This window comes from Gallinula chloropus, assembly GCF_964237585.1.
Source record: "Gallinula chloropus genome assembly, chromosome: 4".
Taxonomy (NCBI): Eukaryota; Metazoa; Chordata; class Aves; order Gruiformes; family Rallidae; genus Gallinula; species Gallinula chloropus.
Genome location: NC_140088.1, coordinates 59,093,959 through 59,238,137, shown reverse-complemented (window position 1 = coordinate 59,238,137; position 144,179 = coordinate 59,093,959). Strand labels below are relative to the sequence as shown.

The 144,179-nt window shown below is 40.3% G+C and overlaps 3 protein-coding genes across 6 annotated transcripts; 2 read left to right on the top strand and 1 right to left on the bottom strand.

The window, feature by feature from the left end:
* The first annotated feature begins 49,966 nt into the window (after positions 1 to 49,966).
* Positions 49,967 to 74,450, top strand: OTUD4 (OTU deubiquitinase 4). 3 transcript variants are annotated; one of them, XM_084263962.1, is made up of 20 exons: positions 49,967 to 50,029; positions 52,742 to 52,792; positions 54,301 to 54,347; positions 55,475 to 55,547; positions 56,009 to 56,090; positions 56,903 to 57,047; positions 58,991 to 59,048; positions 59,437 to 59,554; positions 59,789 to 59,853; positions 60,641 to 60,741; positions 61,825 to 61,949; positions 62,068 to 62,248; positions 63,483 to 63,648; positions 64,012 to 64,117; positions 66,003 to 66,058; positions 66,596 to 66,679; positions 67,306 to 67,444; positions 68,585 to 68,854; positions 69,568 to 69,608; positions 71,777 to 74,450. In XM_084263962.1, exons 1-20 carry the CDS (start codon positions 49,982 to 49,984, stop codon positions 73,019 to 73,021), a joined length of 3,201 nt encoding a protein of 1,066 aa, XP_084120088.1. In that variant the 5' UTR covers positions 49,967 to 49,981; the 3' UTR covers positions 73,022 to 74,450. The 3 variants fall into 3 exon arrangements, with proteins under 3 accessions (XP_084120088.1, XP_084120087.1, XP_084120086.1); XM_084263961.1 differs by having other exon boundaries at positions 63,997 to 64,117; XM_084263960.1 differs by having other exon boundaries at positions 63,997 to 64,117; positions 66,596 to 66,754.
* Positions 74,451 to 76,943: 2,493 nt separating this feature from the next.
* On the bottom strand, positions 76,944 to 93,348 carry ABCE1 (ATP binding cassette subfamily E member 1). Its single transcript, XM_084262765.1, has 18 exons — positions 93,244 to 93,348; positions 87,586 to 87,753; positions 87,194 to 87,279; positions 86,575 to 86,672; positions 86,091 to 86,208; positions 84,031 to 84,168; positions 83,791 to 83,860; positions 82,569 to 82,665; positions 81,581 to 81,670; positions 80,890 to 81,011; positions 79,988 to 80,209; positions 79,504 to 79,563; positions 79,361 to 79,419; positions 79,092 to 79,202; positions 78,851 to 78,993; positions 78,635 to 78,757; positions 77,688 to 77,799; positions 76,944 to 77,453 (listed from the first exon to the last, which is right to left on the bottom strand). Exons 2-18 carry the CDS (start codon positions 87,686 to 87,688, stop codon positions 77,406 to 77,408), a joined length of 1,800 nt encoding a protein of 599 aa, XP_084118891.1. The 5' UTR covers positions 87,689 to 87,753; positions 93,244 to 93,348; the 3' UTR covers positions 76,944 to 77,405.
* Positions 93,349 to 93,935: 587 nt separating this feature from the next.
* ANAPC10 (anaphase promoting complex subunit 10) lies at positions 93,936 to 131,381 on the top strand. Of its 2 annotated transcripts, XM_084262995.1 has the most exons (6): positions 93,936 to 94,062; positions 100,081 to 100,197; positions 101,575 to 101,665; positions 102,446 to 102,566; positions 121,929 to 122,058; positions 131,003 to 131,141. In XM_084262995.1, exons 2-5 carry the CDS (start codon positions 100,083 to 100,085, stop codon positions 122,037 to 122,039), a joined length of 438 nt encoding a protein of 145 aa, XP_084119121.1. In that variant the 5' UTR covers positions 93,936 to 94,062; positions 100,081 to 100,082; the 3' UTR covers positions 122,040 to 122,058; positions 131,003 to 131,141. The 2 variants fall into 2 exon arrangements, with proteins under 2 accessions (XP_084119121.1, XP_084119120.1); XM_084262994.1 differs by lacking the exon at positions 121,929 to 122,058 and having other exon boundaries at positions 131,003 to 131,381.
* The last annotated feature ends 12,798 nt before the right edge of the window (positions 131,382 to 144,179 follow it).

The window sequence follows — 144,179 nt, the reverse complement described above, 5'->3', positions numbered from 1 at the left end:
CTGCTCCACGGGCATAAGCTTTCCAGAAATACGCCTCCCAAAGTACAAAAAGGCTACTGTGCAGAGTTTGTGCCCTCAGTGCCACAGAGGACAGGGAGTGGAAGTGCTTGGCAGCAGGCAGCATGGCACAGCTGAATTCTCTAGAACAGACAGAGTCTGAAGGAATCTAACAGCTTTGCTGAAGGAAACCAGCGAGCTGTTTTGACTGAGGATGTGCATTCTAAACAGCTGTAATACCACACGGCATTATTTTCGTCGTTATAATTAGTAATGTAGAAATATGAGCCCATCTCTTGATATTTCTTTATTTAGTGAAAAAGTTCTCTTCTTGCTTCTTATGAGATAGTGGACCTTGCCCAAAGATGGTCTGTCCCTAAAAGCATCTTATAGCATGCTAAAAATCCATGTACATGGACAACCTGGCTTGAGCTGATACTAAGGATGCGATCTGTTCATGGAATGAAAACACTGGATCTGGGCTTACTCGGCCCAAGTTTTGATGACTTACAATAATTTCTTGCATCTCATTTGGTCATGTCTATCACTAACTATCATAAAATACATCTTTAAATTACCCTGAACTCACTTAGTGTGTGGTTCCAAGGATTAATATGAAAACACACACGTGCAATTAATGGAGCAAATTACTTAGAGCAACGGATCACAGAAGTGTGAGTACCACAGAAAAAAATTACAAATACAAAATGAAGTAACATTTTAAAATTTATTTCTCCATCCTTTTTCTTGACCCTTCTTTTTTTTCCCAATGAACATTGAAACTGCTCTTGTATACATATGTACAGATAGGAAATTTCAGTGTCCTGAAGAAATGAAAGCAGCTTGATTTATTTTCACATCCAAGGACAGAAAAACAAAAAAAACCCCTGCATGTTAAATTAGTATGCCTGGCCAATAACATTCAACTAAATACTATCATGAAACAAAGATCTTTGTAAATGTGCTTAAAATGTAAAAAAAAAAAAATTGCCAGCATCAGAGGAAATAAACCAGCAAAACACATAACCAGGAAAAGGCTGCTGAAGTTGCTCTTGTTTTTATGGTGAACTTTTCACTGAATTGCAGTGAAGAGGTTGCAATGTGGCAAAGTGAGGGGGTTTTCCAGACGTAAATAGAAAAGTAGTTATCCTAAGTACTTGTAAACAAGGCCATGGCTGGCACGAGGTTTCTTGAACATGGTGTTTGTTGGCAGGCTCACTGTATCACTGCTTCTGCTCGCACCCTCTGCATCACCACTTACTGTCTTTCTGACTGCAGCCCACTGGGACATCCCCGCAGGTTACAGAAACACAGATACTTAGTTCAGGGGCCTGGCAGTCATCCTACTCCTCATCCAACCCCACGTCCTCATTCCTGCCCTCCACTGCCTCCTCAGTCATGTCACGACAAATCTTTGTGGGGCAGTTTATCAGGGCTATTTTTAAGAAAAAGCACGATTGTGTACTCAGCCCTGCAGCCGATGTGTGGGGTACATTCACATCATCAGTCCAGATTTTCTATTCTTCCCACTATGCTCCTTAGTCTTGTGTAATCTAAAAGTCAAGCTTTTAAACTTCAGCCATTAGAGCCAACACTAAAACACATCCAACAGCCTCTTAATATCTAAAAAGTTCTTTCAAGTAAATCCAGCATTTCTTGAGAAGTTAAATCTGGTTGTTTTGTGATGATTTGGAACTGAAAACAGACAGCCTGGGTAACTAGAACTGCAAAATTGACTGTGAATCCAGTTTAGTTTTTGGCATTGTACTGTGTTTGTCTCAGCAATAATAACTGTTATTATGTTTTAAAACAAATATCTAGCAAGCAAACAGGTCAGATGTATTTTAAAAAGTGAAAGCCAGTGTATTTTTTTCCACTTGTTTGACAAGGTGATTAATTTATACACTCCTTACTAAATCACAGGGTGATTTTAATAGGAGGAGAAATCTGGGATTGCCTGAGATGGATAACTGGGTCAAGTTACCCTTTGGAAGAAGTCAGCGAACAAAATATGAAACAAAATTCCACTGCCTTTCCCCTTTCAGCTTCATGCAAATATGCTCTGGAAACTTGGTATGTCTCATTTTCTAGGGCTCAACCACAGTATCAGGCCTCCAGGGATGTACTTTCAGTAACACCTTAAGCAGTCACTGCTGCTGAAAAAAACTCCACAGTCTTTCCCTCCACTCCCATAGCCCACTCCTTCCTGCCCTCTTGCCACTCACCTGTAAAGCTGATCTTGGTTCAAGCTAAACAATGGTTTTGTTGGTTTGGTTGGTGCCTGGCACAGTTCATTAGCTGGCTGTGCAAATGCTGGTGCAACAAGTGAGGTGGTGGGGAAGCAAAATACAAGAGCCAGGTGGGACTGCAGCAGGGTTAGCTCTGGGTGCAGCTAGAAGATGCAGCCAAGGCAATTTAATAGTTTGCCGCTGCCAAAAAACATTAGTCCCACACCCTCCTTCCCTCTCCTCTACACCTGCCTGCAGCTGAGGAGTCAGGTCCGTCTTCCTTGGGCAGCCCTAAAGCCCAAGTGACCTCGCAGTGAGCCAGCTCAGCTCATTAAACTGTGGGACATCTGTTGTCGTGTTTTAACTGCATGGGAGCTGGAACGGCACTGAAGGATCAAAGGAATAGCAGAGCCGTGGCAAGAGAAGCGCAAGGAGTGCACAGCCAGCAGCAGGGAGACAGATTGAGGGGGTGAACAGAGGAACCACCTCCTTCCAGTAGCAATGACCTGTTAGTTTGGCTTAACTGGATCTTCTAACTTCACCCTCGTACTGTTTTGGGCAGCAGTGCTCAAAGTGTTGTGAAACAGCATCCTGTGTCTCATTTGCCATGTAGGTAAGCAAGACTTCAATGAGCAATTCACATACCTACAGTTAAGAATATGCTGATACACCCTTTGCATTAAAGCCCTATCTCATGAGCCACATATAATTTCACAGGAAGCCCCACAAATGGTCTTCAGAGAGGTTCGCTGCTCTGCATTTCAAAAATGTGGACCATTATGCCAGTCCTAGTTCTCTCCTGAATGATAGCTCTAAGCACTGCTAATGATTTAAATTTTGAACTGGTTTGTTTTGATTCAAAACATTGGTACACCTACAACTTTAATCGTGTTTAGCTGCTGTCCAAGTCTTCACATAAATTACCCCATCAGCTCACCAAGGTCCAAGCCAAGGCTGTGGTTCCCCGTGCAAATGCTGCTGTCTGCGGGTACTCCCAGCATCCCCCTTCGGTTTGTCCTGACCTCACACTGCTGCATCCTGTCCCTCCAGCTTTGCCACTTTGTGGGACAGCACTGCAAAGTGGGTAACCAAACTCAGACACAATAAAAATATTACATCCATCTCCTTTTATTTTTGGGGGGAGGTAGTGCCTCAGGCTGTAGTTTCAGCCGTAATACTGACTTACTGTATAGCCAAACACCGTCACTTCCCCCTGCACACACAGAGTTCATACCTGCCCACATTTCACTTCCAGCACACTTTCCCTCCTGTCAGTGTGCGTGGCTGTGCTGGGAATGGGAATAGGGGGCCTATGCAACTCTAATGTGGCTTGGGAAAGAGAAAGAACTAAAGGCACATAATTTTCTTCTCCACTTCACAGCAAATGTACACAGATAGTGTGATACACTGGTATGACTGAGGCCATGATTAAACAGATATTTCTAGGCATTTTGACTAGAGCTCCCCACCGTTCCTTTCAGCTCCCCAGTAGCATATTCCCATTGTTGACCTTCTTCCTGCATTGTGCCAGAAAACGGGCCATTTGGTTTCTATGTAAAGTCTACAGCAGTACCTAGCTCTAAGAAACGGGAAATTCTCTATCCACCTTGTTATTTATGCAGGTATGTTGTATTTTTAAACAAGCCAAGGTTTAAAACAGTCCCAGAACTCACTCAAACAATTGCAAAGCAATCAATGGCATTTGAATCTGTAGTGACCTTCTCAAGAAGATCATCCAGCATGGAAAAGCAAAGCTACTGAGCCAGAGTAAAGCACCCTCTGCACTACCAACAGGCACAACAGGCCGTTCTGGGTGCCCCAGGCATTATTGGCTTTGGCAGAGCAGACCTGCCATATCCGAACCAGTTAAACTGGCTCTAGAAGTGCCGCAGGAGCCCAAAGGCAGGTCCTTGTTCATCTGAAGCTGCAAATACTGTCAGAGGGAGTTTTTTTCCTTATTACTGTTGTCATTTTTTATTGCCAGGGTTGCTGGGCTGACAAGTATGGCTGGAAAGCATGTGAGCTACGGAGATGGTAATTCTACTATGGCCAAATATCACATCTCTGGTGAAATCTGCCCAGTGGCAGGTTCTGCACAGCACTGGTCTCTCCATGCTGAGTATGACATATGACAGCCAGTGTGCTCAGATGACAGGTTGGCCAACAGTGTTTTGACAGTGCATTTTAGGTGAAGGGATTGCAGTTATCTTGTAAACTCTGCTGGCTTTGTTGTGTCTGTGATAGCTTTCCTGATGATGAAACAGGGTTCCTAGTCTGATAAGGAAGAGGTGGGGCATACAATTACCAACCACGTAGCTTGGAGCAAGTCCTGGGGTGTTTGTGTAATGGTTCCTTGGTTGGACTGCCCTGGTTTTGGAGCAACAATTTCTGCTCTTTATTAAACAAACAGTAGGGATAATTTACATCTCAACACCGTTAACTATTTCAGCAGTAGGGAGGACATAACGTCACAGATCTGCTCAATTAACTGTGAGTAAAGTTTTGGTGCCACAGGTAAATGATATTTGGGAGACAGCCTGATTTCTGTGCTTCCCAAGAAAGCAGCTCAGTGGATCTCAAAACATATCGAATGCAAATCAAGATGAGCAGGCAAGCAAAGTAGCAAGACAACCTACTGTTTTTTATGACCTGCGTGAAAAGGGTTCATTTTGTGAGTGGGACTTAAAAGAGAGTGGTCAATTCATCCGTGGACTCCACTGGCATCAGAACAGCTTTACTTTCTTAGATCTTCTAAAAATGTCCAATACCTTTTTGGAAACAAAGTTATGTAAGACAGGATCAGAGGATCCAGCAGCTCACAGCTCACCTAGTCTCACTGCTCTTCTCCCAGCAGTGTGATTACTCTGGTTACCTGCTGCTGTCCTCAGAACCTGTCAGACCCGTTCCCTAAGCCAGTTCAAATCAGTAATCTAGGAGAAAAGGGATCCAGGAAAAAAAGGAGGAGGTGTCTAGTTTTTACAGGGCAAGTGATCTGAACAAACACCATAAAAGCACACAACATATATCAGAAATGATTCAAAGGTGTGGTCAAAACACGTCTGAGAGTGATGGAAGTGAGAAGTTAGCTTTCAGCAATTACCTTTCTACTACACAAAGCCCATTAAGGTTTAAGTTATCCCCCCTTTCGTTTATATCGCCTGTCCCAAGCTAGTCCAGTTTTGCCTTTAGTGCAATAATACAGGGGCTATTTTATTACTTGTTGGTGAGTGAACACTAACATGGTCTAAATTTCTGATACTGATAAGGCAAACTTCACTAGCAAGTTCACCGGATTAGATACTTAGGTTGAAGCTAGCTAACATTCTCAGAAATTCAACTTTATCCAAGTCTAGACAAGCACATGCAAAGAGTTAGAGATTCCACAGGCTCATATAGTGATTTTACCAATGAGCAGGTGATAATCTACTGAATCACGCTTTAGCATTTTTGGGTTAGAAATAGGTCGAGTCAATGACAGTATTAGCAAGAGATCAGTGATGGCACGAAAATCAATTTCCAAATTCAAAAGAAACTGATGTCAGTAAGAAGTAAAGCTTTTGAGGAATTTACAGATATTCTATCTAGCCACTATGGAAGAGTAGTTCAGGATCCTAATTCATGTTGTCATGAAGTATTCCTCTACTCCTGCCCCTGACTGTCGCTCCCACACCATAGTAGCCCACTGAGGCTACTACAAGGCAGGTGTGACATTTGATCTATTTTAACTAACACAGATGCAGGTCTTACACTGCATTTGAAAAAGCTGCCTCACTAGAGCAGGGATGTATTTCCTAACCACTTTGTATCACAGAAAGACACACCCTTGCAATCAAGACAAAGTCATCCCTATCATTGGACAGCAGGTCACAGTGGTGCATTGCTTACTTAAAAGGTTTGATGTCAAAGCAGCAACCAAGCAGCATTTCTAGGAAAACGAAGACCCAGAAAATCACTACTTCCACCCCTAGCTAGCCAGAAAGCTGTTCCACTTTTTCAGTGAAGCTAGATATTGACCAGTGGTTTCTTCACCTCCAGCCTTGTTTCCCAAACCAGACACCACCTGCTGCTGAAAGCTAGTCGAAAAAAAAAAAAGAGTTCAAGGCTAATACAACCTTTAGATAAGAATCAATACAGCTTTCGGAAGTTTTCCTCTCCTGTTTTTTTTCTTCACAAATACTGTTCAATTTTCAGTGGTTTTGTCATATTTCTTTGTTCTGTTCCTATTTATTCACACGTCCACTTTCTTGCCTCCCCCAATCCAGGTGTCCCAGTTCTCCAAGTGAAACAGTGCAGGCTTTCAGTTCTCCTTGCCCCAAGTCTTTGCATGTAAAAGTATATAGCAAGGCATGTGCAAGCTCCATCCAGGCAAAGCTCTTCAAATCCTACTCCCTGTTCCAGCAGGGGCCCCTTGCACCTCCAACTGGTTCTCTGAACTCCTCATGCCTCATCAAAGTGCTGCCTCCAGGGTCTTCCCCTCATTTCCCTAATACCTGAATCTTCTGCTTGCAAAGGCACCTCCTGAGACAACTGCCTCTTGCCCTACAGCCTTGCCCTTCACCACTCTGTTCCACAGCTGCCATGGCCAAACCAGCAAGCCTGGGCTCTGGCAGAAAAGGAAGCACTGCCAGGCCTCCAGCACTGTGGCAGCAGCGTGTCTTACCCAGGGCCAGGAGAAGGAAGAGCAGAGAGGCTAAGAGGCAGTTTCTTACCAGCCCATTAACACTGCTACATGCACTGAAGTCAGCTCAACCACAAGTGCAACCCTTTTTCCCATGCCTCTCTTTTCTAGTCATTCTGAGGGGGCTGGCAAAGAAGTGACATTCTTCACAAAACTGCCAGAAAGAAGGAAATATTTGGGTGGAGGTCAGGGAGTTGGAGGAGGAGAGAAGGAAAATGAAGAGGGAAAAGACAAAGGCTGGACAGAATATTGGTGGCTTTTCTGCATCCTCGTTGGGGGAGCCACTCCTTCCCACCCTCTCTAACAACAGCATCTGCTGGCATCACAGGCAGAGTAACAACAGAACTTTGTGTTTACCATTGTATCATCGTATTTGATGCCTGTCACTATTCTCTCTGACTCCAGCCCCTTGAAAGCAAAGGCCTTTTCCATGAGCCACATTTACCCCAATTTCAACTTCCTATGTTATCTACTGTTGTAATCCCTCCAGCCAGCTTTCCCCACTTCTCTATTCTCCTGTCCCGGGATACGTGTATTTTTTTCTCTCCATCTTTAAAGCTTCTTCAAATATTAGGCAGACTCCCTTGGGGAGGTGACACCCTTACCCAACAGAAGTGCAAGACTGAAATACACATAAGATCAGCATCCTGCTGGGAATATGCAGTGTTGTCCTTAGCAAGATAGTGGCCTGGCACTTAAAAGCTGTCTATGAGATTTGTATCACTTTGTCATAATCCTTTTCCTCTTCTTGGCAGAGGAATATCCCGTAAAAAAGGCCACAGTCAGTATCAGAAAACCAAAATGGGAATATTACTTCCAGTTACTACAGAGTTTACACTAAGCTGGCAAAATTCTGTGCTGCGTAAGTCAAATGGAAATCATCCACCTAGAAAAGGCAATTGCTTCTGAACACTTGAAAGAAGCACCCATAAATAAAATGCTAACCACTGAACACATCTTTGGTACAAGCTCACTAAATTTAAGGGAGTCGGACCCCTGTATTTCTTCACAGGTTGGAGGAGAGATGCTGCCACTAGATTTGAGACTATGAAGGTGAATTTCAGGAAATGTGTTAGTAACTAATCTTCCTTCCTTTTCTTTCCCATTACAATTTACCTCTGTTGTTCTGTCTCAGCTTTGTGATGCTCACAACAAACTTCTCCCTTTGTTATATTTACATGTTCCTGTAGAACATGAATGAAATGTCATGCTTTTCAGAGACCACTGTTAACAGTTAATTACTTGTGATAACTACTAAGGGCTTGAAGTGTTTGCTTTACTAGGCTCTGCAAAGACGCATTTTAAATGCCAAAGGATAAGCTAGTTGCAATGAGGTATGTTGCTTGTTTTGTTGTTATTGGGTTTTTTAAAACAATTCTACAATTTGGATGCTGTGGTATGTAATTAGGCAGATAGGTTTATCCCGGTGAACGTGAAAAACCTGAATAGACTATTCCCATTCCCCTATAAATCTATTTTTAATGCAAAGAACTATGCACATCATTCTTCTTAGAAATAATGGATATTAACTTTAAAAAACTCCAAAACGGTAAGTCAAAATGAGTCAAAATAAGTCATTTCCCTATTTTTTCAGCCCTGTGTGCAATATTTTTCACCCCATGACTGTCATTAGCATAGCTAGAAATCAGAAATTCCTTTGCAAAGTTATCCCCATAGGGCAACCCTTTGCTACTCTTATTCTGAGCGTCACCAGTCCTATCCTACAAGACATCAATCACCTGATATCAAAAGTGTGAGTGAGACACAACCTTGGCTCTCCTTCCCATTAAAGACAAAAAACCCCACAGCAAAACTAAAACCCTAAAGAAACCCAATCCCTTACTCTTATAGTTCAGAAGGTATTCCCCAGCCTAAGCGCGTTCACAGTCTGTAATGGTTCTGCCTGTAACAGCTACCAGACAAACTTTAATCATTTCTTAACATAAGAAGAGTTTTGCCAGCCTTCCTAAAATAATTGATTCATGCACAACCTGTCAGACATTATTCCTGTTTATAAATGCAATGACTGAATTTGAAAGACTAAATGATTTGTCCACAATTATTCACTAAATCAGTGGCAGAGCTGGTGTTGGAAAATAAGACCTTCCTGGGTCCCCAAAACATGTCCTAATTACAAATCATGATGACCTTACCTACATATGTTACGTATGAATGGTATAACCTTGCATGTAGGAAGTGACTTAAATCTGACTGAGAAAGAAATGGAAGGCAATGTTTCTCTGGGGAGTTTTCAAATCACATCTACTTCCTGGTAAAACTCGTAATCCCTCATATTTAAAAGAAAATGCTGTGTGCTGCTGTACTGAAACAAGATAAAATTAAAACAAACAGCATTTCAAAAGCAGCAGAACTATGGTGAACACAAACTTTGATCAGATCACCAGGCTTTAAACGGGTTCAGTGAGACCAGATCAGAGCAAAGAACTCATCAGGCACCACTACAGTTGCCAGTAGTTTACCCTGAAGAATCTATGTAGACCTGCATTTGCTGTGCCCTTGCTGGATGTATCTCCAGGGCAATTAGATGCAAAAGATTTTATGTTTTGGCTACTTCAGTGCTTTCTGAAAGGGCAAACCAATTGCTTCTTTGCATCTTCTGCCATTCAATGTCTAGTATAAAACCCAAAACTACATAAAAAAGTGGAGCATGAGGCAAGAAGTATGTATACAGGTAGGTCTGCTGGCACCCACAAGAAGTGCTGGATGCTGTCTCTTTTCACACTGTGATGTGCAGTCTGTTACACCGTTCCTGAGAGGCAGCTGCTTGCTAGAACCCAACACTCAAATCCCAATGCAAACTTCCTCTGAGAAGACTGGGTTGGTGATGGCACCTTCTTAACCAGCTTCTGAAGTGCTCACTCTTTAAGAGTGCAAGCTACTCCTTCCTGGGCCCCGTGCAAATGCCAGGGAGTAGCTGAAAGAAAAATCAGCACCCAGTTGGAAGATTATCTTGAGTAATAAAAATTATATCTGACGCCTTTCTAGAATTTTGAAAATTCTTCACAAAAAGATGAATATTAAAATTAATCTGTTCTTGCAACAGAGATCAGAAGCTAACAGGCAATAAGGACAGAGGGCATTTCAAGTGAAGGCATAGAAAGGGAATTTTATTTATTTTTTCCCCAAGTGAAAGGCAAGCATTTGTATTTTTGTTCTTCAGTTTAGTTGCAAAACCTTTGTTCTGACACTCTGAGAGTGCCAGAGGTAATCAGGTGTGTTCAATTTATTTTCTTTCTGCTTTGTTTTGCTCTGTCAGGTTTTTGGCTCCCTCTCTAAAAAAGTTCTGATGGTTTTTGGTCTATGATTCAGATATCTCTCTGTAATGATCTCCTGAATTTCTTCTACTTCTACTTCTGCAATGCTTTACAACATAATAAAGCAAGGTTTGCGGGAAGAGGTAATGTCTTTTACTACAAGCGTTAGAGATGGGAAAAATACCCGAGCTTTCAAATATAAAAGATGGCACTTCATTTTGATGTAGACGGTACTTAAAATGAGCAAAGGCTCTTAGATAAGTATCAATGAGCTAAAGACAGAATTAAAATGTTTGTTTATTGAGAAGACTGGAATTAAATTTTATTTTAGAAAGTTTGTATTTAAGCAAGTCTTCACAAAAGCATTAAGTAGTGTGAACTTTACAAACACTTTTTGTTAGAAGCTTAATCCACACCCACATCAAAACAAAGACGGGAGGCTGAGTTCTTTACATATGAGAAGGTGACTTTTCACACATAACCTTAACAGCAAACCTTTTGCTTTTTTCAGGGAAACACAAAGCGCCAAGATAATGAAGCTTCCTTAATTTACATATCTTCCAAGAAGTGGAAATTACAAAACTACAGACAACAATGTCTCAGGAAAAAGGTGCAAAGCGAAAACTCAGAAATGGGATTGTTTGAAAGCTACCACAGGCAAAAAGGACCTTGAGCTACGAATGCTTTTGTTTTGCTAATCTGCCTAATGTTCTAGTGACACATACACAAAATAATAAGCCTTGAATTAATTATTCTGACTTTGTAGTAGTGTGACTGGAGTAGCTTCTTCTTAACAAAAATCCAATCCTTGGTTTGTATTCAAACAAGTCTTCCTGAAGACCTGTTTTCTCAAACAAGTCTTTATATGGGAAAACCAACCGTTTATTTTGTAGTCATCATGTGAGTAACTTCCATTAAAGGCAGCAGGGCCTTGCCTACTGTGAGATTTTTTTGAACCTCTAGCTCTTAATGGGTACATCTGTCAGCCGTAGAGCCCGAGGAAGCTGCCATACAGACAATATTCAAATGTGGTTGTGTTTTTCCCACAGTGCTGTTGAAAGGTAACCCTTTTGTTAGCAAAGCCTGAGAGACATTAGTATCCTGAAATGGAAACAGTGAAGAAGGGGCTCCTAACCTGATAAACGCTTTGCAAGTGCCATGTGTCCCCAGAGCCCGAGACTACACACCACCACCGATTTTTAAATCTCTTTCACAAATAGGGGTTAGGAGTGCTAAGAATTTGTGGGAAAGTTTTTCTTCAGTGTAGACCATGGCTTTATGATTATTCATATGCTGTAGTAAGCAAATGAGAAACTAAGCACTTTGTAAATGGTGCATCATTTTGACTACTTGATCCACTCTACTGACAGAAGAGTTTGGCATAATTGCTGGCATACATAATATTTTTAAATGACAGTTCTCCAAACAAGCCAGAGCCTGAGCTCACAGCAGTGAAAAGTGAAGAGAAGCTGCCTACATATTCAGCTGAATTCTAGATTATTAAACACTACAGACAATTAAGGTTCACAGTTGATATTGTCCACAACATAAAGGCATTCGTGTACCTTCAGCACTTCCAGTTTCACAGCATGTACTGGTATTTATCTTTGGCTGTTGCTTTAGATGTGAGAAGCCAATGTCTCTGCTATCCCCTTTCCCAGAGCCATTTGACTACAGCTGTTTTGAAACGGGCCCCCAATGTCTTCATTGCTGCCAGTACATGTAGTTTTGATCTAGCACTGGTAGTATCACTCTGCTCATGCTGTTGCTTCTGAGTCACACCAGGCAGCTCCTAGTGGAGTACCTTCAGCTCCATGCTGCTGTGTATCTTGGCTCGTAAGACAGGCAGAGTACACATGCGGTTGCCTTGCAAATGGGGAAAAGACTTAATCAGGAGTGACTGGCAGAAAACGATGAACAGCACTTTAAATAAATCCAAGAGACAACCAAGTAAGGCCAGTAACAAAGGTTCAGGCATTCAGCAACCTTTCAGTATTACACTAATGCCAGGATATTGTCACAGGATTAAGATGGAGAGCCTAAATTTTCAAACATGCCTATTTTGTTTTGCCATCTCAGTATTTGGCTATCAAATTCCCAAGAATTAGCTGCCACCACAATTAAAGAGCACCTTTCATAGAAGCAGTCAGGCAAGCAAAGATGCAGTGACAGCAAGGAGACTGATGGCAAGAGGGAGCCACAGAGCAGAATAGCTGGTCGATGCACACTTGGTGCCTGCAGATATGCCAGCTGAGAAGAAAACCTACAGCCAAGCTTGAGCTGGGAGCAGCCTGTAGTGGCACGTGCAACGATGTGGAGCTGGTGAGAAAACCCACTGGCAAGAGCTGTGCAGACACAGAAGAGAGAGATCTGTCTGTAAAAAGGAGTCTGCACAGCTCACACTACGTTTCCATTTATATCTGGTTTTGGAATAAAAGCTCAGTATTGAAAGCATTTTCCCTATTGCAAGAAAGAAGCACTTCTTCATTTTCATCCTCATTCTTCCAAGGGTGTAATGCCTTCAAAACTTGCTACAAAACATGGCTGCATAAACCAGCTTTTGAAACCTTAATTCTTTTTCCACAGTGGGAGAAAATCCATCTTTCCTACCCTGTACTGCTGTTTGGAACAAGAAAACCTTGTAAGTGGTAATACCGTCATACTATACATAATGAAATTTTAGGTCCTTTGACTAGCCTGTATTACTTAGGTCAGCACTATCAGTGCTGTCTGCTCCACCTGGTCCAACTGCATCTTGTCTTACTGAGATGCTCCTTCATGGTACTTATTAGGGAGCTTGCTGCAGCCTTATGCTCTGGCTGACAGAGTCACGGATTGCCTTCCCTGCGGTCCTGTGCCATATAGCTATGTTTTTCTTTCAAGAACTAAGTTTCTGACAGAAAACACCAAATAGCCTATTAACTCTCAGAAAAATCTATGACTAGTCTTCCACCTGTGATTTCTTTTTTTATTCATGACATATTTTCAAGGCTGTCTTCATAAGGAGAAAGATTAGAAATATTCTAAGATCTCTTTTGTCTTCCAGGCCTCACAAACTGGTTAAGCAGCTACAGGGTTTGGTAAGCTACAAAATGCCAGCCTCTACTTCCAGCTGATGCTTTACCTTCCTATTCTGACTACTAGTAAAGGCAGTAACTGTGATGACAATCATAATGATTTTGCTGTCAGACTGAAAAAGCCTTCACAGCAGCTCATCCAGACTGCAGACCAATATAATCTAGTCAATAATATATGAAAAAGATACCTATATGGCTAAAAGAAGACTAGGTTTGACAATCTGCTAGAGACGTATTCCAAATGCTATTTTTTTCCTTCCCAAATTAGAGTTTAAGATCATGCCAATTAGCCATTTGTCTTCTATACAGTAAGCATGCCACTGATAGTGACACCTTGCCTTCTGCAGAGGCACTACCAGCACCCCATGTACCACTCACAGCATGTACATGTCCTCTTTGTTAACTGTAGATCCATTGTCTGAGTGTTACGATTTCAGTACAAGAGAGGAATCAATTAGATGCACATGGGGTGAGCACACTCCAGGTGAGGGCCACTTGCTAGCATTTTGGTATATTGTACCTCCACACAAATGTATCTTTCCCATCCTTGTGGTTACCAAGCTGAAGGCACAGTCTGAGAATGAGAGCTTTTTGGGTTTTACCCCAATGATGGAATTCTGTTTTTAGGCTGAACCATAGTCCTCATGTCAGCTGTGTATTTCATGACAAAGCCCATTACAGACAAGGTAATGGACAGGCATATGTATTAATACATATGAGATTTTTCCTTTTATCATTAAAAGCATTGGAAAGCTGAGGAGTTCTTAAGAATTAGTAATACAAATTCTCTTTATTCTTTGTCTGAACAGAAACAAAATCATTATGATCACAGTGTCTCTGCACATATCTTTCTCCCACCCTGAATACCTTTTGCAGCTAGATTTCAGAAAGCACAGAAATCTCATGGCATTTATAGTCCTACTAGATTTTATGCAGAAAGGGAATGTACAGAGGACAAAGACCCTGAATATATCTCTATGTATGCTTATCAGGGAAAGGATGAAGTACAAAATTATTAAACATTTTGGAATCCAGAGGGTTGTCCTTTGTGGATACTGCCCTGAGACTTTGCCTCAACTATGAGAAAAACAAACCTCAGTCAAATCTTGCACATTCTTGGACACTATGTCAAACAACAACAAGATGCAAACTGACAAGAAAACAAATCCTAGCATTCAGCTAAATACATCCCCAGACCAACTCATCTCATTCCAGCACTTGGCCTGAATAATATAGTAATTATTTTCCTGGGTTTTGACCTTTAATAGTCAGTCTTATCTTACTGGGTTCCCTTTGGCCTTGGCACACCAGCTTTCTGAACTAATTTCCAAATCCAATATGTGATGACTCTGTTTGTACTGGCACACCATACCCTGACTTATCATCTGAGCAGGGCAACGTTGGTGAACTATTTAGAATGCTCTAGTACACTGCTGCAAGGGTCACCTTAATGTCCAGCTTGTTTTGAACATGATGGCAGACTAGCTCAGAGGATTAACAAGTGGCTTTCACTGTCTGTTAGCTTATGCTCATTGTCTTTACCTGGAGCACTGTTGCTCCAAAATGCAAGTTAGGCTAATGCATTAGTCTGCCTTTATGTGAGAAGTTTTGTTCAGGCATTGTAACTGCATTCTGAATTACTTTCTAGGTATTCATCACCCTGTAATTTTAGCATCACTGTCCAGAGGTAGTATCATAAGCCATCCCTGTTGCTTTCCACAGCTTCTATATTGGGATATCCTCCTGTTTTTCTGTTAACAGTTTAAGACCTCCCCAACCGCCCCAGTATTTCATGTAATTAAATTCAAGGTAGTGGAACTCTCTCCAGTTTTTATAATGTGACTTAATATTGTTAGCTTTGAGCAAAGACTTTTGTTGAGATCACATTGTCAGTGTCATTTGTGCAAGGTCACCTTTTGCTCGCTGAACATGCAACCTGAGACACATAATTGGCACATACTAGGAAAAAACCCAGTGTCACTGTATATAATGGCAGAGATTAAGAGAGAAGCACCTTTTCAAAATGTTGGTGTTTTTAAATTACCTTGCCTTTGAGCTAATATCTCTTGTTAGTGAAAATTGATTGGGAGTTTCCATTATCTCTTTTCTTTTTAAAATCTAGTCTATATGAACAAGTAGATGCTTTTAATCAGACCAGCCGACAAAACATGGACAAAGCGTGGACACCACCACAGGACTGCATTGGACAAGCAAATAGTGCAGCTATTCTGGAATGGTTTTGATGGTGGAAGCCTGGAATGACTCCCTGCTGTGACATTTTTATTCCACAAAATCATTGATTTATTTTGGAAGCCAGTACACAAATGCACAATTACCCTGAATAGTTATTCTGTCCAACAACACTAGGCAGGCAAGCATGGAGTGTGATTTTCAGAGCCATATGCAATTTAATTGTTGTCTGGGTCACTTCAAAATCTGTGGGAAGATCATGGTTTAAATCTCTCAAATCGCAATACAAAAGCTCAAGGCTGTAGCTAGAGCAATACAAAGTGTTTTAATTTATACTAGCACTATTTCATTTCAGCTTAATTAATAAAGTAAAAACTCTTTTTGAAACCTAGTAGTTTTAAATGTGGATTAAAACCAAGAGAAAACAAACTAGAAAATATTTAGAGATTTTCCTCTTCATATTTGAACTAGCGAAAGAATTAACTGAACTTTGATAAGCTTGAGTTAACATATTATATTGAAAACAAAAGAGACTGTGTCTATGCATGGATGAAACAGCAAGGAGTTTCAAGATAATCTTTCTGACAATTTTTTAAAGCAGTTTTTCAAATAGTCCTCGAGTCTAGAACAATTTTCAGCTGGTGAGCCACGGAACTGCAGGAACTTGTGGAATTCAAGAAGTCCCTGGACTGCTTCCAGGGGTCAGAGAAAGATAAGGAAGAAAAATCAGCAAATGAAAGTTTGCTAGATAGATAGCTGCACAGCTGTAAGAAACGTTTTGTGAATCTGCAAAGAGGGAGGCTGGTCCAAACTGTTATCAACAGTTAAAGACGAGCCATTTGTGCCTGTACAAAGTCCATGTACAGAAACATCTAGAGAGGTCTGCAAAGTCACTATTTTGTGTTGGCCTTGAATCCTATCTACCAATTAAAATATCGACATTGTTAAAGAGTTTGTCACTACTGCAGTTACCATTTTTAGTTGGGACATAACCCATTTTTTTTAGTGTCGCTGCTTATTCAGGAAAATCAATAACCTAGAAGGGATTTTATAGCTTCTAACACCATGCTAGCAACAAGTTTTAAAACCCACACGACTAGGTCAAGAAAAGGGATAAGCAAAAATATACCTGTCATAACCAACCTATATGTTCATGTTGTTCTATATCTGTATCCTTCTCAGAGGCCACAGCTATAATTATACTGGAATTTCTGTGACTAACAAACAAGTTTCATCTCTTTCATAAACATGTGGATATATATTTGTCTGAACTGGTTTGGAAAAAATGAGATAAACATGACATGTGAATCCAACAGCTAGGTATAACCTCCTCTGTAGCTGGGTATGTATCCAAAGGCACTAAGTTATAACTTCAAAACACTGCAGAATGATTACATTTTTTTGTAACCAAATATAATCAAACCTCAACAGTAGGTTTAAACTGTGATAGACAAGCAGATATCCTGATATTTTTAGATGCACAAATGAATTAAAAAAATCATCAACAAGCTCCTATAAAGAAGCTAAGAAAAAGAAAAAAACCCAAGCACTATCAGAAGTGGGAAGGTGGGTTTTGCACAGGATTAACTGTTAGAAAGGCTAAGAGTGAAAAGTATATTAACTCTGATGGAGCTGAGAACTTGCTTTCCTATTCAGCCAATAATTTAAGAGGCCTGTAAGAGATGTACTGAAGCTAACGAGATTTAAAATTAACTTTATACTCAGATTCATATTGTTTCCTGAATTGGCACCTTTGATAAGGAGGGAGCTTGTTTACAAAAGGAGAGAAACAAATAGTTCACACAGTCTCCATGGATCAAATCCTGTCTGCATCTTACCTTTCACTGAATAAACTGCAGAATAATCCACACCTTATTTGTGCATTTATTGAAAGGGAGCTGTGGTATGAGAAAGACCAATCTAGCAACAGAAATAACTATCAAGTCATTTAGCTCTATCATGCAGGACTTGTACATAGATACATAGGTAGCTTTTTTCATGCTCATACAGTTTTTTAAACTGCCTGTTTTCAGAAAAAGAGACAGTCCTGTTAATACCTTGGCATTTCTGCTTCTGACCAATTAAAAAACCACTCGACTCACTTTCTAGTTTTGTGCAACCACAGAAATATAACAATTGCTAACAATATGTTACACTAGAATCTCTCTTGCAGCTACCTTGTGGCATTTTGGTCTCTGCAGAACTTAGCCACTGTTTTAAGAACATTCCTAGCTATTTTGGTTATGAAGAAAACCACCATAATATGAAACAGTTCTTTTTACAATTTTCAGTTGTTTCCAGACTTGCCAATACAGATATACCCTCTCAGTACTTCTTTTTGTGTAATTAAAAATCCAGATCTTTATTTTAAGGCAATCATATCATCATTGTTAAGCAATTATGTAAACATGAACATTAATAAAGGATACTTATGACTGTGAAGAGTAACTATGAAATGCCTCAAGCCATCCTAGGCTGAATGAGTACTGCCTCTAATTCTCAAAAATAACCCTATTAGTGTTAGTATTTTTACAAGTTTTGTTATCCATTGATTATCTGGATAGAGTTGGAAGCCACTAAAAGAAGAGCTAGAAAGAAATTTTACTGCATCTTGTATAACTGAGCAACCTCCTCTTCTCCCTGTATCGCTTGACATGCAGAGCACTGGGAAAGGTAGCCCCTTTGATGAAAACTAAGAATTTACGTACACGGCATATATACAGCAGATAAACCGAAGAAAGAAACACTACTTTATTCAGAAGAAAAAACCCAACAAAACATTATAGCATCCAGGCTGACAAAGTAAGTAACCCACACTGGTATAGCTTACAGTTTGTCCATTTGTCAGGTGTTAGAAGCAACAATAATATACTTGCTAGTTAGCTCAAACATTGTCATTTTCTCAAAGGATAAAGTGCTCCAAGTACATGAATAAAATCCATGCTTAAATCTCAATAATCACCAAACTTGAAGAATGGGATAGCAAGGAAATTGTCCATTTTGTTAATAAAATCTGGAAGGAGTGTCATAAACACGGTATCAAACAAGCAAATTTTGAAGAAAAGGATTTGACTGATATCCTTGAGGGTACCACACTTAGTAAGGAGCACTACCACTATTTCCTTTCTCCTAATCAGTAGGCCTCTATTACAAAGATAAAAGCACTTGGCGCTACCCTAGGCTCCAGTTACATCTCTATCCTAACACAGTTTGTACTCTAATGCCAGGAAAAATCTTAAATTACCTTGTGTTCACCTGTGAAAGTCTCAACTTTCTTAAAACTTCAACAAATGCTTTCTGGAGATATGTGAGAATTTCATAAATACTTACTGGGCTTCACTCAGGCAGCAGCTCTGTTGTTCCACCCACAACCATAAAAAGTGCAGAGACTCATGTCCTGATCTCTCCTATGAAAGTAAGGCAAATAAATAGCCGCTACATTTCTAATGAGGTAAACTGCTTACGCATAGCGGTCCGCTTCTTCTGACACTTCTGGGACTGACACAGATGGTGAGTCAAAGTGCTCTCAAATAGTAGCTTTGTTCTCATGGAGCCCCTGTTTTTCAGAGTCTATTTTCCCTTAAGAATAAGTATTTTTAAAATGCTTGCATCTCTTCTGCTTTAAAGACACCATCAGGAAAGCCTGCCAGCAATTCACTGTGAGGACAGAGAGGAGGGGAATTCAATTGATCATACCCGATTATCTCCAGCTATCACATGCTTAATGTGCTCTAAGGGATAAGGCTGGAAACAAATTTGTGTTGCTTTAGCAGAGCTAAAACTCAATTGCTTAATAATAAAGTCACACGATGTAGCTGCTGAACAGAAGACCATGATTTGGGTTGTGCTTATTAGGCTTGTATATACATGCAATTCAAGATAATAGGAACAAAAACCTGCATACTGTACAGCTCCTTGGTATTACCTGTATCTATGCTTACAGAAGGAAGTTGACAGAGCAGTAAAAGTGTATCTGTGTACATTATTCATGTACATTTATCTGTCAGCAGATACAGCTAAAATCCTCTTGATAACTACTTTCAATATTGATTTAAGTAGTGTGCATAACTGGAGACAATCTTTTATGTATTCAATAAGCAACAGGTAAATTAGTCAAATTTAAGAGAGGAAGCAAAATTTTGGCTTCCTTCAAGTTACTTAATAAGCATCATAGGAATCTTACTTTCGAACTGTAACTGCGACGGTGCTGCAACTCTCTGTTGACCAAGTTTCCGGTTACAGTCTGTTACTGTTATTTATTTGGCTGTGCTAAAGGAGCCTAATGGTTAAAGTACTCAAGTCTCTTTGTGGCTGAGGGAAAGCATCAGTGCTCAACACTTCACAGATTTCTGGGAAGCTAATAAGACGTGTGGCTGATGCTGCATGCCAAGAAGTGGGCAAATGGCAGCAGAAAAGCATTTCAAGTCGCTTCAGGATCTTTGCTGAGTCATATCAGTTTCAGTGTCTGTGTGAGCAAGTCTGTGTGGATTCCACACCACACTCAAAACTACCAGAAGGGTATTTTTTTGCCTGCCTTTAATATTTTTATAACTGATTTACAACATCTGCCTGAAAAAACACAAAAACAAATTGAAAAATGCAGACTCAGACAGTGTGTCTGAACATCTCATATAGCCATAATTTGACAGATCCAAATCCAACTGCACATGCACCATTACTGAAAAACAGTGTTCTCCTCATAATCCATCTGTCAGATGGTGAAGCTATGATCCATACAGACAGAACTACTACAGTACACAATTTTTATTAATTCCTTTTAATTTTCTGACGGACAAGCTGATGCATCTGCTACGCTCATCCATGCCTTGCCTATTTTAGGCCTAGTGGGTGGCTCAAGGCCTTTAACAAGGTTGCTAAGCAGAGCAGAAGCTGCTTTATTTATCAGACGAAGCACCCAGGGGAAAACGGGCCAAATTTTCCTCCCTGTTCTCTTCATTGGTCCATGAAAGGAAAAGAGCTCAACAGCTCTTACTGATAGATTTAGTTGATAGATTTGGTTAGAAGGCAGACCTAACGTTCATTTTATTTCTCCTCTCTGCTTGTCTATTTGCGAGGAGCCAGAGGAGAAACAGAACTCAATGACTGTCGTAGCTTTAGTTCACATCCAAGTTAAAGGCTTAGAGGTAGCCCAATCAAACACAGTGCAAGCAATTTCTGCACCAGTTCTTTATTGCTGTGTTAATATATGGATACAGTTCCTGTATTATATATTCCAATGATTCATCCATGAGTAGATAATGTTAAAGACATACAGGCCCCTGCTCATTCCTATTTTCTGACTAGATACAGACAGAACATAAGCCTTTATGGAAATGAGTACTGTTGCTTTACTGCCATTGAGGATCTCAAACTATTCAGGTGGAGAAAACCAAATGGCAGCTATATGCTACCCATAAAAGAAATGGATGCAATTCTCACCTCACCTTTGTCTATGGACCAACATTACCTCAGACTTACCTCTAGCCAGCTCTCACCTGTACTCACCTTAGCCAAACAAATCTTTCAATGATGTGAGATGGAGAGGGATAAGCCTTAAGCCTTGGTTTCACTGCCCTATCAAAGCAGCCCTGCAGCCCACCTTTTTGCTGCAACCCTTTCAACAAATCCCAGTTTATAAAGTTAATAGGTGAACAGAAGTAACTCTGAGAGTGTCATTATTATGACAGAGCTGTGTCAAGCGTGCATTTACAAATTCAGGTTTTTAGGACTTTTTAATACACCGTGACTTTGTCTCACATGAGTGAGTTATCAGGGAGAAAAAACGCAACCGTATTCTCAAGCTCTATGCAACCATTTGTGTTATCAGGGAGCTCCCTGTATCCCTAGATCATAAAGACTTAGAACAATGCAGCCTAGGAGTTAGGTAATGGTAAAAAAATTTATTAAGTCATCCTACTTAGTATAGCAGTGTGCTTTTTTCAGTCTAGAGTCTTCTTCCATTTCCCTCAGAAGATCATTTGAACTAAAATAACTCAGTCAAAAAAAAAAAAAAAACCCAAACAAAAACCCCTAGCCTGTATGCTGCCATTTATCCCATCTGCCTCTAATTTAATTATACTAATTAGCTGAACTATCATAAATTCCATATTCTCCTGCTGTCACCACTGTTCACATTCTGCAGATGCCATGAGCACTTATTTGTTCTTGCTATACGGTAAACACTGTGATGTCAGGAACCCCCCTGCCATAAAGCTTCTCTAACAAACAGCCACCCTAAGGGGAAAAATAGTGTCTGCAGCTCAGTAATAAGTGGTAACAGGCCATCAGCTGGTAACAAACACTCCAAGATTTTGCATCTAACAATTTTGTCATATGTTAGCGGTTCAAAGTAAAGATTTGCAGCAGCCAGGACTAATCTTAACTACTTTTATCTTGATTAACATATTAACTAAGCAGCTTAACTCTGTGCTATCTATTATGCATAGGGAAATGATATGCCATTTTTTTCAAGCAAATATAAGAACTAATGTGACTACAAGTGGTACCGTTTTGCAAACAGGTAGAAATGAATGTGCCCCAACCTCTTGGATGCACCAACAGTTGCAGCTGATCCAAGAGAAGGGATCGCAAGAGGACTCTGAATTTTCCAGGTTTTTAAATATTTGGGAGTATGTTTAAAAAGATAATTTGGTGTCATTGCTTCCACACAGCTGTATTTTATACATATGATTTGTTTGGATGCAGCAGTCACAAAATTTAACTTGAGAAATTTTGCAGGAACCATTTAACTTCAATTTTTTGTTTCTATATTGATAATACATAAACTAGAATTGGGTTATGCTTTTAAGGACACCCTTTATTCTAAACAGGTGAATAACTGAAGTAATGTTCAATATCATGTTTTAAGGTTGTAAGCAATCTGACTCTAATCCAGGTCATGGATTGAGAAGATACATTTTTCTTACGAAGGCATACCATGATTCTATGATTTTGCATAATTCTGAAGAGTTTTACATAGAAACGCATTTTCAGATGGATATAGATGTGTAGATTCCTCAAAATCAAAGGGAACTGATACCCAGGAGGGCAAAGCAGACAGAACAGCCCATCAGCAACTCAACCACATGAAAGACCACAAAGAAACTCCAAAGCCACCCACGCAGCTGCCTGAGGAGTCTGTCAAGGAATGAGAGCCTTTTGTTCAGCTCATGTTGCTGCTTGGCGATACATCTGGATTTTACAAGTGGCACACAAAGATGAGAAAAATTAAATCAGATTGAATTATGTGCTGCAGTACACTGGCAGTGTCACATCTCAGCTAACTAGTGTGTAATTTAATTTACAAGATAATGGAACACTCTCCTGCATTCGTTACTTCCAGAGAGGCAGCAGACAATTATATCCACAAACTGAGACAGGCACCCAGAAGGCAAAGAAGATAGTATCTTAAACTATGTTTATTTTTTAAAGATATCTAGAAAGCGCCTGTTTCTGAAAAAATAGTATTCAGGCCTTGAACATCAGAGATCCATAAAACCAGAATAGGTATGGTGAAGAATCAACCCCTTTGTTTCTACACCCCTCAGAAACTACCAGTACTCACTGGTGAAGTAAGAGAATAGCAAAGCTATTGTATCACTTGTTATTGCTTTCTACCCGTTTGTTTTGTATAAAGCTGACAGAGGTCCTTATCTTACTTCATCTTTCCACGAAGACATCCCTTCTCAAAATTCTTTGCTTTCCTCAGGCTGAAATAAATATAACAAGAGACTTGTATTTTAAAAATACTTGTCAATAAGTGTTCAAAAGAACTCATCCTAGACACGACCCCTACTACACCAACATAGCTCAGCGAGCTGCACTGAAATGTGAATAGAGTTTTTTATGAGAAAACAGTTATTTAAGTGTAATTTAAACAAATTATTTTAGATGCCTTTAAATTGCTGCAGGGAGCAGAAGAGAGAGGGGAAAAAACTGGAACAGTTAAGCAAGCCACTTGTCTTCAATACTTGTTAATCGCTCCCTTGTTTTTCTCACTTTGTGAATCTGTAGTAAAATGGACAGGATCTTAAATGCACATGGTGAAGGCTGTGAACTCTTTATTCAGTCTCTGTTTAATCTTCTACAACGCTTTTTGTTTAAATTTGTGGGTGACTCATAGCAGTGGCTTCAGCCAAGCTTAGCACAGACAGACTTTGTGCATGCCCACACAAATACTGATGAGTCTATTCCCACTGCTGGCTTGTAAGATTCCCACTATCACTGTCCCGAGCTTTTTGAGGAGAGAGTGTTCTTTGCATAGGCCTCTGCCAAAGTATTTCATATTCTGGTGATGGGAACAGGAGGAGACAAGAGACTATATATTCATTTTCCTTTATGACCTTATATAGCAGATTATTTTTTGCATTAGTTCAAATGAAATATTTGTCCTGTGAATTATGCTTTTATAGGCCCCTGAATAATGTTCTTTTATTTACAGTTAAGAAGCTCTCCAGGCAGTACCTTTTATACAAAACAAATTTATGTTGCAACAATGTTCCCAAAATAAGAATCTATGCACATCCCATTGCTCATCGTTCCACACAGTTTGGAGACCAGCAGCCAGAGCAAAAAGTTCATTAGCTTTGACCATCTGAATTAAAATCCTGAATCTTCTTTCACATGAGAATCCTCTCCCTCATGCAAATTTCCAGCATATGACTTGCTTAAAAATAGTTCTTGTATAGTATGTTCTGCAGTGTAGATGGCCTTCTGTTCCTGCAATAATTAGACAGCACACTTGTTCAATATGTAGATCTTCTACTTGAAAAGCAGGCAGGATGTGATTATCCATTAAGTAGGGAAGGTCCAGCCTAAGGGATTGTTCCTGTGCTAAAGTGATCTAAATTTTTAAAGAAAGGGTTTTACCCCATCCCACTTTTCTGAGATGGATGACTTTGTCCTGGTGTCATAGATTTTAGCGTGGGGTAGGGTAGGAGGATCTCGCCTTTTGGCACCACACTTGAAGATTCTGGTGGCCCATTACTATGTGCACCAGCAGTGGTAGAGTCTAAGATGGTTTAGTTGTACTTGATGCTTTATAGCAGTTCAACAGACTGTTCTGAGACACTCCTGCATATTAAAAAGCATAAGTTTCTAATTCCTGGCTCTGAGGCTTTTAAATATGCAACAGTATTTCATACATGATACATACTCTGCTGAGGCACCCTGGGAGGGTGTACACATTTTAGGATTAGGATAGGGTTGAACTAATGAAATTTGACACCAAAACTGGGATACCAGTTATCTATTTTGGAATACCATCCTAAGGGCTTTTACATTAATTTTGAGGTAAACCCCGTACATCCTTTAGTGGATTTCTACTGCATCAAAATATACCTGAAGTGTATCTGATAACAGGCTACTTCTAGCTCCAGATCTGCCTCATGGTGAAAAGCATACCTGTGAAGCTTGTGTTCAGGGAATGAGCTAAAGTCAGGTGTTTTCCTGAAGAAACTTGGTGGTGACAGCTGTGAGTTGAAGTCACATATTTCATAACTTTTTCTTGGCATTTATGCAGTTAGACTACGGTGTTCTGTTGTCAGGGAGACTTCTGTTACCTAAGGGTCTTATAATGGACCTATAACTCTGAAGATTTTCCTATGTTTAGATGCAAGATCTCAAGTACATAAATTCCAAATTGGTAAATCCTAATTTCTGGTCCTTGTTTCATGTTTTTAAAGGAGGTATTTGTTTCTCAAGCTTCACATAGGACTACTGTAATTTTCTCTGTATTTACAAAGGCTCATTTCCTTTATCCATATTACTCTAGTTAACCTTCAGTTAAAAATTTTAGATAAAAACCTTACCCTTTGGTTTCACAACCAACCTAGGCTGATCTAATACTTTTTTGCACACAGCTGGAAGACTCCAGATGTAGAAGGAGAAGTGTTTTACAATTGACTTCAAATTAAGATGTGTACAGTGGCATGTAATTGGATGGATCGTAATTTGATGGTCTGTCTAGAACTTAGGGCAGCAAATATGACTCATTTCTCCTCTGATTATATCATACTTTTTCCTGGTTTCAGGCCTATTTCTACAGCAGTCTGATTGACAAATTGATTAAAATTTGGGGGAACTTTGCATTACATGAGTAAGCATAAATACTGTATAACATAGCATATCTTACAGGAAGAGATAGTAAGCAAAGCATCTAGAAAATCTTCCAATCTCCTCCTATTTTATTGTGTTCTATAATATGACACTGACTTGTAAAATTAAATGATACTACTTCCCAGTGATGGAAATATTTCTTCTGCTCACATTCTGGTATAACCCATCAAACACCAGGATAGAACTTTAATTTAGATGCTTTTCACTGACAGCTGCTTTCAGTGATGGTAACTATAGTGGCAAACATTTAGCCAGTTGCTTTCCTAGATGTATTTTAAATAAGTTTCCCTAAAGATGCTTAAACCTATCAGTCTATACATTTGTCTACAGTTTTGATGAAAACTGACAGCTTCCACATTCAAGCATCCTCCAAGCTTCTGAGAAGGCTGAAAGAAGCTGATAAAACTGCTGCTAATGCTCTAACATGAAATCAGCTTTCGGCTTCACATCGGTCGCAATGTCTCATCACAACAATGGGGCATAGTGAAAGAAGAAGGAAATTGTTTCAAATACTAGCTTGGTTCACATCCAAATGGCTACCAGATGGGGCTCGGAGCTGCCTGGACATTCCACCTGGGGGTTAGAGTTGCCCATACACTCTGCAGAGGGATGAATGAGCTCTCTGTGTCACCACTGCTCTGAGTGTGAAATCCAGCTGATAACATCTGGTGAAAGTCTTGAGGTTGACTACTGGAGTAGACATCAGTAGGGAACCTGTGGACAGAGGGAAAGGCTGATATTGCTTCCTAAATTGTCCAGGACTTCTTTAACTGTCCTTTTTATGTGATTTATTAATTCTCTGGGATTAGGCAGAAAGCTTCTAAAGCTGGAGGGAGAAGGACATTTTCAATAGCTGCATGGCTTTTAGTGCAGTCCTACCAGCCAGCGCTGGGGAAGATGTCAAAAATCCTTTCCCAGTCAGAGGCCAGGAATTACAACAAAGGGAACATGAAATGAAAAAGATGACTGAAATCTAAATATTTATGCTTCCATTATTCAGAAGATATAATCTAATATGAAAGCAACACCATATTACTTATCTGCAATACAGGGAATTTTAACAGCATTTTCAATAATTATTTTGTGTCTATCAGGTTTAACTGTATGTCTGATACCTGAAACACTTGTTTGTCACAGAGTTGGCAAATGGATGTTCACCTGTGGTAAACTTAAAAATCAGTCTTAAATTTATACATGAAGCTAAATAAAATCTATAAGCCTTGCTCTGCAATTCGTATGTTATTAATGTATCTCAAAGTACTTGAAAAAAGTAGTACTTAAAGACAATATTCATTCACAGGTTTTGTGTGTGAAACCAGCTGTTCTAATAAGCTATTTCATTTAGAAATTAAATCTACTTGTGTATTATTGCACAATTAAAAATATTTTGAAATTAAAAATGTGACCATTTTTCAGTTTGCAGAACTGTATGCAATACATTGTTTTGGTTTTGTTAAATATCTCATTAGTTATTTCCTATTTTGCTTATTAATACGTATCTTCCTGTATATTAGTGAGGTCAGGTCACGAAGTCTATCTTGTACAGAGAAAAGAAGAAACTATGATTTATTGAGAGTACTATGTCTCCCTGATGAGTTTTAATTTTCTTACGGTGAATATCATAGCATGACTGAGCTGGGCACTATATCCCTTGTGTTCTGTCCCAGTGGATTTCATGTATGTAAGCAGGATACAACTGGTGCCACAGTAGGAAAGGAGACATCCTGCAGAACTATGTCATGGTGGCTGCATAGTTGGACTTGACCTGTTGGCACATCAGGACACGAGTCTTTCATGGTTTTGCTCACCAGTGTGGAACTACTCCCATTCTGGGTGGCAGAGATAGGACACCACAGACCCTCTTGGAAAGCAAGAGGAAACAACATGAGTTAAGCCTTCCTAATTTTTTACTATTTAGTGAAAATGCTGAAGTAGGTATCTGCATACTTTGCAGGCTTAGCTTGTAAAATTCTCACCCTTCTTACGCACAAAGTATTGCTGAGTTACTGAAGTGACGTCACTCCTAGAATATTGATATTGGGGTTATCTTGTATCAGTTTTGGTTTATCTTGAAAGCAGGTATCATAGGAGGAAGCTCATCTGGGTCATGTTTTCATACCTTTACTACCAATCATTAGAAAGAAACTAACACGTTAAATAAAAATTTTACTTTTGATGCAATGGCATGATGCCAAAAAAAGCTCTCCAGAAATGCAGCTCTCACGAGGCTGATTATGTAGTCAGTGGCAGTGTTCTTACTGAACAAATGACAAACTCACAGGTTTTGTGCTCCCAGAGGTACCATTCATTGAACTAGATACAAAAGGTGAATCCAGTACTTATGACTAAATGAAAGATGAATAGTGAAATACTGATCTGGATAACTATATTCCATTGAGCTGAACCTAACTTCTCTTTAAGTTGTAGTGCTCTGCACTGATAGCCAGTGACCATAGTTAAACCCAGAAGTAGCTGCCTTTTAACATTAGCTGTGAAGACAACTCATGGTTATGTACTGGTTTATCCTAGTACCATCTGCACTGAAACATGAACATAAAAATATCTGACTCTTGTGGTATATCAAACTCAAATGCAACAAGAAAGCACTTAAATCATGCAAGAGGTCGAAGTTTTCAATCTGATTTTCAAACTTAAACATTTAGATTTACTTCAGAAACTAATTCAATATTCTGGACCTTTACTGGGCAAAAAACTAAACCCATAATCTTTATGCTTGCAAGAATTTATTTTTCAGCAATATCAGGCTTCCACTGATTTCACTTCTTATTTGGGCTGTCCTTTATCATATGCCATACAAGGAAGACTGGCAGTGAGGAAAGTTCTAAACAAATTACTCCAGGTTGTGTGTCAGATACTCCTATGAAGGAGGCACATTTTCATCACATGCTTCTTGCAAGCTATTCACCACTTTACAAAGCATTGACTCAAAAAAGTTCAAATCAAGGAAGAAAAAAAATTCCCTTTCAAGGACTGCTGTTGCCTACAATTCAGCTTTGAGATATGAAATGAAACATGGTAGTCAATGCTGAAGCAGAAGTGAAGAGTAAAAAGGCAGCTTGATCAGTGTCTGAAAGGCTTCTACTCTCACTTTTTTCACAGAAACCAGATTTATTTCTAGTTTCCATTCAATTCACTCTTCTTGTGTTTGAATTTTGAGTGAAGCTAAATAAGAAATTCAACAAAACAAGTGCTTTTTGTGAAAGTGCACTTATGCAGAAACATGGTCTCTTTTCAACAGAGAGGTTTTATGTGTTTTCCTTACCTGCTAAACTCTGGGGAAACAAACTTCCATTCACTTTGTGCAAACTGTAATAATCTGTATCCTTGTTTTACTGTACTCTGTGCCCATTGTTATGATTATAGAAACCTCACATTCCCTGAAGAAATATTCGGTAGTTACAAAATGCGTATATACACAAACATACCTCCGAATATTTTGCAGTCCAAGAGAAAGGAAAGTTAACTCACTGGCTTGTTAGTTGAAGGGCTGGCACTTTCACTTGGTGTTGCACTGCACAGAATGAAACTGATCTGTTTTAGGATTTGCAGAAATATCCTTACACAGGCAAAGACTACATACAAACTCTGAGAAAAGATACTTGGACAACCAAAATTAATATAAGGAATCAAACATATTTTCCTACTGTATCTCATGCTATAGAATGGAAATGTTTCTTTTGCTGACAGATGTTTATCCACTAAAAATATCAACAGACAGGAATTTTATAAAATGTGATATATTTGTATAAAGGTTGCAAGTGAGCAGAATAATTCAATGATTAATATAGTGATGAGGGACATAATGGTTTATTTCTACCTCGAGGTGACATCATGCATTAATTTTGTAGGTCTTGAAATGGGGCAGGGGAAACGATCTTGATGTCTCTCAAAGGAAAGGGTGTGGTACACAGCTAGGAAAAAAGAGAGCTGATAGAAACAGAACATAAAAAATGTTCACGAAATGTGTCAAACAAGCACTGTAGGCCATACTTAGTAAATCTAGAAGAAACATCCGTATCCCCAAAATTAAAGTTTACAGTGATGGAAGAAAGATGTGCAGTTAAATATAAGAGAGGAAGGCAAAATGTCACTGCACTGCAATGAGTCCAGTTCAGAATTAAAAAAAAATCTCTACACATGGTGAGTTTTCACTAATGCCAGTTGTTGGGGATATTAATTTCTAGAGATAACCACAGGGAAGACATGCAGCCTTCAAGAAGGTATGGTCATATCTAAACTGAGGACTTTTCTGGCAGCACAGCCCAGTTGGGCAAATCCTGAAGCTGATGCAGACCTCAGCACAAATTTGACAAGGTGCTCCAGCTTACAGCTAGAGTGACCTGAAAAGAATTCTTCACAGAGCAGTGTATGTGGATACAGATCACCTCAGCAACTCACACACTTCCTCTTTAGATACACAGCCAGCCTTGCCTAATTCTACTCTGGGACACTGCACATCAGAACGCGATGAAGTAGTCAAAGGGAGACAAAGATCGAGCTCAATTATTGTAAAAATGGGGACATCAGCAATGTGGGGAAGTCTGAGTGGGTTAATACTACCCGGGGAGGTAGTACAACTGAGCATTCTGACTCTGGCAGGCATGTACAGAGATTTTTACCTGATGTATTAAAAAGTTTGATCTGCCTCATTTGCATGCTAACACTTTTGCTTGGGTTTATTAACTAGTTTCTTTTTAAAATCACGAAATTCTGAACAAGAAAAAGTAACAATGTAGCTCCCCAGGAGAAAGTTATAATGAACTATCTACTAATCAGAACCACCCCCTTCCCCCCCAAATTCAAGGGCAAGAATTCTGCAGGAATCCAGGAAACACCTGCAGGTTAACTTACTGGCTAGCTAAAGAAACATCAAGCTGAAATGAAGCAGAGATGGAATACGTGGCCTGACATGTTTAATGCCTCAAGAACAGAGTTCCCAACTTCTCAGCCTGGCTCGCCCAAGTTTAACATATGTGGTGATCATGAGAAGCAGAGACAGAAGGGAAAACGGGGGGAAAAGTGTAAGAGAGTCAAAATCACAGGGTTTCCCTTAACGTGAATGAAAGCTGGTAAACGAGAGGGAACTAATTTTCTTTGTAGTGATCTATAAAATATGAAAGGTTCTTGAATATGAACCTGTGGAACTACAGCTTATATAAGGGTATGTCTGTGTAGATGGGGGTATATGTACACATCTCACTTCAAATGACAGGCCGATGACGAGCTGTTTAGCTAAGGGGGAAGATTACAATCTTAGGACTGTATTTGGAAGAGGAATGGTTTTTAAGTTGCCTTGTTTCCTTTCCAATGCTTGATTATCCTTTTAGTTCAAATTTTTTAATGAAAATTGATTTCTCCAAGCATTTTTATAAATACTGAGACAAAACACTGAAGTGGGAAAAGTTTATTCCTACTTAAATGAGAAGCTTACAGTTAGCCATTGAATCACTGCTGCAACAAGGACACACTACCACCAAAAAAGGAATCCAGTCTGCTATGTTCAGCTCCTAGTACTGTACTCAGTAAAATGCAGAAACACACACAATTTTAAGCATATGCTTAACCCTTTCCTGATTCAGAGCCTAAACTGTTCTTGGGAGTCTTTCCAGCCCAGTACAATTATTGGACTAGAAGCATGGAAAGTCAACACAGAAGGGAATGTGCCTGTTAGTAGGGAGAGATTCTTTTAGACTTTCTACACACACTATATCCTTCTCTGTCCACTTGTGCTTCATTAATATTAATAAAAGCTTGTGTATTCAAGACATTTATAATACTGAATTACATTACTCAGTGGCTCTAATTATGTTATTTCTTGAATTCCAAATTGACTCCCAGCCTTACTCATTTTACCAGGTTTAAATAAGAACATGATTCATCACTTACAGAAAGCACATTACATAAGTTATGCAGTTTCACAATTGAGCACGCAGTGTCTGCGTTGCAGCTACAAATAGGAATAGATATAGAGAAGATTTTCTATCCTTGGTTTGAGATTAAACTTAGGCTACTGTATCAATCATGTGAGCTCTGGCTGAAATGAGAACAGAAAACATTCATCACATGTTCTAGATGTTCCAAACTAATAATAGCTTGGGACCAGTTTTTAAAGAAAGATAGAGCTGTGCTTAGGAGGGGTGTGAAACCCAAGAACAACTGCTGCAAATAAAAGCTTGCTTTCTTTTTTCCTGTTGGATTCCTCATGAGGAAAATTTACTCCATATGAAGTACATACAGTGGTTTTGCAATTCTAATGAAAAGTGTTAGCTACAGGCGGGTTATACAGCATCAGAACTCTAGTATGTTCAGCAGAGTACTGTGGCCTACAGATGTGACTCCAATAATAGTAAGTGAGCTCATCCTCAGTGTGGAAGATTATTCATTAGGGAGAGAATAATGTAAGTGATATGATCATTACATCACCTTTTCCTGTACATTATTCTCACTACAGCTGACAGGAAAAACATCTCTCGGTTTTACGTTACATGATTTTCAAATTTTGCAGAGTCCAGATAAAAGCAGTATCTGAAAGTATATGTACTTTTAGAGTTTCATTTGAGAACGAAGAAGGGCTTATGCTGCAGTATCGAATCACTCTATTTTCTTTATATAAAACAGTTCTTCCATGGTATCACATCGCATATCTGTTAACACTGCCTCTTTTAATTTTTAGGTAAAGGTTCTGAAGACAAGATATTTTCAATCTATATAATCACAGAATCATAGAATGAAGGCTTTTGCTTGAAAGACAGGATCAATATGATTAGTGTAAAAGAGGTCTTTAGTATTAAACTCAAAAGAAAATTGCCAGAAGTTACAAACCCAGAGAAATTTATGTTTGGATTACAGCAATAACATGTTTCAATGAGGATGGAGCCTATCAAGAAATATGAAGAAGACTTCTTGGCTTTTCTTGTACTTTTGGTAGTAATAGTTTATATTGGACTCATACACTTTACGTGACACCCTATATTAAAAGGGTGAGGAGAAAGTGACATTCATTAACATTAGGATGTTATTTATCATGATAAACATTGTGTTTACTGATACTACATCATAAAGAAGGGAATAATGTAAATCAACAGCAGAAGCCCAGAAGCCCTCCTAACTTTGAGACTACGGCATGTGTAATTCTGAAATTATGCCTACTTTGGTCTTATTTTTCAAAATCAAGACTGCTGTCCCACAGTGTTCTCAGCACCTGACATCAGAATAAGAAGTATTATCAATGGTCTCTAAAAGCCGTAGCCTAGACTATAATAATACAGACGTACACATTTGTGTACATCATGGCCTAATTTGTCAAGTTTCAGCTAAGTAAGGAAGTTGTGATGATCTGGGACGCTTGTGTGCAAATCTGACACAACATTTCTAGAATTGAATTGATTTAGCAAAACTTACCAGTTTTGAAATGCAAACAATAGTCCTATTTGTGTTACAGGCATTCTTCAGACAATTAATAGAATAAAGTTTTTAAAATACACCCATTTGCTCCATTCAGCATATTTGATTGAAAATTAAGGTGGGGAACAGGAATAGACTTTTCATTCAGTTCTGCCACTTTCACTGGCATACGCCTCTTTGAAAAACCATGTGCCACTGTCGTTATTAACAGAAAAGAAATGTGTTGGCTTAATCATATGAGACTGCAACTGATCCAAAGATTTTGTGTAAGGAAGTAATCACAAAATACTTATATAGGTTTTGGCTTCTTTGCTGTGGTATCTACCTTACGCACTTGCTACATTCACAAGGATTTCCTGCTGTTGTGCACACCAAGCTGGTTTACTACATGTGTTTCTACTCTTGTACTATATTGTTTTTCCTCCCTGAACAGTTACCAAGCAGTGCAGTATCAGTCTGTATCAGTCACCAGGCAATGTAAACGCTACAACAAGTCTCCCCAGAAAACATTTAATCACATTCTGGAAACCTACTCATGGATAAAACTCCACTTTCCTCTCTTTCCTATCATTCGATGTGACAGGAACAGAAAATGTTTTCTCTTTTTAGAATTCAGATACTTCTGTAGAACCATGTGTGAGAACTACAACTAAGACCTGATAGGACTAAGCTAGGATCAAATTTATCAATTTGAGCAAGTTAGCATTTCATGTGGAAGACAAAAGGAGACAATAACAACTATGAAGCTAAGACAAGTTCAGAGATTTTAGAGTTTCCTGATCTAAAGTGTGGCAAAGCTTTGAGAGTCTCCATTTCATGAAGGCAGATATACTTGCAGACTGGTAGTCTCAGAAAATGGTTTGCAGGGACCAAGTCAATTCAGTAAGCACTGCAAATAAAGACTGCTTTACTACAAGCTGACATCTGTCTCCTTTTTTGCATGTGTGTGCACTCCTTTCTTTGCCTCCCCCCATTTCCCAGTCTTCTTCTAACTCTTCTGTCTATTTTGGATTAGCAAGTGGCAGTATGTGCTACGGCTGGTGTGGAGCAGTTCACCTCAGTGGTACTCACACCAATTAGCTAACTGATTACAGCTTCTTGTAAGAAAAAGATGATGGGTTGGAACAGCTTTCTGTCACCATGGAGGCATTATATTTGGATCTCCTAATGGCTTTCACACCTCTACTTCTCCATCAAGTTTGGCTGACCAACAGGTTTAAAGATTATTATGGTGGCCTGGCAGTAATAGTGTGAATTGCAAAGAGCTCACTTCCATAGAAAAACAGAACAGAAATACAGTGGAGAAGTTCAAGGTCTGGAAATGCCAAAATCCTCATTTCCTTACAACAGGGAGTATAAAATCACGTTACTATTACTGAGACTAAAAAAAATAATTTTCCCTTCTTTCCCTCCTGCTCTAACTAAACAAATTATATCTGTTTTACTAAAACATGATTGCTCCCCTTTAAATCAGTGTTTCCATGATTTTTTTGCTTAACTTTCAGGTTTGTTGTCTGTTGTTCAAATTTTTGGGGGTTCATACCTGCAAATTTTTCCCCCCCCTGAAAGACCCAGAATGACATTTTGTAATTTGTAGTAGTGGTATTTTGAAATAATCTCCTGATTACAGGTGGATCCATAAGAAAAATACCAAGCATTACAAGATCTTACAACTGTAAAACTATCCCTGACAATTTTAAAACAAAATTTTTTTTTTTACATCAGCAAAGTTCATAAATGTTGAATTCAATCCTTCTTCACAACAATAGTGCTACTTTGATCAAGACAAAGCCTGTGACTACTTCAGGGACTGAAGTAGTTTCCACATTAAGTATTATCCATACAACCAAAGTGCTCATATGGAGCCTAGCACCGGAATGCTTTACTGTCACCTCTCAAAAGGCCTCCATGAGACATGCAATACCAGTCCCATCACCTCCCAAGAGTGGGAAGCAAAGACATTATTCTTCTGCAGCAGAAGACCTTGTTGCGAGCACTTATACTGGCTCACATTGCCGACATTGCCCTATGACCAGAGCCCACCTGGGTACCTTTGCCAGGGCAAGATGTCTGTCCCTGTATGAAATTTTACTGGTTAAAACCAGCTTGGTTTGTGTGGAGGCAGAAGCTTCTGGGCAGTGCTGTTATGTCATTAGCAGCGTGGTTGGTGGGTGAGGGCTGATGTGGTATGGGAAGGCAGTTTCTTTCAAAGGGAGAGTTATGTTTTGCCAGTTTACAAACTGGTGTGGGAACAAGACAACTTTTCTTAGGAAACTTTGTAGTGTAGATGAAGCCTGAGGAAATGAGGCTCACTGCTTCCAAGGACACTTCTCACACCGACAAAACTAGCTGAGTGCTTCCAAACCCCTTTCCTCATCACTGATCATTTCCACGCCTGTGCTGACGCCCTGTTTGTTCTAATGTGATTGTCTGTGGAGCTGAATAATAAACCAGATCAGAGAGCTGATCCAACTTTAAAAGCACTTCTCCTCACACCCCCCCCCCTTTATTTTTCTGTTTTTGAGGACCCACTGTTTACTGAAACGTCCATAGGATCAAGACTTGCAAAACTAGGGACTGGATCCTTAATAACATTATAGCCAAAAAGAAATTAGATACCTAATTAAATCTGTTTAGCATCGTGAGAATCCATATCTTTATATTCTGCCACATTCTTCAAATTCTGCCAGTTTCTCTTCTGGCACCCTAACATGCAGTTAATATTTGTCATTTAATAAATTAATGGTATTATAATCTGTTGTCGCCTAGATGCTGAAGTTATATATATTTCACAAATTTAATTTCAATGGAGGTACTAAAAATGTTGACTGAAGTCCTAGCTGAGGGATATGCAAATACAAGTCTATACCAAATACATTTGCATTAAAGATCTAATTGAATTAACTGTTCACACAGCTTCTAACACAGTCAGCTTGTCCTGGCTTCCTTTCCAGCTTGACTACCTCCATTTTTGATAAGAGAGTTTTAAAAGGTCTCTCCCTTCTCCTGGGATTAGACAGTGAGGAGCACTAATTAGCCACCTGTACCCATAGCACAGGGCTACATTTTGTTTATCTTACAAAGGTTGCTGCATCCCTGGGGATAAGTCATACTGTAGTGGGTTTTGATGGTTTTGGGTTTTTTTTTCCCTTTAAAAAATTCAAGTTCAGTTCCTTCAAGAAAAGCCCAGCAGTTTACACAATTTTTAGCATTAGGAGGAAAAAGAGTCCCCTTTTCTCACAGTACTACTTGGATTCTGTAGAAGAGCAAATAAGTACTGTTTATTTTTCTTTCTTCTTTTTCATCAAGCATTTCCCACATTTGGCTATAGCTGCAGCACTTTAGTCTCTATAGCATGTAAAAATGAGACTTTGAAAATAAAAGTAACGTTTAGCAATTAAAAGGGCTTTACTCATGTTAGCATGATGTAGAATCCACTAAATAGCTAATTCAAATATAAGAAAAAACCCTAGAAATAAACAAACCTCTTCTGAAATCCTGTAAGTGCAGTGATGCTTCAGTAATTTTGTTACTGCCAAACCGTGTCTTTGAATGAAGGGCTATCTAGGACGAGCAGCTGTTGTTGTAATATTTTAAAATGTATTCTGATTTGTGTTTGCTATTTTTCCTTACTGTGACTGGATAAGAATGGTAAAAAACGTTCTGCTTTGTTTGCCTTTTCTAAGTTCTGACTCAGTGGCAGGCAAGTACTACTTATGGGCCTGATGTAAAGCCTAGTGAAGTCAACGGGAATGTTTCCAATGACTTCATTAGGCTTTGGATTGGGTCTGAAGTGCAGCAATTTACTCAACTCTGGAGCATAAATTATAGACATAAAAACCAAATTATTTGTGTGTTGCTGGATTACTGACAGCAAAATGTATGATCTCAGAAAAATAATAGGCAGAGATAGCCTGCATAAGTTGGAAAAGCTTAAAATATAGGCAAAGATAAGGGAGTACTCTGGCATGAATAAAGACAGTCTCAGTTGAAGTGATGATGGAACAAAGTTGAGGAATTTAACAGACAGTGATGTGATTAATCTAGTAGGAGAAGACTATCTGTCTCAGTCACCACTCTTCTGCCTGATCACTGGACTAATATCTGGATGAGATGATGTTCTGCTATCACAGCAGGCAGAGCTCTGAATCCTTAACAACCAATGGAACACCTTTGGAAATGTAAAGAATTCCAGTGGCCTAAACTTGGAGCAGAGGCAAATAATGTAAGCCAAACACATCAGCTGAATTTGTTGCCAGAGCAAGTATGAAACTGTAGAAGAGAACTGTATGTGAATGCTACTTAAATGACAAGAAATCATACAATCTCCTACGAAATATAAAATTGTGTTTTAGAGAAAGATCTCTCAAATAATTTTCTTCTGAAGTTTCAAACTGTATGTCTTGATGAGTCAGGACTGATACAATGAGCTAGGTACTTCTTTCAGTGAAAATTTAATTAATTTCCCCTTGTTTGAAAAACTTAGGATGCCAACATGTTACCCTAACTACCCCAGAGAAAGAAACCACACTTTATGTTACAAAGTAGTTATTTGCTTGGCTCAACTCTTCTCAGATGAGTGTTGTATTTTGGCATAGGATAACGCAATCATTGAATAATTCTACTTTGTAAAAGGATTGATTATTGGGGCATAAACCCATTTTTGTTCCAGAAGAGCATATTGAAGCAAGAGCTGTTATCCTGGCATGGCTTGTTATGCAACAGCTATGTCTATCCACTTCTAAAGACGTATAAAACATTGTTAAAACATTGATTTCTCCCAGATCAGTTCAGTTTATTCCTTATCTAGAGATATATATCTTTAGCTTCACTTTAATTGCAAATTAGGAAAGATTTTTTAGAGAGGTGTATATATATAAAATAGTTTGTATCCTTAAAATGTTAAAAGTTATATGAATTTGGGATTTAATGTGGGTAAAATACCTTTACATCAATAGGTAATATTACGTTGTAAGCCATAGTACTGAACGGCACAAATATTTTGTTTATGAAGTTGACATGCAAAATAAAATCATATTTGTAAAAAGATTAAACTTTAAAATAATAGGGCATTTATTTTCAGTTAACAATTTTTGCATTGTATTAATTTACACAATTTATTTATACAGTGACATGTACTGTTTTTTTAAGTAATGCTTTACTATTAGAAACCATGTCCCTCTCCCAAAAGCAAACAAACCCCTCTGTGAATGAGTAAAAAATCCCAACTTTTAGCATTCCTCTTCTATTCAACTTTTTCCATACTTTGACTCCCTTTGTTTTCACAAATTGTTTTCACAATTGAAACAGGGACAGACAGGGAAACTAGACAAGCAAATGGAAAATAAAAGCCAAGGTTTTTAAAAAATTATTATTAGAACATATGACACAGTAACAAGTACAGATAAGGTACTGGACAAACAAACCTTTCCTCATAACACACCTGTACCTTAAATTATGGCCAATTTTTACCATTATATCAGTTTCATAACAGATTCTCCTCACAAACATTTCCTCACTTACTGCCTCAAACTGTCATGGTCATCACAACACTATCTGAGCTGGAACAAAAGGAGTGGGAAAGGGAAAAGAGTACAGAGAAGGAAACACTTGGAATAACACCCCCCCCCACCTCCCCCCCCCGTCCTTTTATAGCAGAAAATGTCGTCTTCTTATTAAACATCATTTATTTTCTGCTGGGCAGATTACATACAACCTCATCTCACAGGTGCTCTGCAGTCTTGCTTTGTTCCAGTAAAACACGCTCAACTTTATGGATGCATACTCCCTGTGAATTAATGTCAACAGATAATAAACTTATTAAAAAAAATTATGGTAGGATTCCCAGGCAGGATTTTTACTGACTTTTTCCCACATAAGATGGGCAATTAGGCAGTATGAAAAGTGACTTCCAGTTCTCAAAGTTTCATTTCATTTGGGAGCCAATATGATTTAGCGGCTAGACTAATTTAAAAGACAAGGAGCCAGAAGAGTTTAACATTTTCAGGAAGACCGAGCCGTTCACTGAATTACCTTGGGCTAATCACTTAACTGTTATGTTTTTTAGTGAAATCATCTGTAATACTGGGTCAAAACACATACCCCCCCAAAAAAAAACCCTTCACTGAGAAACAGATGCTTAAGTCTGGTTTAGTTCACCGATGTAAATAAGTTACAAAGAAGAGCAAGACAAATATGGCATGAGACCAAGGCATTTAGCAACCTTACTAAGTCAAACAGATGCAGCTGCAATGAAAGCCTACTCAACTGCAGTGTTGTAGATCACTGCGTTAAAAGCCAGTATGATGTACACTCTGATGTCTACTTGATTGCTAAATGCTCACTTTCAAACTGGAAGGCAAAATTCAGTCGTTGCTTATATAGCTACGACCTCACAGACTTCAGAAAAAACAGTGGAAATCCATGGAGTAGCATCCTGTGGAGTCTAAACCTCATTCATACAAAGGAAGACACTTTAAAGTCAAGCAAACAGGCATTGGCAGCATTCAGTACTTTGTGTTCTTTGTTGGCACATGTACTTACTTTAAAGCACTGTGCATTTTTATGGTGCTCTATCAGATAGAAAATAGTTGTCATAGCCATTGTTCTCTTGTGAACACCAGCTCAGACTATCTTGTGGAAAACAGCAACACTATTACCACATAAAGAAGTACAGCAAATGGAAAACTAATCTGGTAGTTAAGGCACAAGAACAGAGATCAGGAACCCACCCAGGTTCCATTTCCAGACATGTCAGACACTTCCTGGATGATCACGTGCATCTCATCAAATTTTGATGTTCCACTTTTCTCATCTACAAAACAGATTTAGCAGCCCTTGCTAAAGAAGTTCTGTGCTTGAGACTGAGATGACAACAGGCTTAAAAGGTCTGCAATTAAGAAGGAACTGCACATTGCTAACTGTGGATCAGCCTTACTCAATTCTTCTCCTTTTTGGTTAAGTCATCATTCAGTTAGTTTGGCATAACATAGAAAATACTCAGCAGTAGAGGCATACACAATTTAAAGACCCCTCTGTGTCATGTTCAGCTGAATTAATACCATCTCTTACACAGAACACACATGAACTTTGTACTTAAAAAGACCCAGGAGCCCTGTCTCCTACTGAAAGGCAACACGGTAGGTGGGAAATATATAGCTTCAAAAGACGTTACTTGCAGTGGCTCACAAACCCTAGGAACAACATGGTATTTTCAGCAAAGCAGTGGTTATACTTCTTTTCACACTCTTAATCATAACTACATACTGCAATGCTGTCACCTCACACATCAACAATAGAACTAGACCTAGCCACAGCACAGGGAGCCGCTTATGTATGGCTCACTTCAGCATGTAAAGACCCTCTTGTGGCATCAAGCCAACAAAGGAGTTATTTCTGTGCCTGCATACAGCTGGCAGAGGTAAAATAGATGGGAAAATAGCCTGACAATCCCCTTCTGCTTCATTTACACCTCAGAGTTGTTGCAGTACAATGGCTGGGGACAGACCACGCTCAGAATTGGACATTTCTTAGCCCCATGTTCCAGAGCTGGGCTGCATCCTTCATATTTTCATGCAAAAATATTTTCAAGTTTTCTTTTTTCTTTTTGGTGGTGGTGGGAATGGGGCAGCATGCATTCAGTGTACTGGCTAGTCTCCTAACAAACACCAGTTCAGAAGTTATTGCTGTGTTCCCTCATCTCACGCTTGAACACAATAGAAAAATTAAAACTTAAAATGTTCAAGGAACTAATGCCATCTAAAGGCTGATAGGCTGAAGTACAGCATACGGCTACCAGCCGTAAAATTGTAAGTAAAATCACTGCATCTGCTACAGAAAATCACTTATTCTGTTGCTGAGAAATGCATAGGCACCAGAAAATTTTAGCTGAAATGGCAAAACAAACAAAAATTCTTATTACTCAGCAAGATTGTCTCACAATTATTAGCAACGTTATTTATCCAGATTTTGTAAGTACACTTGTGCTTACTTTGAGCAAAGTTTATAGTAGTATGAATTGCTGCTCATTTCAAAACACATCAGAAGTCAAAGAATGAATATTATGCATCACTATCAGATATTTATATATTTGAATGATATTTTTTCTAACATCACTAAAAGACAGGCTCCTCCAACCATATCCAACACTTCTTAAACAAAATTACCGACTTTGTGCTTAGTTATGTGTAAGGATAAAAAATGTTTCTTCCCCAGTAAATTCTCTGGCTCCCTAAAATAAAAAAATAAAAAACCAACCCCAAAACCACACACACAACCCCCTCTCCCCCCCAAAAAAACCAAAAATACCACAACAAGTTGCTGAACAGTTAATCTTGGTTTGCTGGTGTTAAACCAGTTTTTGACCAGCACCTTTTTCTGCAAGCAAGGTGGCAGTATTTTCTTCATTTCTGTCTCTCTTAAGTGACTTATCCACCTGATTTTTTATTATTATTTTAATCCATAAATAAATAAAAAAAACCCAACAGATGGAAAGGACAGGATGATCTCTATTATTTCTACACACTTGAAAGACTGAGTGATCAAACCAATTGCATTCTCTTCATACAAATATACATCCATCTTTTAATAAAACCTTTTTCAATACAAAACATACTTAGATTATCCTAAGAAGGTTCAAATAAATTTATAGTAAACTTATTTAACTAAAAGCAACTATAGAGTTGGTTTTTTCCTCATAATTTTCTTCCAATTCCCATGTTTATCCATGAGGAATTTAATATGAATCCATGAACTCCACCATGGTTCCTTCCCATGGGCTGCAGTTCTTCATTAACTGCTCCAGCATGGGTCTCTTCTACAGGGTGCCAACCTTCAGGACCAGACTGTTCCTGCATGGGTCCCTCACAGGGTCAAGAGTCCATGCCAAAAAATCTGCTCTAGTGTGGGCTCCTCTCTTCACAGAGCCACAGGTCTTGCCAGGAGCCTGCTCCAGCACAGGTTTCCAACAGGGTCACAGCCTGTTTTGGGCATTCACCTGCTCCAGTGTGGGGTCCTCCACAGTGTCCAGGTGGGTATCTGTTCCACAATGGACCTCCATGGGCTTCAGGGGATAGGCTGCTTCACCATGGTCTATCTCCACAGGCTGCAGGAGAATCTCTACTCCAGTGCCTGGAGCACTTCCTCTTTCTTCTTCACTGATCTGGGTGTCTGCAGAGTTGTTTCTCTCACATATTCTTATTCCTCCTCAGCTGCAGTTGCTGTTGTGCAGGTGTTTTTCCCCTTCTCAATATGTTATCCTAGAGGTGCTACCACGGTTATTGATGGGCTCAGCCTTGGCCAGCAGAGGGTCCATCTTGGAGCCAGCTGGTATTGGCTCTATCAGATATGGGAGAAGCTTCTAGCAGCTTCTCACAGAACCACCCTTGTAGCCCCACTCACTACGAAAACATTGCCATGCAATCCCAATACAATTCTATGTTAGAAAGTTTCTTTACACTATCACAATTCAAATTATGATCTTGTTCCCACAGACAAAGGGAAAGGAAGGTGCTGTCAGCGTGATTGCAGGCTGTTCTGAGGTTGTGCTGATTTAGAATCATAGAATCGTAGAATGGCATGGGTTGGAAGGGACCCCAAGCATCATAGAGCTCCAACCTCCCTGCCACAGGCAGGGACACCAACCTCCAGGCCTGGAGCTACACAAGGCTGCCCAGGGCCCCATCCAACCTGGCCTTGAACATCTCCAGGGACGGGGCATCCACCACCTCTCTGGGCAGCCTGTTCCAGCACCTCACCACTCTCTCTGTAAAAAACTTCCCCCTAAAATCTAATCTAAACCTTCCTTTGTTTGGCTTTAATCCATTCCCCCTTGTCCTGCCATTGTCTACCCTTTTAAAAAGTTGATTCCCCTCCTGTTTGTATGTTCCCTTCAGTTACTGGAAGGCTGCAATGAGGTCCCACTGCAGGCTTCTCTTCTCCAAGCTGAACAAGCCCAGCTCCCCTGTTGTACTGAATGGTAACCATTTGTCTAAAAAACTCCAACCAAGGAAAATTTTCCTCACCAAATCAGAGATTGCAATGGGATATTCTTGCCAGAATCTCAGAATGTACCTCCTATAGTAGCATCAGAAACAGTTCTGGTAGAGAATTAAGAAATGTGACCATCATGTTACATGCAGCCCGTTTATCCTGTCTTTTTCACTTCATCTGGGAGTGTATTAATTAGTTGCTCTCACAGGCCTTCATTCTACAAACTTAAACCAACCCTTGTTTTGCTTGCTTTGCTGAGTTATTAAGCCTCTGACTGGACCATAAGCACCTCAAATTCAATGTGATATTAAATCTGCATGGAAGGAAAGCAGTAAAATATCAGACCGGGGTTCTATTCTTGACAAAAACTCTCCAGAGGGTAAAACGTTGCATGATTACTACATTTTAAGACAAATAATGTCAAACTCAAGTAGACTGCATTTCTGTATTTCCCTACGATGCAATGAAGGAGTGTATGATCTTTGACTCGTGTATAGAGCACATAGATGCTGTTACCTATAAATAGTATGCAGGAGTAATGCCACCATTACTATATTCTGCTATGATCACACTGATGTTCTCTGAGGAAGACATGAAATCCAGGCCTATTCTTCATCAGCAGAATTAAAACCAAGTTTGTCTACACACACCAATACCTAAAGAAAATGGTTTACATTGAAGATACTCTTACCCTTCCATATTTAAGCCTGATCCATCACCCACTAATGGCAACAGAAATCCTCCTACTGACTCAATTAAATGTTGGACTGAACTACTGGTGCTACTTCTGATGTCAGAAAAAGTGTATTTTTTCATTTTAACAGGTAACAGAATCTTTCTTACTGTTCAATTGTTTTGTATATATGTATATTTTTAAAGCTTCTGATGAGGGGTGTAACTATTTCGTAGATGTCAGTATGAAGACAACCTGGATAAAAAAAATAGCAAGCATTCAGAAAAGACTCCAAACTCAAGTAATCATGACTTGTCAGAATGCATATATCTGATGGAGACATGATTTTACGGTGGAAGGACTAATCTAAAACTTTAAACAGGCTGTTCAGGTTTGGTATGAGGTGTTTGGGACAACATCCTTGGTCTCTCAAAGATCTGGCCTGGCACTAAACCAGAACTAAAACCTGTAATATCTCCCTCATTTTCCCTTTTCCACATTCTCCCTCTCTTGTGACAGTGTTTGCAAAGCAACTGCACAACAAAATGGTTTGAAGATGTAATCTCACTGAAAAATACTGCCAGGGAACAAGTCAGTTCTGGGACAGTTTTCCCACTATGCTTCTCTGTCTGGCACAAACACAGGCTCACGGGGGCACTACCAGCTTAAGTGTGTACTGGACTCCAGATAGGGATAAATGACTTACAATGGATCATTTTTTTTGCCTACTGTCTTCAAAAGTGCTGTTTACATGTTAACTTCTATTTAACATGCACAGAAAGCGCAGGCCGAATTGCACCATACCAGGTAACCCTGATGGTTTATGTAAACCTGTATTCTATTTCAACCAAAAATGGTTATTTCAAAGAAAGACAAAAATTTCATAGTGGACTTGTAACCAAATATACCTTCAAAAAGTCGTCTTTTTTTTTACTGTGTCCCCTCAAGCATCAGGGTTATACCTATGCTAGCCAGCTTTATTTATCTGCGAACTCCCCCTGAGTTTGGCTTGGCCATCTGTTTGTGTGACAAGTTCCTCACACAGGGCCCAGCTTAACGGTGTCTCCTTGCTGCAGAGGCCTCCGGTGAGGCCGCCGGTTCCCGCCTCTCCTGGCCCACACCGGGCCGCTAATTCAATTAAAAAAGAAGTAATTACCTGACAGAAAAACTCTTAAAACGTTTCTCGGCGTGTCCTACAGTCGGTATGTGTGTGGGGAGGGAGAGGGCACTACGGCCTGACTGAACTGCCTCAGGAAGCGGAGCCCGCCGCCCGAGGGTGTGAGGGCAGGGCAGAGAGGGTCACGACCCTCACACAGGCTCGGCGGTGGACCCAAGCACTGAGGGCTGCCGGGCAGGGGGCACACGTTTCCCGGGCCGTACCACTGCATGTCCCTTGCGGGCGGGGACGTGAGGCGACGGTCGCTGGGCTCGGCACTACCCGGCTCCTGAAAGCTTCCCGCAGACGAAGCCCGGAGAAACAGCCCCGCGCGCAGCGCCGCTCCCCCCTTCAGCAGCTGGGCTTTCTTCCCGGCCGGTTTCTTCCTCCCCTGCTCGGTAAGTGGTACCGGCCGCAGTAGCCCGCACAGGTGCGGCCGGTGGGACAAACCAACGGTAGGCGGAGGGGGAGCGGTACGGGCGCGCGCGCTCCCTCCTTCGCGCGTGCGGCGAAGAGTGATGAGAGGCAGCGAGGCGGGAGGGCGAGACCGGGACGGGGCTGGCAGCGGCCACATCATCGGGGAGCGACGCGAGCAGAGCGGCCGCCGCGGGAGATTGAAGTGCCTGCGCCGCCGCTGCGGCCGCGCTGAAGCGAGGAGGGGGCGGCGCCGCTCCCGCCACCGCAAGCCGCTGCCTGGGCAGGGAGGAGAGGGGAAGGAGGGGGACCGCCCGCCCCTCCGCCGGTAAGTGCCAGTCAGCGGAGGAGGGGGATGGGTGCGGGCCCTGCCGCGCCGCGGCCCCTGCGGGCGGGGAGCCTGAGCCCCGCGGCCCCGGCCGCGGCTCGTGTGCCCGCGCAGGGCGGGCCGCCGCGCCGGCAGGGCCCTCGTGGGCCGGCTCCTGCTCCGGGAGGCCGCCGGGCTGCAGGCCGAGGGGCCGCCCCCGCGCGGGTGCTGCCCCCGGTCTGTGCCGAGCCGCTTAGGCCGGGCTGGGCGGACTGGGAGGAGGCTTCTGGTGAACTGGCGCGGTCTGAAGAGAGAGAGAGAGCGAAGCTTGAGTGAGAACCGGCCTCCTCTCGTCGAGGTTGCAGTCCTGGGAGTACAGGCAGCCCCGCCGCCCGGCACAGCTGCTGCTCTCCCCGTTGCCGGCCCAGGCGTTGGCACAGGACTGGAATCAAACATTGGGCGTAGTTTAAAATTGGGTTTTCTCACTTTTTTTTTTTTTAAAAAAAACATTTTAGCTTGAGTCAGCTTCCCGAGCTGGTTCGGTGTGTGAGCAGCAGAAGGGCTCGTGTGGGCAATAGAGGGTGGTGCAGAGGAGTACTAGTGGCTGGGGCTGCTGCTTGTGCTAGAGGTGCTGATTAAATGTGTCAATAAAGCTACATACTTGCTAATTAAAACATCTGTAATAACTCACAGGTTGTAGTTTGGCCATTTTTACCTTGATGGAACTCTTATTTTAACAGTGAGGTATTTCAGGTGTCTTTTGGAAGATGCAGTTTGGGGTTGGGTTTTTTTTTTTGCACCTTGAAAACTGTGTGTGTACAGGCCACTTTTAAATGCAGCTTCACCACTTCAGAAATAGATTGCTTCTTGTATAGCTATACTTTGAAAAATAAAATCTGTGGGTCATCGTTGCCTGATTGGCGTCAGGTCAGTTGTGAAAAGAGCAGGCTTTTAGGAAACCAGCACCTCTAAGACTTAAATTATCTAATTTTCTCAGTCTGTTCACTTATCAGAATTACATTTACATTCTGTCACATACTGGATGACCTCATGTGTAGAGGCATTCTTGAGTAACAGATGTGATGAAAGGCATTTGCCCTTCCCCTAACCAGCCTTTATAATCGCAATGACAAAAGGCTCAAACGGGAGGGAAGACAAATTTGTGAACATGTTGGAGGACAGTTCTGTCTCTAACCATGACAAATAAGGTGAGGAAAATAGGAATATTCCTAAGAAACTCTGTAACCAGACGCTAGCTTGATACCCCTAAAAAGCAGCTTGTCAAACCACTTTATCTATAGAAAAAGCCTCTATGATTCTGAGGTTCTTCAGTGAATATGGTAGCCAACTGTTTATAGGTCAGTCTTGATAGATGACCTTCCCCATCTTCTGGTGAGAAGTTGGAGCTTTCCTTCCAGCCCCTTGTTAGATTTGTACTTCACGCTCTTTGTCTCAAACATCCCTATGCCGCCCCAGACCCTGTTAGGGCTTTACTTGCTCTTTTCTCAGTCTTTATTTTCCTTGTCTGCAGAGATGCCCAGGAATTTGCGCCTGTTTCCAGTAGACCAACTCCTTTCTGGCAAGTCTGGGCTAATGTCAGGAAAAGGAGGTTTGATATTGCTTGTACATAGGAGCTGTTAGTGCACCTTTTCCTGGCTCAGCCTGGCTTGTAACTTCTGCCTGTTCAATCAGTTGTTATTACATACAGATCCTAGCTCAAGTCACAGCCCTCCCGGGCCCTATTCCTGTTGGCTAAAAGTAAAAAAAAAAATCAGGCTTTTTCATTCCGTTTGTCTTCACCTCTCTGTTTGGCGTCTAAATTTGTTAGTTTAAGCTAATAAGTAACTGGTAGCGTTTTATTTATGGGTAGTGCTACTGAGAGCTTTGCAGCTCTCCTTCCTCAGCAAGCCCCACGGGTTTGGAAAGCCTCCTTGCTTGGCACCTTTTGCACCCCGAAATTCCCCAAAGCCTGTTTACAACGCCAAGCAAACCTCAGTCACACAACTGTAATAAAAGCGTTTGCCGCTTCTCACAGCCCCCAAGAGAAGCCCGCGTACCTGCGGGGTTAGGTGCCTGCAGTCGTGGAACTAAAAAGCTGATAGGGAGTTGAAAGAGCCTGGCCCGGCGCAGGGCGAACAGCCCAGCCCAGGCCGCCCCTAACGCGGGGCTCAGCGGGTGTCTCCCTTGGCTCCGGCCGCCGTGTCCGCCCGGCTCCCGCTTCCTGCTCCGCTGGGACTACCGCTCCCAGAAACGCCCGGGTGGAAAGTGAAAATAAAGGCCAGGTTACGCTTCCCTCCCCGCTCCCCTCTCTCCCCGGCGGCTGTAGCACATGTCCTTTCTCTTTTGTTTTCCGCCGGGCAGGCCGGCTGCGCGACCGGGCTGCGGAAGGCGCCGGGAATCGCCGCCGTGAGGGAGAAGCGGGATCGGGACCCCCGCCGGAGCGGCGTCCAGGAGCTGCTGCCCAGCCCTGCGGAGGAGCCTAGGAGCGACGGTTTTCATGGAGCTGGAAGCGCAGACTGCGGAGTAAAACTTCGCAGCTTCTCTCCGCTGTTCCTACATGCGAGCGGGTAACGTGCGACCGGCTGCTTGGATCGCTGTTGCTGCTGCTACCACCGCGAGTGCTGAGGGGCCGGCGCCCGCCTTCCCCACCTGCTGCTGGTCCCTTTACCCGGCCCCAGAGCTGCTCCGTGGGTTCACCTTGTCATGTGGGGCTAGGAGAAGTGCGGCGATTCTCCATAGCGTGTGAAGCCGTAAACATGGAGGCAGCGTGCAAACCCGACGGCGGGGAGCAGAGTCATCAAGGCAGCGGCATGGGCGCCCCTGGGGACTCTTCTATGGACTGCTACTTGCGATCTCAGGGCTTGTACAGAAAGAGAGTTGCTAAGGATGGATCTTGTCTTTTCAGGGCTGTGGCTGAGCAGGTAACTACTTACATAAACAAAGCTACGTTGTGTGAAAGCACGGGGAGCGCATCTCGGTGGGTGACACTGTTAAAATGCAGGCAGGTACAGGTTGAGGTTGCCCAGTTGTGTGCCAGGGGAAAAAATTAGTTTCTGCCATGTGGTGTGAGAGAAGTTCTATGTGTACAGCTGCCTACTGTCATCAAGGAATTGTTACCTGTTTTGACCTTCCTCTGCCTCCTCAGAGCTGTTGTCACTGTTAAGATTTCAACGTTTGGGTGCAGTAGGACACTATTTAGGTAATGGAATTTAGTGGAAAGAAATTAAAAGCTTTGTTCTTTGTTTTGTTAAACTGCTTTCTCTAATTTTATAGTAAACTAATTATTTTGAGTTCTTCCTGTTGAATTCCCCTCCCCCATTTCAGTATTACTGTTAAAGGAAAAAAGTGACAGCGTCATCTTGTCTTAGATACAAACAAACAGCAGTGGGAGCTCTGGTGCTTCTGATTGTGGGAGCCCAGATTCTTCTGCTAATGATACACAGTTCATTTTTTTTTTTAAATATTATTTTCCCCGTTGAATTTGTAAATTCAGGCAAGCAAACACTCTTGATCTGAAGTGAGTTGGGTTTTTTATTTTAAGGGAATGATCAATGAATATACATTGATATTCTTATATTTTTAATTAATACTATAGGCTCCCGTGTGTATATAGAACTCTTTTCAACTATTAATTATATTTTTAGCATCCCGTTCTTATTTTCTTGAAGGCAAGGTCTTTTTAATTCGGAGTTAGTAGGTGTTTATCCACAAATTTGGCCTAATCTCTGCACTCTCCATGCAGAAAAGCTTATCTGAATTTTTAAGTGGTTTAAATTGAAGGTAGTGTTTAAGGATTGCAAGAGTGGCTGCAGCTTAAATTGATTGGAACACCCCTTTGTTGTAGCGAAGATGTGGACAAAGTCATGTTGCTGTTGGAGGTAACTCTGAACCTGTGATGAATGTGATATTTTTCCAGTAGGGATTTGAACAGAAGGTGAGTGCAGGTGTCATACTGGGGTCCCAATTCCTGGCTTCCAAATCAGTATTTGGGTGACTGACCTCCACCTCTTAAAGTCAAGAGAAAGTAAACCTGCACTGTCTTAGACTTGGCTGGATTTCAGTTGACCAAGCGCATGTTGGTAGTTGTTTTCCTCATCCACTTCTGGGGTAACTTAGCACTTAATTAATTGAAGTCCTTTACAAAGGAGTCTGTTAAAGAATGGCAACAAATGCTGTTCATTTCGCTGAGTAAATCCTTGTAAAATTTAGTGTTTGAATTTAGAGAATCTGTGAATTCTGCAGTTAAGTAATGGACATTCCACAGAGATGTTATCGAATGAATATATGTTTAAAATAGTCTTAAAAATAAAACTGGAGTGTTCTCAAGCCTGTTTTTAGACAACAGTCATTACTTATTTGTGACCTGTCAGCAAAATGCCTAAGAACCAGTGTCACTTTCTTCTCTTTCTCCCTTTGTAGGTGTTACATTCTCAGTCTCGGCATATTGATGTCAGGATGGCTTGTGTAGACTATCTTCGGAAAAATAGGGAGAAGTTTGAAGCAGTAAGTATTTTTTGTTTTCTTTGTGAGCAGTTAAAAAAAAAAAGCTACTATTTTACTTCCACTTTCCTAAGGTATATTATGCTGTTTGTGAATGGTATTCACCACAGCTTTATACTGAGTGATGCATTTTAAAGTGAGGGCCTTTTAAATTAATTGGCATGTGTGTGCTAGTAACTCATTTTTGTAAGCCTGGAGAAAAACCTGTGTAATGCTTGGACTGGAGGGGTATGGGGTGAGGAGGGTTTTTTTGAGCTCACTAAAAAAAGCAGCTAAGCTTGTAACATTTTGTAGTGGGACTACTGAAGTCTGGATGTTATTTTAGTATAATGCCTGTTTTAACAAGGGTCATAAAATGTTCTTGCTGTGCTGATGAATTGCTTTTACAGTATTTAAGGGAACTGACTGATGAGATTAGTGAAATTTATTTCAGAGTCTACAACTTATTATGCATCCCTGATGTGTGTTGGTGTGTTCTGTTTGTTTTTGTAACAAAGTTTTCCTTCATCAACCATCTGCATAAAATATTTTGATACTGATCTATATTTGGTCAGTGTTGTCAGTGTTAATGTCATAAAATACTTTTTCCTTCTTTTAAAAGAACAGTAATAAATAATGGCACTCCTGTTTGTGTTTATATGTGTTGTAGCCTATATTCCATTTAACTAATTTCCAGGATAGCTAAAACAGGAGTGTGTGTAAGCATTTGTTACCAGAGGGTCATTACTTGGCTCTCTCTTTTTTCTGTTCTAAATTTACCTGGACCCAAAATAAAAAGGCTATTTTAGATGCACATTGACATAAGGAAGAGAAGAAAAGCATGAGTAAGAGCCTGTGCATTTGCTGTAATTCCTGAAAGTGTCCTGTGCTCAGATGCGATGGATAACGTGGAAGCTGTCAAGAATGAATGACATAAAATACAGTGAATCTCGACGAAGGGGTTGAGTGCACGCTCAGTAAGTTCACAGATGACACTAAGTTAGCCAGGAGTGTTGAGCTGCTTGAGGGCAGGAAGGATTTTCAGAGGGATCTGGACCGGCTGGATTCATGGGCCAAGGCCAACTGTATGAGATTTAGCAGGGCTCAGTGCTGGGTCCTGCCCTTGGGTCACAACAGCACCCCATCATGCAACGCTGCAGGCTTGGGCAAGAGTGTCTGGAAAGCAAAGCTGCCTGCTGGAAAAGTACCTGGGGGTGTTGGTTGCCAGCCTACTAAATGGGAGACAGCAGTGTGACCAGGTGGCCAAGGTGGCCAACAGCATCCTGGCTTGTATCAACAATAGCGTGGCCAGCAGCACAAGGGAAACGGTCATTCCCCTGTATTAGGTGCTGGTGAGGCCACACTTCAAGTACCACGTTCAGTTTTGGGCCCCTCACTACAGGAAAGGCACTGAGGTGCTGGGGTGTGTCCAAAGAAGAGCAATGAAGCTGGTGAAGGGTCTAGAGAGCAAATCCTGTGAGGAGTGGCTGAGGAAACTCTGGGGTTCTTTAGCTTGGAGAAAGGGAGGCTGAGGGGGAACTTTATTGCTCTCTACAGCCACCTGAAAGAAGTGGTAGCAAGATGGGTGTTGGTTTCTTGGGTCTCACCCAAGTACCAAGTAATAGGACAAGAGGAAAACGGCCTCAAGTTGTGCCAAGGGAGGTTTAGATTGGATGTGAGGAAAAATTTCTTCACCCAAAGGGTTGTCAAGCACTGGACCAGGCTGCCCAGGGGACTGGTTGAGTCACCATCCTTAAGAGATATTTAAAAGATGTGTAGGTGCAGCACCTGGGGTTACGGTTTAGTGGTGGGCTTGGCAGTACTAGCTTTGTGGTTGTATTTGATCTTAAATGATTCTAGACTCCACTCAGTTTTCATTATTATCTTGTTTCTTAATCGCTAGGGATAAAGAGGCCATCCTGGTTGTAGCTTAACTTGATAATGGAAATTACTTCTTTTTTTGGATCTTTATTTTAACTAAATCAAGCAGCTTGTGCCTAAGTAGCATTTTTTATAAATACAGCCTCCCTGTGGCCAGCATGGCTGAAACACTCAGGAGTTAACAAGTCTCAGCTACTGCAGCATCTTTCTCTGTCTTTGACAGACGTGACTTTGGCCTCTGTGCGTGTTAAGGAGTGTGGGTGAAGGATTACTTTCTTTGCCTGGTGCTTAGTGCAGCCTGATTGTTTGTGTTCTTTTCACTGAAAGTAAAGCAGATTGAAGTGATACAAAGAGGAAAAAGTGCTTTATGAATTTTCCTGTACTGTATATTATGGTTACTTGGGGACCAAAGAAACGTGACTCCCACTTCTGATTGTACCTTGCTGCCTATTTCTTTTAACAAGATACTTGAATAAGCCCGTGCATGCTCTCTCTGGTGTTGCCATGCATGGCTGTGATGAACTGTTCATAAACATCTGCTTGACAGCACCTTTACTTTCTTTCAGATTAACCATTTGGCTGCTGGAGTTCTTTTTGGGTTGTTTGTTTTGTTTTGTATTGACTCGAAAAGCTGGTTATGTGGTTACTTTCTGGAATGCAGACCTATCTATATGTCTGACTATTCCATCATCTCTACATCACTTTATACTTACACCTTGTAAGGTCTTAGAGGATGTGAGGGCAGGATAGCATCAATTTCCAGTGGTACATCGCCACTGGTACCGTGAGTCATAGACTGGGGATTCCGTATGCTGTGCCAATAGAAATAACTTTTTTATTTTATTTTTAATACAGTTCATAGAGGGGCCATTTGAAGAGTATTTAAAATGTTTGGAAAATCCACAGGTATGTTAAACTTGATTTATAATAGAAAGCAGAGCTTTTGTTGAAATCAGTGGGCAACTGGACTTTAGTTCTTGCAGATGTTTTGGAGCTTACATGTCTTGGAATTATGTGAATGTATGCTTTTTTGTGTGCACTCTATTGTAAAATAACTTGGTGATTTTTGTGTGTGTGTGTCTTAATTTAAACCTGCTATTCCTCAAAATAGTATCCAAATATCCCTAGCCTCTGCAAATGCCAGCAAACATAGTATGGCTAGCTCTTTCTTGAAGACAGCTCTGAATAAAGGCCTAAAAGTTTTGGTGATGAAGAGACAGTTACTGATGCAAGGGATACTATGAATAGTAGAAACAGGCTCTCATGAAGATATCGATTTGAAGCAAATTATAATCCACCCTCCCCCCCCCCCCCCGCCCCAAGCTTTCTTTTTCCCTGCCATGCCTACTGCATCCCTAGTTAGAATGGCTAACCAGATGGTTCTTTATTTCAGTTTCCAAAATGAATGGTGGGGGGTGGGGTGGTGAAGGTGGGTGTTAGCCTAGTCTGCTTCTGTCTTCCTTCATTTATTACAGGGGTTTTAATTGCAAAGCTTTGGTACCTGAATCCTGAGGTTATGTGCTGTGTGAAATGGTAAATTGTGCCATTTTCTGGTAGACCTTATGCTGCACTGAACCACACCAGTGTAAATGGTTTCCAGCACTACACTTGTGTGTAAATGTCTGTTTTTCATTCATGTCTGTTTAAAAAAAGTACTTCTGAAAAATAATAGTGACTTTTGCACAATCAGAGAAACTAATACTGTTGTTCTGGATTGTGTAATTGTAATGAGAATTCTAAAAATGATTTTTAAAAAATGGTACTATGCCAGATCCCTGCCCCAAACATAATTTGAGTTGTTTTTAAGTTAGTAAGAGAAAAAAGAAACGGCAAAAAACCCCCAAACAAGCAAATGCTAATGAGAAAGATGAAGTCCCATTATAGTGGAGCTCAGTGCAGCAGTTAGGCTGGTAATGGCAGCAATTACCTTTTACTTCTCTGTGAACCCAGCACAGGTTACAGGGATGTTACTGACACTTCACTGTTTAACAGCTTTAAAGGGCAGAGTTTGTGTATCGGTATAGAGCTGCTTGAATGAGAAATGCAGATAGCTATCACAAGCTTATTGTGGCTGTTTCAGAGTGGTCTGTCCACTTTGCATTGGACCATGTGGCCAGACAACTTCCACACAAATATCTTGATGTAATCTGTGTTTTAGGCCTGAGAGTTAAACATTAAGGTGTTGTTTTTTTCTCCTCCCAAAAAAATCCCTCTAGCTTGTAGTCCTTAACCACCTTACTGAAATAGTTACTGTTATTTCAGAAAGCTTCAAACACAATCAAAGTGTCTCTGCTGTACACCAGACTCAATATATATATATTTTTGACAATTTCTTGCTTCTCTTAATGTAGGTGTAAAGAAGTGTACTTAATTGTTTGCTTGTTCAAACTTAATTGTCTTTTTTTTTTATACAGGAATGGGTTGGACAAGTAGAAATAAGTGCCCTTTCTCTTATGTACAAGTAAGAAAACTTTCATATTTTATTAAGATCAGTTTTGGTTTTTTGGTACTGGAATAGCAAAGATAGAGTCTTTATTAAATGTAATCTTAAATATTAATTTCTCTTGACAAAGTAGTGTGAAACAAGTTGCTGAATACCTACAACTGCTTTCAAAGTACTGTGCAAGGGAATGAGCCCTGCATGGTATCTTCTATTCCTGCTGCTTGAAAACAAGTTAAAAAATTCAGCATTTCAAAATGTTTACTGTAAACTAATGACTTTCTTTGCACTTGACTCTTGTTGAGGCAGGTGATGATAAGCAGAAAGAAGCAAATGAGTTAAATATTAATTGCAGGAACTTAGATGAGTGCTAAGTATGGGAAATTGCATTAAGTTCTATCTTTGCATTTTATGTGATTAATTGGACTGTTTAGAGTAGCTGCACGTGCCGCATAGGTGGAAGAGGACCAAATGGAAACTTAGAGTAAAGTTTGGCTCAGGAGGCTTAGAGAGAAGGTCTGATGTTTAGATTGAGCCAGGGTTGGAACTCAATTTAAGTCAACAAAGTTGCATGCAGGATGGTCCTGATCATCTGTGTGTTGTTTTTCTGACCATGAGAATTGTATTCTCATTAAATAAAAGCAGGTTCATTTTGAAGTCATGATATGTTGGTATCCAGGATAAATGAATGCAGAGACAAATAGCAGTTGATAATAGTGTTTTTTCATTCCATTGGAAGCACGAGGAGGCTCGTGGCATAGTTGCAACTATGTGTAGTTATTTCACTGCACAGTTTTACCCGCAAGACTTGTTACCTCTCTACTTGTTTTGGGAACACTGACTTCTGTTAAAAAGGCAGCTTTGTGAGTCTGGGGAAGTAGGAACACAGCTCCAGAAGGCAGTACCTGGAAATTTGTTTTACTTGTCCTTGGCTCTCCGTTTGTTGTGCCAGCACATCTTGTTCTAGTATATTCTTTCATAAAAGTAAGCCTTTTTTTGACCAGTGGTTGTTGTATTCATCTTCCTCAGTATTCTTTTTTGCTGGTTGTTTTCTGTGGTTATGTATGTTCCTTGAGCTTGACTAAATATTCCAATTTTTATGAATTTTTATTTTTAAATGCATTTTTATCTGTTACTTTTTTCCTCAGGAAAGATTTTATAATATACCGGGAACCCAATGCTGCTCCTTCCCATGTAACTGAAAATGGATTCTCTGAGAAGGTAAAAAACAAATGATGGTCATTGTGAAAAGCTGAATTTACTTGCTATTTATAAACTAGCCTTGTTTCATGTGAGTTTTATAAATCTACACAGTGAAATTTTATGAGAATTTCAGTTCGTAACTATTTAAGGCAACTGTTCTCTTAACACAATGTATGTAGCGCTTCTTTTAAAGAGGTGGTCTGTATTTCATGTGTGGTATATATTCCTAGTAATTTAAAATCCTGTAAAAATCAATTTACAAGTGCTAACTCATTGCTACCTATATTGAGTTAATTTTGACTTTGGGTCACATTTATTTTGGTTTAAAGGACATCCACTAAGCATTTAGTTGTTGATACCTTGAGATCCTGAGAGATGATAAAGCACATTGGTGCACTAAATTTTAAAAGTAGTGCTTATATGAAAAACCAAGTGAGATGCCCAACCTAAAATATCTGTGTGTTTGGTTTTTTTAATAGGTATTGCTGTGTTTCTCAAATGGAAACCACTATGATATTGTTTATCCCATAGAATATTCAGAAAAAGCTGCTCTGTGCCAGTGTAAGTATGTTGGTTAGTTAAAAGCATGTATTTTTACCAAAAATCTTAAAGTCCTCACCAGCAGGTTTCAGGAAGAAGCCCTGTATGAAAGTTTGTTACAGCCGTTCTTCCATAGCCTAGCTTTCCATTTGCATTGTCACTGACTGGATCATTCTGCAAGATCATGAATTCTTCCTGCATCCCCATTCGTGATGAAGCAGACTGGATATCCAGAGGAGAAGATTCATCTGCCTCTTCGAATCTGGGTGGTCTAATGTGAACAGAAAATGTTGGTGTACTAATTTATAATCTGTTGCATTGTCTTTGGTCAGCATTCTGCTTTTATTTTTTTGTTTGTTTGTTTTTCTGACTATGTTAGCAAACTAATTGTTAATGTTAAAATTATCCTTGCATGTGTAACTTGTCACAGAAATTATGGGGATTGCACATACAGAAAGTAACAGCCTTCGTGGGCTGTTGTTTTCTTTACTAGATTGCAGAAATGCCCTAGGGTCCTGATCAGGTTTGATGGGTCACTGACAATCCCTATGAGGATTCTGGTTCTTCAGGAATCCTCTGCCTATGTGCAGAGCAACAAGGTGGAGGCCAGACTTGCCTGTCAGGAGACCTGATTTCCAGTAGCTTTATGCAAGCCCGTTTAAGCTGTCGTAGCTGCAGCTGGCTTTGCTTCTGATGCCTTCACTGTTCCACTGAACACATCAAAACGCTAACTTGCTTTTGAAGTAATTTGAAATACATCTGTAATGGTGATACGAAATCTCATTTACCTTGTAATTGATTTGGCCCTTCCACTCTCTCCTCCTCTTCCCCAGCTCTGCTGTATGAGTTGCTTTATGAGAAAGTGTTTGATACAGATGTAAAGAAAATCATAGAAGAACTTGGTGCTGTTGGTGTGACAGAGGAAAGTAATGGTAGCAGTGAAGTATCTGCTTCAGATTCAGAAGATGACAACTACAGGTAAATGGGATTTAAAAGTTAGCGTAAGATGCCGGTACATGTTAAATGAGTTTTATGAATTTCTGGTGGGTGGCAGCATCTAACAGTTAAGGTTGCAAACCTTTACAGATTGCTAAGAAGTGAAATACAGAGAAGTAAGGTTAAGAACCATGAAAGAATGAAATGTGTAATCTTTGTACCTGGGGATGGGGTTCTGTTTCCTCTCTTTTTCCCACAGGCTAGCTTTGGGTCTCTATCTACATAATGGAATATTGCTGTTGTGACACGTCCCTCTTCCTGGTTAAAATGGCAGAATCCCCTGGGAGAGCTGTTGTGTGCTAGTGTGGCATGGCAGACTCCATGAACATTACTTTGCTCGCTCTTGAAACTGGGTTAGAGGCGTCTGATCCAGCTTGTGTGCTTCCACAACTGGGGGCTGAAATGCCTGTGTGAGGTGTAGCTTGTGGAGAGATACAGATGTAGCTTGTTCCATTTTATTCCTTGATCTTCATTAAGTGATTATATTTGTGGGTTTGTATTCCTTTTGCTGGACCTGTATGTTCTAGTTAGCATTGAGATTTTGACCTACTGATGAGTTTTGCGCAGTAAGTCTTTATCAGGGCCATTTTTGCATTTATATATTGGCAGTTTTTCTTCTGTTTAATACTGTTGTTAAAGCCCTGGCTTGTGAGAAATTCCATTGAAGTCATGGAGATTATGCTGTCTTAGTGTGTCATGTCCCCTTTACATGCTGAGCATCATTAAAATCCTTTCTGGGGGTGCTTCTGTAGTCTACGTGGCATGTGGCAGAAGAAATTCTTTGAGGCATCAGGAACTGATTTTTTCCTCAAGCTGAAAATAACAGAAAGGAGGATGATGGAAATCAGCACAGAAAGAAACACAAGTTCTGTGAAGGCAAATATCTTCCTTTCTTTTTGTTTGGAATAAAAAAACCCCAAAAACAAACCTAGGGAACATTTCCAATTAAAATACAAAGTATTTCTGCCTTGGGGAACAATTATTGTAGTTAAATGTCAGAGAGTGGAAACCTCCTTTATTCCTTTCTGTTCTTGGAGCTTTCCCTGGTTTCGCAGGCAGTAGCGTTACCCCGTTTCTTTGGGATTCATAAGAAAACATACTGCTAACTTCCATAGTGCCTTTGTAAATGAAGGTCATATACTCACTGGAGACTATCAAACTCCATGTCTTTTATTTAAACCATATGTCTTATGATGCAAGAACTGGTGCGTGTGACTCTTGACCTAGTTAATGCAAATTATGAATGGTTTTGCTGTGTTTATGAAGTGGTGATTTTTTTGCTTGTCTTGAAGTTGACTTCAGCTTGTCTCATTACTTAGTTTTCCAGAAGGTCTTTCTCATTTTATAAATGTGAACTTTTCTGTTACGTTGTTGTTAAACATAACAGTTCACTGCACACAGTTGCTTACAGCTGCTGTGGAGTTCTCCATGGAAGGTAATTTTCCAGCAATGTCAGCTGTAGAAAATAGGAGTAAATCAGTTGTGTATGATACCAGTTATTTAAAGGAATGAGTTTTGGTTTTGATGTTCAGTGGGGTTTTCTTTATGTCTGCTTTTGCTATGTCTTCCTTATCCAGTTGAAGAATTTTAGAGGAATTTCCTTTGCCTCTCTCATCCCTCCCCCCTTATTTTTTTTTTTAATTGACGACTAAGCCATTACACATAAGTTTGACTTCTTAAAACTTGTACTTAGAAATAATTCTGGGTTGGTTTTTTAGCTTTGTGTGATACAAAAAGGATAGCTCTTTGTTTTAGACATAGCTCTTTCATTTTAAGAGATGATGTTCTGTGGTATGCTTATTTGGAAAAATATGTAGAGACTGCTAGTTTCAGTATTTTTATCCACTTGCAAGCTGTTTTTTACATGGTTTCCAGACCTTTTTAATGCTATATTACCACACCTTGGTTCTTCTGTCCTTTTGCAGAAGTAAAGCTACAACAGTTAGTGATATGAATGGATTGAAGGCTCTTTCTGGCAACAAGGTATTTATGTGTTAAGATATATTTTCTTCCTAATAACTTGCACTTTTCTGTATTTTTTAGTGTTTAATGTTAATGGGAGAATCTTGAGTTTATAATTTTCCTAACATGCAGTATCTTAAATGCTGCTCATGTCTCTGAAAAAAAAGTAAAGTTTCATTTTGATGTGCCAAAAGGTGGATAGTGTCCTTTTTAGTGCTGCTTTGTCCTTAATTTTGTTCTGGTATAGTTAAAATCATGCCATTGAATTATTTTTGCAAAGCTCTTTATGCCTTATGTGTTGTCAGCTTCTTTATATTTCATTTTAAAGCTTGAGCACTGTGATTGAAAAATGGAAAACTGTTCATCTTTACGTAGTTGACCATTTAGCACTTTGTTCTGTTTCATACAGCACCTTAAGAGCAATGGGAATCCTACCTTGTTGGTCTTACCTAAAAAAGTTCTTAAATCACTCAATCCATCAGTTTACAGAAATGTTGAATATGATGTTTGGCTCCAATCCAAATGGGGTAAGTAACTGAATACTTAAAACTTCCAGCTTTTGCAAGCTGGCACATAAAGTGAAGACCTCGTGAAGAACAGTGATAGAAATGGCAATCTGGGTTTAGGCAGTGGTCTTCCTCACATGGGTCGGTGTGCAGATTTAGGGCCTGAACTTCTGTTTTTGCTTTTATACTGCATCAAGAAAGTAAGTCTTTTTGTATACTTAAACTAACAGCGTATTACTGCTAATGTGTTTACAGATCAGCAGAAACAAGATTTCTCTATTGCTGCTGGCATGCAATACTCAGTTGGAGATAAATGTAAAGTAAGTTGCATTGAGTTATAGTTCGGAGAGACATTAGCATGCTGAAGATGCCTGTTTTCCCTATTTTCCCTCTTTGTTAACTGTTTTGATAATAATTGCTACTTTCTAAATATTCTTTGCTCGTGTCTTCAACTGTGCATACACTTGTTATTTAATTATTGGCTGTGTTCATGACTTACAGCATCCCTGTAGAGAAGGCACGCAGTAGAACATCTGATCAGTGAATTTTACTGCCTTAAAAGTACACAAGCTTAAGTTCAGGGATATGTTTAATAAGATGTGTGTGGACCTTAGCATTAGGTATGCAGAGAAGTTTGTGTGGGGTTGTGTCTGCAGCAAGCACTTGGTCAGTGTTGTAGAATGCTAGCCTCTCTGTGAGAAGCAGGTGCATTTAGGGCAGTTGGTTCAGATGAAGCTCTGTTCTTCTCTTGGGGAGGGGCTCTGTAAATTTGCTAGTTATTCCTGGGATTAGCAAAAGCTTGGGGCAGGTCTGTCTATAAAACTTAGTTATCTCCACTGCATCTTTTGCTGACAGCTGCACTTGTTCTATCATAGTGGTGCATGATAAAGTTTTTTTGTGTGCTTACAGTTGCACAATGGTTTATATATATGTATAAAACAAATATCACCGTATTGATAAACATCCTTTGGACACTTCTGTGCTTTCTGTCATACAGGCTTTTCTGTGGTTCCATGTATTCATGTTCAACTCTGGACATAATTACTGTGTGTAAATTGGCTTTGTTCCAATCTCATCACCTTTTTTCCTTACTCTGTTTCCATATAGGTGCGCTTAGACCACAATGGGAGATTTTATAATGCCCACATTCAAGAAGTTTGTTCAGAGAATGGGCCAGTTGTTGTGTTTGTAGAAGAGCTTGGAGCAAAGTAAGTGCTTAATTTCTTTTGGAAAAGAATCCCAAATTGAACCTTGGTAATTCAGCGTGGCTTTAGTTCAGAGTTAATTTCAGGCCTTGAAGTGTATCTGTTCCTTTACTTGAAGCAGTATTACCACGTTGTTAGGAAAACAAGATAGTAAAGAAGAAGAAAAAAAGGTGATTCTACATTAGTTGCCACTCCAGACTTATTTCTTCAATGCTAAGTAGTCTGGACGCAGAGTAAAACAGTAACTTTGTTAGTATTAGATTGGGTTTTATTCCCCCACAAGATTGACACCATTGTTATTCAGTGTTGCTTGTTTTACTTAATTGGACGCTATGTTTGTGACAAGCTTTTTTCATTAAAAGGTCCCATCAGAGCACCTAGCTTCTCTGTTGGTTGAGTAGCTCTGCCCTGGGGGTGTGGTTTCAGATGTTGTCTTGAGGTCTGCTGTAAATTCTGTAGTTCTGGGACAGAAGAAACCCCAACAATATGGGAAGAGGAAATGGGTTTGGTCAAGGTAAATAAGGGAAGGAGAAAGGTACCTGTTGATTTCATGCGGTCTCTCTGTAAAAATGAAAATGTTGAGAGATCTGAAGGTTGGGTTGCAGTTTGTTCCTTTTTTAAATTGAGATTTAACCTGATTGGAATGTCTCTTTCAAATGATGTAATCAGTTGTTTGGACGCCCTACATCATCCTTAATTAAAAATGTAGTAATTGCTCTGGGATATAAAGCACTAATATAATGTTTTCCAATCTTGACACCTATCACAGCTTTTGTGGTAAGTTTCTAAGTGGAGTATATTGCTTTTTCTGATCATTGTCTTTGAAGACATTCAAGTACTTGCTTCACAAATGACTGGTTATTCTTCAGTGGCTCAGTTTGCATCGGGTTACTGGAGAGAATTTTATTTAACCAAAATAAAGTTGGTTGTTCTTCTACACATGACTTGAGTGTAATCATAAAGAATGCAGGGGTCTCAAAAAAGGAAAGATCCATCAGTCTTAGTAAACATGTGGTACTAATTTATTCAAGCCCTGATCTGGTCTTTTAAGATGTTTTTTCCCCTCTGTAATTCCTTGTTTTGTAGGCATGCTGTCTCACTGAAGAGCCTTAAACCTCTTCCGCAGGCCTTTCCTATGGAGGGCTGGAACACTGTGCCAGGGAAGAAGATGAAAAAGTTTTTCCCAACGTGGGGTCAGAACTCTCAGCCCGGTAGGACTGCACCTGTCTTTGTGTGGCAGAATCTTTAATAGTCAGCTGCTTTTGTACCAGAAAGCTTATAATGTTATTAAAACACATAAATCTGTGTTCACATCTTCATTCACCACAGATGCAGATTGCAGAGGGCCAAAGAGTCAGAGCAAGTCAATAAAACCCCAGTCAGCACTACCTCCTCGACTTCAGCATACCGTGGGAACCAGGCAGCATCAGTTCTCCTGTTCTGGACCTCAACCTCATCAGACCTCAACTGAGCAAAAAGCTCCAGGCAGGAATCCTTCCCAGGCTGTAAGGTAGAACTGCAGATATTCTCTTCCTTATCTGGAACTCCAGCTGAGCTTGGAGCCCAGGTGCCAGTGCCAGATACTTTCAACACACTCCTTTGAAATATGTTGCCATTGAATTTGTAGAAGTGTTCTGTGTCCTTAAGAATGCACATCAGAAAAGGAAAGGTGTTTGTGTGTTTTTGTTTTTAAACCTTTATCAAAATTGCTGCCGCCATGAGCTCCCACTCTTTTTTTTGTGTGGCAGCATCTACCATGGAAGCACAGTACACATAACTGTAGTTTCCTCTGGAAAAGTGGATGTTTTGGGGGTTGCAGGGCTTTTTTGTTGTGTTTTGGGTTTGGGTTGGGTTGTTTTTTTTTCCTCTCTGGTTGGGACTGAAGCAATGTTGCTTGTATTGCTGCTTGGACATGGTTAAGATCTTCCCTCAGCTTCTGCAGGATCCATCATAGAGGGCTGCACTATGTGGGGCTGGTCATTTGAAGGTGTACAAGAGCAGCATTTTGTCTGCATTTGTTGTTAATTGGTTGGGGTTTTTTGATGCCTTGTGCTGCTGCAGCAGTGTTTCATCGTTGCCGCTCTTTTTCTAGCCTATCTGAAAGACTAATCTGTACTTGGGTGCAAACCCAAACTATCTTTTCGTGGTCTATTCTGTCACTCTTCTGTATAGTAACTCCATGTGGAATAAATGGGGCTGGGTTGCCTTTGGAGTCTGCCGCACGTAACATACTCTGAGGGCATTTTTCCTTCTCCTTTGTAAATACATGAGTATCCAAAAAAGTTCAGTTAAGTAACACAGGAAGCTAAAGCAGTGATGTTAATTTTGTGTAACAGCGCTTCAGACTATGCGTTTTCCCCTTTGTTGTTGTATTTACAGAGATCTTCCCCAACTTCGTGTGCATTCATAGACAGCAGATGGGGGTGGTCAGTTCTTGGTTAGCACACAAAATGGATTAGATCGCTTGATCTAGGGATTTGGTTTCTAACTATGATCTAATAATTATCGTTTGTTATAAAGTCTTTCAAAATTGTATTGAACTGAGTAAATCATGGACAAAATCCATTCTTTCCCTGCCTCAAATTTTATGCATATGGGTAACTTGCAGCGTGCCGAAAGGGATCTGGTATATGTGGAATCACATAACCAGTGCTATATAACTGTCTTTGTTGCTTCCAAACCATGAGTTCGTATTGTGTTTGGTGCTGGTGATAAGTGAATTTGTTTCATTTTCTCCTTTACAGAAAACTGGACCGGGAGAGAACAGAGGATCTCAACCACAGCAGCAGAGATTGTAACTACTTTGGCCTGTCTCCAGAGGAACGCAGGGAGAAACAGGCTATAGAAGAGTCTCGTTCGCTTTATGAGATCCAGCAGAGAGATGAACAAGCTTTCCCTGCTCTTTCCAATGTATGCCACTTTCATTGTGACTAATAGTGCATTTTCCATACTTGTCTGTGAATCTTTGAGCAGCTGTTGTTTCACTGTCCTCGCACTGCAGTACGGGTCACAACTATCTTCTTCACACTCACTTTCTGTATAGAAATGTGTGAATCTAATGTGTTAAGTGTTCAGGATGCATTCATAGTGGTTACATAATCGGGTCTTGTTCGTCGTGGAAAGCAGTGATGTGAAGGCTTTCGAAGGAGCTTAGCAAAATTCATCAATGCAGGACTGGATGATTCTGTCAGATAATAGCAAAAGTGTCACTGGACTTTGTACATCAATTCTTATTTCTGCTTTTGTGAACTTCTTCAGAATCAGCCAGTCTGTCAGGCTGCTACACAGACTGTGGATACCTTAAACCAGAAGAAGTTCTTAAATAACGAGAGAAGAAACAGCAAGTGGACAGCAGAGGTGGAAGAGCAGAAGGATAAAGGTAAAAATAAATGGTTTTAGATCAAGGCTTTTTCTTAGTTTCCTTATTTTTATTACCAGCCTCAGAGTTGATTCAATATAGGGCATTGGGGAGGACTGTCCTAATAGTGCCAAATTAAGCTAGGCTTAAGGTAGCAAAGGTGTGGTTGGGGAAGAAAGCATATGTTCTCCTGCTTTGTGAATGTGGTTGAAACATCGGGCTCCTTGCTGGGATTTCTGTAGTAAAAAGGAAGGGCAATGAGAGAAATGAAACGACTGTCAGAACTACCTTAAATTAGATCCTGTTGAAATTTTAGTGAGTACCAGTGGGAGGAGTAGTAAGAGTGGAGTTAAGAGAAAAACAAGTAACAGGTTTCAATGTGGCATGGTTAAGAATGAGCATACAATGGTACGGAAGGAGGGGAGTTAAACACACACACACACACACACACACCCCACCCTCCCATTTACAGTAGAAAGACCTGTTATGTACTGAAAATTTGTTTAGGTTTTCTGCCTCTTCCCAGTCTGTTCTAACACTCTTAGCTTCTTCTTGTTTCACTCTGAAGCTTTTCCTCTTCTGGGAGAAAATGGAATGTGGCAGTAATAGATGAAAGCTGTAGCTGTCAGGAGGTAGTTAGTAAGTCTTCGCTAAATGCAACCAGTAATTTCTATTGTTATTGCTGTTATTAATATTTTGTGCTGTCAGCTTTGCTGTAGCTAAGCACCATATTTGGAATTGGTTTCTTTCACTTTATAGCCTCTTCTTAGAAGCTGTTCCTTCCCTCTGCTTTTATTCCCCTCCCTGTCCTTATCTCTGGCAACAGCAGAGCTGTTAGGTATTCATGCTACACTTGGTCCTTCTTATAAAATGTGAGACCATTCAAGAAGGCGTTACAAAGACCGATGTTACCTAGTTTTCATTCCCCAGACATCTGAAAACTTGTTTCATCAGCAATGCCAAAAAGAATGTCAGTGCAGAGAAAGCTCTTCACTGCAGTGTCAGGATAGATTTAGCTGAAGTGCATGGCATGTGCAGCTTTCTCTGGTTTTCGTGATGCTCTCTGGATTGCGATGCCTCTAATGAAACTGGGTTAAGAATCCCATGGGAATAAACTGTACTTCCTTCTGAGTATTTTGAGATTCCTGTTAGTGCTTGGGGAATTGGCAGTAGTTCTTAATCAATATAGTTTTAACTTAGAGCATTGCTTAGCTGTGATGGTGCACATGCTAAGCCTTTAAAAGGTACATACCTGTTCAGCGGCTACTATTAAACGTATATGCATGAATTTGATTGACAAGCAACAACTTGTACAGGTCTTAGTCATGGCATAATCTTCATTTACTGTTTTCAACACCTTCTCCCCCACCAAGTGTTTGCTGGTGCTTGAGAAACTAAAGTTTCTGCATCGATCTGCAAACCACTTAGATCTCTTGAGCCATTTAAACCTCCTAAATTGATCTATCTCTTTGAGCCAAAAGCAGACAAGACTTTAAGCTTCTGTTATCTTAACACCTGGATGTGGAAATGCAGATCAACACACTGTCAGACCTTCTTATGTTTCACTAGGAGGGATTTAGGATGAATGATACGTGTTTAAAGAGACAGGTACATTTCTTTCCTGCTTCCCTCAAGCATCACCGAAATGGGTAGCGAGCAACAGTAGAGAATTCCTGTAGAGCTTTACAAACCTGGGTTGAAGTATCTGCTCTGTTACACAACTGTTTGTTTTAGGATGCTTTGATCTTTGATAAAAATTGAAGTTTTAAGTTGTCTGAAGTAATATGTGAGGCAGGTTTTGTTTTGAAGGTTTAATTTTGGAAAGACAAACGTTTAACTGGCTTAAGTTGTGATAGCCATAAATGGTGTAATGGTTCATTTACTAGGTTATGTCTTGGTGTTACAGAGTCAAATTCCAGGCAGATCCACTTAAGTCAGAAGCTTGAGCCAAATTCATCTGAGGTAATCCTAAAGAAAAGACCAAATTTTTTTTTTAATGTTACTGCTTCTCTGATACATGATTAGGAGAGTGATAGCTGCCTTTAGAGCTGTGATTGCTGCTGCTGCTTTACAGCTTTTAGTGAAATATTTCTAAGGTTGGAGGCTTGTGTTGCTGTCAGCTTTCCTCAGCCCCTGTAACCTGTATTTAAGTCTTCCTCTGCAATGCAAGTTCTCAGATCTGGGCTATGGAGAGCACTTCCAAATCCGGGTTTGTAATTGTTCGGTACAGTCTGTACTTGCGGTGTAAGGGACCGCGGAAGATTTGATGTTTACTAATAGCTACTGTGCTAACAGACCATGATCTCTGAAGCTCAGTGAAGACTTGTGGCCTCTTGTTGGCTTTTAACCTTTGCTGTCCTTTCCATGAGCAAAACGTTCCACTAGTGTAATAGTGATTGGGTGCTTAGTCCAATTTATATGTAGTGTGGTTTTAATCTCTTTGGAAAGTCAATCTTACTACTAGACTAGCTGTGTCTTCTGTTTCTAACTTTGCTTTAGAAGAATAGTCAAGATGAGAGTTATCCAAAAGCTTTGTCTCCTTTGGAACAAGTGAAAACAGACTCTCCCGTTCTTGCTGAGCAAGTAAGGAATGTTTGTTTGATTTCAAAGTTTTCCAGCCAGGACACTTCGGACAAAGGGGAGCTTCATCACAGCCACGTATGTATTGCCATACTGACTTCTAATGATGTAGTCAATTCTACAGTGATAGTGCTACAATTGATTATTGTTAGGAATATGTAATGTCCAACATAAGGAATGTGAAAGGACAGCCCTTGATAGAAAAGTAAAAGCACATCCTTTCTCTTCCGAGGGAAGGGCTATTTCTTGTCTAAGACAACCATGGTTTTCACTTCAAATTCTTCTGCTTTGCTTTTCCATGTTTTCTTAAGGTAACTGGTAAATGTTTTTGAGGGCGGTGTTTTGTTTTTGGAAGGGAGAGACTAAATTGAATGTTTGTGGAGGTGGGTATAGCACTGATGGCTGTCGTCCTGCGTAGAGCTCAGTGCAGTTCTGCACACAGTGATGTAATGAACCTCAGATCTCTTACATGTGCAGCCTGGTATGTTACTAGTAAATATTTTGCAGTGGTGGCGATACAGGTAATACTGAGTCATTGAGCCTTTTTTGATAGAAGTCAGACGTGTTGGGGGTCACCCACAGTGGTGATTCAGAATAAATAATTCCATGTGATCCCTTTGTTTTTACAGAACGTGTCAGAGTGCTTACCAAGCGCAACTCCGACATCCTCACCAGTCTTTTCTGAGGTGCATTTACCTCCAACAGTGCCTTCTGTACCAGCCATAGTGCCAGCTTGGCCAAGTGAGCCAACAACCTACGGACCAGCAGGTTTGAACACAAATCAGAAACTACTAACCCTGAGAAGTACTTTAACTGTTGTGCTAAACTGAAGATGCCTCCAGAAAACACTGTTTCACAGAACTTCACTTTCCAAAGGCAATCATTTATAGGGACTGCTGAAAGCTAGTGAGAGGTCTAGTAGGTCTTTGCCTGTTCTGTATAGTTTGCTTTACTCCCTGCTTGAAGGTGGAAGAGGGATGCATACTCAGCTCTCTGTTTTTCTCCTGCATGGTATAACATTGAGTTTTGAGGGGGCTTATTTTGAGGAAGTGCTTAAGGTAGAACATACTGACAGCATATTGAAGCTTGATACGTGTTTTTGCTCTGTTCTGTGTAAGAAGCTCCTCGTTTCACTAAGGACTTGGTCTCGTATCACGGAATCACAGAGTTGTAGGGGTTGGAAGGGACCTCCAGAGATCAACCCCCCCGCCAATGCAGGTTCCTTAGGACAGATTGCACAGGGAGGTGTCCAGATCACTTGAATATCTCAGGAGACCCACAACCCCCCTGGGCAACCCATAGTATGTGTGGAACTATTGGGATGCATTTGGACTTGAGCTGCAAAGCCAGTAGTAAAGCATTTTTGCTTCATATGTATCTTCTGATATGTGGAGTTAGCTTGGATTCAATACTCTGCTGGTTTTCTCTCCCACTGTTGGGTGTTCTGTACCTGTGTTCAGGTCACACGGTAACAATCCTGTCATACTTGGCCACATCTGTGACAGCAGATGCACAGCCCAGTGAATCTGAGCTCAGATCCAGACTTGACTGTAAATGACTACTCAGAATAAGAACCGCAGAGATTCGCATACAAGTTTCAGTGTCACCACACCCCCTTTTGCTCCATCCCCCTTCTGTTTCCTTCTGGAATTGATACTTTTAAAACTAGATATGTGAAGGGGTTAGCTGTTTCTGGAAAGCTCAACTGTTTCACTCTTTCTGAAATCTATTCTCTGCATTTAGCCAAGTCGCCTCTTGTTTGTAACGTTCCCACTCATGAATTTCCTCCTGTCTTCCTGAATATCTTTTTTTTTTTTTCCTGTCTTTTGAAACTTGCTTTCCCATTGTAATTTTTTTTTTTGTGATTGCATACAGTTGATATATATTCATTCTCTCCCCCTCCCATAGGTATTCCAACCCAAATACCTGCTCCGTCATTGATGCCAGCCCCAGCAACGGGACCTGACTCTATTGTATCGCAGGCTCAGGTAACATCTGCTCCAGTTGCTGGAGTTCCTGTGTCACTGCAAGCAGTTAACCAGCCTTTAATGCCTTTGCCTCAGACTCTGAATCCTTATCAGGATCCACTCTACCCTGGATTCCCTTTCAGTGAAAAGGGAGAAAGAGCCGTTGCACCCTCTTACTCCCTGTGCAGTTCTGGGGAAGACTTGCCTAAAGGTGAGAAGCCAGAAGGAGGTCTGGATTTTTTTACTGGACTTCCTAATAAGTTTTCTTTTCCAAAAATGCAGGTTAAGATCAGTTCTTTGGTCCTGTTGTTAGCCTGTGTTGGTAAATCTGGTTTTTGTCATTCCATGATTTAAGGTGTGGGAGGGAGCACTGAATAAAGCCGTAACTCTTCAGTTTGCATTGCTAATACTGGTCATTTTAAATGGTTAAAACTGCCAATCTGCTGGCATTGTTTTGTGGTTCTTAGCTTGACCCACCATAACTTGAGGTTTTGTGACTGTAACAGATTTTCTTTGGAGAACTGCTGCTTTTTACAGTAACAGCTTTTCTCCTGTAATCAAAAGCTGTGGAGGTGTTGAACGTTTCCTTACTGGTCTGGGAAAACACAGGGCTTTGTATCCTATAAATATGAGATACGCCCGTAAGGAACATCCCATGTCTGACTGACTGACTGACTGGTGGTGGTGGTGGTTTACTGAACTATTCCTTTAAAAAGGAAAAGTTCAGTTCCACAAGCTGCTAAAACTGCAATCTGAGGCGCAGTTGTGCTCTGGGCACCCTACTGTGGCAGAAAAACCCACCCCAAACATCGTACACATGAGTGTTTCTCCACTGGAACGGAACTTCATGCAGGGACTGACTTTTGCATCAGATCAAGTGTAATATTTTAGGTCTTCATATTTTTTTTTTGTTTTGTTTTCTAGATAAGAACATTCTTAGATTTTTCTTCAATCTTGGTGTGAAGGTAACTTCTCAAACTTATTCATGTTTTTGTGTTTGTTATACCATAAAATTTGCTTGTATTTGGTTGTACGTGGAGGGTGTGAGTTTGGTTGTTGTAACTGTACGCTTCAGTTTCATCTTCTAAATTTGAACTACTTCCTTATTTTGTCTTCTGAGGGGAATGGTCCTTGTTACAGTTCAGGTCCATAGCGATAAATTTTATCTCAGCAGTGGTAGTGAGAACTGTTGGGTTCCAACTGTGGCCATACAGCCAACAGATTGTGCTTCACAACCTGCGAGGTAAGCTGTGCCGAGTTTGAAGATATGTTCTTCTGGCAGCAGCATATAGTAAAGGAGAAAAGCCCCTCTGAGTTCAGCTGTGCCCATGTCCTGGCAAAGCCACCACAGCGCAAATACCAAGTATTTCTTCCTGAAGTAGCCTTGCCTGTCTGGCCTTTCTGCTCTGGTTAAGGATAACAATGGCTTACTTTAACCTTCCAAGTAATTGTAACAGCAGTTGATGTGTGTACATGGTGTAAATCTGTGTCTGTGGTTGGGGACAAGGCCCAACCAAAAAGGCCAGGCTTTCCATTTCTTGTTAAGGACTAGTTGTTTGCTTAGTTTCTCCCCTCTGCACGTGAAAATGTGTTCCATTTTTTACCTTCTTACTCCTCTTGTCAAGCAAACTACTTTGGAAAAGGTGCTGAGAATTCTTAGGCGTATTCCACCTGACTGGCCATAAGCAATGATTTTCTTTGGTGGCTCTGCAGGGAAAGAGCACAACTTAAGTCACATTAGATTTGATGATTGTGCGTGCCTTGTAGAAGTCCCTTTGCTCAATAGAAGATCTGTAAGTGTCGCTGCAACGTATTGGAACAGTGTTTTTTCCATAAGCCTACATGTGTCCAGACTCTCCTTCCCAGTACTTGTATCAATGAGGAGACAGTCTGTCGTTTTGGTGCTTCAGCACCATCTCCTGGTTAGAGTCCCATGTTCTACTAGTTGTGCTCCTCAGCTGATGACCAAACACTATGGTGGTAGAGCTGGGAACTGCTTTCGGCCCTAGTCTGTCTGCTGCTTTGGTGCCAGATCCTGCCTGGCTGTTACCCACCGCCCTCCAGCTGCTCAGGCAGTGACCCCACTGGTTCCTGTTGACAGGAGGAGGCCTGGGGTAGTTGCCTTTGGGGACTGTTTCTGCAGACAGCGCAGATGAGACCCTGCCAGGTTTTGGGCACTGCCTTCATGTCTTCCTGTGTTTCCCTAGACAGGCCCCCAGCAGCCTTGTGTGGGGCTCTGTGTGGCCTGTGGTACGTGTGTCTGACACGTTGTAAAAACATTCTGCAGCGCTGGTGTTGGGCCAGCTGCTACCTGCCATGGTACAAACACAGAGCCTGCGCTTCGAGCAGCATCACCATAAGTGCTCCTTATTTAATGTGGGAGTAGGGGAAATGAATCACTGTCTGAGGTGGATGGCTTCAGTGTTGCAGACGTAGCTCGAGCTCATTCATGGCACAGAAAGGTTGCTGCCCAAAACGGTGCCTGGCCATTGTGTGACTCCCACTGCTGTACAAAAGCCTGTTGTGTAGTCCAATGAAAGCTACCCCCTCCTTTATGAGAGGGCTTCTAAGGTGGCTGATCTCTGGGCTGTGTGAATATGTACAGATTTCAGTCTTCCCACACTGTTCTTAGGGCAGTGATCTAACTGGCTCTTGGTGTAGTCTGTTGCCATCTGTTGGGTATTTCTAAGTGAGAATACAGGTGTGGTGAAACTTGTTACTTTGATTGTTAACCCTTAGAATTTTGCAGCGTCTGCTTGGAGGGCAAACTGCTGATTAACAATTGTGATTCTGGAAAACAAAATTGAAATGCCTGTCTTTCCATGCATAGCTGAAGCTTGACTTCATAGCATCAGGTGTTTACCTTGGCTTGGTAACATAATTCCTGCATAGTTTTCCTACTGGTTCTAACTGTTGCCCGTTTCAACTGCATTTGGAAGGAAAACCAAAAATCAGACCCTCTTCTGGGAGGCCTTAGATATTCCTTAGAATCGAGGGCAGTCACTGTAAACAAAAGCAACATTTTCTTCCTGCTGTTAACTGTGTCAGCCAGTAAACGACTTGTGTGCTGTTATGTCTGTCCCGAACATTCAAAAGACCAAGTACTTTTTCCTTTCTTCCCCTTGTCTTTCAGGCATACAGCTGTCCCATGTGGGCACCCCACTCTTACTTGTACCCCCTGCACCAGGCCTATCTAGCTGCTTGCCGAATGTACCCGAACGTGTCCCTTCCCGTCTATCCGCACAACCCCTGGTTCCAGGAGGCGCCGCCAGCTCAGAACGAGCCTGAAACGGCACGAACGAACCGGCATTTCCCTGTTCAAAGCGAGGTCAGGTCCAACGGTCAGATTCCCCAGGTTGACAGCAGATCTCCATCACTGCCTCTGATCATACCTACAGCTCAGGTGTCAGAAACTCAAGGACAGGTCTGCGTAGAGCCGGAGAATCCAGCACAAGCTCTTCATGCAAACTATGAGGAGTCCCTGAGAGGGAAAAATATCTTCCCACAGCCGCCCTTCGGACACAACCACTTCCTAGGAGCTGTTCCTATAGCACCTCCTTTCTTTCCTCACTTCTGGTATGGTTACCCAGTTCAGGGTTTCATTGAGAATTCGGTAGCGAGACCGAACGTAGTCCTGTCACCTGAGGAGAAAGAGGCAGCGGCTAGCGCCCCTGTGAACCTGTACGTGGCTAAGGAGTGCAGCCCTCCAGCTCCCGCAGTGAACTGTGCGGAACAGCTTCAGAAGGCGAACAGCAGCAGCGGCTCGACCGCCCTACCCTTCCCTGTGGCTGGTGTGAGCAGTGAGGGCGGTGCCCCGAAAGAAGCTTCAGGTAGGGCATCTCAGTCCGAGCAAACCTGTCCTTTGGCTTCTCCTGCTAAGCAGAAAGCAGCCGGGCAGCAACATCGCGCTCCACACGCACAGGGGACTGAGCGGCAGACAGCGGTGCCCAACACTCCGCCGCTGCTGGCGGAACCACTGAAAAATGAACTCAAAAGTAACGTTTCTGGTCGTAAGGAGAAGACTGATAAAGGTAGAGAGTCCAAGGGTGCTGGTCATCTGCAGGCGGAAAGCAGGCCTCAGAGAGCGAGGGAGGAGAGCTCTGAGGATGAGAGTGAAGTTTCCGATATGCTGAGAAGTGGCAGATCCAAGCAATTTTACAACCAGACTTACGGAGGAGGCAGAAGGCTGAGACTGGAGTGGGGTTATTCCAGTCGGGGAGGATACCCGCTGCAAAGGAACGAAGAAGCCTGGAAAGGGCCGCCCGGCAGAGCCAGAGACGACAGCTACCAGTACCAGCGGAACTTCCGAGGGAGGCCCTACAGGAATGACAGGAGAAGGGCAGCGCTGGGAGATAATCTGAGGGGGCATCAAGCGTAGAATGTGTTTGAAAATTTGAAATGCAAAAGCAAGTAATTTGAAGTAGCAGTTTAAATTTAATCTTTTTTTTTTTTTTAGTGAAGTTCAAGGACGTGTTTAACTTCTGGCGAGTAAAGAGTAGGCGAAGGTGAATTCCTACCATATGGGTTTCTGGGGATTAGTTTGTTTGGCTTAGTGGTTTTTTCCTCAGTGTTGAATTAGGAAAAAATAAACAAACTAGGTTTAGTGTTTGAGAATTTTTTTTTTTTCTTCTTCCCCGCAAAGGTTTGAGTTTGTGGTAGAAGATGGAGCCATCTGTTTGCTAGAGTGACAAGTTAGAGCGTTTGACGTGATCTAGATTCTAAAATTGATGGTAACATTGCACCAAATATAAATGTATATTTATCATACAATGCCTTAGTTCTGAACTGAGCTAAAGGAATTCTCAGCCTACTGCACTGTTGTCTTTGATATGCTTCCAACCCAAAGGCCTTTCATCTCAACAAAAACAAAAAAACAACAACAAAAAAAAATCTGTCAAACTTGAACGTTTCTCTTCGGTGTGTTACACGTACGGCAGCCAGCTAACCCTGTGTCTTAGGTATGTTGTACATAGTTCTTTTAATATTCATAGGGTATATTTTTGAAGTTTGAAAAGCATTTATTTGTGGAAATCAAAATCCAAACAAGCAGTGAAGAACAGCTGTGTGTGAATTGACGAGAATGGCTGTTTCCACCAAGAATTCTTAATGCTGGTGTGACTAGAATGGTGCCTATGCCAACTAAATAATTACAAAGACAATAAAAATGTAGATGCTATGCATTTCCAAAATAATTCTGCATCTGTTATAATAGCAGAAGTTTTTTTAATGCCACTTTAACACTAATGCACTGACAAATCCTAGATATTTTGTGAGGAGAGATGCATAAAGTACATGTTACGTTTTTTAAGTTTGTATGATCGAGCTACTGTTCAGTATTCTTTCGTTGTCCTCGTTGCACTGTTGATGCAAATTTATGTTTTGCATGTACGACTCGTTGCTGGAACTACTTTTAAAAGCAGGATGGAGAGTCTCGGCGTGCTCTGCTCTTCCCTACCCTTCAGAAGAAAGTGGCTTCTGCCTTATACTTTTACACTGTGTCAGAGTTCTGATGCTGTTTCTTCTGACCCCGATGATGATCTCTGCAGTGTTCCTGTTGCCTTTGCAGTTCGGATGCTCGGCCGCCCGAACTGGGAGCGCAGCGTGCGCGGCGTTGGCGCGGCTCCGTTGCTGCGCAGTTCACTGGTGTGTGTATTTTACTATCTCTGTACATACTAGCGTAGGTGGTGGAAGCCCGAGGCTGTACACCCGTGATCAGGAAACCCGAGTGCTCGTTCTGTGATGAAGAATTCCTTTTCGGATGCATGCCATGTATAAAACCCTACGTAAAATAAACGGCTGTCTTTTCACTTCCTTTCTAAATTGCATTTACGTACTTGGAACTGGTGCCACGGCCCTGCAGGTAGGGCAGGGCTCTGCTTGTGGAACTTCCTTCTAACGCTTGGAAGTGTTTAAGCTGGGCCTGTGCCCTGCCTCGCTGCGCTAGCGCTGGGAAGGACTGGGATGCGTGGACGCTGTATTTTTCTCCACTTCAAATATGGTTTGCTCAGGTTTTGTGGAAAGATTTGTGGAGTGATGGGCCAAACCCTTTACCTGGAGTGAGGTGATACAGAGCACAGGATTCCAGCGGTTAGTAGGGACTCCGTGTGGTACTTAGCGTAGAATGAGCCCAGATCTATTCACTAGGCCACACCTTTACCTTGTACCAGTTCGGGCAGTGAATGCCACGCTCCAGCCCAGTGGGGTTTCTACTCATCTGCACAACTTGACAAATGAAGAATTTGAGTTTGTGGTGGTGGTTCAGTGAGGCTGTATCCATTGCCTGCACCTCTTTGTGGAGTACCTGTCAGCAGAATCTAGATGGACTTCCACTGTCTGTTGGACAGGGGCAGCGTCTGTAGCGCCTGAGACAACAAGGCCTTGTTATGTACCTAACCAGCTGCTGCATGCCTTTATAAAGATGCAGAGAGACACAAAAGAAAACCATTGTTCTTTCATTAACGCTCTTCACCTGCCAGTGAAGGCAGAATAGACAACTGTTGGGTGGAGAGCACCATTCCTTTCAAGATCTGTAGCTGAAAGTTACCTTTATGTGCCTGTGGAACTTCCTTGTGTAACTTTTGCGTAGGAACTGCCCAATACAGGCACCTGTCCCTTGTGGTCCAGTTTTTTTAAACATCTTGCTTCCATTTTTGCCTACAGTAAGAATCAAGTTTTCACTTTAGGCAGAAGTACTGCTTGTGAAGTTAATCTTCCCCTGGATAAACAGTGGGCACCAGGAGTTACAGCTGGAGGAAGGAGTTGGTCAGGATTCTCACCCCAGCAAGCCTCGAGTCAAAGTTTCCCTACCTCAGAGATGTGGTTATCTTTCCATAAACCACAGCTTTGTTGCTGGAGATACCAGCAAGGGTTTGGGTTTGTAGGATGATGAATCTTATTAATTGATGCTTGGGTTTAACGTGCTTCTAAAATGAGATGATCTTACAGGGAAACAGCTACCTTCCCTTCTCACAAAGCAGGGCCACTGCTGGATGCCACAGGAAGAGGCTGGCTCATGCAGCAAGCTTGCTCAGTCTGTCACGGGCAAGGGGCTGCTTTTCTCCTCAGACCCTCACAAAGTACCACGTGAAGGAGCTTGTACCCACTGTCACTAACACATCCACTCTAGTGTTGTGAAATTAGAGCCCTTCCAGGCAAAGTGTGCAGTGCAGTTCTGGGTCTGTGTGGTGAGGTTTTGGTAGTGGGGGGGGGGCTACCAGGGTGGCTTCTGTGGGAAGCTGCTAGAAGCTTCTCCTGTAGCTGATAGAGCCAATGCCAGGCTCACCCTTGGCCAAGGCCATGGGTGACAGTGGTAGCAGCTCTGGGTTAACCTATTTAGGAAGGAAAAGAAACCAACTAGTGGCACTTCTGCAGCCAGAAAAAGGAGTGAGAATATGGGAGAAACTGCAGCCACCCAGGTCAGTGCAGGAGGTGCTCCAGCCACTGGAGCAGAGCTTCTCCTGCAGTTCATGGTGAATGCTGGTGAGACAGGCTCTCTCCCTCCAGCCCAGGATGGATCCCATGCTGGAGCAGGTGGACACCTGAAGGAGGCTGTGACCGTGTGGGAAACCTTTGCTGGAGGCTCCTAGTAGGTTTTGCAGCCCATGGAGAGAAGAGCCCACACCAGCAGTCTGTTCCCAAAGGCCTGCACACCAGGGAAGGGACCCATGCTGGTATTGGGGAACAGCATGAGGAGTCCTCCCGAGGAGGAGGAGGAGGAAGCAGCAGAGACTGTGTGTGAAGGAAAAGGAGCACACTCTGACTGGAACCGCACTCTGCTCAGCTTTGCAGGAAAATCCCTAAATCTAAGGTAGGCCTTGTGTTGCCAGGTGTTGCCCTACCCTCTTGATCCCCAATAAAGGATAATGGACATGCTATGTGTTCTTAGGTAAGTTTTCCCTTCAGCTCTGTCTGTCTGTCACCGCAGAGGAAGGGGATTGCTGACAAGGTGCCAGCCCTCCATGAAACAGAGGGCTTTATTACTGTGAGACCTGTATGCTACCGTGTCCCACCAGGCTGTAGAAAAAGCAGCTGCTAAAACCAGCTGCGAACCATTCTTCAGGATGCAGGTCTAAGAGAGATCTGAAAGGATTTTAAGACTATTTAACTGATGATTCTTCTGCAAGTAGGCCTGAGAAGATGCAGAGACACGTGACTGAAGAAGGGGTAGCTCTCCTCCCCTGTACTGTTAGATGCAGTCTGTGCTGCAGCAGTTGTGATAAGGTGGGCACGGCAGCACACTCTGCTTGTTTCTGAATTAGTAACTGAAGAATTTTTGCACTGTGTCACAGAACAGCTGTAAGTTAGGAGAGGATTTATTTGGGGAACCCCCTGCCAGACAGATTCAACCCTTTCGAAACGGGAGCCGGTTCCCTAGCCGGCTGTGCCTGGGGCGGCCCCCTGCTTAGGCAGGAACCTGCCCCCAAGGCCCTTCAGTCAGCACGGGGCACGCGAGCAGCACGGACCGAATCCAAACCCTCCCCTCGATTCTGAAAAACCTGGAGACGCGTTTGCACAATTTGGAGGTGGTCTATTTTGAACCTGTTACACTGAAAATAGAGCTGTGTCACCAAAATATAGAAAGTGGCAGTTTTACTCAGCCTAGGATTTACACTGCTACTGGTCTCAGATGTTACACGCAGCAAGAGTTTTAAGCTCCAAAAGATGAAGTGTTCTAAAACCTGATTGAGCCTTCTCATCCACAAATGTTTGGGTTCCAATACACGTTTCTATATGCCAGTTAGAAAGATGCTCGGATTCAGTACTTAGTCATCCAGGAAAAAGTAGTTTCCACTCTTCTTTTGTTCCACATCCTTAGGAAGAGGAAAAAAAAAAGGTCAACATTACTGCAGTGGCCCTTGGCAGACCTGAACATAGCTGAAATCAGATACTTATCTGAACTTTATATTACTCTTAACTATTTGTTTCACGTGCCATTTTTCAGCACAGCCGAAGTACCAGGTTAGCCTTTGATATCAAGACAGGTTTTAAAATAAGGAACAAAATAAACAGTCACGGCTTCTTTCCTGTAAGGGTGCTTCTCTTACCTTGATTGAATTGAGTTTGTTTATTCTTGGTCTGTAATTGTTGGGGTCTCTTCTAAAAGTGATTTCAAGTTGGGATAGAAACTTATTCATTCCAGCCAAGAGAGTCTGTGGACTGTTAAGAGAAAAGAACATAATGCAGCTATGTTTTTGGAAGTTCTGTGCCATGCTGGTTACAGGCAGCTTTGACCTCCATCCTGAACTCGTTTGGGTCTGGTGAGACTGGTCAGCTATATCTGACACACAAGGATGGGCTCCTTCCAGTTCAAACAAGCGTGTTCTGAGAAGGAGTACCATCAAGACCAGGTGAGCGGTGTGGTGCTAGACCAGCATGTTTACCTCATCGGGCTCGCCATCAGCACTTGGCAATGACACAGTTCTAAAAGCCTGGTTTACAGCAAGGCTGCCCCTCAAAAAGCCTCTGACATTATTTACAGGCACAAAGTTGACCTATCGAAGGGGACACCTTTGAAAGAGTGAAACTCGCAGCCTGGAAGATTCTGCGTTGCTGCCAAGCCTGCTCCACAGGACTGGCACACACGTACCCTTAGCACGCTGCTTTGTTTAGTACAGCTCAAAGTTATTCTTGTAAGCACAGTTTACAACTGGCCCTTTTTGCCACTCCTCTGATAGTGTGTAGCTGGGGTGCAGTTGCTCAAGGCTCGTTTAATCAGGGGTGGGGTCTAGTTTTAGAGGGGTTTGTTTGCATTCTCCAGCTGTGCCCCAACTTTGTGTCTAGGCAGCCTCCAAGTGTGGCTCAGCCCCATTTTCTTTCTCTTGCTTCAAAACAAGGGCCAGAACTCTCAGGCCATTCTTGGATCACTTTTAAATGCTGTTCAAATTTCCACAGGCAGGGAGCCTTCACCTCCTTACTTTTGCTGACGATTCTGATAGATGAGGACAACGCAGAAAGGAATGATCTTGGTTACTGATCCAAACACGTCTCTTACCTGTTGGCAAGCGTGTTCTTGGAAGGAATTCCGTCAAAGACAATCACGCGATCAGCAAGATAGGTCGCCATGATAAAATCATGCTCGACCACAAACGCTGTTTTCTTAGCATGGAGAATGAAACTGGAATAGAAGTAAGAAAAGTGAGAGTGCTGAACAGAAACTTGTAAAGCTACTGAAAATTGCCATGTATTTTACCCAGCACATAAACTGTACCGTTTAATGACTCTTGCAGCCATCAGACGTTGTTCAGAGTCCAGATATGCCGAAGGTTCATCAATTAGGTAGACATCTGCAGGCTTACCAAGACAGAGAGCTAATGCAACGCGCTGCAACTCACCACCAGACAAGGTTTGGACCTATTAGGGGCAGGGAGAGGATAAGGCCAGAATTAGTTCAGATACAGGCAAGAGAATTAAAGAAGAACAGTTAGGATGTTGTCTTGGGCAATGAATACCTCCTGGTCAATGATATTTTCTATTTGAAGTGGTTTCATCACATCAGTTACAAACTGGGGGTGCGTGTAGGCATCTCTGATCTTCTCATGCAGTAGCTGACGGACGCTTCCCTATTGAAAGAAAAATGCTGCAGTTTTATGTATCACAGAAAACGAGAGGAAATAGAATGAACAGAGTTCTTTGTTCTGGGCATAAAAAAATTCTACCTGTGTACTAAGAACATGCTTTTTGTAGCAAACACAATACAAGAAATAAGGCTTAAACGTACTGTAGATTTAGGACTGATCTTCTGTGGTTTGTAGCTGACATTTAGAACCGGGACCTCACCTAAGAAAAGACAAGATTTGTAATGAAACCAAGAGGCTTTCCAGTATCTTCAAACTAGGTGTCAACTAAGGCATAAAGCATTACCTCCTTCATCAGGTGTCAGCCTTCCCGCAAGCATTCGGATAAATGTAGTTTTGCCAGTTCCTAAAATAAACAAGTTACCCATTACTTAATTGTTAAAGGCCTAAGGTATTAAAAACCCTCAAGTCATCAATACAAAAAAAGAGAAGAAAACACACAAACAAAAAGACTTAATAAAGAATACATTTTAAAATTAAGAGTGGTTTGAAATTACAGCGCTTAGTAGTGGTGAAGCTCCCCAGGCCACTCAGCATCCTGCCAATCTCTGGTCTTAACCAGGTTAACAGACAACCACAACAGCATTCTAACAGTCACCTTGAGCCCTCGCTATCTAGCGAGCAAAGCTTGTGGAGTGGCATCTTCACTAGGAAACAAGCAGTTCAAATTGCCTAACCAACAGTCAGGGTCAAGTCTGGGCCCCTAGAAAAAGGGCTTCAGAACCATATTTAGGGCTGTAGAAGGAGTTTCCAACAAGAACTGCACTTACCATTTTCCCCTAACATCACCATAATCTCAGAGTCAGTGAATTCTCCAGCTACTATGGAGAGTTCGAATTCTCCCATCTTTTTTTTCATCCCTGGGTATTTATACATGCACATCTTCTTGACCTCTTCTTCATTAGCCGTTTCAGCCACTTTAAATACCAGAGATGCGTCTCGAAACCTTAGATTTTCTGTTGGAACATAGCCATCTAAGAAAATGTTTATGCCTGCAAAGGAAGGAAAAAAAGATAATTAGGAGGGAAAGAAAATGTCTAAACCAAAGCAAGACAAGATGAATTTCAATTATTTGCTGTAAGTTCCACTCAGATGAGGACAACACTGGATTTTAAATGACATGTTAAAAGAGACACCACCACCTCCTGTTTGAAAGTGTGTACATTATGCAAATTTGATGAAGAAAACCTTGCCAAAATGACAAAAAAGGCTACGGAAGCTCTTCCTGAAAACCTGTGCAGGGTGTAAAGTGTAGGGTGTAAAGAAACTACTGCTGTTGGACCTATTCTCACAAAAACACTTATTACTGAGTCTCAGTGCTACAAGCGTGGCCAGTCCAGATGAACACTACATACCTCTGCACTGTGCAAACTCCCTCCTGCCCTTTCTCTACAATTTGTGTAACTCCACAGCTAACAAAATACCTCTACGTATCAAAATTACGTCCACAGCAAGAGACAAATACCATTTAGTAGTTCAGACTTTGGGGTTATCTGTTTAGGAACACATAAAAGAGAAATTCTGTACAAAATAAATCAGTAGGTTTTTATTTACTGAACTGCAACAGGAAGACAACGGGGTAACGTAACAGATAACCCAGCATTCTGGCACCTTTTCTTCCTCCACAGAATTTTACTGGTACTTTTAAAAGGAAAAATATAGCAAGAATTACCTTCTCTGACGCTGAAAGGCATAGTAACAACACCGTAAGCACTTGGCACACCATACAGGCAGCAGATAAAGTCAGAGAGATAATCTAACACACTTAGGTCGTGCTCTACAACAATAATGTACCTGGAAAACAGAGCCAGAGAGATGCTTTTATACTTCTACACAAAACATTTTTTCTCTTTCTTACTCTAGTCTTGCATAAGCAAAAGCCACCAACACGATTTTCAATGAAAGACATGCTCAAACCCAATAAGCATTTTTTAAGCTGTTCCCACAGACAGACTTGGTGAATGACAAGTTGAAAGTCCATCTTCAGTGTAAACCGGAAGCTTTTTTATGTACAGCAAGGGGAAGGATATCGATTGACTGGAATGAAAAATGCTTTTCACATTTTAAGGAAAAAAATACATCTTCACGCCGGAACAGCAATGTTCAGGTGAAAAGTAACCACCTCCACTGTCACACCCTTATTACAGAGTTTACCCCAATGCTGAAATTGCACAGAAACTAGAAGAAGCAATTTTCCCAAACACACAGAAATAGCATAATACTGATTTAGAGTATGTTAAACTACCATTAGTCCACCATACTGAGAAATCAGCACTGCTATAGAGATGGACTGGGTGCTTCCTCCCTCTGCAAGCAGTCATCCATTATTACAGTATAGCAAAACAATAGAAGTTTGTATTTACCTATCAGGGTTTATTAGGGATCGAATAGTAATGGCAGCCTTCAAGCGCTGTTTGACATCTAGGTAGCTAGACGGTTCATCAAACATGAAGCTGGACCCAAAAAAAAGAGAATGAAGTCTTAGTGAATGCAAGCTTTCTGCATGTTCACACCTGACATTTCAAGCATTAAACACAGAGAAACAATAAAATCTCTTCACTTATGTTGAGAGAGACAAAAAATGAGAATTCTGTGCTGACTCGTGCCTGCAGTTTCTGACGACTGTCATGTGAAATTGTTGAGCAGTTCAAGTAGAACTTTGCCAAGAGCTCTGAGTAAGTTATCAAATGTTATGAGAAATCAGCAATCAGTTACGAATCCCATGCAATCAGTTCTGATTCAGTTTAACATGAATTAAAAGTGCAAAAATACTCTGGGAGACTGGAAGGACATCTTCCAAAAGAGAAAAACAAACCAAACAACAAGAAAACCCATCCAAAACCCGCTCCAAACAAAAAGAAATTTAGAAAAATCAAAACCAATTAACAAAACAACCCTAAAACCCCACAGCTCTTCTGATCTTGGTCCAAGGAGTGAGGAAACAGCATACACTAGACAGTGATCTCCTGGTTGCAAGACAGAAGAGGGACACACTGGTCCCCAAAGGTGGGGAAGGATGGGTCCATTTCTCATTCAGAGCAGCTAACTGAGGAATGCTGTCAAATAGGACACGTTTACATGGGATTAAGCAAAGGTTATCAAGCTGCAATGCCAAAATTTGCCACTGACCTGTGAAATATTTCCAATCAAATGAACTGAAGTATAAAAACCCCAGAGATTACATGGAGTAAATAGAGGTCTCAGCTGCTGAACTCAGAAAAACAATTTTAAAAAACCCCACCCTTGGTTTAAGTATTTAAGTATTATTTCTAACAATAAGTGTGAATTAGAGAACTGTATTTGGAGACAGATTATTAGAAGCAATATGCAACAGAAGTAAATTAAACATACATATCAGCCTTCTGAATGCAAACAACTGCACAAGCAAATCTCTGAAGTTCTCCTCCTGAAAGGTCCTCAACATTTCTTTCTTTCAGATGGGTTAAGTCTGGAAATAAGTGGTTAATTTTAGACATGTTATAACCAACACAAGATTTCATATTCTTATTACCTACAGAAATATGTATAATCACAGCAGGCATCCTACATAGAGGGAAAAAAAAAACAGAATGAAGAAAAACCAAGTGTTGGGTTTATGTAGAAGCATCATAATACTATTTTAATTCACAGCAAGTTACAGCTTCTTTGCAGCATTAGCCACAGAATTTGTTTGGCTGCTTCATACCATGCAGAAGGAAAACATTTCTACTTGTTTTTCCACCAGACACTCGGTAAACATTTCTGGCTCTAAAAAACCACTACACTGCCTTTAAAAGTGTTTCTTGTTAAAGCTGGCTGAAGAGTTCTCATTTTGAGGAAAATCAAGTCCCTCAAATGTTACGAAAATGGGCAAAGCCAGTATTTTCTCATCAAAATACACATTTCCAGAAGATACTGTTTCCCTGGTAAGTGTGCTACCACAGTCTTGGTGGCACAATGCAGCCCCACCTTTACCACTCAGATCTACTTAAAAAGAACTATGTTGTTAATTTAGTGATACCTAATTTAATGCCTAAATTCAGTAACAACTGAATTCAAAACACGGGCAAAAAATTACCAGAGCTGAATGATGCAGAAGTTCTGATTAACCACACTGTTCTCAGATGTCACTATCATTCCCACTACAATGAGCTATACACAGCTTGTTTGGGGAGAAGGTAAAAATAAAGGGGGTTTTGTACTTGGACAATGTTTTTGATGTGTAATGTGTCTCACAAGAGAGGATGCTACAATTTTGCCAGAGTTGTAAGCAAGCAAGAGGAGCAGATGGTAACTGAAGCGTTTCCAGATTTAAAAATAAACACTTTCTACCATGGAACAGAAACTGCACTAGGTTCTGTTAACTACTCTGGATCAAGTGGTTTGCCACTTGAAAGTATTATTTGCACCAGTTCAGCCCTAGGCTTTAAAATAAAGAAATTTAACAAAGAAAACAAAAACCCCATAAAAACCGACCAAACAAAAAGAAGTGGGTATAATTTGAAGTCACTATCACATTAGTAGAGACTCGACTTTTTAGGTAAATAGGAAGTTTCTCAAATACTTTGCAGTTTGACTTTATAAAATGACTTACCAAGCTGCTGACATACAACAGTTTGTGTCTTAGTTTCATCCTTCCTATCCAGAATTGATCCCACTGTTCCCTATATGATAAAGAGCAAAAAAACCTCACAATATTATTTCAACATTAAAAATTACAGACACTAGTAGGGTTTTTTTGACATTGAATTATACTGCTAAAGAAAATATTTATTTAGGAAGTTAACACAGGAGAAACTCTCAGCTTTCTATTAGCTTATTAAATGATTCTCACCTTTGCAGCTTTAGGGATCTGGTCCACATACTGAGGTTTAATGATAGCTTTCAGGTCATCTTCCAGGATCTTGGTAAAATAATTTTGCAACTCAGATCCACGGAAATAGGTCAGAATTTCTTGCCAGTCAGGTGGATCCTGTGACAAAATTAAAGCCTGGGTTTACTTACACTGTTCTAAAAACTTACAAAAAATAAATATTTTAAAAAATCCGATCAATACAGTAAATAGAATATGCTTGCAATATTAAAAAGAAAAGCCTGGATAAAAGCTAGTTACCAAACTTGTGTTGCCTCTGCAAAGTTTCCATTTAAAAACCAGAAACAATATAAAAGTGCCAAACAGAGAGCAGAAGTTCAGATTTATTTCTTTTCACTGTCAGTAGACCTTTCAAGAAAAGGCATTGCAAATTCTTATTTAGGATATCCAAAACTGTCCTTAGGCAGTTAAGAAGCTCTGAGTGAAGCTACTTCACGGGGAAAATGATAGTGTGGATAGTGTAACTGCACTTGCTAGCTACCTGATCCAGCTAATCCAAAAGAAAAAGGTTGGACTGATATAAGCCATTTGCACAAAATGATGCAATAAAATTTGGTCATTTTCTCTGGTTCTAGCAAACATTTCCAATGAAACACAAGAGGACAAAGAAGAAAAGGAAAGAGAGAGCAAGGAAAGGAAACAAGGAAAGAAGAAAGGAAGAGTTTTTCAGAGCAATCACCCAGGAAAAAGTCCCAACTTGTACAGTTTTGTTTCGTACAGCGTAGCACTCCAAATAGTGCTGAGTTAATTATTTTCATGGTAAACAGTACAGAAACAGAGCCACACAGCCATATCTCTACACCAAGCAAATACAGAGAGGAAATGCTTCCTAAGTTTTAAAGCAGAAGTAACATGGAAGACTCGATTCATACCACGTGTTTCTGTGGTCATAATGATTTGTGTCTTCATAGCAAAGTCTGATTTTGGAAGCATGGTAAGTCAATTAAATACATATTCACAAAGTCAAAAGTTTTGCTATTTCTGCAATACTACCACCTGAAAGAAGAAGTCCACAAGATAATATAAACCAAACTTGTAAGAGAATGAAAAATGTAGCTGGGAAATTGTTTACTTTCCAGTTTTAAGTGGCAGACATGAAATTAATAATTATTACAACGTTACTTTTTCAGGCAAAATGAAAGTTTGAACGCACACTTGTTCCTACAAGCCCTTCTTGGAGGACAGAAGTGAGCCTGAGAATTCAATTGTCACCACATGATTTGAAGGTGATAACTGGAGCACCCTTTGGAGTACTGTTAGGTAAACAAACCCCTGTACATTATTTTGTTTGCTGACTGCACTTCCTAACTTCAGTGTAAATACACAGGAAAGTGGAGGATAATCTCTCATGAAGACCAGCAGAACACAACTTGTTCCATGTCTGGTACTCAAAAAATACTATCAAAATTTAAAGTATTTAGCAACAAGAAGAAATTAAGGATTTTCAGAACTCAGTATCAAAGTGTACAGTGGGAAATATCTTCAACAACTTATGTTAACAACGTATTTTCTAATACCTTCAAAATAATCAAAGATAAAAGAGCTTAGGAAGTCACAAGGACTCATGGTAAGTGCTCACAGACACTATTGCTGTTCAGATAAAAACAACACTGAATTGAGAACAAACTCCAAATCTTGAGCTACCTTAACTCCTTGATGAGGAACAGGTAAATTGTGCAGAGAAAAAAACAAGTTGGTATTTCTAAGACAAGCTGAAGTCACAACCAAGGGGTTTGTTTTTAGAGACAGAAATCTACCTCTGACATTTCTCCTTACTGAGTTACAGTTATATTCAGTATTCCTATTCCTTCTTGAGACTATATATACAGTGTTTGCAAAGAAAAGCCTTTGCTGTCAACACCCTTCTATTATTGTTTCTGCGTGGAGTAGGTCATGGGCTGTTGACGGGGAAAGTGCCAATATCCTCACAAATTTTACTGTGGTCACAGATATCAAAATTCAGGATAAAATATAATGACAGCCACCTATAATGCCAGCTCTATTTTACAGCTCATACTTACATCGTATTTTCCAAGATTTGGCTTCTGTTTTCCAGCTAAAATTTTCAAGGCAGTTGATTTTCCAATACCATTGGTTCCAACCAGTCCCAGTACTTCACCTGGACGAGGGATAGGCAACCTGTGCACAACATCGATAACTCCTGGTTACATTACTGCCACCAGACACCAACATTTGGTGGCAAAGTGCACGTTACAACCTGTTCTCACTTTCTCATTATTTCAGCCTACTTTGTTAATGTCCCAATATATTCAAATTAAATCAATAATCATTAAAAATTAAGACCGTAAGAAAGATTTAAGAGCAGTCTGTTCTTTAAACAGGAGCTCTGTAAAATAACCAACAACATTTCATTTAATTATAATACTTTTTAATAAGGAAAAAGTAATTAACTTTCAAAAAAGAAGCTAAAAGGTAATCACGGTGAACACCTTGATGTATACTTGAAATTTTGTCTCTTTTACAATCATTTGAAAAACAAACTACCTGTGAAGTTTGAAGGCATTGGCACAATATCTATGCGTTGTTTCTTTCTCCAGGTTGCTAGGTAAGTTAACAATTGACAAGGCTCCAAAAGGACATTTCTGCAATTGAAATAACATACAGGTTACTAGCACACACCAAGAGTTCATTAACAAAATGCTATGCACTGTACTGCGCTCAGCTGTGCCCTGAAATACTTCTTTCAGAAGAACTTTTACCACATTACTTCACTTTCATTCACATAGCCAACTTACCAAAGAAGTTCTATACCACATTTCTCAAATTAAATAGTTAGCAACTTAGGCTGTTAAGTCTACATTACAGACAAGGCACACTGCATATATTCTCTAGCTCTTTTAAATTTTAGTGCTAGGTGTCTGTGGCCACAGACAGACAAATCCAAACAAAATCAAAAAACAAAGCCACAAACAAAACATAACAACCCACATCCTGCACCTCAACCAGTTCAGTAAACTGACACAGTACTTTCTATAAACATTATCAGTTAACAAGGTCTAATTATTCAGGGAAACAAAACTGGTTTTGGAAGTTACAGTACATGGAACTAAATGTAATAGTGTAATAAGGAAATTTTGTCATTTTAAATAAAGCAGCCTTTTACCTTGATGCAAATACCACAACCAATACAAAGTGTTTCTGAGATCCACGCTATTTTGCTCTGTGATGTGACTTCTATGCAAAGTTTTCCTGGTGAAAGAGAGTAAAATTAACTCAAGAAAGTTTTTGTTGAATCAGAATTCTCATCAGTACTACCAAATTCCACAAAGGAACATGTAACCAATTAATGTTTACTAAAGCTTCAGATCCCCCAAAGACCTGAAAAGTGGCGTTATTACTATGAATTATACATGCTTTCAGTGATGCTTTTGAAGTTTTTATGAAATAAAGCAGGAACGACAAACAAAAAACAATGGAAGAAATAGTTCCTTCTGGTAGAACATTATCTAAAACTTCTCCAATTATTTAGACACCTTGTTGACTTGCATCTCTTACCCATTCGAACCACAGGACAACTCTTCTTGCACTCCTGACGGCACTTCTTTGGCTTACACTTGTCATGGTTGACAATCGCAATTCTTGTTAACTTGTCCGCCATAATGCACAACTCAGGGTCAACTACAGACACCAACTATGGGGAGCAACAGCCCGCCTCTCCCAGACCTTAACAAAACAACCAAAGAGAACGCAATTACTGACAGCACGGGGAACACCTGAAGTTGATATCAACAGAGTTCAGATGAAGAAAAGCAAAAAGAGGAAAAAAATGCAATCACTTAAGCAAGATGGCAAGCAGCCTGAGATACAAGGAGTAAGGTTACTGACGTATAAATAAATAACCACACAAATCTGTAACATCAGCTTTCCGTTCCCTTACTGTTCCTCCATTGTAAAGTAAAACTGACTATGTCTGAGAATGTACTTGTTTCCAAGACAAGCACCTTGTACTAACAATAAAAGAACCTATGCTGCTGCAAATCTGCTACACAAACTGCTTTGAGTAACACAACCTTGGTCACGTGTCAAACATGCCACAGTGTCAAAGGATAAAGTCAAACTGTGGCTACAATGAGTATGCCAAGAATCCGATCATAACACTAATTTTACATAGTATGTGCTAATATTATATATTAAATGAGTAAAATACTGTAGAATTTAAACCAGTTTCCAAAGTGAGAATCTCTCGTTGCATACAGAGGACTAACCCACACAGTGGGAACAGATACATATGATGGTGTCAGATTCTTTTACCTTGAGTTTCTTTAGTAGCTGACTACTACACTTAGAGTCTGCACTTCCTGATATGGTATGAATGACTAGAAAATACTGCAATAAAAAAACCAAGACTCTTTATATTACTTTTAGAAGAGAAAGGTCTTTAAGTGCTAGATGATTAGTTATTCCCAAGATCACAAATAAATGCACTCAAAGAAATTAAATTACTACTTGTATTCCTCTACATAACTCGTCTCTCTCCTTGCTTAAGATACCTGTAATACACATTGACAAGGACTGGATTGTACTGGGAATTTATGTTAACAATTGTAGTAGAAGGGAGGAAAGAACAAAGAATTTTAAATTTAAGTCCTGATAGATAAAAAAAAGAGGTGGAATGTACTTTAAAGTGCATTTATACTTCCTTTCCCATATTCACACATCTTACCAAGAACAACATCAATGATTTTATCTTCTTGTGAGCAGCACAATGCCTAAGGACAACTTCCCTGTACTTGCTCCTGCTCCAGAACAACAGAGACAACTGGATTACAAAGCTCTTTGAAGTTTACAAGATACTACAGGTGACACTGATATTTTTTTTTGGGTCTGAATAAAGTCCACAAAGTACAAAACTTTTCCCAGTTCAATGCCACTAAATGAAGTGCTGGCAGTGCTACAGATGATGCCAATTCAAAATAATTTAAATTCAATACAGTATGTATCAGATGTTCAAAGATGTAGCTGGGAAGGAGTCTTGAACTACTACAGGTTTCTGCACAGTCCGCAGGTGTACCTCCTTCCAAGAAAAGGATTCCAACATTTGTTATTAAAGAAAGTATTTTCTGTTGGATGTCCAGTTCATCTTCGCTCCACTAAAGTGGTTTAGAGACTGTTTACTATGCACAGCTATTACATGAAGAAAGGATGTCATTTTCAAGCTCCTGAGAAAGGCAAGAAGCCAACAGATGTAAGGCACATTTATCACCTTGAGCTCCATCCTTCCCTAAACTCACCTGGGAACTTCAGTTAGGAGGCATCCTACAGATACTACTGCAATATGCAAGACAGGAAGAGAGTAGCATCCAACAGGGAGCAAAGGCAGGAAATTAAGATCTTACTGTATCTTTCCCTTGATTATTACCACACTTATGGGTATTTCGTGTGGTTCCTTTTAAAAGCAGTAGTCTTGTTTCTTTGTTTTCAATTTTCAAAGTAGTTTTAAATTAATGTCTAAAGATATTCTTCATCAGATATAAATGAATGTAACTATTAGTCATACTGCCAACCTTATTATGGCAGTTTCTACTTTTAACATTTCAAATCATTCTTTTAACATTTTCTAACCCAAAAAGCCCTAGTAACATAGTTGATGTTTTAAAATAAATTAGTATTAAAAAAAAACCCAAACCCTGAAAAAGTAAAAAAGAGATTTTACAGTTCTGCATCATCAGACCAGATCGGCAAAGTAGGGCTGGATGTTGCCACTACATCCACTGGCCAGGCCAACAGGCAGGGCAGAGCTGGTTTGCAGTTCTCACTTTAACACGTTTTTCTTACATAAGACACTGATGGTCTCGCTCTTAAAAACTGTAAGGGTGTTTGAGTCAGGGCAATTTTCTAGGAGACTGATGCTGGATTTTTGTCAGTGCTTCAAATGAAGACACATTCTTTGGGAATACACCTCAGTGCTTTTAATAAAACCCTGTAGTTTTGCAGCACAGAGAATTTGGAGATGAATCACTCCTCCTTCCTCTCTCCAGTTCCCCAAGGGAAGCGACTCACCTGCGTCAGGCCTTTCTGCATCAATGTCTTAGCTGCCAAGTACCCTGAGCAGACAGACCAGTCTACCTTCCAGGCAGGGCTTTCCCTGCTAGTTCTCTGAGCTCTAACTAGCATGTAAATGCTTTCTAAGGGCTTCTAAGCAAGCTCTAGAAGACAGAGCTGCTGTATTACAGGAGCTCACCTCCCCTGTCCAATCTCCCAAACTTCTGGTCGAGGTTACTGCCTGAGCAGTACAGATAGCAGGCCAGACAAACTCTCTTCTCAGCCATCCACCCTTCCAGCCTGGTGTTTAGGTTCAAGTACCAAACCAGGAATGGGGTTTGCTCTAGAAGACCAAGTCAAGTATGGCTTGAAACAATTAGGTTTTGCCACCTACCTCAGCAAGCTTTGCACTGAAGTCTTAGTGAGGATGTTCAGAGTAATGTCTACACCACTACACACTGCTGAATCACAGCGTGGTTGGTAAGTAACAAAACAGCCTAACATTTTTTTTTCCTTCTACTTATACAGGGAAAATGCCCATCTGTGGTGAAGGGTTTTGAAGGGGCACAGAAATGAGACCACCAAGCATTTATAAAGTACTTGGCAGGGATAACAGAACCAATGAACCAGTAGGGAGACATACACTCCTGCCTCCCTGCTCCCATCTACATAATGGAAGGGTCATCCAAAACTCTCCCTCCAGTAGTCTTAAAGAAAAAGGTACTTGTGACTTCTGTCGCTTCTGCAGTACTGCCTGGACTGTCCTGATGTCTGTGATGGTAACTGCAGCATATGCTACAATACAGCACACTGGTAATTGTTAGGTACAGTCAGCAGTTTGAGGGCAGGAGAAACTAGTATTCAGAGGCATTTAAGTTCATGTCTGTATTTCCCTGTTCTGTTCCAAGTCAAGAACAGAACAAACCCAAAAGTACTGATTTGTGACTCACTACAAATGCCATTAGCATTATTACAACTTAGTGAATGATGATGGAATGACAACTGAAAATCTTCCCAGAACGACCGACTGGTGACATGGGGAAAGAATGAGAGGAGTACAACTGATAACAACAAAAATAAAGGGTTGTAAACCTCGACAGCGTCATTTATTGAAGCCAGAAACTGCCCATTAAGTCCAGTGATGATACTTAAACATTAAAATATGTCTAAAAAGAAGACATGGAACACGTTATGGTAAGCATGTTCAGTCAGCATTCTTAGGCGCTCTCACACATCACAAAAAATAAAAAAATCCCAACAAACCCACAAAACCCATGTAAGCAGACCTTGCTACCTGTCACAAGAGGCAACAGTAATGTGCAAGCTGTAGAACAAATGTAGTCTACTTGCAGTAAATATATTTATTTCTTTCACTAGTTATATTAGAACTCACAAAGTCAACAATGACCAAGGATTTTAATTGCATTGAATTATTCAGACTTAAAGAAATGTAGAAGAAAAAAGTAAGTGGAGACTGAAACATAACCAGAGACAATTCAGTGAAACAATGTGAATGCAAGATTGGTGCTCAGAATTGAGCCATACTTCAGTCACTCTGCAGAAAACCAGTTAAGACTTTACTAAATCACACTGCATCAGACCTCAAAGATAAATGCTGTGGAAAGAAGTGAAGATGAGCAGCATTTGCACTTTCCAAAAAAAAAAATAATTAACCTCAAGCATTAGCTCTCAATCCATTGCTAATGGACTACATGCAGTCACTCTGTAACAAGATCAAGAAAGTTAAGAACCAGGATGCCCAAAGAAAATCCAAGGAAATAACAAACAACAGATTCTCAAACTGCATGAGGTCACCACATTTTTTCTGGCGTCAAAGCAGAAATACAGTAAATTCTCCAAGCACAATATCTTTTAAGAATTAAGAACTAGTCCATGCTTGAGGTTTTGAAGTTTGCTTCAGAAACTGAGACAATGTACAAGAAGAAGTATAACAAGCCCCAAATCGCCCTGCTGTATTTAACTCATTATATTACTCATAAGGCACAACATGAATATGAAAATAAATGCAATGTTAACATGAAAAGCGTATGGTCAAATATGCTGACGCAGCACAATGAGTGGGTGTGTTTTAGCCAGTGCTGAACACTATTAATTATCGCTCAATCTTTAGTATTTCTTTTTTACCACGAAGTGAAATGCCTAAGAACAAACTCATAAACCGGTAATCATTAACATTACAGAAACGTCCCACTTGTTTAGGACTAAAGCTTGCGAAGCCACAGCAGAGAAACTTGAATTACAGCTTGAAAACTGTCACACAAACTTGCGGGTGAAGCAAGTAACCGCGCTCCCGAGAGGAAACGCTACTATGGTCCTAGAGAAAAGCCCTGCCGAGCTCCTGGGTTGTTATTTACACATACCTAGTGAAAAAGAAAACCAACCCACCTCACCCTATGATCTTCTCAAACCTGCGGGAAGCCTCGATCCCCTCGCCACACAAGCAGGCAAAACGGGCTCCGGCTTTCCTCACAACACGGGCTTTTATTTTTTTCCGCCGCAGCAGCGGAAGGCGCCGCTTTCCCAGGGGGAAATACCGGCGTTCCCGGCCCGGCCCGCGCAGGGTCCCCACGCGAGCGCGATTCCAGCGGCGCAAGGGAAGGGCTTCTCTCGGCCCCGCGGCCGCCGCACGGCACAGGCCGGCCGGCACAGAGCGCAAAGCCCTGGCAGATGACGTTACACCCGGCCAGAGACGACCAACTGCATGTGCGGGCAGTGCCAGCCGGTGCAGGGAACGGCCTCGCCACCCGACACGGGCCGATCTGTCTACCCCGGCCGTTCCTACGCCCCGATCCGATGGAGCGGGCGGTCTGGTTCCCTTTGGGATGAGGGGCGGGGGGGAGAGATAACGACTTCAGGGCGGCTCGGCGCTGCCGCGCAGCCGGCCCACCTGCCGGGCCAGGCCGGGAGCAGCCGGCCCCGAGGCCCGGGCGAGGAGCTGACAACCGGCCCCGCGCCCGCAGTGGGTGGGGGCGAGCCCCCAGACCACGGCACGGCGGGAGGAGGCCGCCCCACCTCCCCCCTCATCAAGGCCGAACCCAGCGGCGGGGGCAGGGTGGGCGGCACGGGGAGCCAGCGCCCCTTCCCTACTCCCCTCCCGTGCGAGAGCGTCGGCATATCCCGCCCGTCCCCGCCCCATCGGAGGCCGCTTACCGAGAGACAGGGGAGAGAGCGAGGCGCCCCCGCTGCCCGGCCGGGCCGCAGCGGGGAACCACGTTCCCTGTCCCGCGGGCCGGCGCGCAACGTGCTCCCGCCGCCGCCACCCGGCCAAGATGGCCGCCGCCCCCGCAGGGAGGAGCCTGGGCGAGCACCATAGAGAGGAGAGGAAGGAAGGGAAGCTGACCATAGAGAGAACGCGTCCGCTCGGAGAGAGAGCGGCGCCTGCCGCCACGGGGAGGAGCGGAGCGGGGTGGGGCGGGGCGCGGGCGGTATCGGCCCGCGTGCTGGGGACGCGGCGGTTGGTGACGCCATCTTTGCGTGACGCCACCTTTGCGTGACGCCCCCCGAGAGGCGCGTTCCGCGCGAGGTTGTGTCCGTCGTGCCGGTTCCCCGCTCTCGCCCCCGGCTACTCCCTGCAGGGTGACCGGAACATTACGGGCCACGCTGGCTCGGCGCTGACGGAAGCCCGGAGGCGGCTGCCAGACCCCACCTCCCCACGCCGGGCGCACGCGGGACCCGCGCGGTGGCTCCGCCCCTTTCCTTCCCCCCCTCCCCCCGATCTCTTTTAAACCCAGCTCGCGCGGCGCTTGGCGCATGCGCGGCTGCGGAGCGGCGGGAGCCGGGCTGGTGGCTGCCCGCCTAGGCGGGCGGGAGAGGGAGGGGCGCCCGGCCGGGCTGCAGGCCTCCGTGGGGGTGGCGGCCGCTGCCTTCCCGCAGCCCGCGCTGAGGGGAACCTTAGCGCCGCCTGCCCTGCTGCCCCTTCGCCGTCTCCTCTCCCTGTCCCTCACCCGCTGCAGCGGCTTCGCGGATCAGGTGGGGATCCGGGGGGCTGAGGGGGGGAGGCGGGAGGCGCGTAGCTCGTAGCCGCCCCCTCAGGCAGCGGCGGGGGCCAGGGGGATGGCTTCTCCCGCGTCTCGTCTCCAGGTGTCACGGCAGCCGCCGGGGCCGTGGCCGCGCCCCGGCGGAAACCCCGCTGGCCGATGCTCGCGGTGGGGGACCGAGGGGCGCCCAGGCGGGACGGGGGGGGGTCCCTCCCTCAGCGGGGGTCTGTGCGCTCGCAGCGAGGGCGAGGGCAGCGCGGTGTGGCGGCTCGGCGCAGCCGCTGTGATGCGTGAGTAGGGGTTGCTGTTTGCTTCCAGTGTTTAAGCGTTCCCTGGGCCTGGGGGGGCACGGCCGTAACGCGGTGCTGTGAAACTAATTCGTTAGGCTTGAGCTTGTAATTAAAAGTCCTAGAGAGAAGGCGGGGGGGGGGGTGGGGAGGGCTGCCAGGGAGCTGCGGTGAGAGCAGCTTGACTTGGCGAACAGGCTGCGCCTTCTGGTTAGGGTGTTGTTGAAGAACTGCTCTCGCTATAAGGCCTGGTAAAGAAGAGGTTGCATCGTTTGAAGATCAGCCTAAAGCCTTACGAGGAGGCGGCTTCTCAAGCCTGGGCTTGTACGAAAATACCTTTTTTTTAGAAAAATACGGTTTTCAAGAAGTGTACTTATTTAGAGCCGTTAGGGAATGCATGTGTCCCTAATCACTGATGGTTAATGCACTTCTCTTGTGCAGTTGCTGTAATTACCTTAATTTTAGTGAGCTGTATTTATGTCTGGTGACAATGAAAGGCAAGTAGTTTTTGGTAATAGACTTAAAGCAGTGTTCTGAAGGTAAAGATAATATGCATTTAGAACTGCGTTGAGAGAATAATCTGATCAAATGTACAGTTGAGCTAGTTGTTGAAATAGGTTGCCAGTAAACACTATATCATTAAACTTTAATTAAACAGTAGTAATTTGAATGTTACATTGAATATTAAATTGAACAGTGTTACTGTTCAATCTTCCATCTGAATGCCAAATAGGAAGCATAGTAAAAGACTATATTTTGAGATCTTTAAGGGCCTCAAACCATCTAAAGAGAAGGAGGGCAGGGAAGAGAGCTTGCAAAGCAAGGTAAGCAGTGCTAGTATGAAATCCCCTTCTGCTAGGAAGAACGACCTTAAATCAGGGGTGTTGCAGAAATGCTGGAGTAGTCAGATACTTTGCGAAAACTGAATAAAATGATCCAATGGGAATGCAATAATAACAACTCGAGAAAAAGACTAAAGCCAGATGAGCTTTGATCCCCTAAAAGACTCTGAGGCGGTGATTTTGGAGGAGAAAGTTTTCAGTAAATAGAAGATGACTAAAACCGATGTGCAAACAGCAAATGGACTAGTTTGGTTTAAGGACAGTCTGCACCAAACTTCTTTTACAGTAGCAAGTGCAGTTAATGAGGAAGGGATATAAGGGGCTTGTCTTGAGTTTTACACAGCTTCTACCATTGTCTGGGCTGATGTTAAAAAACTAGCTACTGAAATGTAGTATGAAAATAGCTTTTGTGAGATCTTGTACAGCTGGTTGAAAAATAGCTTTTGAAGCTGACTTGTAACTAACTCACTCTTATACAGGGGTGTTGTGAAGTGGAGGACCTAGGGAGTTCTGTTTTGAATGAATTGATGGGTTTTCTGTAATGATGAACATAGGATAAGTTGCCAGTTTGGAAGGGTTGTGAGTGCTGTAGGTCTTGGGGTCAGAATTCAAAATGATCTTGAGATGATCGATAGCAGATGGAAAATCAGTGTGATTAATCTCAGTTAAGAATTGAGAGAGGAAGAGAACACAGGGAAAGTCAAAGAATTAATGAATGAGAAGGGTATTACTGAACAGCAAACAGCTTCCCAAAAAAGCATTGTAGCTCACAGGAAAATAAATATTTATCAATCATATGATGTCTTTTCAACTAAATGTTATTTTGGTATGTTAATAGGTATGGTTAGATAGAAAGACAAGGAAGGTGATTCCTTTGCTCTGTTGAAGGGCCTTGGAAAAAAAAAAAGCTGTGCCATGTTAGCGAACCATAGTATGTAGATCTCTAGATGCTGTGAGAATATTATGCATGTAAAACTGGATTTCTGAGGGAAATATGAAAAGAAACCTAGCAAATTTGAGAGCCATCACGTTTATAAAAGCATTTCTGTGTAAATGCTAGTGATTAACTAGTATTTGAGCTTTTTGCAGAGCAAGAGAAGAAATCATGCTACTACTTAGAGGGTAACAGGTTGGATGTTGAAGCCAAATGTTTGGGTTTTAGGTTGAGAAAACACTGAAGCTGTCTGTCTGCAAAATCTGCCATCTCTTGCCAGTGAACTAAATGTCTGGACAGACATCTGCTGAGGATAGCCTGGTCTTAAAGGTTTACAGGTGTCTGTTTAAACAGTTCTGTGTGTACTAACATGGTAGAATTAGAAATTGTAATTGGAGAAAATTGCTTTGGAGTCTGCAAAAGTTTCCATGAGCCTGCATTTTTACAGAGCTGTAGTAGGTAAGGACAATGATGTAGCCTCTCCTGCCTCTTCAGTGTGTGTGGCTAGCAAAGGGTTTTCAGGTATACACCTTCTTCTGAAATTCTGCACCTTCTGCTGGCATACTGAGAATGACCTGTTGGTTTTGATTGTGAAAGGTAGGCTGTTGAACCATTTAAATTCATTTTGGTCTGTTTATAGACTGTATGTTTGTGGGAGTGGGGGGAAGTTTTGTTTTGAACAAAGGATATGCATACTATACTATGAAATGTGGCAACAGGAAAGCATGATTTTGTGTCAATAAGATGTTAATAAGGAAAAACAGAAACAGATGATTTTGTGGAATAACCAGATTGAAAAGCAGAGGTGTTTCCAGCCAATGCTGCTTTATGTGCAGGATATCAAGGAGAAGGGCTTCTAGACAGATTACTTGTCTTTACACATGCTGAAAACAGAAAAAAAATCTTTGTGGGCTAAGAAAATGATTCTGTTTTTACTTTATTTGGTGACTTAAATAACTTACGTTGTTTGTGTCTTGTCCAAAATAAGGTAATTGTAGTTAGGCTAATAAAATGTCCAGAAGTGTTACCAGTGTGATCTGGCTGGTAGGTATATCTCCCTTGCTTCCTCCCTGATTGGGAAGCTGCATCAAGCCTATCCAGAATTTACTGCAGCTACTGTCATGAAAAACTGACGTGATTAGTTCAACTCATCAGTGCAAACATTAACAGTTTTCGGTCTTTCACGTCACTAATGCACACTATGTGTGTGACTTATTTGGCAGTGGTGATTTGGAGTTAATATCTGGGTCTTGAATACCTTTGCCTGCTTGATAAAAGGAAACAAGTTCAGCTTAAGACAGTAGGAAACTCGGGTGGTGTGTTTTGCTGTATATTTCAGACCCCAAAGTACATGCCTCAAACTCTTGTGAACCAGTGCAGTATAAATCCTGGCAGTGTTAAGTTATTTAGGACTTTACTATGTGTGTTGAAGCTTAGATGAAATTATAACATCATTTTCTTAAGGGTTTCTACATACTTTATTAATTTTTCTGAAAAGCACTTGGCACCAAGAGATAATCTGCATGTACAGTATAATTTGAGATTTACTTGATTTTGGTGGGTTTTGATGCCATGCTTGCCCACTCTTTGTGCCTTAAAGTTGTTTTTTTTATTCATCTGGCAGTTGCATCTTTATTCTTGGAAATAGGTATTTTCAGTTTTAGAGTTTTTATTATTTTTCTCTTGAAGTCAGAATAATAAGGAAGTGTGGAGACTTGTGGGTTATGATACTTAAGAGCTGGTTTGTATTGAATGAATAATTCAGCTTTATTTACTTCACAAAGTTGAGTTTTCTGTGTATGTTTTTAGAATTTGAAAACAGCATTACTGGTTCCTGACAAACTGAATACAACTCAACCTCTCATGTGGTTCACTGTTAGGAAAGCAACAGAATAGTGCAGCTTAGGCTAATTGGTGATTTGAGCTTTAAAATTCAGAAGTCCAGGACAATAGTCTCCCCAATACTTAATAAAAGTAATTTGGATTTTGGGGTTGGACAAAATGATCTTTAAAGGACCCTTTAAACTCAAACAGTTACATGATTTTATGAAAAACGCTTTTCTGGTAGCTGTGAACTAAGTGTTGAATACACATGATGTTAAATTTATCAGTAAGAACTTAAAACATGAAGTTGTATTGAGTAGCAACTAGAGTAAACTACTACTTCTATCCTAGTCTATAATATGTTCTGCTTATTAACAGGTTTACAGTGAAGTCAGTTCAGTAGACAGCAGTTATAGCCTAAGAGCCTGTTGTAGATACCTGATGATGAAAGTTGTAAAATGGATAATGCAGTGACTAAGGAAGAGTTATGTGCTGGTCTAGCCATAGGAATGGCTAAACAGAGTGCCTGTCCCACTTTTTAATAGTTTGCTATTTTTTGAACAACACTTACCTGCATGAGCAAGGGCTTTAAAATCTCTTGTCACATCAGGTTTTTAATTGGATGGCATTAGTCTCCCAGTGAACTGTATGAATATATACATATCTGTGGGATTAACTGTGAGGTGTTCAACCTACTCTACTCTGAGAGGACGGTGTTTGAGAAGCTTTCTGTTTGTGGCCTTTGTGACTCTTGCTGTAGTCAGTACTTGCATTTTACTACACATGTAGTAATTTCTATTCTATGGTAGTGAAAAAAGTAGCAAAACCCCTGGAAGTCTGTCTCAAGCCTGTGTTTGTGTGTGTGAAGACAGCCCATCAATAAAAAGTAACACCTATGCAAAGGCCAATAGAAAATGCTCGGTGTGGATTGGTTTACACAAGAGAATTCAGATTTCCTGTGTCTTAACTGTTTAGCTGGAGAGGTATTCTTATGTAGGGAATCTTGCTCTGCCTTGTATCACTTCATAGTGGGTAGTCTGGTTCCTGTGGATACCAGCCTCGTTCAGTCTCTCGCTTATTATCTGCAAGAGGTACTAGAAGACATTTTCTGAGATTTAGCAGAGCATAGTATGATGTCATGGATATAAGCAAAGGATTAGAAGTCACTCTAACTCCCTGACTCAAGTGCTTTACATTTAACTTTTAAACTTTAATGTCATTCTTTGCATGGAACTTCTGTTTTCTTGGATTTTTTTTTTTTAAAGAAGCCTTTTAAAGTACTTGCTAGAAAGTAGTAAGGTGCTCTATGCTAAATGAAAACCAACATGATTGTTGTCTATATGGCTGTAGTTTAGGTGTTGAGACTTGAGTGTGCTTGAGCAATGCAAGTCACAGGCTAGTGATTCCAGATAAAGTTAAGGAATGGATCACGGATAAATGTGACAATACGAAATCTCTACCAAATTAGGGGCTACATGATTTGTTTGAACTCCCATTGCTTATTTTTAAGGACAAGTATCCGGGAGGGCAGGCTTGCATAGGCTTCTGAACTTGCTGATTAAGAAAACCTCAAGTTTTTGGAGGGGAGGAAGAAATGAAATTGTGTTGCCAGTCTTTAAATCAACAGCGTCTGTTCTCATGTCTTTAAAACAAACAAACCCACAAAAAATCCTGAAATATGGTCTAAATCTCTGTGTGTGAATTAGAATGATGCAAGGAAAATATGTTTTAGGAATGTTCCGAGTGTATATTGAATTTCTGAGGACACAAAATTCACATGTATGTGGAACCTCTTATTTAAAGATACATTTATTATATATAATATAATGCCTATAGATGCCTACCTGTGTGATCTGTCTTAAGGAACCTGCTTTGGCAGGGGGGTTGGACCCAATGATCTCTTGAGGTCCTTTCCAACCTTTATGATTCCGTGATTTTTATTTGTATATAAAGTTCTATGGGCATGCATGTATGTATGCATACCTGCATAAACCACGTATTCCATGGGCTATAATATGTGTGAGGCCAAAGACTTACAGTATCTGTATGAACAAACACAACCCTTTACATTTTCATCTTGATGGCAAAAATACCAACTAATGAATTTTGTTTTCTTTCATTAGAAATGACTACCCCAAACAAGACACCACCTGGTGCTGATCCAAAGCAGTTAGAGAGGACTGGTACTGTTCGAGAAATAGGCTCACAAGCAGTTTGGTCTCTTTCATCCTGTAAGCCAGGTAACATCACAAGAAAAAACATACATTCAGTGCTTTTTTTTGTCTTTAAAAATATGTAATGTTTTGTGTCTTGATAAAGAGATGTACATACAGAGTGTAGTAGTAAAACTGCTGTAGTGTGGGCTGTATGGGTAACCAATACAAATAGTTTTGGCCTGGTCTGTTTGATGCAATATGAAAGTAGTTATATCAGATCATACAGTGAGGAAATACATTAAAGAAATAAATCTCTTGTTTTATAATAAATTGTTTTTTGTGTGGTTTATCTTTCCACTTGCACAGTGAACAAACTAAACCATGTGAACAGAAACACACCCAGCACTTCGTAGCTGTTTCTATGCTTTGGCATTTTGTTTGGGGTATTTTTGCTTTTTAACCACACAGCTGGGTGATCTTATGTTCTGTTCAAACTTTGTGGGGAGTTGGCCATTATAGTGTGGCTCCCTAAAACCCTGCAAGTAAAACAGAACTACCATAAATGGTTCTGTGGTGCAGTTACTGATAGTTTATACCTGCTCAGAAATATACAGGTTTTCATATGTATTTTAATTTGAGGTGGTTGAGTTGCTATTTCAGAAATACCAGATCAATTCCCACAAGATACCTGCTGCAGCTTAGAGTCAGCGATCCCTTTATGTCACAATATTATGCTGAGGCTGAATGTCTTTGGCCTGATATTCTGGTATCTTGTGTATAGAAAAATATCTTAGGGTTTAGTCACTTCAGGCATAGTGAAGATTATTTTTTTTTATTGCAGATTAAACTTCAGTTGCTGAATTAAAACTGCTGCTAGTGTGGGCAATCAATAAAAAGGTGTGATTAATAAAAAACAGATAAGAATGGAATGGGAAAAGATTTGCAATAATTTCTTTGAATGGTAGCACTAACTTTCAGTAATACTGTTTTGGGCATCTATTGCTTGTTTTAGCTAGGAACTTGAAAAAACAAATATTTCAGGAGACTACTTGAAAAGTAAATATATTTGGCTAAAATTTTATAATGAATGAATGGTCTCAGCTAAAGATGTTCCTTTAGATCAGTGGTTAGATTACGGCATAGGTGGACAAGCCTAACCATTCAGTATTCTTACAATTAGTTTGAATTACTATTTAACCATTTGAAATTTCAGGACATGTTTAATGGTTTCAAATCCCATAGACTTCAATAGGCGGTAGGAATGTAAATATACTCAAGTAATGAGCTTTGATTGACAAGTTCTCCTGCGTTAGTTTTGTGTTGCATAGTCACAACTTGGTTATCTAGAAATATTTCCTTATGCTGTTACTTGAGACATGGTTTATTTTATAACAGCTGCAGAGGTTATGCCTGCATTATGTGAATGAGATATTCAAGGCTATTGTGTTTTCTTTTTCTTAGGATTTGGAGTGGATCAGTTACGAGATGATAATCTAGAAACTTACTGGCAGTCAGATGGATCACAGCCTCATCTGGTGAACATCCAATTTAGGTATTAAAAATCACTCTATATAGGTTAGGGTGCTTTGTGTAAGTTTGCATTAATTACTGCTTATTAAGATAGGAGTTTGGGAAGTGCGAGGACCCCTGAGTTAATCCTGTTACCCAACTAGTATGAAGCCAGTAAACAACATTCCTAAAAATGTAATTTTCAAATGTTATGGTTACTAAATATGCCTAAATAAGCAATAAAAAGAAATGTTTAATTGTATGTAATTTGTAACAGTTTGACATTACCTACTTAAGGTGACACTTTTGTTATGACTTCCTGTCTTTGAGTGTAATTTGATGGGTAGATGGCTGTTTTAAAAGTAGTCCTGTATGACTTAACTGATTTGCTTGAGAAACCTTTTCTAGTCTATGCTGTGTAGGATGCTTTCAGTCCTTTTTCTTTAGCAAAACACTTAAGATGAGGTTAGATGTTTGTCACTTACTTTATTGGCTTTCTGGAGAAGTATTTGGCATAATGATAGACCCAGATATTTGAGCTAAACATGCTTCATCACATACAACTGCTTATTTGTCATCTTGGCCTTTTGTTGTATTTCTTGATACACCAACACTTCTGAAGGCAGCCAAAGGAGACAAGTGAAAAAAACCTGCATGCATAAATTAATGTGGAAAAACACCTAGTAGTTGCTGTAACAGTGGTGGTCTTGTAAGTGTGTCTACTGATTTATATTAAGTTTCAGAACACTTAAATCTTTAATTATTGCAAACTAGCAACAAACTCATCCTGAATATTTCACATAGCTTTTCTTGCTTTTTGCAGAAGAAAAACAACAGTGAAGACATTATGTATTTATGCAGACTACAAATCTGATGAAAGTTACACCCCGAGCAAAATCTCTGTCAGAGTAGGGAATAACTTCCATAATCTCCAGGAAATCCGGGTAGGTCAATGATGTTCTGTTTTAAAATGGTCCCCTCTCATTAGGACACCTGAAATAATGAAATTATTTTTGGAGATAGAATATGGCATTATGCTTATGGGGAAAAATGTATGGGCTTACTTTGATGTTTGACTTGAGTATTTTTACGTTGTAAATTTTGCTAGGCTGGTTTCTGTGTTTATCAGGCTCCGCTAGCAACATGGTTAAAACAGACTTGGTATTTAGATCCTCTAATGGCATAGACCATGGGGTTTTCCAGAACTGGGCTCATTAGAATTGGTCAAACTTTGATCTGAAAATATCTGCAAACCTTATGCGTTGAAATTTGAAATGGAAAGCTTTTAAATACTTAGGTTTTTAGACTTACCTTGCATTTGTACATTTTTTCATTAAGAAGTTGCTCAGCTATTGAGTCTCTCTAGGAATCAGATTTTAGAACTACAGGTTTTAGTGGTGGCTATGTAGGGTATGTTATCTTTGGAGTCTGGATTTAGTTTTTGGGAAGCTGCATGTACCCTTATTAACTAGTAGCATCTGATTTGAAGTTTACTTTGAGATCCTGACAAAAGAAATTTGGACACAAGGCCTGGTCATCTGTCATGCTGAGGTTTCTTTGCATTCTAACGTTTACACAATCTTCATGTAAGTGAGAATCTGTAGTGTTCTTGCTAATACCCAATTCCAGCTGCTACTGATGATGAGGGAGGGCTAGGGGAATTACACCTCTAACTTTTCCAAAATCATCTACAAAGCAAGCGAGGTTGTTGTAGTTTTGCTTGCCCCCCACTTTCTCCACCAAAACCCAGCCACACAAAGCTACAGCAATGATAAACATTTGTGTTGGAAATCTAATGTAAATTGCAACCGTATCTGTTCAGTACTTTTAAGTATAGCTTCTAATATTTTGCCTTTTTTATACTGAACTGTCAGATGAAGACTTTTTGGAAGGGATGCAGTGATTGTGTGTGATGCAAAAATCTAATTTATATTTTTGTAGATAAATTTTCTGGTAGTTTAGACTTTGAATGGGACATAAGTTTTTGTTCTGGTAATGTTATTTACAAAAGTGTAATAATCAAACCCAGTGTGTTTTCATGCTGACACTTCTAGCCAGAATAAGTTTCTTTGGACCAGCTGAGATCAGATTTGAGTTGCTTTAACTGCTTTTTTGGTAGGTGTTTGGTAAATAGTAAAAGCAGATTTAAAGTCTATACTCTTTGTAGAAGTCCACTTCTGTGATTCAATCAGGTTACTCATGAGCAGGTATCTTTGCCAATTTTTAGTTGTGGTAGCTTTGTTTCAGATGTGTTCTCTGAAGCTTAGCTGATACAATTTGAAGGCTTAACTTACCTCCCTTTATATGGCAGGTATTACAGTAACAGGGAGAGAAAACAGTAGTTTTAATTTTTACTTTGTTTTTATAATTTTCACTTTGGTTTTCAGTGTTTGGAGTTGCAACAAAAGCAACTTTGAAGGTTGTAGATGCAGTAGAAACAGGCGGTGTAGCAAACATACATAGCACCAACAGAGAGGCATGTATCTCTATCCTTTTGATCCTTTTATGATGTCTCAAGTTTTGACCTATGTTTTTATCCTAAGTCTTAAATGGAGTAGGTTTCTTTTTCAATTAAATAGTCTTCTGAATGAAATGATTCATTGCATTACTTTTACTTTCGTCAGCTGCAGACTCTGTCGTCTTAATTGCATGGTAGCAATTTGGTAGTTGCACGTTGTGTAACAGCATCTGGATCCTTCCCTGGCGTTACGCTGCGGCTCCGTTTTCTGAGTGCCCACTAGATGTCATCGTTGTCCTTAATGATCAGTCTGATGCCTTGCCTGTCCTGAGCTCTGCCAGGAACTGCGTTATCCTTTCACTGTAACCTTCAGGACAGCCTTGTGTGCACAACGGCAATAACCAGAGTTTCTTATGTAGTGGGGAAGCTTCCACTTTTGAGGTATACGTGTTAAAATCTATCAAAACTGTAAAATAAGCATATTGGTCGTCCGCAGTTTCTCAGGCAATATTTCTTAAGCTTTTTTTCTTGCTAAACACAGGTTTCTAAGTGTAATGTAGCTTAAAGGCACTTCTAAATGAAACAGGTTACTGGTGTCTTTTATAGTATATTATGACTGTAATGCATTGCATGGGGGAGGTAATTCTTATGTGTACCACATGAAGTTTTTGACTTCAAAACCGAGATGAGAGATGGGAAGCTCTTTACCAATGAGTTACAATACTTTGATGCTGTAAAATGCTTATGACTTTGTTCCCACTGTCATGTTAAATATTGGTACCAATTTTCATACTTCCTGAACTGCTTGATGCTCAGAATGTATTTCTTAGTTTCCTTCAATCCTGAGACATTTTTCTTCAGCTTCTCTGACACATAGGCAGGTTATTAAAGCAGTGTGAACTGTTATGAGCTCTTTAGAGAAATCTGCTTAATTATACAATGATTCCATTGGCTTCAGGACTGATTAACTGAGTGGAAAATCCAGCTAAATGATTTTATATTTTTCCATGGATGCTTGCCCAGGTCATAGTGTCTAATGAAAGTCCTATGATGCCTCCATGTGTTTTCTTCCTAGTGGTCTAAGTATCAAAACAATGCAATGTGCTGCTAGGATAACCTAATGTAAGATTAGCTTTAGTTTGTAGTCTAGTGTCTAGGAATGTCCTTTTTCGAACTGAAGCTGAAAATGTTTTCTGAATAGAAGGGGTGTGTTCTTTTCCTCTGAAAAATAAATAATTTCTACCCCAGTTTACCCTATGGTGAGAACAGCCATCATAATCTGGTGGTATTATTCCCTTGTTCAATTGGAGTAACTACTGTTGTGTGCTGTAAGCTGCCTCCTCTACTTAAGTGCTTTTTTTTATCACAGCTGTCAAGCTTGGAGAGAAAATATTTTTCTCACTTTCAGTCTCTGAGTTCTCCCACATAATTGTGCAGTCTTGATGGTCAAGTTAGCCTATAGAGGCATCCAGGCTCTTCAGTATGTGCCTTAAGTTACTATTGTTTCTCATGATACAAAAATAACCCACCACAAAGGATGTGAGGGAAATCTTTGCCCCAAGAGATCTCTGGTCTTCTCCAGTAATGCTCCTGGGTTTGCATTTGTACCTCTTGAAGATATTTAGGTTATCAGCAGTTCATCTTGCCATAGACAGACTGTTACAGTGCGAAGTGCAGGTAGGATTTCGGGTTCTTTTCACCTTCTGCTGTCAGCCTATCAGGTAGGGACTTGACACAGCAAAGCAAGACACCTGTAAACTCTTCTCTCAGCCAGCTCTACACCTTTGGAGATGAAAGACACTCTGGGAAAGGTGTTGGTCAGACTTTCTGAAAACAGTTAATTCACATCAGAGAAGCCCTTGGTGTTTTAACCCCCAAATTAAAGATGCTTTAAGAGGCAGAACCTCTCCTGGGAGAGATGAAGTATTCTATTCTGCTGTGCCCTGTGGAGGACTGAGCAACATAATGTGGCATAGGTGTCTTGGCTGTAATTAGGGAAGATGCAACTTGAGAGGTATACTTTCCTTCCTGTTCTAGCAGGAGTTGGTTCTTGGACCACACTTTCTGGACTTTCCTTTGATTTTTGATTTGAGTAAGACATGCTTTTCTCTTAGTTGTTTGTGTAGTTCAGAGAAACTGGCAACCTTTGTGATGAAACCAAACCTTTGCTAGTGCATGGCATTTCTATGTGTACTTTGCCTTGTAATCTGTTTAGGGGAATAATAATCCATGTGACAAATAAGATCTATTACTGTTCAGGCCTAAAAGGTGATCAGAAGTACCCCACTGAACGTGGGGGAGGTCAACGGGTAGGGAGAAAGGAGGCCTCTGATAGTAAATGTGCTCTCTTCGTGCAGTGGGGTGAATTTGCAAACAGCTACTGTTGTGGCTTCATGTAACCTGGGTAAGCAAGGTGTTTGCACTTCCTCTGTAAGCCATTCAGTCTGAGCTAGTGCTGCTGGAACAGGGTAACTCCCTTGGCTAACAACCTTTGTGTGTGTGTGATGCTCTGTCAGCTGGGCAGGAAAAAAGTCTCTTTGTGGTAGGAGGTCCTATGTAGCAGATTTTACATCAAGGAATGATACTAAGTATTAAACACTGCTTTGGAAGAGGCCTGCTTCAAGGCAATTGCTGTATGCTCTCTTCTGGGACAAAAGCCTACTTAACCTTTTCAACAAGATTCAGTTCTGAAGGTGACTTTGAAGACTCAGGTGAAAGCCCACTTAATACAGGTGAAAACTGTTACCTTGATACTACTTTGGCAACAGTGCAGAGTCCTTCATTTGAACTCTTCGGTGTCTTTTGTTCAGTTGCTGTTTATTTTGTCTTCAGTTTGTTTTCTAATGTTTTTGTTCTCGCTTGCTCTTGTATAACCAGGTGCTCCAGAGCTGTCAGAAGCACAGTAGTGTCCCTGGTGGCATGGTATTGTGACTGAGCACCACGGACAGGGCCACTTCTTCACTGTTCTAAGAGATCCTGTACTTAAGCAGGGAATTAGCAACCAGAGGAATGCCCAAACTAGGAAGCTTGTCAGAGAGGCAGTTAAGGAAGTCTGATGCTACTGTAGTCTCCTTCATTGTCCAGTGATTGTAGTGGAGGGGCACTAGTGTCTAGACGCTTTCTTCGGCAGCTAGCAATCTCAGTCTGTTTTTTTGTATGTGAAGCTTAGATACTGAGGAACAAGAAGTTGTTAACCTGTCATAAGACTGTTGCAAGCTAATGAATCAAGGATATTTACTGCTTTTGAGTCTCTGATCAAACACCTGTAAGGTGCGTTTATAAACTGTTTTTCTCTGAAGGTGGAGTACTGAGTTACTACTGCTTTATCTTAGATTTCGAACTCGTCTTCAAGTATTTCAGTTAGAAACCATTACCTTGTATCCATTCTTCCGTGTAAGGAAAGATGTAATTCTGATCCCTAACTTTCTTGGGTTCAGAATACCAATGAAAAGTATTCAGTCTGCTTTCTGCAAACTACACTTGATGCTAGGAAAAGTCTGGGTAAAATTTAGTTTTATAGCCTTTCAAACTGTAGTCTTTCTTGTCTGTCTCTGATGCTCAGCTGCAGAGCATCATCACATTGGCTTGTTCATTTTGACTGTTATCTTCCTGTGGTGCTACTTGGGTAAGGATTTAGTTCATCAGGATGTAGACAGTATCTGTTCCTCACAGCCAAAATTTACCAGTGCTGGAAATCTGCAAAGCAGGGAAGTAGGATGATCCACTGGTATTTGTTGCTTAAACCTTGTGACTGATGTCAATAGTAGGAGTCAAGTTTAGGGGGCAGGGTTATTTCCATTTAATGCAGTTAGTCCTATGTATTTCCACTTTCCAGCAGAGGATATTTTGAGTCACCAACTGGGATATTGCCATGAAGCCTTCCTTGCAAAATCAAGGCTAATGTAATGGCAAAACATTATTCCCTGCTAATGCTGTCTTTGCTGTAGATGCTATGGACCTGTTAATCATTCCTATGCTTATGGAAATAAACCAGCGTGTGCCTCAAACAGTGGAAACTACAAACAGGATTGCAGTTTTCCTGCCTTTTTTATGCCCTGGACTGGCGGTAGATTGGAACAGAGCTTAAATTGCAATCATGAGAAGTGCTGTTATTAAAATAGCCTCTTGTAGGAGGTATGTGTACACAAACAGTGAGATCCACATCAGATTTAGAAGAATTCTGAAGAATTGAACACTGTTTTGGTCCACACATCGTAATTCTTTAAAATCACTTCTATCCTACCTTGCTTTGAGATTGTGTTTTAAGGGAAATAAACATCCCTTCTCTTAGGTCTTGGAGAAGTGGAAAACTGAAGGTTGTTTTTATGCTGTGGCATGTTTTACATGTAGAAGGATATTTTTCTTGTTTTGTATCCCAGGGCTCAAAACCAAATCTATGAAGGCCACAGAGGGACTCAATTAGGCAAGGGCACATTAAAGAGGCCCTGTATTTTTAATACTGTCAGTCTGACTTTACCTTCTGAAGCAGAGGAAAAGCCATGTGAAAGGAAGTGACAATAGTGCCGTGCAAGGCAGGAACTTGATGAAGTACAGAGCTTTCCTCAAGGGAGCTCAAGTATATAGAGGCTAGGAGCTGATCGAAGCACAGAATTTTACATACATGCCAAAGCCCTGCCTGCCATTATAACCTTTTTTGCCATTATTCAATCTAAGTTCCACCATGGAAAAGGACTTAGCAAATGTGTGTTATCTTCTTCTGTGTACAAGCAAAAGAACATGGCCCATGAGGAAAAAGTGAGATAACTAATCAATTTGGTGCTAATCATTTTTTATACTGTGTAACTGGTTTTTAGCAAGTGTTTGGTTACATGGTTTCATCTTTTTTCTGTGCATAAAGTTCTAGTAGGAGGATTTTTTTTTTCTTAAAAAGCTTGTTCTTTGTGTATTGTACTTATCCATACCAGAAAGATTTTTATATGGCTTAAGGCATCAGATACAGTATGTTATCAATGCAGGGAGTTTTTTATGGGCTTGAATATAAGCCTGCACTAGTGTATTCTTGCTACAAATACTCAAATTCAATTCCTTTTTCTGGTGGACAGGAACAGGTTGCAGATAGTGCTCTGTGTGAGAGGGAAAGTGTCAAATACTTTTTATATTTTTTATTTTTTAAAAAAGTAAAGATAGGATTGTGGTCTTATAGCAAGTATAGAGTAGTGTAGGAAACCAACTGCAAATTTAGATGAGTATATTCTCCAACACTCTCTGAAGTATGTAGGATAATATGATTGTATAATGGTAGTAATATAGTCATCTTGTAGGAAGGTTAAGTGGCTTGTAGTCTGTGCAGATTATCTGTGCTACTGAACTGAAATCCCAAGTCAAAGTCCACATTGGGTTGTATCCAGTTCATACACAGCTGATTTAAACTTGTAAGTGGCATTCATTGATACCAGATTGTGGATGCTTGATGCTTTTGTTCAAAATGTTCTGTGTACAGTTGCCTAGTTTGCACTAGTAGAACTTGCATTCGTACTAAGGACGACACCCCCAAAACCAAGGTGTAAAGTGCTATACATGTATCAAGTTCGTTCTTCCTTTAAGCCAAAAAAGCCCACTCCCAGTCCTCAAAACCTGTTGTTCCAATTAATGGTTTTGTTATACAGACTTGACTCTGCTTGGTAACAATTTTCAGAAGAACCACTTGTTTTCAGTGGTGCTTTGGTACTGATTAAATAGCTGCTAGGGATGTAATATACTATGTACTTCTGTGGTGTTCACCAGTGCTGTGATATCTTTGTGATTTGTCTCCTGTGCAACAGGCTTCCCAGATGGTTTTGACAGGCTTTTTAACTTTGTAGTATCTGTACTACTCAAAGTAGTAGGATACAGCCATGAAAGATTGCTGGTTTTCCATGATAGCTTCTTCTCTCCTTTATATCCCTGAAGGATTTGTTCAGGGAAGACATGAGTAACGAAGAGCAGCTTGCTAATAGGCTTTCCCCTTTCCTGTTCCTAGTTAGTAAAAATGAAGAATCTCTTTGCAAGAAGATTTTGTATGAAGGGCTAAAGGAGTACATGTATGTGTTAATAAAAGTTATATGAGAGTAGAGTCTGTTATCTTTCCTCTTCATATTTTGTCAGCATCATGGCCATGCTGCTGACCAACAAAAAAAAATCTAGCTAGAGCTGTGGAATAGTCCTATATATTTTTTTTTAATTCTACCAACTTCTGCAGCTGGGTTCCACTCCCCACCCCCTCAGACCCTTGTGCTTCTGGCTTTTGTGAAAGCATTTTACATAGCCTTTAACCCTTAGTGCTACATATAGCATTTGTTTCTTTTAAACCATGGCTTTTTAATTTTTGATGCCTGTGTACAGCAGAGATGCTGATCTCTCTTCGATAGCATTACAAAATTTTTGGAGCTCCTAGAGAGATCAATCAAATGCCTGTTCTTTAGCTTCTAGGACTTGGTCCAAATATGTATATTTGTGTACAGCAGATCATATATATTTGAAACAGTAGCCCCTCCCCACCTCCTTCTCCCTAAGTAGAAGTTGTAATCAAACTTATGTGCTATCAGGCTGAGGGAAGAAAAGCATGTTTTTCTTTTACATGCCCAAAATGTAGTGAAAATCCCTGTGGACAGTCATGTTTACAAGGGTAACTGTCTGCATTCAATTGTGGGTTATAAAAGTGCTTGCTTGAATAAATACACTGAGCTATCAGACAGAACGACCAATAGTTCGTTGGACTAATTGACCTTGTCAGTAGAATAGAAACACTTGCAAATAAAATTCCCATTGCCAGCAAAGTTGTAACTGAAAAACCCTGAAGAAAATGTGTGTATCATCTAACAATCTTGGAATGCAATGATTCAAGCAGAAGACGTGTGTGGTGGGGGGGTAGGTGAGGGGGAATCATTAAATACCAGCATTTTTCAGTGGTCATTCTGTAGCATGAGGTTATGTGCATTCCTAAAATCACCAAGTAGTTCACTTTCCATATTCAGAGTTATATTTTTTTAACAATGGTTCTTACTTTTATCATATCTCAGGTTCCCTTGTGTTATTTGTTTCACTGGTCTGCTTTTATTATAATGTACCCTTTTCAGAAGAGGCAGATATGTTTGGCTGGTAACCACAGCGTGTTGTAATGAGGGTGGAGTATGTTTGTCATTCTACAGCAACGGTTGACTTACATGAATGCCAGTGTCTATAACCACGCATACTGTGGCAGTTTATATGCTTGAATTGAATATTCAAATTGCATAATAATGGAAGAGAATCACAGTAAATAACAGAATATCTGGTTTTACAGTCAAAAGCATGATGGAGCCTTTTACTTCACCAGTGGTGACTCATGTATCTTCTTAAAAAAAAATTCACTCCAGAAATCAGTCTTCAAGAATGAATTAGTCATGTATCAGACTTTTCCTTTTTAAAAGTTGGATAATGTCACACAGGTAGAAGTAGTGTTAAAAAAAGCAATGGTGAAAGACACAACAAGCTTCGCTGTGTACTATACAAACATGATTTTATTTTGGTTAGAAAACAAAACAGGAAAAATAGCATTTGGGAAAAATCTGCAAAACAGTCTAGTTAGCTGCTAAATAAACTTCAGAGATGAAGGCTTAAAAAAGCACCAAGATTTGTAAAGGGGAGGGGGGATAGTGTATTTCACCTTAAGTAAGGGACAATGTGTAATAAGGGATTTTGTGGTTTTACAGCTCGGTGCATGTGTTTGAAAGCTGTTCTCTCAGCAACGTGGGTGGCAGGTTATGCTACCATATAATGTATTGTAGTTGGCTCTCCACACTTGTCAGGGTTAGCGTTCAACCATTCGGAAAATTTTCCCATTGTTCTATCATGTGAACCAAGGCTAGTGTTGAATTCCCAATAACCTTCTGCAGGAAAAAGAGGTTTAATTAGAAAGTTGGAAATTTGATTACTTCTGTTATTGTCTTAATGTACTTCTCTCTAATTTAGGTGCTTATCTGCAAATGCAATCCACTTTTGCTCAGAAAGATGAAAAACAAACGTAACGCTGTACTGCAGTTGCTCCAATGCTTTTGAAAGAAAACTTGTATACTCAATTCTGTCTTTCTTCAGCATTAACACTCTATTTCCATCTTAAACATGTTTGCTTTAGATGGATCATAGCTTTTGGCAGCTACTGCATTTTTAGCAAATAATACTGTTTCTAGTAAGAGTTGCAAAAAAAAAACTTTGTGTGAGGTCCTTGTAAACTGAACCTTGGGAACGTTATGTTATTTCTGTATTTTCCCCTCTTTTGTGCTTCTCTATTTGTGTCATGGTTATAAATTGCATCGTTTGAACTAGAGAATTAAAAACACTTTACTTTGTGATTCCTGAATATAAAAAAGAGAATGTTTTATGTGTATTTTTTTACCTGTTATTTCAGAGGCTGGCACACAGAAATAAGCAATTATGGTATTGAAATTCCATTGTGCCAGCACCTCCAGGGCATAATCCAAAAAACCCAGAAAAATCGCCTGCTGGGTTGTATGCAGTATGCTTGTGTGAACATCAGTGTCTGCTGTTCACACATCATTTTTTACTGAAAGTTCCTGTTGGAATAAAGGTTCTGTGTTTGGAGAGTGCGCTGGGGTATTTGTTGGTCAAAGTTTTTTTCAAAGTTTGTAGGGATTTCTAATTACAGCCTACTAATGTAGGCAAACTGGATACTTCTTGCAGATAATGATTTATATTTCATAAGTATGTGAAGCAAACAGATTTATGTTTTGGCAACATAAACATGTTATGAAAGTTTGCTTTCCCATTTGTTTAAGCTTTCTGCTTTAAGATAGAGTATGGAGTGAGGAAAAGGTGGGTGAGTGGAGGGGGAGATCATAGCATGACAGAAGAGATTCAAAGACTTAGTTTCCCTGCTCCAATATTTTAACCCTTTCCCTTTCAATCCCTGCCCCCTCCCTTTTAATGAAATTGTGTTGCCTAGTTAGCGTTTAAAACCAGTACAAGCGCATCCAGCATTAGTTTATACTGGCTTTCAGTGTGCAGACCCATCTACAAATGTCTTCATGCTGCTTGATCAGATCACCTCCTCAGTTGTTCAGAATTAGTTTTAACTAACTTACAAAGCCTGTAACGCTATTTGCTTGCAAACTGTAGTGTGTAGTAATATCTATTTTCTCATTTGTTTTTAATCTCTCTGAATCTGGGCACACTGTTGGAGACCCTTGCAGGCAAACCATGTACTGCAAGGACAGGTGATTATGTTTTCTAGTCTTTGGCTAGATTCATAAAAGTTGATAAAAGGAAATGATTCTAAACCAGATTATAAGGTTCAAGCTAGGTAAAGTGTGACAGTTCACCTAGATACTCATGATAATTATCTATTTATCTGATTGAATAAACACTACTGAAGTCCTTTTACTAGTATAATTGCAAATGGCAGTCAATGTCAGTATATACTTGCTGGTATGGAAACTCTGCTTTCTGGTTATCTGTCTAAAAAGGATACTGCAGACTGACTTCACTTGAGGATTTTTTGGTTCCTGCCCTCTTTAAATGTGGTTTAAGAACATGTTACGTTACCACAGAACTACATACATATGTGTCTTTCTCCTTCAGTGAAGTAATTGTGAAAGTAAGTCTGTCCTTTTTTTGTTATCAGTGTGGTAATGAGCTAGTACTTGGGTATAGCTTATCTTAATTTTTTTTTTTTTGAGTAAAGTGTAGTTTACAACACTACATTGGCAGGAGCTGTTGACTCCACTGAGGGGGGAGAAGCCTTGCAGAGAGACCTGGACAGATTAGAGAGCTGGGCAATCACCAGCAGCATGGAGTTTAACAAGGGTGAGTGCTGGGTTCTGCACCTGGGAAGAGGCAACCCTGGCTACACATCCAGACTGTGAGAATCACAGAATTATAGGGGTTGGAAGGGACCTCCAGAGATCATCAGGTCCAACCCCCCTGCCAAAGTAGGTTCTCCAGGACAGGTCGCACAGAGAGGCGTCCAGATGGGTCTTGAATGTCTCTAGAGATAGAGATTCCACACCCCCGGACAGCCTGTCCCAGGGCTCTGTCACCCTCACTGTGAAGAAGTTCTTCCGCATGTTGGTGCGGAACTTCCTGTGCTCCAACTTGAGGCTATTGCCCCCACAGATCATAGAAAAGAGGCTGGCTATCTCACCCTGTACCCCACACTTGAGATATTTATAAGCATTAATCAGATCCCCTCTTAGCCACCTTTTCTCAAGGCTGAACAGCCCCAGTTCTTTCAGCCTTACCTCAGAGGAGATGCTCCAGTCCTTTAATCATCTTCGTAGCACTTTGCTGGGCTCTCTCGAGGAGATCCCTGTCCCTTTTATACCAGGGAGCCCAGAACTGGACACAATTGGTAGTAGAGGCGGAGGATCACCTTTGACCTGCTGGTCACACTCCTTTTGATGCACCCCAGGATCCCATTGGCTCTCTTAGCCACCAGGGCACACTGCTGGCAATGAGAATGAGAAGTTGGAAGCCAGCCATGCTGAGAGGGGTGTGGGAATCTTGGTTGACAGCAGGTTTAACATGAGCCAGCAGTGTACGCAGGCAGCCAGGAGGGCCAGCTGTATCCTGGGGTGCATCTGGCATGGCCAGCCAGTCCAGAGCAGGGATTGTCCTACTCTACACTGCACTGGTGTGACCTCACCTTGAGTACTGGGTGCAGTTTTGGGTACCACAGTACAAGAGGGACACGAAACTATTGGAGAGTGTCCAGAGATGGTGAAGGGTCTGGATGGGAAGACATATGAGGAGATGCTGAAGTCCCTTGGTTTGTTCAGCCTGGAGAAAAGGAGCCTCATGGTGGTCTGTGGCTTCTTGAAGAGGGGGAGAGAAGGGACAGGTGCTGCTGTCTCTTTAGCAACCAGTAATGGAACCAGAGGGAACAGCATAATCTGTGACAGGGGAGGTTTAGGTTGGATGTTAGGAAGAAGCTCTTGGCTGAGAGGGTGGTTGAACACTGGAACAGGCTCCCCAGGAAAGGAGTTGCAGCACTGAGCCTGGCTGAGTTCAGGAAGCATCTGGGTGATGCTCTCAGTCCCATGCTCTGACTTGGCCAGCCCTGTGTGGAGCCAGGAGTTGTATCCTTACGGGATCTTTCCAACTCAGGATATTCTCTGATAATGTTTTTCCACCCAGGTGTGGTCTTCTGTGTTGAACAGCAAATAACTTAGGAGTTTCTATTACTCTTATAATTTCTTGTGAAGAAAGGTGCTACAATCCATTGCAGAAATTAGGACATGTGTTTTGGGCACTGGATTAGATTTTTTTCTTGTTTTAATCATTGACAGAGCCTGTACTCTGAATTTTCATACAGTATTAATTACTGTAACAACATCGTGCATATCATCTAGTTTTTCTTGCTTGTAAGGATTTGAAGGGGAGTTTCTGGTAACAATTTTAATTGCATGTATCCCCAAGGAAATAACTGTTTGGATGTTTGAAGAGGCTCCTGGTCACATAAGGCTTCAAGGCTTGAGCTGAGAAAAGCTGAGAAATCTTTGAGTTCCTTGTCTGTGTGCTGTATCACTTACTGGTTTGGGGTGTGGGGGGTGGGTGCAGTGTGGGGGCAATAATGAATGTTCTGGGAAGGATTCAGGCACCTGACTTTACCAGTTGTTTAGCAGAGCAAGAAGGTATGTACTGTTGAAACTGTAACAAGGAACCTTCAGTCTCTAGGGAGCAGTGTGCTAGGGAGGTGGTCTTGGAGAAGTGCTTTCTGATGTCAGTGGGTTTGTGTTTGAAAGGGAAATGATGTTTTTCTGTAGTAAAGGGCCCTACGTACTGTATGGAAATTGTTAAATAAAGGGTTACTTCTTTTTGTCCCCCCTACCACATTCTACAACTATGTTCTCTTCATATCCTTGAAGTTCCCCAGACCTGAGAAATCAAAAATTATCTGCTCTTTTTTGCATCCTGTCTGTAGAAGTACATTGTGGGAGTCCAACCCATAATGCCAGCATCTTCACTGAAAGACTTAAACTTGAGTTCTCTGTGTGAAAGATAAGATGATGTTGCTCTCACATTCCTGCTTCTTTCTTTTTGGAGAGGTAGCTATCCAGTTGCAATTCAGTGCAGTTCAAACCGTTTTTTCCCACAAACCGTGGATCTGAATTCCAGATGATAATCTTGGGTTTCCCTGATTGTTTTCACAGATATAATTGTGAAAAGTAATCCTTAGAAGGGAGTACTAGATAACCTCAAACAGTGAGAAGTGCTACATACATGCAGAAAGGTGAAATCAAGATTGATTCTGATCCTTCTGCTTGCTATTATTGATACAGTATTAAAATCTTTCAAGGAGGAAAGCCAGCAGTTTAATATCTAATTGGTGTTCAGCATAAGAAAAGGTATAAAAGGAACGGGAACTTTCTAGGATACCAAAGAACTGCTAAAGTTCTGTGCTGTCATCTGGCACAGCACACCATGCTATTTCTTACTTAAACAACTTGTAGGTAACAGCAGCTGGGAAACATCCTCTGACTATCTTAACCGCTCTTCCTGAACAATTTAGCAATGTGTGGCTTCCATTTTGTAAGTATATCTGTTTACATCAGTACAAATTCAATCAGATTTAACTATTTGTAGTAGGTATTACTTTGTAGCAAAGTTATCAGGTGCTGCTACGAAGTAAGATTGTGGAATAAAAAACCCAAAACCCAACCCAAAGCAAATCCATAAAATTCACTGGATGTGTCTCACTTTATATCAGGCCAGCACCAAAACAACCAACCAAAAGCTTCCATAAATTCACAAGTAGTATTAACATGCACAAGCAGTAGTAAGAATATATTGTTCTGTATCTCTAGAAATGAAAAGCCAGTTTATCTTCAGGTGAAAGTAGGTAAATGCATGTATTTCATGGAAGTGTATGAGGGGGTTTTTATTATTATGATTATACTATTTTATTCTTCCTGAAGCTTAACATTTTAGTGGAAAACTGAGATTATAGAGTGTCATTAAGAAAGTAATTATGAAAAGGTATGGTGTTCACATGACAAGTTAAAGCAACCCTTGAGGTTCAGAAGAATATGCTACCTGGCAGGTAGTAGATACTAGAACAAATATGGTGTTCATGAGCTTCAGTTGCTACAGAGCTATCATCATGACAGTCCTTTCTACAGTTAGGTCTTGCTCCATTCGTTGCTGAAATGTTATTTTGGTCAGGGATTACATGTCTGCTAGCAGCTTTCAGAACAGTTCTAGACAGTGTCTACATTGTTCTTTGGGTTTTTGGTGGGTTGGGGGGCCAACAATGTGGTTTTATCCTGTTCCTCATCTCAAGTAGTGCATGGAAATCGTTCTGTGGATCTGAAGTATATTTTTCTTTCTGAGGACTGTTGTCTGTCCTATTCTATCTTAAAATAACTGACATCATGCGTTAGACTTGGAAAAACCTTTCCCAGGCTTTTCCCATTTTCTGCAGGAACACACAAGAGTGTGGGATGAGAGTAATAGTGTAGCATATGTCTGGCTTGAGGGCCTGTGTGCTCTAGCAGCCTTCATCCAATTCCTAAACTAGGTTTATCTCTCACTCCTATTATTTCAGAATGATTTCTGGAGTGTTTTATGTCTCATGTTAAAGGAATGTTAACAAATACAGTTTTTATTGAGGCATTTTATGAACCCTGTTCTTACTCTTTGGGTGAATCATGAGAATCTACCCCTAATACTTTCTGTGCTCCTTTTTTACCCACTTCTGAATCTGTCAGAGGTCAAATTCAACTATGCGTAGAAAGGATTTTTTCTTATTTCTAATACCAAATGCAAAAATCCTAATTTAATTCTCTTACAATGAGATTCACTTTTTCTCAGCAAGATGTTACTGTGAATAATTAGTAAAGTTAAATAAAATCATATTTTGCTTTTTTTATTTTTTGAAGAGTTGCAGTTCCATTTCAGGAGATATGATTTATTAAAATTTTGAAGTTAGACTTCCCTTTTTTGAACAAGTCTGTTGTGATTACGACAGTCACCATGTTTATTGGAGAGGTTTTCATAAATCTGCTTTGTGTAAATCCATCACTGCTGGGGTAAGAACTTCTATTGTGGAATTATTAGACTTTCTTCTTTTTAGTTATACTGTCTGTCATGAGGAGATAAAGATTTACTCTCACAGCAGAATTGAATTAAGTGGAGGAGCACATGTGCCCACAGGACTTATATATAGATACAGTAAATCACTTAATTTTTGTAATCCAATTCCATCAGCTTGTTACTGACTTCACATATCTAACCAGAAAGATGGTACCAAACAGTGGGTCTAGATTTAGGACTATTGGTAAGCATGTTTTCAATTATGTCATCCTTGTGTTTTCTTTCACTGCCCCCTCATTCTTCAGGACCATACACAATGTAATTGTATTTCAGTTCTTACTCTGAAGAGCTGGTGATCTTATAACTGTTGAAGGTAGCATCAAGACTAATTCAGACTGCTGTTTACCATAGACATGCTGTGGCAATAAGGTAGTCATTATCCCAGCACCATATAGCTCCATCTGAATCTCTTTTTGAACTGTATGTTCTTTGAGTGACCAGTGACTTGAGGAATCTTTGGCTTTTAGAAAGAAGTCAAGAAGTAGAGTCCAGAGCCTGATCTCCACATCAAACAGTGAAGCATAGTCTTGTGTTTTTCTGGAGACGCTTACATATGGACTTGTAAGAAAGCACTAGTGAAAGGTAAAAACTCTGCCGCATTTATTCACTACGTAAAGGAAAAAACTTATGTAGATGTAAAATTAAATGCTTCCATTGGGCAACAGTCCTGATTCCAGCTTTGAAAATTTATGAAAGTGTATTCTGGCTCATGTAAAATTACCCAGCTGAACCTCTGACAGATATACTCCTATTTTTCCTCTTTGAAAGTTCATTTGTACAAAAATATATCTCCAGTGAGACATGTTTATGAATTTGGGATCTTTCTCAGATGAGATGTTGCATTTTAAATTTACACAAATAGTTTTCACAACAGTCTCTTGCAGTTGTTTCCAGTGAGTAAATATTGCTCGAGTTGAGCATGACATCTACTCTGGATCCTGTGAAATGTTACCCTGCATTTGCTTATTAAAATCTGGCATGCTATAACAAACTTCAGTAATGTTGCAGTTTATCAGGTTTTGCTCCGCTTGCCTTTACTGAGTATCTGCATCCACAGAGTCCTTATCCAGATGCAAAAATGTTTTACTACTATGTATATTATTTCTGCAGGATTTGAGAATCATTTACATAGGTTTAGGCCGTCTAAATTCCTTGATTTTTAGGAGAGGCAACCCTCTTTCATTCTCTGCTTCCTCAGAAACAAGTAATTCCTGTGGAAGTAGGAGAAATGCTTTCACCTAACCCCAGTGGTTTGAGTCTTACAAAGCAACAATTTGTCCTCTTGCTGGTAAAGAATAAGTAGGATTTTTTAATTTGGTAGCTCTTCGGTATAATTTATTGCAGTCTTTTTGTAACAGTTGAAGTTACTCAGGAACTATGTTTTTATCGAACAGATAAAGTGTTAGTCTTGTAGTTTTGTGGGCCTGTTGTCTGGTAGAAGATCAGAAATCTAGTTGTTCTCAGTGTGTAACAAGAGCCCCTTTCAGTGAGGGCAGTGTGTTTCTTGTGCTGTAGATGTACTTTCCCTTCACCTATAAAGGGTGCTTGCGAGCTGTCTGCTACTGCTGCTATTGACTTTTTAAAAATCTTGTGATATTCCCATTTTGTTGTGTGTGGTGATTTCCCGTATCAATTTTTTAAAGCATTCCAGCATTCTCTGGGGTGCAAAGTTCAAGGCATGAAGTGTAATCACTAGGCTATCTCTGCTAAGTTACTCAGGTTGATTAGGTACAGGGTTAACTCAGTGTGGCTGGTTTTCAGACACAAATCTTTAATACTCATTGTAAAATCTGGGTTTTTTTTTTTTTCAAAATGCTTTCTTTGTATAACTTAACTGTAGCTATGTCTAGACATATTTCCTGGATATGGCTAAACAATTTTGAAGGTAAATTATGAGTTGATTTTTTTTTTGCACTTTCATACAAACATAATATGATTCCATTATGTATGTTGGGACAAATGGGAACTGCAGACATCGGAAGTACAATTTTTATCCATTTTGCGAACTTCTGCACCTCTGTAAGATTAGCTATTTCCCAGTAGTGTTTTCAGTCATGTAACTTCCATTTGCAGTGAACTTGTGCAGTGAATCCATGCAGGCCATTTAAATTGCTTCTGCTTGTACCCAGCACCTCTGGTTTGGAGAAATTGATAGGACCTCTGCTTTATGCTCTGTCTTCTAGTTTCTGATGTCTTAATTCTGTTTGCCTTAAGGTCATCTGGTATAAGGCCACTGCTTAACATGTATCTACAGTGGGATTTTCTTTTAAAATGCTTGTTGCAGACATTCTGCTTATTTTCTGCTGTGCAGGATGCTGTGGTGTTCACATCAGGCAGCTGCCAGTATTAATTATATGCCCTGTTCTTGGGTCAGCAGTCCCATTTGTAATGTAAATTCACCTGAACTTGACGTTTTTCAAAATACACTTTCAGACTTCTTTGCTGTAGCATGTGCTACTCTTGTTCAGTCTGTCTTCTGTTTTCTTTGTATAGTCATCTGCTCTTCTGTCTGCAATCCTACTGTGTTTTCCCCTAACTCTTTCTTCAGTAGATTGTTGAGCTGGACTCACCTGGAAGTTGTAGATACGTGCTTATTTTGGCTGGATATTGCTTTGAAGAGGGACTAAGTTTTTGAGATCTAGTGCAGGAATCACTAAATCTTCAGGCTTTTCAGTGCTTTTTTTTTTTTGAGGGGAACTCAAATTTGTGACTATGAATTTCAGTAAAAGGGCTAGCATTTTATTGTCTCCTCTAATTGTAAAGCAGTTTGTGCCCCATTTTCATTGTAAGCAAAGCCTTAGTCCACATATTTAACCAGGTGGGGTTTTTGATAGTTCTGTCCCTGTTTACATTTGTATTATGACTAGAAAGTTCAAAAGCAGATAGGGCTGTTCATTGGAATGAACTTTGTTGTCTGACACTTATTTTTGTAAAGCAGTCTCCCTGGTATTTTTTCCTTCTGATCAGAAAAAGATACTGGAAGAGTTTTCAAAGAAACAGCTCTATGAATCATGTTTGCCATGTTTTTCCTGTTGCTTGCCCCGTCTTTACAACAGTCGATCCTTTAAACATACAATTTTTAGAGGAGCTTCTTTTAACAGAGTACCAAAACTGACTTCTATCAGCTGGTCATCATCTGCTAGACGACTTCTCAGTAGCATGCTTACCTGTTACCTTGTGCATAGGGGGTCTCCTCTTTAGGCACTTGTCTGCAAAGTGGAAAAGCATTGCAGTGGGATAAGCTTTTACGTTTTCAAGTGCTTCCCAAAAGGTACAAAATGTTTGCTTTCACTAGATGAGATTTGTTCTACTTTCTGAATGTACAGTGTTGGCTATAGATCTTCTAGTATTTTTTTTGTAGTTTCTAGTAATTTTGTAGTAGATTTTTTTAAATTCACTGCTTCCTTTCTCCAATCTGCATCTATAATACTTGGAACTACCAATTTTAGTTGGCTAGTACCCTGTTAAAAATATTTAAAAAAAATATTCCTTCATTCCTCTTTTAGAATGCCGGAATTTTGGAAAGTTTAAAAACTTGCAGCAAACCATAGCTTTCCTAACATTCATGTTTAGGATTAGACATCCCAGATGCAGTCTGACCAGTATGTCTGCAACTTAGCCTTTAAACAGCTTAGGTGCAAGAAGTTGACAAAATCAAGCAGAAGGCTTGTTGTGGGCAGCATTGCCTACTTCTGACACTGTCAGCCAGGCCACCTTTCTAGAGCATAAGCTCAAGAATTATTTTTTGTTGCTTTTTCAGCTTCAGCATACTATCTGCCAACTGCAAGGAAGTAACTGGGATTCACATTGGAGCCAAATACATGTAGGTCTAAGGATTTCCCCTGATACCAAGAGTCTTCTCAAAGTTTAATAGCAGTGCACCTGCAAAGGTATGTCTATTGTGGCAGCTGGTTAATGAAACATAGGTTCCAGCAGGAGAAATTTAATGAGCTTAGGATATGCATGCCTTCATCTCCTCCACTCTTGTCTAATCCTTAAATGAATTGAGAACCATTTTTCATTAAATCAGAGATGCAGAATTTCACAGCTGTTATGACTGATTTCAGTTGGAGACGGGATTTCTTCTGGAGTGGTAGGTCCCTGTTAAGATTGAATCTGCTTTAGCTGAAACCAAACTAAATGTAGATGACTTTCTGCTGTGGGTTGAAGGCTTGCTTTGGGGTTTTAGGCCTTATTTCTGCACAGGCACATGGAAATGTCTGTACTAGACTATATTGTCACTCAGGATTTGCAGATTTGATCACCACTTTCCAAAGAGACAAGGAGAAGGTTTTTGTATTTTCCTGAAATTCCAGTGGATAGGATGGCTGCCAGACATACATAGACAGGTAGTCCTTCTCTAATGAGAATTAATTTATGGGTATGTCAAGCATAAACTCCGTGTAAAAGTTCAAGTGACCTCACTCAACATAAAAAATGTTTTTAAAGATGTGGGACTTGAGCCAATCATCAAAGCCTAGTTAACACTTTTGTCCTTCTCTAAAACATTATGTACATCTTGATGCATATAATTTTCTAATGAATTTTGAGCTGCCTATGCTTCATCCCTCACAGAGCATATTAAAAGAAAAAGAGCATATTAAAAGAAAACCAAACCACTGTATATGGCACAACAAATACACTGAAAACAATGTTTCTCTCTTTCCAGAGAGACTTGCCTAGCAAACAATCCATGACAAATTCCTAATGGTTTCTGGAGAGATATTTTTCTAGAGTGAAAAGCTGTTTTGAGACAAATTTTAGAGAATAAAGCATTCAAAGACGGGGGTTTTTTTCTCTTCCCCCTGCTGTTTGCTTGCTGGTTTTGTGCCATTTAGTTAAGCAGACAATATTTTCTGGAAATACAGTTATGACAGTTGTGGTTGACAAATCCACAGTAGTGGGGAATTTGGCAGGCTGTTTGTATCAGGCTGCATATACCTGATTGTACAAGCGTTACTGACAGGTACTGTGAGCAGATGCAGTAGTATGAGCATGATGGACAGGGTGGTGGTTACTTAAGTACCACGGACAGGGTCCCCTCTGTGTGTGTCCAGCCCATCTGTGTGTCATCAACCTTTGGGTCTTCCACCAAAAGGACTTCATGTGTCATGTTTGTGGGCAGCTCAGCACAGCCATTACCCTTTTGCAGGCACTGTGATTCTTTTGCAGTACTTATGACTCTTTATCACTAGATACTTTTGAAACAGCTATGTTTCCTGGTAGTACATGTCATAAAATTCTTCTTGTTCCATAGCATGTGCCATTGTACCCTATTATCTCCTATTTGACAACAGTCTTATGTGCATTGTTATTGACCAGAGAATTCCCTCCTGTCTAAGACTTAATCTTGTCCTTGTACATGCCCCTCATCTGATTTTAGAGGACTTAAACGTGAGGGAACTAATAATGCGAAATCTGACGCTCCCCATTATCATTTCAGACTAAAGTTCACTGCTGTGTTCTCCCTAAGTTGATTCCTGTTCTAGTATTGAAATTGTACGTCTGGGAAGAGATTGCATTGTGTTTTCAGCAGAATCGAATCAAATTGTTCCTTTCTTTTTTACCATATGGGGAAATTATGATCAGGACACCTCATTATAAAGAATATAAAAATGAACCAGTTAACAACACTTCATAAATCCATTGGTGATTCATTTCTGCTAAGTAAAACTTTGATAACATCATAGCTCAATTGGTATCATCTGCCTACTTCAGAATCATACATGTTTCTGATCTACAAGGTGGCAATGTGATATACCACAGTGACATTGTTCAATGTGTTGTACTGCTTCTGTAATGCAAATGTGACGTTTAGAAAGGCAATACAAGAACCTCTATTTGAGCATCATAAAAGCTAATCCTTGGCTTACTGTGCATGGGGGATATATGGCTTGCTGGTTAGCTGTACTGGGAATCTATAAATACATTTTATAGAGTAGCTATTTACTGTATGGTAGATAACTGTGACTCTTAGAGGTGTCATAGTTTAGCTGTTATGATTGAACCTGTATTGCTTTAATAAGCCATAAATCATACAGGGAGTGGATTTTTTGTTTTTATGTAGGGACCACTATGCAGTATAGAACTTGCATATGACACTGTTTTCCGGAATTCCAGTTCTGCAGACACATTTTTGTGTTCTTGAGGTGATATCCAAAGCTGATGCCTGTCGGCAATTCCATGTCACAGTTCCTGTTGCACAGCTGTGATAAACTCATAAGGATGCTCAGGTTGGTAATCATGGAAATGAGCTGGGGTTGGTGCATGGTTTGAATAAATTTTGGGTCGAACTTCAGATCACCAACTTAAGTGTTTGAGGATCTCCATCCACCCAGTTGCAAAAAACTACTTGCCAGTTTTCAGTGATATCGGTGTAGAAAAATGATATTTTTAGTTCCAAGCATTTATAGTGGCCTCAAATTCAATGTTTTTCTACTATTAGGTATTTTTTTAAATACCTTTTGTGGCTTGAATTTTTTTGCACCTCAGTCTGTTGCTCTCACAGCTTGTCAAGTGTATTTAAAATTTGGCTGATTGTACTTCAAAGGATAAGATCCTCATGGTGAGTTAGCAGTGTCTTAGCTGATTCTGTGATTATATGATTTCCTGTCAGAGGCTGTAACTCAAGTTTTATAGATACCTGCCTTTTACTGACAGTTCACAGTGAAAGAGCCTTAAGATTATGGTGAACTTCTTTTGCTTGACATAATAAAGCAGAAGTGCTGCTTTACAGAAAATTCTCTAAAGAATTGATTTTTGCAATGCTTCCTACTGTTTCATTCAACAATTCAGAAAGGACTAAGTGAAATGAAGGCAAGCTATGGGTGATGCTGGACATACATACACTATTGCTTACAAACAGCTTAATGTCAAAAACTGAGTGACACACTTGATTTATTCTATGTGGGTACAGACGATATCAAGAGAAACACAGCAAGAGGCACTAAAAACTGATCTGTGCAAAATGAAGTAAAATTTAGGGCATTCATGAAGATTTGGCCCAATATATTTTGTCATTTTTTCATAGTCTTTCTCTGTTTAGCTTGTTTTCACGGTCTCTGGTCTAGTTGACTTCTGTGCTACTTCTAGGCTCAGATATATATTCTGTAACAAATATTTACTTTGGTAGTATCTATCAGTAAATTCTTTCTATCTTGGCTTGTGTATTTAGTTGTCTTTATTTTAATTGGATACAACTTTCTAAAACCTGGGCATTGGTTAACTTTTACTGTTTTAATCTGGAGCAAAATAGTCTAAAGGAGGAGAGTGTATATCTTCTTTCAAGGATCTCTTTGACCTTTCTCCTTTTCAACGTTCTGTTTTCTCAAAAGTTCTCTCAGCTTATTTGAACAACAAGCTTATATATGGTAGAAATTCTTAGTATTTGCATTTTTCACTGCCTAGTGTAGCATATTCTTCAACTAGTCTCCTGTCTGACCAAAGCCATAGGTGAAATCTTCCTGAAGGATGGACTGTGCTCCTCTAGACTCTTCAGGAACTGCTGTTCAGAAGAATGGAAAACTTCTTTTACCTAATGGACTGAAGTTAGATTTCTTGACCGTTTAAGGAGGTGACTATAAGACCACAGAGCCACCTCCTTAGGTGGTCGTTGCTTCGTTAGAGCAAAGAAGTGTGCTTTTCACAGTGGGTCCTTTGAGCATGTTTCTGTGTTTCTTGTTAAGCTCCTAATGTGGTGTCCCTTCTTTGACTCACTTGGAACTTGTGAAGTTTCTTTTGGAAGTGCTTCATTTTTCTGCTGGAACTGGTGCATCACTGCTATTAACTGGTTCTCTTCCTTCCTAAGTGAAGTGATGGCTGAGGCCCAAGCTCTGCTACTTTGTGTTGACAGTTCCAATACTTGGAATTATGTAGAGGTCTACTGATTCTGATTCCTGGTAGCTATATGGTAGGACATAGCAGTTATGTAAAGACACTTTTGGAAGTTTATCCAGCATTATTTCTCCTTGCCAGTTGTTGTGAAAGCATATTTGGATAGCTGTTTAAAAAAAAAAAGCCTAAACAGGGAAAAGCCTTTCTCATATTTGATCAGTCAATTCAGAGTCCATGTATTGGTAAATATATTTCTGAAAATGGCATTTATTTCCTCTGGAACATAGTTTTATGATCTGCTTGGAGGAATGCATTATTTGTGGCGAACACCTGCTTTGTAAAGCTCAAGGTTTTTTAATATAACTGTATGGTAAGAACTAGTTAAGCACATTTAAATTAAGACAACTATATTTGTGATGAAGAGTCTAGGTGCTGCTTTTCCTTTCAAAGGTGGCTGAGTTACTAAAATAAAAAGAAGCATTTTTAACAGTTTTATGAGAAAAGTAGGAGTAAAATCAAATGCTGTTTGATTTCACAGCCTGTTTTAGAAACAGCCACTAGAAATGTACATTGCCATGATGGTTAAATGAAAAGGTGATGAGATACCAGCATCTCAATCATGTTGTATCATGCTGAAGCTGTGATGGTAGCAGTAACTCCCAGCTTTGTCATATTTGTGTAGAAAAATTTTTTTTCTCCAGAGGAAGAAAGCAGGCAGCTTTTTCTTCCTGTGTGTGCACAGAAAGATTTATTCCCCTGAAATCTGGGAGCCCTATACAGCATATGTTCTGGGATGTGTTTGTACTGGCCCTGGATATAGAACTACTTACAGTGGTATATTTTTTCTTTTTGTATTGTCACAAAAGATCTTGTCATAAGGCAACAAAAATCATGTATTATGGTGAAGGATGTTAGTTTACTGTAAATATAGCTAACAGCTTGGGTTGGGTTTATAAACTTAGTAGAAGTAGCAGTTTGAGTTATGCCACTTGAAAGACGCCACAGTTTCTGCTGAATTTCACTGAGTATGGAAAAGAGGTCAATATTATATTTGAGTAGGCTTAAATACAACAGAAAAGACTTCTTTGGATAAATAATTTCCTATCGTACTAGCAGGCCAGCAATACCAGTGTAAAAGAAGCTTCCCCATAAAAGCTCTGCTCTTGTGTTCCTCAAATTTCTTTGGCCTTGATGGATTTTAAAAATTCTTATTTTGTGTGGTTTGAAATTTCTGTGGTAAAACACTGATCAGTTGTGATAGTAGCGTTGCCAAATCTATATGGAATACTATAGCACCTCTGGAGTACACAAAGTGAAGAAACAGGGCGATTAAATTGAATGGGGAGGAGCTTTCCATTGGGAACATTATGTCTGCTTTGGCATTCAAAATAACATGAATTACTGGAGTGGGAGTGTATGTCCATAGGTAAAGCTGTAGCACGCAGAGGACAGGAAAAATAAAGCAGGAGAAGAGATAGATAAGAGTATGTAACAGCAGCAAAGGACAGGTGAGTGATAATATTTTCATTTCACTTTTTTTATCCCTTTGTTCCTTTATTTTAACTTTTTTCTTGTTTACCAGTTGTCACAATGTATAGTATTAGAAGCAAATTAAAAATCCTAAACAAACCTACCGTAGGCTCTTGGTATATGTAAGATTAGTCTAGGGCTACAGGAACCGTTCTGAGTTATTAATACTGAACTTGCATTGAGTCTTTCCTGTTTCCCTTTTTTTAACCTTTTCTGGTAAAACACAGAAGAAAACTTCCTTTTTTTTTTTTTTTATTTCACTCTGGTAATTAATAGCATAGCGATTTTTAAAACTTTCTTGGAAGCCAGTTAATTGTGACTGGTTGTTGATGACCTCTGTAGGAGGAAAAAAACAGGAGGAGAAAAACAGGAGGAAACTTAATCTAGTATTTTTCTCATAGTGGACTTTTGCTGTACAGTTGGGGTGAAATGTGTGTCCATATACACACTTTCAAAGGACACAGTTGACAGCAAAGTCAACTGAAATGGATTTAAAGTATGGTATTTACTATAGGTAGAGCTGCTAGTGCCACCTGTACTTAAGGTTATGTGACCCTTTCCATTTTAAGTCTTAACTCTTAGTTACTTTATAACTTTTGCCAAAGTTCAGTTCAGACAGATTTTTCCATGCCAGATGTCTGCTCTGGGTTGATTTTTTTTTTTAAAGTTTCTGCCAAGCAGTTCTGTTCCAAGAATAAGGCTAGTGAAAAGTATGCTATTTTGCTTGTGAGAGAATATTCTGGTGTCCTCCTTTGATGCTGCAGTGCCCCCAAGCTCTGAAGCAAGGATTTGAAATTTGGCAGTAGTTCAGCCTTTGTGTTGAGGATGTGCCTTTTGCCTCCCTGTAAAAATCCACCCAAATTTCCAGACCGGTTTACAAGGCTTTGAAAGATTGCCATTTGCATGGGCTTAATAGGAACTTCTTAAAACTTCACAGTAAGTTCCTTTAGATTCTGTTCACACTGGGAGTGCTCCAGGCAGAGTAGAGCTGCATATTTCATCCCACTTCTGCTAGGAATTGTAACTGCTGGATCCTGGTGCTGATATTGAATTAAGAGTGGGCAGCATTTTGTCTTGTACAACAACCACTGCATATTCCCATGTCCTGATTCCTCCCTGGTGAAGGACCTGGGCCCTCTGGAAAAAAAATCACTCATCTGAAAAAGCATGACAGATGTGGAAGAGAAGAATTTAGTAGTGTGTGTATCTGGTTTGTACTATTCTCTTGGTTGCAGAAAATGTGTGTCATCCTAGCAAACATTACTTCCTTTTTTAGTGATGTCCAGACAACAATCATTGGGTATTGTATTTAAACTGCAGTGGTTGAGTGGCTCTTAAAGTTTTAATAATTTTACTGAGTATGTAGGCTGAATATATGTAGACATCAGTTTGAAGTTACTCAGTCTCAGTACAAAAATCTTATTCAGAAGTCAAAAAGCAAGAAGTAGCTTTTTCAAACATTTAAGTCTAACAGACATCTTGCTCTTAATATGTTGTAGTACAGCCTCCGACTTGATCCCAAGTATCACTTGTGTTGTCCCAGAGGCAGATTTGGAATGGGGAAAGGGTTCTATTCTGAGTATGAGTCCAGGATTTGTACAGTAAAGGAAGTGTGTTCGTCTGTTACTCTGTGTGTTCCAACCTGTAAGTGAAGCAGAGGTTTCAGGAATAAAAAAGGGACTTTGTGACAACTGAATGTTGCTTGATGAGTTGTGTACAGTTTGTGCTTAGATGTGGTGTTTTCATATGATGTGCTCAACTGTTCCTAGGTGGCTGCTGAGGTTGTGTATTCTAGTGGCTGGTTTGAGAACTCTTATGAATTCAAACACACACAGGCACTTAACACTGCAAGGGAGATCAGTGGGAGCTGAACCTTGTGTAAAATACTGTGTTACAAAGGACAGTAGAAATCAGGTTCAAAGTACATGAAATGTGACACCTGGAACTAAGGAATATTTTAATCTAACCTTATGCCTCAGTTGCCAGGTTCACAGATGTAGAAATTCTCTCTTCTCTGTAGAAAGGCTGGTGAAGAAATTGGTTACCTTTGTAGCAGGATTGAAAAACATCATGCTATAAAAAACAAAGAAGCTTATGGCCATCTTCCATTGATCAGGGATGAAAGAAAGCATTGATAAATATGTAATAAAAAGCTAACTTATGTGATAAGATACAAATATATTAGTAAAAATACCTTTGCAGCTCTTAATTTTCCAATTATTACTGTTAATAATTACCTTAAAATAAAAGATGTGATTTTCTTTGAATTTAACAAGCATCCAACTGTCTTGTACGAGTAGTCCAATTTTGCTAATCCCTTGATAGTTCTCTTGGTCTGTTTCATACTGATCAAGCATAAAAATCCCAATGTCATAGCACAAACTCAGATTGTCCACGTCAAATCAGCAGTCAAAATTTGTGAACTACAAATAACATTAAAATGCAAGTATAATTAGTAATAACATTTTATTTCTTTTCTAAGTCATAGCCACTTTTACCTTAGACTAGTTGAACAAAACATTCCTCCCTCAGAACAGCAGTCCTATTTGCTTAGCTGTGTGAAATCCACTTGCTTGTGGACAACTGTGCTGCCTTTTGTCTTTTTCCCCCAAGAGTTCTGCTTACTTCTGTGCTCTTCCATAAGTATTTTGAGCTGTGCTGTGAAGTTGGGCAACTAGCTTTAAACAAAAGCTGCTACCACACTTCTGCATAGCATCCAGCTTGATTCCAGCATGCTGGTGGGTCATTGATGTGGTTTAGAGTTAACAAAATGCAATTCTGTTTGACCTTTAGTTTCTGTAGGATTAAAATTAAAAAAAAAACGCACTGGGTTTGTTGGATAAAATCCTAGGAAAAATGGTTCAGAATGTGCTTAAATGGCTGTGCAGCAATTATTAGTTGGCATCTGTCTTGACACATAGGTGAGGTGAAATCCTGCATTTTTTCCTCCGTCAACTTTTTGTCTCCCTCTTCCCCAGTCCCCTTAGTGATCTAAGGAATTTCTGAAAGCCCAGACTTCAGACTTTGTATGGATTTAGTTTCCTGTGTAAGTCATTCTTGTATTTTTTAGTTCAGAGTGCCTAGATATAACAACTTAAAGTTAAGATGCATGTTTTCCATCATCTTTGAGCAATACACTTCAGTTAAAAAATCCAAATAGTACTGCTGTCTTGAATTTGTACTCATCTGTATTTTAATATTGATTTTTATTTTAAGGTTAAGGCACAAAATGAAGGGTCTGTTCTGAAAGACAAAAGCAAGCACAACTGTAGTCAACCAAATGAATTTGTCTCAAATTGTCCCAGGAGTAAATTAGCTATGAGTAACTGTACTATCTTGAATTTATATAAAAAGTAACTAAAACCTGATTTACAAGACTCTGGCCAATTGAACAGGTTTAATATGTGATCACTTACAGTAAGTATGTTAATTGTTTCTGAATCTTTGCTTTTCTTGTCTTGTTTTTGGCAGCAACTTGAATTAGTGGAACCAAGCGGCTGGATTCATGTTCCTTTAACAGATACTCATAAGAAGCCTATTCGCACGTTTATGATTCAGATTGCTGTTCTAGCTAATCACCAAAATGGAAGAGACACTCACATGAGACAAATCAAAGTGTACACCCCGGTGGAAGAGAGCTCTATTGGTAAATTTCCTAGATGTACAACAATAGATTTTATGATGTATCGCTCAATAAGATAAAATTTCTCAATGAGAAATAATAAAGGCATCTTTTTGATGGCAGTATCATTGCTTAAGCATTCAAATACCTAGAACAGTTTACTACAGTGTAATTATAGCTTTGTTTATACATTGTATGATTTTGAAATAAATTATCTGTTACAGTATATATCTGTTGCAGTCTTTTGAGTGCTTCTGTACTGAGAGGAAAAAAGCTGTGGGTGTTTTAAAAGAACATATTTCCAACCAGGAATCAATAACTGATTCAATACAATACAGTTCTCTTTTCAAGTGATTTCTTCGCTTAATGGTCATGGAAATAGCATGTTCTATGATGTTACTGTTCATTCCTTTACCTGAAAGTTGCTCTTTAAAAAGAGTGTTCTTCTGGAACAGACACTGCTTAAAGACATTACCAGTAGTATTTTCCCATCATTGCTTTTGTGTTGTATTCCTTTTCTGTGTAGGGTTTTTTCTGCTTAGTGACTGTCTGCATGGATCTAGGCCTTCTGCTTCAGGTATTCTGTGATTCTGTAATCTACTTCACAAAGGAAGGCACCCATAAGAGTCATCAAGTACAACTCCCTGTTCCTTGCAGGACTACTTGAAACTAAACCATGTGATTAGGACCATTGTCCAGATGTTCCTTGAACTCTTGACAGGCTTGGTCCTGTGATTTGCTTACTTTCCTGGAGAGCCTGTTCCAGTGGCTGATAATGCAGTGAAGATGACAATGATATGAAGAACGCAGAATGTTTCCAAATTACTCATTGTAGTATATACGTTAATACAGATACACAGAGTATAGGTTGCTCAACTGGAGGAGAGCTAGGAATGCTCCAGCATCATTCAGCAGTTTTGTCCTCCTGATAAATTGCACAGTCTTTAGGAGGGCAGTTAAAATGGGTGTTTCCAGATAATGAACCTTGTAAAGAGGTCTGTGACAAGCCAGAGTTCTCTATTTAAATGTGGGTTCAATCATTTCAGGAGGAACTTAATAATGATTTCCCATTCTGTGTAAAGGATGTATCAACAGCAGAAGTCCTGTTGAACTTGGGTTTTTCACCCAATCTGTCAGTTCAGTGGACTCTCTTATAAAGGCTGGACTTGTACATTCCTGTTCACTTATTTGAAGCAGAGTTTTTACTGCTTCATATTTTTGTCAAAAGAAACCCCAACAGAACCCCTTAACCACAAAACCCCTGGATCCTAGGCAGTTACTTAGTTGATAAGCTAATAGATTTTTAAGAAAGGACACTTACTAAATATGCAATTTTCCTGTTTTTCTCCACAAAGAAAAGACTGCAGTTACTGATTCTAGCTTTGTATTGTCAAGCCATTGTTCCCTCCTTAGTGATTCTACCACAGATAATTATGTAATTCTGAACTCTGGTCAGTAACACTTAAAGTTACTTTGAATCAAAATATTTTGAAGTATTCTTTTTCTCTTACCTGTCACCGTTATTTATTACATACTTCAGTAGTACATGAATTTATTTTCTCATCAGTTCATAAAACACCAGTCCTTGACGTGGTTGTGAAAACATTCAGCATGAAGCACCCCCAAGAATGGTTTGGGTTGCATGAACAATTAAATGTGTCCAGGTTAAGAATATATATTTCAAAGCAGTACCTGTTATCTTCAGGCTAATGAAGTCAAAGTAGCATTGGTCTATGATGAACGTTATCCAGTAGACTAGGAACAAGTCTGTCAGCCCAGTCTTGCTTAGCTTATTTCTGCCCTGCTTCAATAGGCATCAGTTTTGGATTTTTTGAAAGCTATTCCTGCTTTTATTGCTTTTTTTTTTTAAAGCTCCTGTGTCTGGGCAGGAAGAGGTGCCAATATTTGTATCCAAAATTTGGAACTGTTATTTCTGCCAGTGTAGTAGAATGAGCTGAAACCCAGCTGATAACTTATTCTGGTACTCTGAAATCACTGGTGCTGGTCAAGTGGTAAACTGTGTTAAAGTGGATGATGCTAAGCTTTGTTGGGGAGGGGAGCTGTACTTGTGAATTAAATTTAATGCAGTCTTGTAGGAGATGATAGTATGCACAGGGCTCTTCAAAGGTTAAGGCTGTGTGGTTACATTGTCTGAAACTACATATGCCAGTATTTATTATGTTGCCAGATATTACAGCCTCCATGGTTGAGCCTCTTCAGAGGCTTCTGTGGCTGTTCACTAAGCTGCATCTGTGAAGCAGTTAGATCTATGGTCCTTCCTTCGCCCTTTAAAGTAAGTATATTCTTAGTACTGAGTGGAAGCAAGTGCTCTGTGGTAAGACCGTGGGAGTGAACTGTGAGTCATGACAATGAGAGTGGGAGTAGATTAAAAGGGAGAGTACAACTAGTAACTACTTCAGCTGTTGATGACAAAATAATATATGACCATGCCTGAAAGGCAGTATAAAAATGGGGGCTCGTTACTACAGTTTGTATCTTGCTGTTTGGTTTTCAGTATTACTTGGAAACAAGTGCGGTGGCCTTTCGAAGTCCGTCTTCAATCTTTTCTGTGGTGTTTCATAACAGCTGCAGATACATTACATTGGTATTCAACATCTGTGCGAGTACGTTTGTTTTGTAACTTTTTTGGTACTTAGTCACATCAGGCTGTTTGATTTTTCAGTGATGAGATCCTAGAGGATTGTGTCTGAAAATAAAGCAAGTTACTGCCTTTGTGTATTAATATAGTTCCTGGTATTTGAATTGGGGTGAACTGCCAAACCATTGTAGGATGTCACCACACATGTTGTGTTTAGCTACTACTTTACTACTACTCCTGTTTTACTACTGCATTTCTTGCTCTTTTTTTCTTCAGACACACAATTGTCTGAGATCTTATCACTTGAAAGAGCAACTTTATGCGACAAAGCACCAAAATTGCTTAGGATACAGACTTTTCCAAAGGCTGAGTTTGAGAATAGACAGTTCTTGTAATGTTAATTTAGTTAAAGCTTATATGTCCTAGCCATGTGCTTCTTCAGAAGGTTGTGTAAATTATAGATAACAGCTGATGTGTGCTGGAGATCTAAAACTGCAAACCTAAAGAAAAGCCAGCATGAGTTTGTTCATGTGCATTTTCACTGCAAAGTTCCCTTGGACTCTTGTAAATAGCACTGATGGAATACTAGAATAACTTTCATCTTGATCATAAGTTTGCAGGGATTTAGTGATAATGGGAATATTTTCGCTTGATATTGTATTTTGTGCTTTCTGTTTAATCTGAAAAAAAAAATTTCTTTGCATCCTTTAACAGCATCTTACGTTCATAAGTATTTTGTTTTACCTTTCTCTACATGCACGCTTTGGTTCCTGGCTAGGGGGAGACAAATCCTGAGTCTGTAGCCCTTCTAGTATGTCCAAATTATCAGCTTAGTAGAAATTAAAACAGAACTGTATTTCTAGAAAGCATAAAGTCAACAGTTAATCTATTTGCCCTACAAGATATTTTTATAACTGTTAACAAGAGACAGGTTGTCAACTTGTTGCCAGCTGAAAGTATTTTTTTAATGATCAGCAAACAAGACTGCTTCTTCAAAACGGTAATAAAATAATCAGATATTTGCGAACGTGGCATGCTGAGAATTATGACTCGGTGCCTAAGCCTTAGGGTGTAGTTATTTGAGCATTTTTGACTTGTTTCTCCAAATATGAGACTAAGGTATACTGGTTGCAGAGATATCTAATCTTAAATAAGAGAGTTTTTATAAAACGTCTCAAATTTTACAAAGTATATGCTCAGAAAATATTTTTGCTATTTGTCAAATAGAAGTATGCAATCATAGCCTTGTTTTTAGCAAGGTGACTACTGACTGAAGATACTAAAAGCTTAGAATTGAAGCCAGTGACATGTCTGATCTAAAGGTTTTAGAGAGTGGAAGAGTGTATACTTGTATTCAGTAATCACTAATGCTTTTGGCTAATAAAGGTTAAACGCTTCCTCAGTAAATGTTTTTACTAAAACAATGCTCCGAGCAGTGTACTGTAGGTATATCCATACTTGAAAGATGTTTCAGAGGCACTGACTGTTCTTCCCTACTCCAAACCACAGGACTTGCCCAGCAGACCTGTAAGTAAGTTCCTGGTTTAACAACCTCATCTATAAAGACAAATACTTTCTATGCACTGTTGTTGTTCTTCATGTGGAGACTGAAATTATGCTGGATTGTTTTGTTATTAGTGTAACTTTATCAAATTTGGCTAGTTTATCAAGTAGAGATAGTTTGAGAAACTGAACCAAAATGATTGGTTCAGAGTTGTTTTCTGAATCATTATAAAACTTTCCAGAGCTATCTGCTGTGAGTAATGTTCCTGGGGAGAGGAGTGGTAGCTAGGAGGACACCTTTATTCTGTCATGCTGTATTGTAGCAATACCTAAAATATTTGATAATTTATAGTCCCTTGTTACTAATGTGAAAAGTGACTGTAACTACAGACATGAACTTTCTCTTTTGTTTAACCATGAGTTACAGAAAAATTTCAAGAGTGAGAAAGCTATTTCTAAAGCCTGATTTGCTGCTTTGAAAGCACGCTGGTAAGTGGATGAGCATTTAGTTACACTGTTTTCTGTTAAAACTGTAGGAATAGTGCTCACTAATTTCACCAGAATATTGGGTTAGATCCTGGTGAATATTAAGTTAGAGGTGCTTTTAAATCTTAGGTTTTCAAATTTTTGTTGTAGTCTGACTAGTTGTGCTATTGCATGATCACTTTACCTCAGTCTTGTGTGTTCTACGTTTTCCTCACTTTAATATGTGAAAGACAATTGCAAGTTGCACCATGGCTGAAAAGTCTGTGGTTTTCTTACTTTGTCAGGATATACAAGCATCCTGATCTTTTCTGTTTAATTGCAGTATCAAAAGCAGAATTACAGGGGAGATGAGAAATGAAAGGTAGGAATCATCTTGTTTTAAATTGTGCAGTGTGGATTATTTTTTTCTGCCCCTATCACATTGTCCCTTGCTGTTAAAGCAGACAGCAGTTTATAATCCCAAATGGATTTACTGAAAAGCTGAAGTACCATAAAAAGGATTAAGTATCAAGACTGTTAATATGTGTGAATTGCTCTGAGTAGCTGCAGTATACAGCACAGATCATACCTCAGTCACGGGGTTGTGTTTTCCATACCTTTTGTTTTCTTATCTCAGATGTCTGTTGCTGAATTAGTGTTTCTCTCTTGTATGAGAAATAGCTGATAAACGGTATAAGATTATGGTAGCATTAAATTAAATGGGAATGGAAGACTTATTGATTCTCAGAAATCATGACTTGACAGTGATCTGAATCATCACTTCAAATACTAATAATTTAGAGGTTTAAAAACTTTTTAAATGCTATGCTATGTCTGTCTTCCTCATGGAACAGACATTTGACCCCTTGCATAAGTGAATCCTTGCTTTAAATTAAATCTATACTTACTTTTCTCTGTAGACACCTAAGAGGGAGGTAACTGAGTGACCTGGGACTTGAGAAACTCCTGGTGAAATGAATGAGAGTAACTGTGTTTTGACTAAGTCACGTCTGTGTGTCTTCTCAGTACAACAGTGTAAACAAAAAAAGCAGATGGCAGGAGAAGGAGCAAAGAGGTATTTGCTGCTCCTGGTTTCTAAAATGGAGAACAGCAAAACATTTATATTTTGTTTAAGCTCACGTAGGGAGTCTCTGGCAGAGCTGGATGGTGAAGCCATACCTCCTTTGTCTATCTTCTCTTTCTCTGTGAAGCAGATTGTCAAATAATGATAATTTAAAGATGCTCTTCGCAGTAATACAATTCCTGTATGTAACTCCATTTTTAAAGTTTAAACTGTATTTTGGGTTTTGCTGTTCTAGTTCAATCTGTAGAGTTAATACTTTTGCCAACAAGTGTCTGTAGGTGTACAATTGAAGCACTTCAGTTGCACTTTGCTGCTTGCTTTTAGCTTACCAAAAAGGCCTAGCATGCCAATTAGTGGAAGAGGGATAAGCTGCCTTATGTTCTATATGGAATATTTGATGTGAGATCAGTACTAGCTTGCTGTCTGTCTCAAAGATCTGTGTATGTGCCATTTTCCATGCTTTGTTTGCTGTAAATGTGGAGTCTGAGTGACACTGATGTTTATTTTTTTATACCTCTTCCATACACTAGACTTCAGGTGACTCTTGCTCAGAACCTCAGCTACTTAAGTGTGAGTGACCCATCTAAAGCATCACTTGCCTAATTCTATAACTGCTCTAGTCTTCACAAATGTGCATTAGGCTGTGAGTTGGTTGGAGCTCTAATTCAAGGTCAAATTATTGATTAACCGACAGTTGACATGTAGGTAGTTTTTCTTAGAATCGAAGGCTTTATCATGAAGTATGAGAAATCAAGATCTGAGATGAGTCTTGGGACTTGCTTTTCTTCATCTGTCATGGTAATTTAAGGGAAGTCATTGAAACTTGATTTAGGCTTGAAATCTGTTTAAACACCAGACACACACACACATATGTCCAGTCAGCAGTACTGATTAGCAAAACCACATGAACTTGTGTGTAATAAGTTAAATGATCGAAGACGTTGAAGGACCATGGAGAGCTGCTGGTTAATGGGAGGGCCGTCATCACTTCCTAATACAAAGTGAACCACATCCCTAGGCAGCAGGCTGTTGCTTGAGAAATCCACACCTCACAAAGCAGTAACCAGCAATAATTGTGATTGTCTTGAGACAAGAACTGCAAGTGAAACAGGTGCTTGGGGGATTCATACCACCTCCTTGGGAAGTAGAGAGCAGAGTGCCACTTGCACCCTTGTCAGGGTGACAAGTCTGGACATGGTAATGACAGCTGAATTTCATTATGCCCTATAAAGAAAGAGTCAGAAGCTAGTGTAGTAAACTTCTCATGAAATCCTGAAGACTTCAGGCGCTTCAACCAGAAATACGTGGTTGTGTTGCAAAGTGAGCAGTGGGTTTTTCTATCCTCCTATTTTCCAGAAGGATCTGGGCTACTAATGAAAAAGGTGAGAGGTTTTGCTGTGCCAGGTCCAACTGAAAGAATAATTGGTTATCATTGCTGTAATGTATTTCGGTATGTGAATAAATTATGGAGAGAATTTTTAGTGGTTATTTGTCTCGAATTTACCATCTGGCTGTGCAGCTTCAGTAGAATGCCTCACAATTCTTTGAGATCATTGGCGTGAACCTGGATTGATGCCAGCACATGCTTGTCTGTGTGTGGGGAAATGCAGGTTCAGGGCTCTGAGGTTATAATGTGCAGTAAAAGGCTTATGCTTTGAGAGCCTGACCTGTTTCACCAGTGGTAACCTTGGGGTTTCTATTCCTAAATGTTGTCACTGTATGTAACTGGCTATTAAACACTGATCAGTTGATTACAAAAATGCTTTGCGTTCCTTTGTATGCATACACAAAAATAGCTGTTTGTTTAATGTTAAACTACCACATAATTTTACTACTTTAATTAAATGCAATAGGTTTTTGCTGGAGCATGAGATAACAATCTAAATGCAATTAAAATGTTCATAGTATTAAGAGTACGTACACTGCCCTCCAAAGATGGGATTGCTGAGGCTTCCAGGCAAAGGTATTGGGTGGTCTGCTGTTGGTTTGGAATACTTAAGTGTTCTGTTTTAGATCAGAAAGGTGTTAAGGTGCTTTTATAAAACTGTATAAACCATCATTAAACATTGTTCATTGAAGTAAATTTTAAGTAATCCTTCATGTGACATATTTGCTGTAGTTCCAGGCTGACATTTCAACAAGCTGTTTTACGTCAGCCTAACAATTACCTGTGACAGTTTCTCCATTTGCACCAAAGAATAAACATTTCTTGCAGCCAGTCAACAGTATTAGCATGGTTTAGCTTAATGGAAGGGGCGGGGGGAAAAACCCTGAGTAATGAAAACGATGCTAATACTGGATGCTGCTAGAGGATATAATCCAGACATAATTATATATGAAATGAGAAAGTAAGTTTGGGGTCACTGAAAGCATTAAATATCTGAACTCTGATCCCACTGAAGTGAATTACTGCTGTTAATTATAGTAGGGAACAGTTAAGCCAATATTTAATACTTTAATTCAAGTAAATTAAATGGGATCAGTGACTTCCCAGTTATGTAGATAAAAACAGGCTGACCTGGAGCAGTTTTGAAAACTTCCTTCTCACATTCTGCATTTGATACAGAAAACTCCTTTAGAAGTGAATTCCAGACACATGCAACACAGCATTAAACATGTAATTTGTTTACCTTCCAATCTTAAAGTATTTAAGATAAGGTAAAAATTCCTTGTGTAACATGAGAGCAACACTTAAATTTTGAAGCAGTTTATAGCTATAGATCCAGTTCTTGTGTTAACTGAAGATGCCTACCGTCATTACGCTGTTGACTGGTTATCTTCCCCCATCTTCAGGGAAGCCCAACAATGACTTCAATCTGGCAGCTGAGTTAATAGTGTGAATTTTAAAAATTGTTATTTTTATTATTTCCCACCTTCCCACCAGGGAAGACAGGCTGATTTACAAACACAGTTTATATAAGATATCACTTGCTTTTGATTAAGGAATGGTTTCCATGGTACGGAATGGTTCACTCAGAATTGGCATACCTGAAGGGGTAGTAACTGCTGGTGCGATCAGTTGTTTAAAGGGACAAAGATTTAAACCAAAATCTGAGCATGTGGAAATGTTTACAGACATTGCTTAATCTTCTAGCAAAGGTGGCTAATCTTTTAATATGAGCTATGTACGCGTTTGATTTTCTGTCCTTTGATTTACTGAAAAAAATGGGAGAGTCTTTATTTTGTGCTGCTTTTCAAATAATTCTCAAGTTATTCTACATCTTCCTAGTAAGTATATGTGTCAACCTCAGTGGAAGCACATGTACCACACCTTGCTGTATCCTACATACCCAATCCTAATGTTTTTCCATAGCTTTAGTCAATATGGGTTTTTTAAAAAACCCACAATAAAATGATGTAAGTAATCAAAAAATCAGGTTTTTCCTGATAGTTTTTGCCTTCCCTAACCTCCCTTTTCTATCTGTGATTCTGTGATCTCTAGTAGTAATTACTTGCAATTCTACCATGCCTGTGATTTTTTTCAGAGGAGGCTGTTACCTGTGGCTCATTGGGAAATTTGTAAAGTAGAGTGAATGAGGTGAAGTCTTGCAGGAAAGGGAAGTCGTGGGGTTTTTTTTGATGAAGGCAGATTGCTGTTCTGGGAAGTTGGACTACGTCTTTAGCTTTTCACACGATGATTGTCACAAAGTCACTTGTGTATTTTCATAGGTAATCACTAATTTTCTGTTTCTTGGAGGATTTACTTTGAAACACCTGCTTCAGTTTTCTACTGTACTGAGTGTTCTCAGATGTTGCTAAAGGCAGAGGTTTTCTTGTCACCACTTCTATTCCACTAAATTTGTCTGTTTAAAACCAGCAAGCACTTTTGAATTAATTCAAATGTAATTCACTTATATTAGGAACAAAACCTTGTGTTCACTTAGTTCATTTTTCTGGCTTCTGGTGGCAGTCCTGGATTCCCTGCTTGTCATCTCTGGACCCTGCTTTGCCCATTTGCAGTGCTTGTTTCCTCTCCAGTCTTCAAACTGGCCTCACACTTATCTCCAAGCCTGAGTGCTTTCCCACCCTAGCCTTTAGTTGCCTCCTCACTCCCATTCTCCTTCCCCAGAGCTCCTATCTGTCCCTTTCCTTGATTCACTGTTGCAGCATTTTGTGTCCTGTTGCAGCATTTTGTGTCCTGTTTAATCATAATTTATCTCGCCAAATGCCTGTTTCATCCCTATATCCCCCTTTTTTACGTTTCTCCCTCCCAGTCCTGAAGATTATCCTTCCTTTTCCCGGATAATTTCCCTTTTCCCAACTAATACCATGCACTGCCTCCCCATACTGTGTAATACACGTTCTGCCTGTTATCTCTTGCTGTCCTGCTGAAGCAGTAAGATTGCGAGCATGGGGGAGAGATTTTTTTCTTTGACTTACACTACTGAAACCCAGTCCAAGGATGCAATACCTGGAAGCAGCCCTTCTAGCAAAAGGGTGACTGATGTATATCTTCACACCAGATGATGTTCAGGATTGTTCTGTGGGGTGTGAACACTTTTAGGCTTGGCCAGAATTGCGCAGGCTTTCATAAATAGGTGTATCTTCTCTCTCTTTTCCCATCTACTTTCAGAAACTTTACTGTAGAGTATTGGAGTGCTAAAAGTTTCCAAATAAAAGATTGTGAGTGTATTTCTCTGAAATAGTTGAATAGTTTTGGCTGGAGTTTTCCAAAATAAATTCAGCCTGAGGCAGACAGCTGGTATGGGAAGTTTCAGCTAAAAGAGTTGCAATTTGGCTAAGTTTTGAGAAACTCAGATTTGTGAGGGAGTTAACTCTGGGTAGTGTTGCACGATTCACCAAGTGTCATCATCTGGGCAATATCTCTGTCACTTTATGCAGATATTCCCATTTGGTTTAAAACTGGTTTTCTATTGCAAGTACCTAAGCTTCAGTACAGTAGAAGAACTATTTTTATTTGGGCTTCATACAGTCAAAAGAGTTTTTAGAATAATTGACTTGCTTCCCCGGACTAGTTGAATTGATTTTCTGTGTAGGTATAGTCTGTCAGGTGCATTTGTATGGGAAATAGCTCTGTTCTTTTATACTCATTTATAGTTTATGCCAGGGATTTGTGCTGGAGTAGCCCTGTCACAGAGCTGGCTCTCGTAGACAGTTGTACCCTGCCACTGCCTGTAGCGGCATGCTGTGAATGTGCTTCCCCAGCCTGCAGTTCATCTGGTAATAAAAGAAGCAAAATGCACTCTTCCTGCCTAGTTCTCCTAAACTACTTGTGTGAGCCAGGCTTATTCATGCTTGTTTTTCAAGCTCTGTCGTTATTAAAACTTTCTTTCCTTACCCCCCTGCCAGCTTCTCACTGGGTTTCAATCCAGGCTTACCTTCCTTACTGCAGGCCTTGTTGGGCTAATTGATGGTTCTTGATTCCTGGTGTATGGCTGTCACCTGCCCAGTCTGTTCAAAACTGTTAAAAACCCAGTGTCTTCTGTCATGCAAGGTTCAGTTTGCTAGATAGATGTTCCAACTATCTTTGTTGTCTGAAGACCTCATGTACTTTATCTGGCCTTCAAATATAAGACTTAATACTGTATATTAGGACTATCAGGAGTGTCTAAACTCTGAACCTCCTAAAGCCTCTGCCAAAGGTGAAGAAGTAATGGACAAAGACAAATCTGATATAACGGAGCCTTTTTGTGCTCTGGTGGTCCTGAAGCACTCAAACCAAAATGAAAGCAGCCAACAAAAACAAAACCAGAAAAATATCAAAAATAGGGTCACCCTGGAAGATAATTAAGGCACAGAAAGTGTTTCCTCATCTATTTCATGTTACTCTGGATGGGTGAGCTGGGATAAAGCAGTGTTACCTAAACACAATTAGTGTACTTTCTCACACTGTTAAACAGGCTGCTAAAAATTGAGCACTGTCAAATTAATTACCATCATTAATACCCTGGAGTGTGAGTAGGGATTAATTTTTTCCCTTAAGTACAAAGATGAGAGGATATAAAGTTAGGTCAGCAGATGAGAAGTTCAAAATAAATAAAAGAATATTGTTCTCAAATCTATATTTAAGCTGTGCAGCAGATTGTAGATGTTTAAAACTTGCATGATTTCTAAACATAACTTGAACAAATTAATGGAAGAAAATGCCATTAAAGATCATGAAATACGAAAGGCATAGGCTGAAAATCAATGGAGATTTCTATAGTACTGGCTGAAATACTGTTACATGCTTGTCCTCTTCCACTCTTTCCTAGCCATTTGCTTGTTGGCATTGGTCTATACCAGTTTCTTTTTAGAAACAGGAATGTATCAAGCCCTAGCAAGACCAAAGAGCTGTTCCTTGGGAAAGGAGGAAGGGATAAGGGAAACAAAAGCTTGGAGAAACGAAGTGACTACAGGGGACAGCTGTGATAAAGGAAGGGATGTTGGGTTCAAGGTATCAAAGATGGAAAAAGCGAGGAAGGGGAAGGAATGCTATTCAGAACCTCCTCCAAAGCACGGCAGAGTGCTTGAAAATATCTAAGGACTTGGTGGATATTTCCCAGGGGCTCCTATCAGGGACAGGTTGTTGAACTAAAAGGACTTTGTGGTTTTACTTGATGCTGCCCTTCATACATTCTTCAGTGGTTTTAAGTTCTTGAACATTTGGCTGTTGGCAAAATTTGCTTAGAATGTGAAGCCAACTGAGAGTAGAAACCTTGTGATTTTAGAATTAAGCATTGCATTTCTCTAACCCCAAAAGCAAACTTTTGAGGGAGGAGTATGTTTGAGAAAGGGGGGGGGAGAGGGGGAAAGACCCTAACTGTTTTCTCATCACAGTACACTGAGAAAATGTTTAGACTGATGTATAACCTTCATAGTGTTGTGTTCTATAAAATTGGCAAGAGCTTAGTTCTTAGTCTGAATGCTATGCTTGTTTTGAAATTTAAATAATAAACAATTTATATATGTATATATTTTAGCTTAAAATCACATTTTGTCGGATTTGGCTGTTAATAAAAGCTTATGGTGGAATCAGCGCTCTGTCCATCCAGTGAAAATATGAACAGGACCACACAAAATGCTTCCACTGTGTCATTTCTTTTACTGCTGTTCCATTAAAATAAACTCCTTGCCACAGAACTTACTTGTCATTTCCCACTTCTCTAAAATATTACAAGTAGTGTAGTTTCTAAAGCTTTTCCACTTCTACCTTTGGTATCTACTCGACTGTATTTGCAGAAGATCCTTTTATATTCCTCCCTGTCATTTCTTTTCAACCACATGCATTATTGGATCTTAAATGCACTGCATTAAATGCAGGTTTTGGCCAGTGCTGCTTACAAGTAAAACTAGACTAGTCAGTGTCATATTCATCTTGGATTCTATCATCACTCATTCCAGAAAGTGCTTTTGATCTTAATGTGTGTATTAT

What these genes read in the sequence shown, in the direction of transcription:
- OTUD4 (XM_084263960.1), top strand. Translation starts at nt 49,982, where the DNA reads ATGGCTTGTGTAGACTATCTTCGGAAAAATAGGGAGAAGTTTGAAGCA. An exon ending in TCAGAAGATGACAACTACAG is followed by an intron (nt 57,048 to 58,990) that starts GTAAATGGGATT and finishes GTCCTTTTGCAG; the next exon opens with AAGTAAAGCTACAACAGTTA. An exon ending in AACAACCTACGGACCAGCAG is followed by an intron (nt 67,445 to 68,584) that starts GTTTGAACACAA and finishes CCCCTCCCATAG; the next exon opens with GTATTCCAACCCAAATACCT.
- ANAPC10 (XM_084262994.1), top strand. Translation starts at nt 100,083, where the DNA reads ATGACTACCCCAAACAAGACACCACCTGGTGCTGATCCAAAGCAGTTA. An exon ending in CTGGTGAACATCCAATTTAG is followed by an intron (nt 101,666 to 102,445) that starts GTATTAAAAATC and finishes TGCTTTTTGCAG; the next exon opens with AAGAAAAACAACAGTGAAGA. An exon ending in ATAATCTCCAGGAAATCCGG is followed by an intron (nt 102,567 to 131,002) that starts GTAGGTCAATGA and finishes TGTTTTTGGCAG; the next exon opens with CAACTTGAATTAGTGGAACC.
- ABCE1 (XM_084262765.1), bottom strand. Translation starts at nt 87,688, where the DNA reads ATGGCGGACAAGTTAACAAGAATTGCGATTGTCAACCATGACAAGTGT. An exon ending in AATGCCTTCAAACTTCACAG is followed by an intron (nt 86,209 to 86,574) that starts GTAGTTTGTTTT and finishes TGTTGTGCACAG; the next exon opens with GTTGCCTATCCCTCGTCCAG. An exon ending in GCTGCAAGAGTCATTAAACG is followed by an intron (nt 78,758 to 78,850) that starts GTACAGTTTATG and finishes CTTCTATTCCAG; the next exon opens with TTTCATTCTCCATGCTAAGA.